This window comes from Pezoporus occidentalis, unplaced genomic scaffold, assembly GCF_034315485.1.
Source record: "Pezoporus occidentalis ecotype Australia unplaced genomic scaffold, CSIRO_AGI_Poc_V1 ctg53, whole genome shotgun sequence".
Taxonomy (NCBI): domain Eukaryota; kingdom Metazoa; phylum Chordata; class Aves; order Psittaciformes; family Psittacidae; genus Pezoporus; species Pezoporus occidentalis.
Window position 1 is genome coordinate 682,830 of NW_026915866.1, and position 144,179 is coordinate 827,008.

At 40.8% G+C, this 144,179-nt stretch overlaps 2 protein-coding genes across 14 annotated transcripts in view; both read right to left on the minus strand.

Annotated features, from left to right (window-relative positions):
- Nucleotides 1–289: 289 nt before the first annotated feature.
- On the minus strand, nucleotides 290–82,723 carry TMEM131L (transmembrane 131 like). 10 transcript variants are annotated; one of them, XM_062637494.1, is made up of 35 exons: nucleotides 82,551–82,722; nucleotides 82,202–82,272; nucleotides 74,907–74,950; nucleotides 47,323–47,394; nucleotides 45,967–46,090; nucleotides 44,796–44,912; nucleotides 42,648–42,758; nucleotides 35,988–36,065; nucleotides 33,962–34,115; nucleotides 32,093–32,151; nucleotides 31,620–31,728; nucleotides 30,580–30,682; nucleotides 29,804–29,957; nucleotides 28,979–29,149; nucleotides 28,612–28,681; nucleotides 26,498–26,615; nucleotides 25,620–25,758; nucleotides 24,506–24,615; nucleotides 23,007–23,079; nucleotides 20,361–20,503; nucleotides 19,590–19,732; nucleotides 19,072–19,258; nucleotides 17,987–18,172; nucleotides 16,304–16,453; nucleotides 15,079–15,695; nucleotides 12,615–12,769; nucleotides 11,518–11,642; nucleotides 9,875–10,032; nucleotides 8,776–8,961; nucleotides 7,680–7,758; nucleotides 6,567–6,649; nucleotides 4,830–4,950; nucleotides 3,130–3,218; nucleotides 2,155–2,297; nucleotides 290–702 (listed from the first exon to the last, which is right to left on the minus strand). In XM_062637494.1, exons 1-35 carry the CDS (start codon nucleotides 82,672–82,674, stop codon nucleotides 424–426), a joined length of 4,845 nt encoding a protein of 1,614 aa, XP_062493478.1. In that variant the 5' UTR covers nucleotides 82,675–82,722; the 3' UTR covers nucleotides 290–423. The 10 variants fall into 10 exon arrangements, 9 of the variants coding, with proteins under 9 accessions (XP_062493478.1, XP_062493471.1, XP_062493470.1 ...); XM_062637487.1 differs by having other exon boundaries at nucleotides 6,567–6,652; nucleotides 82,551–82,721; XM_062637486.1 differs by having other exon boundaries at nucleotides 25,620–25,761; nucleotides 82,551–82,721.
- Nucleotides 82,724–99,207: 16,484 nt separating this feature from the next.
- MND1 (meiotic nuclear divisions 1) overlaps nucleotides 99,208–144,179 on the minus strand; it is a 47,479-nt gene continuing 2,507 nt past the window's right edge. For 2 of the 4 annotated variants that reach the window (XM_062637509.1, XM_062637512.1), the window contains 5 exons: nucleotides 143,775–143,923; nucleotides 127,451–127,525; nucleotides 125,579–125,693; nucleotides 108,828–108,872; nucleotides 106,866–107,123 (listed from right to left, as the gene is read on the minus strand). In XM_062637509.1, coding sequence (XP_062493493.1) covers nucleotides 107,017–107,123; nucleotides 108,828–108,872; nucleotides 125,579–125,693; nucleotides 127,451–127,525; nucleotides 143,775–143,923 — 491 coding nt within the window. In that variant the 3' untranslated portion in view covers nucleotides 106,866–107,016. Of the gene's footprint in view, nucleotides 99,312–106,865; nucleotides 107,124–108,827; nucleotides 108,873–125,578; nucleotides 125,694–127,446; nucleotides 127,526–143,774; nucleotides 143,924–144,179 lie in introns of those variants that run through there. The other 2 variants (XM_062637511.1, XM_062637510.1) reach the window with 2 other exon arrangements.

Sequence of the window (144,179 nt, forward strand, 5' to 3'; positions counted from 1 at the left end):
GGGAAATCTCTGATCTGCACCAACAGGCAGGTCCCCAGTGCTACTGTTCAGTACAGATGCGACTGCTTACGGGTGTAAGTTTGTACCTGCAGATCCTAAAGCACTCCCAATTTATACCACAGAATGTAAACTTCAGAAGAAACGTGCAGTACAGGTTCGTGGATGCTTTAAAGAACCTAACAGCATCCTTATCCTTGAAAAAAATTGAGTTTTAAATTTATAGCCTTCACCTGACAATAACAGCATCCTGAATACGCTTTGCTTTGTAAAATGCACTGAATGCTCAGACTTCAGTAAAAAAAATTTATTTTCAATATAAAAGTGCCAAAATATCCACCAACATTGTAATCTATTCAACAACCAGCTTACTCTAGTAATCAAAATTGCAAGCATCTTTATTCACATTTTAAAATCAAATTCCTTTCACACATTTCCACAGTAACCCGAGTCCCTCGAAAGTGGGAAATTTGCATTTCGATTGGCTGCTGTAGTCCATATGTCCAAGTTCATGTAGGCACGGAAGGGGTTAAACCTTGGATAGTATTCCTGCTTACACATAACTGCCTGGTTCTCCACGTGGGTTGAGTGCTGGGTCGTGGCACTGACGGGGCAGCAGCTTTCATAAACATCACTCTGAGGTGCCCAGATGGAACCAAAAAGTCCAGACATTGGAGACAAGCTTCGGGTGCTTGAGAGGTAGGGCTGTAGGGCAAAATAAAATCATCATGGGAAACTGCAAAATGGACCAATTGGAAAAAAATGTGGACATGTAGTACTGAGTGGGAGGAAGCTGAATCTACACAGAGAACTTAGGAAATGCACAAGTAGAAAACTGGACAAGTTTACAAAGCAGTATGTTTGCAGAAAATATTACAACAGCATTAGTGTGTGTGTGTGTAAAGGCACTTTGCTAAATGAAGCCATATGAGCTCCTCCCTGCATGGCATTGATATTACTGTAACAGGAACATAATATTCAGTTCTGGTCAGGCTGTTAAGAAAAATAAGAGAGAAATGGAAGACGCAATGAGCACCACATATGTTTTGAGAGTTAAAAGTGAGGACACCTAAGAAATGACAAGAAAAAGGTTGAAGTATGTGTCAGTACTGAAAGACTGAATGCTAGGAGCAGAGTGGGGTATTCACTGTGGAAAAGAGACTATAACTGGGAGCTAGGGAATTTAGTTAGAAAATTTCGAAAGCTTATAAAGAACCTCCTGGAGGGCAAGATGTGTTAGGCTGTGAGGAAATCCTCTCGGAGAAGGTCACGGAAGTCTTGGGACTTTTAAAACTGAATGAAACACTGAAATGTATTGTAGGGAAAAGCTCACCAGGGAAATGAACTGAATTATCTAATGTATTTTCCAATCTTTACCTTCTGTGTTTCCTGGCATTCCTGAATAAAATATGAAATAAAGCCAACTCTTGTTACCAAAGAGTCTTCTACCAGTTTTGCCACTTTTTAATAGTCATAATTTTCACTTTTGCAGTTGGAAACACTTCTTGGTTAGTTTTAGTCAAAATAAACCTACTGTAAATAAAAAAAATAAAATTCTAAAATAGACTATTTTGAAATATGAGCAGAAAAGAAGGTGGTTACTGTTGCAGACCACCTTGAACCAAAGTCACTACATTGCACTATGGGATGACATACACATGGCTAGTCTGGAGCACAACAGATCAAAGTCAGCACTCAGAAATCTGCACGACTCCATCTTCAATCACCTGGATTTCCTAGCATAAAAAACCTGTCAAAGTCACTGAGAGCAGCTGTCCATTCAACTCTACAATTTTCTAATCTCTCTGGGTTTTGCTGTCAGCACTTTTTGTGTTTTACCCTCATCTGGAAAGGTTGATTTTGATAGGAAAAAGTCTTAATAGACTATGTAAGTGCAGAATGTTTTTTCCATATGCAAGATGATTTTAGTCAATTTTCAGGCAAGAGGATTTGTCTTAAAATTTCAAAGACATGGCCCAGTAGCAACCTTGACCAACAGCTGGGAAAAAGCCAGGCCACCAATGCCAGCATCACATACATATACCAGGGTAAAGGATTCATGAAGAATGTGCAAGCAACAGGTAGAAAAGACAGGAATGCACTGGGAAGGCTTTGAAGAGGTGCACAAAGGCAGAGCCTTGCAGTGACAGTACTCACCGCGGAGCTGACATAACTGGTGGGCTCCCAGGTGGGTGGCATGTTGGGAGGTGCATTCCAGGTGGAGGGACAGTTCTGGTCAATGAAGGCTGTATTCTGCACCGCTGCAGTACCTGGGAAGCCACTAGGGTAGTTCATGTTTTCTGCAGTTTATAAAAGCAGGAAGACAAAGTAAGACTTTTACAATATGAACTCTTAACATTTCAGTGGAGAAGCATTGAATCTTCTTGGAGTGAGCCAGGCTGGAACCAGCTTAAGCCTTCAGTGACTTCAGGCAGCTTCAGGGCAGCACAGCAGCAAAGCATAACAATTTCTGTTAACAGGAGTACCACTCTGTATTAGGGACTCACTAACAAACTGCTATTAGGAGGACAGGATAAAGGGTTGGCAATCTTTCTACTGGAGAGCAGAGTCTTTATTAGCAACAGAACTCGCATGGCAGAGCATACCCAGGCTTCACTGCCAACTTGCCTCAGCTCTAAGCACCTGAGGGATCACTGTGCTGCCTGTGATACTGTAGCCTGACCTTTAATTATTGCTTAGGTAATGCTAAAGAATTTTAGGTTGTTGCCAGTGTGCTTCCCAAGCCAAGAAATTCTAGCCTGGAAAGGTAATTGTTCACAAGAGGCCTTCTGTTTCACACACTTGAAGGCAGAAGCCTACCAGAGGGGAAACAAAATTACGCAAACAGATTTGTGTAATACTGTAGTCACGAGAATTTTTCTCTATTCCCTCTCAGAGTCCTGTATACTGGCTTTGCAGGCTTAATAACTCCATACAAAACCCAGTCTTCTCATCCACCACATGTAGACATTGTTTATTACTACAGAGCACCCAGTCAGCTGGAAACCATAAAGCCCACTTAAGCAATCAACACCCAGATGTTTATAGACAAAGCTCAGCCTTTGCTCTACAAAAGGTGAGAGTTAAAAACATCATGCCCAGCGATAATTCATAAGCTCTATTTCAACTTACCTTCTGGGAAAGCACCGTATTCATTCATCTCTAGTGGACAATACATGTTGGAAAACTGGCTGTCGCAAGCTGCATTCCAGTCGATGAAGCTGTCCCAAGAAAAAGAAAAATCTGCTGTCAGAAACAATTTGCAGAACTTCTGAAAACTGTTTAGAAATACTTATTTAACGTAAAGCTGTTGGATGCAAAATGCCTGCAACTGATGATGAGGATTTTCACATTCTGCTTGCCAATTCTGCCAGGATCCACTCTGACACACTACGCAACGATTCTCTCACTGAGCTCTTTTCCCTCTGGGAGGCTGAACAACTTGTAATGACAGCTACCAGAGTCCTGCAACATCTAACTGGCTTCAACTTCTTCCTCTGTAAAAAGAAAATAATTGTACTTCTTTCCCACAACCATGGAAATGGTAGATATAAAGTGAAATAATGTAATGTGAGGTAGAAGAAAATGTAACCCATTCTCAAACATTTGAATGCTTGAGAATAGCAATTAAAATGGAGATTTCTACTTTCCCTGCCACACACGTTAAAGTCCTGTTAAACAGTACGTTTTCTAAACTACACATTAATTTCTAGGGATTGTACTTGTTTTAATTAAAATAATTAAAATTTAATTAAAATAATAAAAGAAGACTTTTCAAAAGTAATTCTTGAAGATATGTCAGTAGCGAAACAAGCCCTGCTATGCAGAAAGCCTGAAGAAGTCCAAGACTGCATACAGTCTGGACAAGGTAGGCATATGAAGGTGGGATTTCAGTTCAAGTTGTACTAATTCAATTTTACTATTTGGGCAAGAAGCTATTGTAAGTTATTACTACTACATATGAATAAAGAATTATACATATTTTTTGCATATAAAGTCCAAATTGAGATGGGCATATGAAAGCAAATTAGCATAATACATAATCTGCCACAAATCACATGTATTTCACCTGATTCCAGAGTCGGACAGATTGCCAGCCACTGCTCCCAATCACTAGGGTTGCAGTTTGTTAACATGACAGTCAGAATTGAGGTCAGCAGGTTGGTTGGGATCACAAGACTGTCACTAGGGGATTTCCACGTTACCACTATGTCATTTCGGATGACAGGATCTGACTTGAAGAACTAGCTCTAATTCACTGCTATGTGGTGGCAGAGTATTTCTTCTCCGTAGTTTGTGGTGCATCTTTCATTAGTAAAATTTGCAGTGTGGAGAGTCTAAAGTACAAGAACTACTCAAGTTCATTACTACAGGAAGATCAACACAAATCTACACAGAGCCTGAAACAGTAAGATGAGCTTGCATCCTTACACCACACTGGATTATTTGTCTTTATTTAACAATGTCTGTTCATGCCATTTAACACAGTACACACTGCATAACAGACCCCATGATAAGCAGAAGCCATGTGTTTAGCAAGAGGGCAACAAATGTAAAAGCCAGGCCCTCTGCCTGGCCAGGCAACAGAAGTGGAAGAAACTAAAAACTTTCCAAAAAGTATTTAATTAAACTTGAAAGAAGTTCCTGGATATCTCTATATGAGCAGAAACACCTCTGTCAGCAAAAATTAATCCCAATTTACTAATGGAAGAGCATAAACAACTAGAACCGAGATTGAACTGGCAGCAAGAATTTAACTATTATCTGCTTTTCAGATATTGTAAGATAAGTTCAAGTGCAAGTGCAGTCCTCTGCATGTTTACATAACTTACCTGTTGTGGACAGAGGGGCTTTCTTGGATCACGCATGGTATATTATTCTCAAGGTTGTAGTTTAAACTGCTTGTCAGGCAGACTGGCTGGGCAGGCCACAAGTCTCCTGTTGGATAAAGACCTAAAAAGGGAAAAGGGAATGAAATGCAGAACAACAGGAAGGAGGCTCCACAAACTCCAAGTATCACAAGGACACTTTATTCTCAGATCCATAAGGACTGTATGTTAGACTAAAAATATCCAGTTAGTAACCAATCTATTCTTCTGTGACGAATGTCCATCTTTAAACAAATCTCAAAATTTCTACGTGTTAAAATATATATACATAAAAAGACTTGAACTGAGAAGCAGAAATTCAACAAAACAGGGCAAGAAATTCCTACAGACTGTCCTTAATTCATCAGCCATCCGCATTAGGTGGCACCCTTCCTCACAGCAGGACAGACGGCAGGGATACCAGCCTCTCTCTCACCCACCAGTCAGTAACCATCTCTGAAGTCTAACCAAGGATGAATGCAGTGGCAACAGGGTCCCATTCTTAATGGACTAAAGCTATTCACAACCAAACAATTTGTGAACTCATTATGGATGTATTTAGCCCCTAGGGCAGATTTTCATTGTGCTGCTGTCTATGGACTAAGTGCTCTGACTGCCCACAGATACTTGGTTTCTATCAACCCTGGGAGAACAGGCAGCTGGAGAAAAGAAAAATTCCAAATTAGCAGTTTCCACAAGAAAAGGGTTGCAAAGTTGGTTCTACTTCACTATTTCACATGATAGATATAACGGATACTGCTACCATGGAAAAAGTTTAATCAGCATTTGTGACCAACAAGATTCAGGTTAAACCTACAGCAGAATGGACAGCCACAGGCAGGCAGTTCTGTTGCCTGAAAGAACCATGTGTCCTAACCATCTTTCAAACTCCACCTCACCGCGCCTGATGCCTTTATGAATCCCACTCAACAAGCTAGTATTACTTCCCTTAGAGATACAAACAATGAAAACTCGGAGAGTTTCAACAGCCCAACCCAGCTTCATTCATTACTGCTTTCAAAAAGACCAAGTCCCAGATGTCTAAATTTAAAGACAAAAGTTCATATTTGATTTGATGCCAAGCTTCATTTTAACACAACCAGTGCTCTTCATCTTCCAGCCATGTTACTTCTGGACATAAATCTCACAAAGCAAGAGGATGACAAAACACCCAAAGAATACCTAAAACAAGTTGAAACCTAAATGTCAAATTCTCCTAAGTAACAAGCGATAGGACAAGAGGTAACAGCCTCAAGCTGCATCAGGGAAGGTTTAGACTGGATATTAGGAAAAATTTCTTCACAGAGAGGGTAATCAGGTATTAGAACAGGCTGCCCATGGCAGCGGTGGAATCACCACCCCTGGAAGTGTTAAAAAAACATGAGGCCCTCAGTGATATGGTTTAGTGGTGGACTTGGCAGTCCTGGGGTAATGGCTGGACTTGAACTTAAAGGTCTTTTCCAAACCAGTTGTTTCTATGATTAACATAGAGTAGATCCAGAAAAAAAAAAAAAAGAAAGAAATCAAAGTTATTAGCTTTCATTTAGCTAAGCTAACTTTGCTCTTAACTGGTTTAGAAGTCAAGTTCTAATAACAACATGTCTATCAAGTTGGTGTATAGAAGTATTATTAGCAACATCAATAAAACTGCTTGACAAAGTGTGCAAAAACCAGCTTCAGTTGTTAATAAAAGTAACTGACCTTTATTTTTGTCAGGATCTGCAGCTATGTCAGTGAAATTGGGACATAAGCTTTCAGGATATTGAGGGATGCTATTCATGTCTCTGCTGGATGAGAAGAAGATTTAATTTCTTAAGTCTAGACATTTATGTTTCATAATCCAATGTATTTTGAAGGAAATATACAGAGATGTAAAAAATGAACATCATGACTGCTAATGCTTTCCCACTTTCCTGATTTTTCATATTTTAAATTGCCACTGGGCAATTTTATAAAGGTATTTTTTTCCTCAATTAAAACACATGCAAAATGAATAAGATTAATACATCTTAATTACCCCACTTCTATCATCCAAGTATCAACCTATTGCAAATTAATTCAACAGCTCTTCTCTAAAATTGGAAGATGAGTAGGATCTCTCATAATGTTTCAATGCTCCCAACAACTTTCAGGGAAGTTTACTTTTATGTCCATGAAGATACATAGGTGCACATAAACATCAATTTCATATTTGTCAAAACCCATCAAAGAAACTAGTCAAAATGAATGGAAAGGGAACATTTGCAAGCACCAGAATCCCACAGGATTAAATTATTTCTGCTAGTAAAAAGAGAGTTATGAATGAGAAGTGAAATGAGGACTCACAGTAAAAATTGCAGATGCTATCACTACTACAGTAAAGAGGTAGAAAGGAATGTGGGGGAGGGGGGAATCAATTTTCATGCTGTATATCCTAGGAGAACATTATTCCCATTAAAAGAATAGCATCAACTTGAAAGTCTCATTCCCACCTTACTTTTTTTGAACTGTTATTACTTGAATATAACAAAGTGGTAATGGAAATGTAGTTAAGTTTTAAGACCTGGAAGAAATGAGAGGGGAAAAACACTTCCATTTTTTCCCAAATTTTATTTTACAGTTGGAAGCATTTATTGTACTTCCCCAGCATAATCCACTTTGCATACCTCTTTTCATGTACTGAAGAAGATTCTTCTTCTTCTAACCAGTAAGTACAATTAGATGATCACAGAAAATGACAATAAAACAGGTAGGTATAATTTCTCAAACTGAGACAGGATTTCAAGTTGGTGGTGTTTCTTTAATGTCTTACAGGTGGAGATTCAATTTTTTTACCTGGTATTGCAGATGTTATGAGACAGATTTAAAGTGATAGGAGTTTCAGATGGAAAATCATTTTGTGAAATATTCTCTCCTAAAGAAAAGAATGACTGTGAAAAACAAAGATCCTAAAAAAAGAAGTATGCACAGAATATACTGTACACAGAAACAGAACCATCAATGGTGTTTATCAAGTTTTCTCTCACACCAGAGTATCACTAACTGCATTAATTTCAAAGCGTGCTATCTACATCCACATGGTCTTAAATGTATTTTATAAGTGATTACCACACTTTTAATGGAGAGGTTCCTTGTGACTACCAAATCAATTCTGAATTTGAAATTACTTATTTTCTTAAGAGGCATCACAATTTGAACAAACAGAAAAGTCAGGTATGCACAATTCACTACCTATTAGATTGGAGGTATAGATGCACCACATACTATCTTTCGGTAATTTAAAGTTTCACACAAATACACATGTAAGTACATGAATATTTTTAAATTATTCAGAATGGCTTTTTTCAGGTAAGCTGGGCTTACTTTCTTTAAAATTTAATTCTAGTGCCACATCAGTCTGGATAGTGATGGCATGACAGGGTTTAGGCTTTCAACTACTTAAATGATATTCAGGTACTCAAAAATCTGCAGTAATGAACCACAGTTCCCATTTCACGTATCGGTCAAGTGGCTCAAGTTTTCCGGCTATTTATGCCTCAAATACAGCTATGTAATCCTAGCATCCTCAGATCTGGACTGCTTTCACACATTCCTCGTTTGTGGATTTCTTAAAACAGCTGTAGTATTTTTCAAAGAATAATGTGATATAACAGAAATACAAAGGCAGAAATTGTTTTGACTAGTTACTCTCAGTTCTTCCATCTTTCCATGAAAACAAACTGAGCAAGTGAGCAGCCTGACACTTTCTCTGTAACCTGACAGCTCATGTTTATCCTCACAAAACTTGTGGTACTTTTTTCCAAGTACCAAGTTCTTTATATCTCTCCCCATGTTTGAGTTACATGTCCCATGCCACAATACCCCTTTCCATTCAGAAGGAAGCCTAAAATTCTGCCCACTACTGTGCAGAGGTGATATTTGCAGAACTTACTGGATGGAAGAAAATGCCTGGCAGTAATCATAGGCTTTTTATCTCCATCTGAACTGCTGGTACTGCTCCAGCTACCCCAGCTCCCACGACTGGCACGAACACTTCCTGATGAACTTCCACAATCCGAGCTTGAATCAGAGCAAAACTTCTCCAAACACTTCTTTTTGGACCGCTGATAAAAACTTTCTAAAGAAGTTGTAAAAAAAAAACAATGATACAAAACATTTAAAAAAAAAAAAAAATCTTTCGGCTGAAGATTCAGTGAAAAGTCATCTGAAACACGAATTTACATGGTTTCTCTGAATTTACTGATAATAGGACAGAAAATAGTATTTACTGATGGCCTCAAAATAAACACATAAGCCCCCACCACAAGGAGCTTATAACCTACATGACATCCCCAATAAAATGAATGCAAGTGAGGACACAGTGCAATTAGAGGCATTGGTTTGAAATAAGAAGCCCACACTGTTCTTTGAAATATATAGTTTATATTTTAAATATGAGACATATCCTTGTGGTAGGAACATGCATACTGAAAGCAGTGACAAATATTGTGAGTAATGAATTCATAAGTAATAGGTTCTCCTTTCCTATTATCTCACCAGGGAGGCAAAGGACAATCCTATAAACATTGGTAGATTCTTCAGCCCTCCTCTTCCCCAAAGCCAAGGAAAATAGCTGCTTAACATCTTGACAGAAAGGCAGGAAGCAGGTATCCACGCTAGAGGTGGTTTTTAAAAATGACCTGCCTATTCTAAAGGCGGCTCTCACAATACACCCGCTTCAGTTAATACCAGCTTTAATTTGAGCACACAGGCAGAGCGTCAGCCCTTCAGCCGGGAACTGATGGATTATGACTTTAAACTGACTCCTCTTCTGATTTGCACCACAAACCAACTACATGGACAAAGCATGTGCAGCCCTTCAGAAGTGAGCAGGTATTATTTCAGGCACCGCTTCGTGCCAGTCCTGCCATCTTCATGTCGAGGTTAGAAAGGGAGAGAAGCCCAAGTCTCTCAAGGAAGGAATACAGCCCTACTGCCACAAAAACCATATTATGCTGGTTTCCCCATTTAAGACAATTAAGACTGCATACCTGTTTCTCCCTGTATGGACAAGCTCCCAGGCTTCTGATCCACTTTACAGTTTTCCCCGTTACCCTGAGGACACCAGGCTCTTATTCCAATATTTGCTCTCAGATCCGGCCTTTCAAATTCACTGCACATATGCTTCAATTCATTCTGCTCAGGGACCCTAATACAACCACACCCAAAGAAACATGTTTGCACTCCGCATTTCTGCTGCATTTTTCCTTTTCAGGCATTAAACACTTCAACTCACTTGACTATTGAGGCAGCATACAGGGCAAAGAACAGGTTCAGGAGTCTTAATTCCCACTTTTACAGAAAGCTAAAAAACCTTTCCCAAAGTGCTCTATCCCACCACACAGGCTACTACTTCTCAAGGGGGTAAGCAAAACAACGTGTGTACGTTTAACTCCATTCTCTAGTGCACTTGCAGAAGTAATTACAGTATTTACAGTGATAAGTACAGTCTAGCATTGTACAAAGACCTACATACATAGAAAAATGTGCCCTATGTCTATTTCACTGGTGTAATTATAACTAGAGTAAAACCACCATCCGAAGTAATCTCGAGTTTATGCTAGTAAGACTGAAATATCTGGACCCAATATCTTAATCAGAGAGTATTAAGGAGAAATGAATAAAATCCATCTGTCAAGTTTCTACAGGAAGGGAATGGTTACATCTTAACTCAGAAAACAGCAACTGCTGAATCAGTTCAAGGAGCAGAATTTTAGTATTTCTCCTCCCATTTTTTTTAATCCTTCCCAGCTACAAAGGTGTGCATCCTACAAAGATTTACACATGCTGACTTCCCACACAATGAACAGTAATTTGTTTATAATGAATTATAACAGCCCCTGCAGATTTACAATCTCCTTGTTAAGTCCACTGACCTCAATAGGACCACTTGCAATAAAAATTAAGTCTGTGAAGGCTTTGTAGGATCATGACCTAAGTCAAAGGGCTGGGGGAAGGGAAGGAGGAGGATTTTCTCCTCATAAGTGTTTCTATTCAAGAAGCAGCTTATAACTGGTATCTTTTAATAATAATCCAAATAATTTAAAATACATGAAAAAATATATTAAAAGTAGTTTACAACTGACATTAGAAATGCTTTTAAACAACCCTTAAGAGGAAACCAAAAGTAACCACCCAAGGTGCTCTCAACATTCTTCTGAGCCTAGTGATGCTGTAATATTTGTAATCATTATGGCAAAAATGCAAGCCACTCTTTCTACATATTTCTCTTCATCTTCCAGAATTACTAGAAGACAACATTGCCTCAGTTACTCAATACAGCAGATGATTCTCCTGAAGGTGGGACCATTTCAACAACTTTTTTTTCCTTTCTTCACTGAACAGAATACATGACTCAAATTTATTCGCACAATACACAATGAAATTCCAGACTGTAACACAGAGCAACCACTGCTATACAGAATGGGGTGTGTCTATATATATGCAGGTTTACAAACGGAATTTTTTTTGGTGATACTTAGTACTGCACATTCTTAAATATAAGGGCTCAGGCCTGGATTAAATTGTGTTTATTTAAACAGATAAAGCAATCCTGCCAAATGTACTATGGAAAACCTTCGGAAACGTTACAGCAACTATGTATTTCTTCATGACTTGGTGAGGCAATACATACCTTGTAGATATATTAACACTCTTCTTCTTATTTTTCCTAGATGTTCTATTTCTATTCCAATTCATATTTGGTAAGTTTCCTTCCTTCTTCTCCTGAGGTTTCTTCTTCCTATACACATCTTCTTGCTAAAGGTAAAAATATGAGCCGAGAAAATACATACATTATAAAATGAAGTCAACTCAGTAAATGAACTCCACTGGATTTTTCCAGCTAAATTTCTCTGGACAGAACAACCAGACCCAAATGCATAGTTACTTCATGATTTAGTGCCTTTCCACAGCACATCCTCTTTCCAGCACCATCAATTTGACCAGCCTTTCCAAGACTCTGTCCTTCAAGACACCAGCAGATGATGAGAGAGAAATATCTGAATTCCCAATGTTAGCATTTCCCCCCTCATTGCATCTAGCTCTGACTTCCAGGGAAATAAAAAAGTGGGGGGGAGAAAAAGGAAAGCAGTCAATAAAATTCCCAATGCACTAAAAACAAAACACATCTGCCAGATTTATGATCAGTCTGTGTGCAAGTTCAGCAGCAATAAATCCTCTCTTTCCTCAGCAGCTGGGGGGTGGGAGGGGGTTGGGGTATTCATTTGAATTACAACTGAGGAAATTATGGGGTAAGTTAACCAACAAATAATAGTAATTTTAAAAAATGCAAGAAACAAACTGAGCTACATCAGCCACACATGGAAACAAGTTTCTAACAACAGTTCCCAAAACAAGACCAGACTCTGCCTGATACATATTCATCAAAGCATAGTAAGCAATTGTTCCTTACACCTTTTTGCCATGAGATTCCTATGCAGTAGACAGGACACAAATATAAACCAAATTCTTGGGTTTATCAGCTACCTGATGAAGTTCTTTAAGTGTTTTACTCTGCCTGCAATAAATGTACGGTCTGCGGCATTAATATGCAGTGGATGTGGACAGCACATCTGCGTACTTTCTTATTCATCTGATTTACAGTGTTTCAGACCTGTGAACAGGTAATAATCCCTACGTGTACATACATACCTGTATGTCTCTCTCTATATAAATAAACAATAAAAAGACCATTTTAAATTTGGAAAGCACAAAGATCACAACACAAACCTCAGAAGAAGTAATCTCCTCTTTTCCGCAGCACGGAGTCTCTTCTTTAGGTCCCTTACTCATCTTTTTCTCTGTGGAAGGCTTTAGGTTGATCTGCTTTTTTAAAGTCTCACAGTTTTCTGTTTCATTCCTGAGAGGCACTTGCTGGCTATTCCCTACAATTACAACAGTAACATCAGTTTACTTGGGAAGAGAATGGGCTCCCAATCATAACCACAGCATCTTCTACCTTTCTTTAAAAACAGACATGTGTTGGTTTCCAAAACACTCAGAGACCAAAATCAAGGCTGATGATGCTGAAAATTTCGAAAGCAAAAGCTAATGTTGTATAAAAATTCTTACAGCAGTTGCAAAAAGTAGCTCTGATTCAAGCACATGGGCACACCACTCCTAGCACATGCCTAAGTTACCCAAGAACTGCTCATTTCATCCAAATTTGAACTATTTGGGTCCCAGCCATGGATCTGTAATATAAGTCAGGGAATACTGAGCTAATAAACGGAAAAAATCCTTCAAGCTGGGTAGGTAGGAGACCTTTCAGAAATGGGTAGATCAAAATAAGAACAGCCTGTATTTGGTCCATGATGTCTCTGAAGTGCCCTCTGCATTCACTATGAAGACAGAGAAACCATCCTTTCTTTCCACATTAGAAGTTCATTTTCTTGAGAGGCTTGTGAAGAAGAAGAAATATTCTTGTGTAACGAAGTCTAAGAGATGAAGAAAATTAGAGGAAACCTGCCTCAACAACCAGCTGAGTTGACCAGCTGAGTCGCAGCCAGTGCTGGATAGGGCAGAACTAACTTCAGCTCTGTTTCAGGTATCTTGGATATCTGGTATACATCCACAGTGATCTGCTCCGAGACTCGTCTGCTCCGCATGAGAGATGCCATCACTTACTGGTCTCCTCATACAGTCAAGGTCCACCCAAACTTTTTTTTGTGGTTTCCTATCTATCAACCACCTACAGCGTCCTAGCTCTGACTCAGCCACCTTCTCCTCTCTGGAGCAGGCAGTCACAATGACTGCAAAAGAAGCCCATATGAATGAGACACTGGAAACACCAAGAAAGGGAGGGTGCCAGAGCTTTAAAACCACTCTATTCTTCTCCAGCATACAAACACGGGAGTACCTGAGATCTTTAAGAGTCTGTTTGCACAAAACCAGGTCTGCAACTAAATCAAGATAGAAACACTGCAGCATAGTACTTTTTAGACTTCATTTATCCTATCAAACTTCTTGAATCACAGACATACATTCCTGACAGTGCACAAAACAACTGCTCAATAGACAATACATCAGATTACCTGTACTGCTTTACCACTGAATACAAGTACTCCTGAAACACTGCCTCAAGGTGGAAGCTTTGTCAATGAAAATGTCTACTTAATCTCAATTGTTTTATGTACAACCATGATTTCCACAGTACTTCTGAGTTACTTTTCGAGTAACTCAAAGTTACTTTCCTGTGCACATAAATACAGTTAAGACATAATTACTGATTATTCTCTCCTCTATCTGATTTCCTAATTCAAAGCAAAGAATGAATAACACTCTGCAGTTTAGAAGCACATGAAGAATGTAAAAATACTTTGTAAGTATGGGTGAAATTATTCTGCCTCTACCTGAAGACAGCACTCTTGTGCCTGCTGTATCTCACAGATAACAACACAACTGGAAACAACAGGCCCACTACACACTACAGCAGGGCCTGAAATCCTGCTGTGATGGCTCACTAAGTAACTCTGCCACAGTTACAGCAAATGCCAGACTTCAGTGTTCAACTACTCAGCTGAGTTCCCAAATAAAGCCAAGATTCCAGAGGACGCATTCTCCTACCCTGCTCTTTATTGCCTCCAGGTGCTCTCAAGCTGCTCTTAAAATTCTGAGTTGTGAAGGTAAGAGGTAAGACTTCCCAGGCAGCTTAGTTCCACAAGTGGAAAAACCAACCCATCCAAAAGTAAGGTAAAAAATACAGCTATGCAGCTACTAAGAGAAAGGTCAATCTGCAAATTCCTACAAAATATAAGTGCACAATACCCTCTTCGTTATCTTAGGTGGTTTTATCAAAGGATATCAAAGAATATCCAGTACTGGAGGTGCTGGCTTCGTGACTAAAAATCAGGCATCAGATTTTCAGTGGATCTGAAATGTTCTGGGATGTTTCTGAATATTTGACAAGGGCAATTTTTGACTTATAAGCAGATCTATGACATCAATTACTTTAACCATTAAAATGTTACTGCATAAGCTCAAAATCTGTAAGCTAAGGCAAATATATGATTTATGAAACTTTTTAATGCAAGCTGTTTCCTTAAGAATGTAAACAGATAAATCATCATGAAAACCTAAGAAACACATCTCCTTGTCCCACACAAGAGACAAAATCCTCACCACAGTGAACTCAACAGAAGATTTCACCCACCAATTCTGACTGTCAGAAATTAAAAAAAGAAAAGAAAATTACCATTATTTTTCCTAGAAATTTCTTGCAGTTCCGGCTGTTGCTGAGGTGAATTTCTGGACAAGTGACTTTCAGGTAGCTTCTTGGACATCTTCACAGGACAGAATTCCTGTTCTTTGAGCTCGACTAGATTTTCTGAAGTTTTAAGGTTAGTTTCCTTAGGAAACATACATGTTTGAAGATCTTCCTTCAGATCACACTCTGAAGAAGTATTTTTCACGAGAACTGTATTTTTCAGTGCACTTTCTTCTTTACCCAGAAAGTCTTCTGGAAGAGTTAAATTCTTGTTAACATTTATGCCATTTGCATATTTGAGAGTTACCCAGTTCTCACTGACAACATCAGTGCAAATGTCCTCTTTTGGTGCTGAGATTTGGTTCTCTGCAATCTGGTTTTGTTTCTCATCGGTAGCTGCAACGGCACTGCCAGCCACTGTGTTTGGTTTCTGCTTACTGTAGTAAACTGAACATTTGTGTTTCTTCTGAGAGTGACTGTAGGTCGCAGGACTTCTCTTTGCTGCATTCTGACTTCGGCTGGAAGAAGTGCCTACAGACAGGAAGCCCTTCCCTTTACCTTTATCTGAGGAACTATAGGAATCCATAAATGTCTTGCAGCTTCCCCTTGAGAAAAAAATAAATTGAGATTTGCTTTTATCTACGAAGCTATCATGAATTGTTTTATAGCCTATTTTTGTAAAAGGGGGGGGGGGGCACAGTCACAAGCTGTGACACTGCACTGGGTCTTCAATTTACCATATCAGCTAAGCACATTCTGATTTCAGGGGGAGCTGAGAAAGACTTGGACTTCAAACACATTTATATGCTTCAGTAAGCGCCTAACTGACTACCCAAGGGGGTCAGAACTGAGGACCACTAATGTATTTTCACCTCTTTCCGCAACTGCTGTGATGGAACCTTTACTTCTTTTTTGTGGTTTCCTATGTACTACTATCATAGTAAAGGATACATGCTGTATCTTTTACTTCCATCACACAATTTTTACCCTATGCACTACTAACAATAATCAACATTTATAAAGTTCTTCCATTTCTCTTCTGTGGAGACGAGACCCAACACTAAAGGCTCTCTGAAAAAGGCTGCTTGGAACATCATCTCCTCTAAACCAGTCCACATCAGTATCAAAATACAAACAGACAAAGCATTAGTCCAAAATACATAGGGTACAAAAAAAAAAAAAAAGGCAATTCAAAAGAAAAAGGTATTCTTACTTGTAGGAATCAGAGCTGATTATGTCAACAGAGTTGCTGTTCTGCTGTGGTGAAGAACTAGGATTTGGCCTCTGTCTTGACTTCATGAACTCTGCTAGGATATACTGGGCTTGCTGGAAGGCTATTAGAATCACGCCGAGCAGGGACAAACTGCCAAAGAAAACTACAGATACTGGTGTCTACAATTTTCAGGTGTATTCAGTGATAGAGTTAAAAAGCTTTAACAAAATGCATTTTCCAAACATTTTGTTAGTAAATTCTAAATAAGGAGACAAATAAGAAAGCTCAAAACACAGTTTAAAAATTAATAATTCTAATGGTCTTTTCTTTTCCTTTTTTCTTTATAGCCCTTGCCAGTTATTCTCAATAAAATAACTTGGCCAAGGAATTTACAAAGGAAAAAAAAAAAAAACACCTGTTTAATACTGTCTCTTTCTTTTCCTAGAGAAAATACGGGCATAAAATCGGCTACAAATACCACTACACTTTTGAATTAAACTTGAAGCTGCAAAATATCCTCTTTCTCTGTTGTCTTAATTGCACCAAATATAAACTGATCAGAATAAAGATCTTTGTAATTCATCAAACCACTTGCTCAATCATGCAGTATGAATTTTTTCAGCAGGAAAACAGAATGAGAAACTCCTGATCTTTCAGATCCCTGTAGTCTGCTTCTGTTGCATCTAGAACCAGTAATGTGGTCCTTAGTGTTGCTTCACTTACGCTCCGTTTTCAGTGTGAAAACAACAATGCAAGCAGAACCACAGTGTGCATCAGGATCTCAGTGAGGTATGCATAGGCACATGTATGTATCACCATGACATTCACATTTATTGCTTGTTAGTAATGATTGTAGGAATTCAGATTGGTGTGATGAAAGCACTGGGGATCATCTGTGACAAACACAACGTTCAGTTCACACTACACAGTGTGAAAGGTTAGTTAAAGAAAACAAGAAAAGAATATGTGTAGGAGCAGAACCCTTAATTGTTGTACAAAGGTACTATCCTCTTAAAAGCAGTTCACCATGTGCAAGCAAGGAGTCAGCTAACAAGAGCCAATTAATCTTTCTGGGCTAGCCTGTATAGCAGTGTGCCGACCAAAACCTAACAACAAACACAAGTATTTTTCAACAAGTGAGAGAAGGAAGAAGGCATAAGGAAAAGCAGGTCTTCACTTGGTTGTCTGAAACTTTATAAATAAAATTCATGTTAATTTTTCAGAAATGCATCAAGATAATCTACCAATCCACTCGATTCTATTTACAACATTCAAATACTGTTACATGTTGTGCTGGGTTCAGCAGTAGCAGAAGGGCAGGAGCGAGAGAGCAGCTGGGTGGTTCTGGGTTGCCAGCTGGGCTTAAAATATGACACATGTGCATCTCTGCTGTGGCAAGAGTAAGTCTTCTTAGCAAGGGTACTCCTGTGGGGGTATCCTAGTCTTTTTTTCTCTGCAGCCTTAACATGGAATTTATTATTAGGAGCAGAAAGAAACGCTTGACAACTCTGTTACCAGCTACTGAATCACACCTAAGCTGTCCAAGCCATCTGTCAGAAGTCTTGGGACACAGATGCAGTAGAGATTTAGGCCCTATCACCACTAAAGATCTAACACAAGCCAAAAGTGCTTGTGTTAGCATGGGTCCCTTTCGAACTGGTACACGGGCCCTGAAAGCATTACCTTACGAAGAGGACAGTTAGCCTCCAGAAAGACTCTTCCCAGCTGGGTCCTGGCACCACATCTGCACACAGTGGTAACAGATGGTGAGGAAGAGTCACATTGAGCGTGAAGCGGAACTCCAAATCAGCAGCAGTTACCAGTGTAAGCTCCCGGATTACCCATGAAGATGTAAAGTCAGGAGTAAACCTGTCACGAAAAGCAGACAGAGATGGTGTTACTTTTCCAGTGCTGGACTGAATTTAATTTTCTGAGTCACACCAATACCAAAAATACAAAATAACTTCTGATTTAACAATATATATATTTAAAAAAAAAAGACAATGAAATAAGTTACCACTGTCTGCTTAGACTACACAGATGCCATTAGCCCATAACAGAGGTAAGACTGTCAAATTGTCAAGTGTACAGGCAGCATTACTTCAGAAAGGGCCAAGTGCTACAGTAAGCCTAGAACGAGGCAGGGAAAGCAGAAGAAACCATCAGATTTGTCTCTTCTTCTTATTTATTTCCCTGGCCCATACCATTATTCCGTCTGACCGCCACAGGTACTGATAGAAGGTATGACTTGCTTTCCAGTCAGTAGAGGTGATACTTATATATGAAACAGCAGACACTGCAACACAGTAGTATTAGCTCTATTTGTGTTTAAGTCATGATTCTCACTCAACAGGATTTTAAAAAGAATCAGTTTTAGATTATGTGCAATTTTAGGAAAACATGACTAGATTGTGGTCAGGCTACTTGGAAAAAGCCAGGGAATAACAATCAAATAATAAGAAAAACCCAGTGGCAAAGCATTTCTTACTCTTTGTTGTGACAACTGTTTTGCTTTAGTTTATTACTTCATAATGCACCGATAAAAGACACATAATACTGCTTTTTAAAAATAATTTGAGTCTCACAAAGACACATTATTATCAATTTGTTAGAATAACCCTTACTGAAAAGGGGAAATGCTTATGAAATTTGTATTTGAAGCTCACCAAATTTTATGTGAGGGTGTGATATTGGAGTGTCTGTTACTGAGATTAATTACTTCAAATTTCCACTTAAGTTAATTTGTCAGCAAATTTGTCAGTGCTTACACAATGCTTATCTCTCGTGATGAGTTCTGAGCCAAGAAAAATTCCTGACAGTCTAACACTTCAAATCCATATCCTTGGCAACTGTAACCATTGATTTTCATTGATGAAATTGTTATAGGAAGAGGCCCAATATTCTCTACTTTGAAGTTCTTCGTAATGGATAGGATTTGCTTGCTGTCTTTCAGTTCTTAAAGGAGAAAAAAAGAAAAATTATTTTAAAGTGTTTAAAAAATTATTTTTCTTATGTTTATAAATAAATTGCTACTTTTACTTTCAATCTAATAAAAAAATCAGAAGTGATCAACACTGATACAGACTGATTTGCAGTAGTGTATTTCTAGAATCTGTAACTATTATCAGTCAGTGTTTTGAGAAAATAGAATCTACAGCTCTCATGACCAAGCTCTTCAGCTTTTTCTATTTCAACATTCTGTTTACTTTACAATAATGTGTATCTGTACCACTACAGAATAATACAAAATAATACAAAATCAAGAGACTTGTTTCTTCTTACTCACGTCGTCTGCAGTCCATTAGTGTAGCTTCTGGCACCTTGAATCGAAGAGATCCTCCTGTACCAGGTAGTCTTCCCCCTACCTTAAGCAATTCTTTGGCTCCAAAGCCTTCTACATTGACCACATCCAGAACAGTCAAGTTGTTTCTGCCATAATACAAAAAACAAGCAATCAGCTGCTAAAACACAAATAAAGTTTGTGAAATCACTGCTTTGCTATCTAGGTGCCAATCCAGGACAACAGTGTTTCAGTAACAGAGTTACTGGCCACACCAGGATAGGTTTCCCCTAAATGCAGAGCAGACCACCCTGGAACCAGTCACCAGTGAATTTCACAGAGTGAAGGAACAAGCTCTGTGACCACCGCCACTGGGTAACAACAGTTCCACCTAGTGAAAATGGTTGCTTTTTCCATAAACTATCTTTTCATTCAGAGACAACCAATGAGTGGCTGCACATCAGACACACTGGATACTCAAATCCTGTCACTATGAAGCTAAATGGAAAATAGCAAAGCCACCCAATGTGTTGCTCACTTAACTCAAAATTACCTCAGTACATTCATATGCATTTTAGAGTCCACTGGTCACATACCAAGGAAAAACAGGTGCTTTTTTAATGACTGAGGCATAAGACACAAAGACCCTTTAAGCAATTTTTATTAAACTGGAGATATTCTGACTTTCAAATTTTGACCATTTGTCTTTACTTCAAGATTTTGTAAATTCCTTTCCACACTGAGTTATTTGATTCTCACATCTGAAACTTGGCTTACCTGATTAAAATAAGGGAAGCTACTCTTCTGTAGTCAACTGGTGTAAAAATTACACCAACTTTTCTAGTTTCCAGTGGCTGCAAACTTAACCAAAGCAGCTCAGAACTGCATTTCTGGTTGATGAGATCCTCCCGGTATGTGTTCTGTTAAACAAAAACGTACTTCTTATTCACAGAAAACGTGTGTTTAAAGATCTCTATAAAGAAAGCACTACAACTTTACTTAGCACCACATAAGATATTTTTGGCAAGGAGCAGTAACTGCTAATTAACTTGTTATACAAAAGTCTTTCAACTTGACAACATAAAACATCAGATAAGGTTGTTTATTTGAGCAAAAGTTCATATTACTGCATTTATTATTATGAGGAATGTATTACTTCATTTTTTCAAACAGCTTTTATTTGCTCAGATGGAAAAGAAATTATATAGTGTCTTTCATATTCAAGGAATCCTGAAACACTTCACAACACAATGAGAACTGACACTATACTGATTGCACAGGGAAATGTGGCAACCATTATACCCTCAGTATAAAACTTGCAACTTGATTTAAGTGAGAAAGGGACTGTTGGCAAGTATGTTGACCATTTAAGTCACTGGAAACAAGCCAAAGTGAACTCCCTACCTTATTAATTGAAGACCGGAACTACTAGAAGTACACTGAGTCTGGAAATAATGTTTTTTTTTTTTTTGTTTTTTTTTTTTTTTTTTTTTTTACACAATTCTGCTGTTTATTCTTTTCCCCATTTAAAAAAAAAAATAAAAAAATAAAAACCACCAAAAACCAACTCCAAAACTCTCTATTCCAGAAGCTGGGGTCTCATCTTAGAAAGGGGTGATCAGACAGCTAGAGCAGTCAAAACAACCATAAACATTACTACACGTTACAAAACAGGCTCTGGCTCAGTGGTTTTTCAATTCATGGCTGTTGTACTAATGGTTCTTCTGATCTTTTCCAGTCCAAACTGTTTTTATTCTTAGTCCATTTTATGAAAAATGAAGATGCAAAAAAGTTTCAGAACCTGCATTTAACAGTCAATATTTAATAAAAGCAAACCATATGTGGCATTTGCAAACTTCACCCTGTCACTCCCTACAAATAAAGATACTCATGCACTCAAAATGAGAGCCTAACAATTCATTACACGTGTCTATAAAGTGACCAAGGAAATAATGACAAATTCAAAAATGTAAATATTAACAGCTAGTGATTTGTTAAATAAGATCCATCTCATACGTGCTGCATACCTACCTAACTATACATGTTCCCCCTAGCTCTTCAAGTCTCTAATGAAAAACAGGTATTACACACATTGATGTAAAGATCTACTGCTATTTTTCCATTTGGTCAAGCACATGGTGTATGGGACTGTGGAAACTCAGTCCTAAACAAGTACTAGTGGAACTAGCTTCTCTTTTTCAGTGTGTGGCTACAGGCTGCAATTTATGAACTGCTGTCTCCTCTCCTCTTACAACTGTTGCCAGAAAGCAAAGGTCAGCTTAGATTAGTATAGCAAACACAGCCTTTTCGTTTTATAAGGTACTAATGTTTCATTAAGGTTCTAAAGCACATGTGCAGAAATATGTATCTATCTAGGATATTAAAGAGGCGACTGCAGCATGCCCAAACTGCAAGGAAAATATATCAATTCCAGGCTTTTGTACAAACTAGAAGTCTAAGAAGAAACTCTCTGGGACCCTGGACAGTACTCTGGGTTGCCAGAAAGTTGGGGCTGGAGAAGAGAAGGCTGCGTGGAGACCTCATAGCAGCCTTCCAGTATCTGACGGGGGCTATACGGATGCTGGGGAGGGACTCTTCATTAGGGAGTGTAGTGACAGGACAAGGGGTAACGGGTTAAAACTTAGACAGGGGAAGTTTAGATTGGATATAAGAAATTCTTTCCTGTTAGGGTGCTGAGGCACTGGAATGGGTTGCCCAGGGAAGCTGAAAATGCCCCATCCCTGGCAGTGTTCAAGGCCAGGCTGGACAAAGCCTTGGGTAAATGGTTTAGTGTGAGGTGTCCCTGCCCATGGCATGGGGGTTAGAACTAGATGATCTTAAGGTCCTTTCCAACCCTAACTATTCTATGATTCTATGATTCTAATATGCCAATATCCCTGATATAGCATCTTCTCTATTCCTGTCATGCATGACACAACACCTCAGGGTTTAACCACAGTTCAGCACCAGTGTGACACAGTGAAGTGTCATCACACTCATGCTAAAAATGAGGCAATGGGAAACAGAGGCAGCTATAACATCCCAACCTGAGCCTGGTGGAGTTGCAATGAGACTGAGCTGAAGTAGAAATCCAGCTTTCTTCTCCCTTGAACTATTGGACAGTATTTCCCTCTAATGAAAAAAATTATCAGCCAGCTTCTGACATAACCAACTCAAAAGCCTGACACTTCATGGACAATCACAGAATGCAAACTGTGGCTCTTCAACACATGCACACATGCATGCACACACTCAGACTCAAACTCTGGAAAATAAAGGTAATTGCAAACATGCAAACCTGACAGAGAAGCAAGAAAACACTGTTAAATTGCTTTAAATAGCACTCGAGAACAACTCAGATGTAGTGTAGATAGAGCTTTTTCTAGTGTATCAGAACACTTCAATCAAAATGAGCCATCTTACCCTGTAAGAACATTCATCCATGAGCCTGAATTCAGTGGTTGTGAAATTAATAGCTTGCACATTTATGCTGAACCTAAATAAACCAAAACAAAAAATTTAGCACTTCAAACCTAGTCTGTCAGAACTACATTGGCTTATTTTTAGATACTGGCATTTATTCTAAAATAAAGAATACTTTTACAATTGCACTTTGGCAGATGTGAAATAAACGTGGGTCTACATTTTAACAGAATACACTACAAATCAGTTTTATGTGGATTCCACATATTTGGAAAACAGACAAACGGCTGGGCGTTTCAGATCTCTCAGCAAAAGATCACCACCAAGAAATACAATGTCTAAGCCACACAAACACAAGTGCCTCAAAGCTTTTTCTGCCCGCATAACTGTTAAGAAATAATCATTCTCAAATCTCATTAATTTACTCAAATATCCCTCTTTCTGCTCGTAATTTGTTTGGGACAAAAATCTTATTTTCTTCCACATACTTTGTAAATTTAATTCACTTACAGCAGTTATTTGCCTGACTGCAGATTGTAGGCATTTCACATTAAGGTATTAAAAACAGACATAGGAAAACCAATAGGTAATATTTTGATTACAGAGGACTAATGGACCTCCAGCCACTGAACTCATAATTCACTTGTCACAACTTTCTGTGACACTGGATTAAAACCAACTGGTTAATGGACATGATTTCTGGTAAACCTAGAACATCTGCAGAAACAAAAGTGTGCAAATACAGAGAAAATGTAATTTCAAATCACTAGAAAGAGTCTATGTGGAAATTCTATTTGGTATGCAAACAGATGTAGTTATTAATGTGCATATATACACACACACATATATATGCACATACTAGTACGCATGTAAAGAAATGAGGTTAAGAAGGCAATTATACAGGGATTTGGAACCCAAATCAGTAAGCGACGCTTAAGCACATGAGTAGTCCCATCGGCTCCAACTAAGGAAATAGTCTACCAACAGTTTTTCAGTTAAGTGTGACAGACAGGGCTCTTCTGCTCTTCTTCAACCAGGGTTTTTACTTAAGAAAAAGTGAAGAGGAAAACTTTTTCTGGTAGGAAGGCTCAGGTACATTCCTCCTCACTGATCAGCCTACAGCCTCTGTATACTTCCCAACTAGCCTTGCGGGGAGATGCACATCCCCAGCACTGCAAATTGCTCCCCTCACCTGGGCAGTTTGCACAGGCTTGCACTAAGCCCCAGATCTTAAAAGATGACAGATTATAGTCTACAACCGGCAGACATAAACTTGCTGAAAACATGCTCAGTTTGATCAGTGACTAGGTACATTACAAAGTCATTCTGCTTTGTAAGCTGCTCTGAATATTATTATATCTTCAAAAATGGGTCAGAACACTGTCCCCACCTAAGCTACACTGAAAAATTAAAACAAACCGTAAGCAACAATCAGAAGGCATGGGAAATAAGATATTTTAAAAAGGAAAACAGTATCCTGAGATAGTTATACTCATTACCATTTGTTCAGTAGACTCAGTGAAGCTTGGGGATCAGGGTAGTAAGAAAGAGGCAGAAGCTGCAACGTAACTGGGAAGGATGAAGGGTTTCTTAGTACAAAATATTTTACCTAAACAGTTTGGAGGGGAAAAGAAACAGTTAAAAACTACATACTTGAGAACTGGAAGGTAAAATCATTCAGCACTGGTAATATGATCTGCATTTTCAAAGGGCTTCAACCTGGCTTCTGTTTTAATGCAATATAATCAACTGTGCACAAAACTGCATGGAACAGCAGGACATGTCACTACAATGTCATCATTCGTCGAAACAGCTAAGAGTGCATGAAGAACCACATGTGCAAATATACAGACCTTCCCCAGCCCCTAAACAACCCTTTCATTCGGATTTTGATTTATGCAGGCAGATGTGAAGAAAGCTCTTCCACAGAATAAGGTGAAGTTAGTGAGGTGCTACCCTTTCTTACAGAAGTCTGAGTGCAAGCAGGTTATACACATTACTATAATGGCTGATAATTAAAAGGCACAAATAAGAGTATTAAGGTAATTCACAATATGTGCATATGAAAACTATCTCCATATGACTGGCTCTGGCCCAGGCTAGGTTAGTAGTGACCTAAATCTGACAAACAAGAAAGAGGCAACTATCAGTGTGACTGAAAGACACATTATGGATCTCTCAAGCATTGTATCTCTTGCAAATGTTTTACACACTTCTGTTGCATAAGACAGAGGCATGAGGAAGGCTATGCTGTAACCACATGCATCCTTAATGACAATACACCCTATCCCTAGTCCCTTGTTCAATTATGTTACCACACGCATGTAACTTACACAATGATGCAGGGAAAGCTTTGACAACCATCAACAATTGTTAGTTAAGACCTACACTGCTTTACTCCTCTCCTTGTATTAAATACTACAATTACGTAGCTAGAGATCTTCTCAAAGAGCCATAGGTATACAAGTCTGGTGTCTTAAATTAGACTTCAAACACTGATCTGCAAGCAGTATTAAAATGCTAAGTAACACCTAATATTAACTGTAGACAATGCTACTTAAACAAGCTAAACATGCATCAGCTCAGAAAAAGTGCAACAACAACCATCCTCACCATACTGCTTTTAACTGCTGTGGCACTGAAGTTGAGCGTAAGGCCAGGCTCTGTAGTCATCCGTGGCAAGAAAAAGGCAAAGGACTCCTCTTCAGGCTTCTTCTGGTTAATAAAGCGAGATGATCCTAAAATACTTCTCCTGCTTTATTGGAAAAAAATAGAAAGCTTTGTTAATTTTATTTTCTCTTTTCTTTCAAATGAAGAACAAATTATGATTTGCCAGAACCTATAATTACACCACCTAATCTTTCCTTGAAAATATTCTTCACAAAATAAAGTGCATAAAGCTGTAATCTAGTAGTAGAGAGTCAGTGTAACTTATGCGCATCCCTTCAGTCTCCACTTTTACACCTGCAACACAACTGTGGTTTTCACAGCTCTACCTCCTCATTCTAGAAAGGGGGTGGTGCACTGTATCTCCACAAGAGTTTCTCAGTCACAACGACTGCCTCCTTCTCAGCATCCCCAATTTGCAGTACCCATTAAGCCAGGGACTAAAAAACCTTAAAAAGCTATTCAAGGACCCTGATCCTGAAAAGACTCTTACGAGACCTGCTGATGAAAGACTCATGCAACTCCACAAACAATCTGGTAAAACATGCTTTGACTGCTTAAACACTGGGTAGCTATGGTTGTCATAGTAAGAACATTATTTACATTCTAAAGCCCGGCATCTGAAACATTTACTTATGGCTGGCAGTGCCTTGAAATGGCAGCTGGGGGTGTTTCGGGTACTCAAACTCCCAGTGCTTCAAATTAACAAGTGCAGGAAGGCCAAAAAAAGTTTGTTCTAATTAAGAATACTTCAGAACAGAAATACTCTTTCTTATAAAACTGTACTGGCTTGAATTAAGAACTGCAACAGATTCTGTACAGACCTGCAGGCTTCCCCACGTCTTATTTTTTGCCATCTTTCATAAAGTTCACTTGCAAGCTCAGAATCCACATCCCAGGCAGAACGGTCCAAAGAGAGACTCTTCTGCCAAAGCAGATTTGCTAAAACGATAACAGATTTTTTGTATTTTACAGAGGTAACATTTGCTCCTTCCATCAATCTACTTCTGAACACGAGTAATCGGCATCTGCAAAGGGTCCTGACACAAAAATAAAGCAAGCAACCCACTTTTTCCCTTCAAAACAAGCATATGTGCATGTGAGGGTATATACATGTGAGCGTATACATATTACTGTATAAATCTTCTTTGCTTAAGGTATCTGCAAAACACAGTAATTCTATATGCAAACAAAAGTACGGGTATAGCACTGGCTTTGTACGCTCCAGTGAGCCCTTTTTACTGTAGCTATTTCTAACGTATGCCATTGAAAAGTCATTATGTTATCAGTGGTCTTTAAACAGAACTCTGCTGATGCCAATAAAGCATCAAGATCATACACTATTTTCTACATAGTGGTACAAAATTATAACATCACAGCACAGCAGGGAGCAAAACAAATCCCACAGTTTGGCAGAAATGATGTTTATATGTCAGCTTCTCTTTTTGAGGTGCTGATAATTTTCTCAAATTCTTCTAAAGATAAAATTGCAAGGCTTCACATCACTCTTAAAGATTAATGCCTCTTAGAAAGTCAAGCATTTTCACATAGCAGAATACAGTTAGAAAAGCAAACTTCTTTGAAAAGAAAAGAAAAATGGCTTATTTTAAAAATGCATCTACTTTACTTTACAATCCTTAGGGTTTAAAGTAACCAACTGAGATTGATGATGACTGGAATAATCCAGCTACAACTTCTTTAGGTCAGTATTTTCAGGCTTTTGCATTAGACTTTTTTTATTTAACAAATACTATACTAGTATCCTGTGTTAGAAGGCAGAATACCTGTACATAAAGATCTGATTATGTTCAGATAATCAGATGTGAATGGAATATAAACAATAAGGACTCACTTTTATCAGAAAAATTTCTTTCTAAAGATTAAAAAACAAAACAAAACCAAACAAAAAGCAAACACTTGCTTCCAAGATCTGTACCTAAATGTGCATATGTATCAGTAATTCTTCAAGCCATATGTTACCATTCGTCACCTCAATTCTTTTTACATTTGACTAACTACTACTGCCTTCTTCATACAAAATACACTGCAGGAAAGCGCCATCTTGAGAACATGTTTGGGAGAGTATTCAATTTAGCATTTCTTTAAAGGGTACCATGGTACCATTTACTTTTAATGGGTACCTATGTTGCCACTACTGGAATTCTTTACTGAGCAGAGATTAAAAAAACACTATTGATAATCACTTTTCATCAGATTCAACATTCTCCACGAAGTTATGTCCATGTAATACCCAACACTATTTTGGTAAATGCCAGCCAGGTACTTAGAACAGCTCCCAGCATTACAGTATCTGGAGATGGATTCCTCAGTTCCAGAAAGAATGAGACCCTTTCTTTCTATTTCACATGATACAGCATTAAGGATGCTATTTAAATGAGCCTGATAAACGGTGTTTTGCAGAAATCTAGGACATTATTTCTGTAAGAAACAGGTGAAGAGAAGGCCTTCAAATTTAACTATGGCTAAAGGCAGGATATTGGTCAACATTTGTTTTCTGTTTCAAAGACTTCCCAGGATCTGGACCCAGATTATACACATTGCCTAACACTTTGAGCTAGTTGGCAGCTTTATCATTCTACCACAACATCTCCAGAGAACATGCATATGAAGAAAGAAAGGCGCAGTACACCACCAATTGCATCAGTCTTAAACATTAAGTCCAAAATAATGTTTCAAGACAGAACAATAGCTTAGCACGTCCTATGGAATTAGAGGTCTGAAATACTGCACAATGTACTCAGAGCGGGTTACTCAAAGCCATTTACATGCTCCCAGAAAAATGAATATTTTTAAAAGACATAAAACTAAGTACTCACATTAACAATCTCAATATTCTCAATACAAGTCCTGCTACATAAAATGGATTTTCTACAATGAAAATACTAGCAGATGCAAAAAATCCCCAAGACAAGCCTACCTGAATCAGACTTTCCCAAGTAACACTGAATATCACAGTGGGCAATCGCTTCAAAATGAAGATCTCCCTGCTGGGAAAACAAAATAAAAACTATAACTGACCACATGGTAAGACAACAAGACAAATTCCAGTTTCTCAGTGCATAATTTAGATGAGTCAAGAGAATTAAGGGTGTCTAGAGGACTGTAATTCCATCACTGTTCAACTCTGGGGGCTTAACTTCTCAAGCTACAGAATGGTTTCACAGAATGGTCTGGTTCCAAGTTTTTCTGTCAGGACTAAGGGCCAGATTTCTGGCCTAAGAAAGAGGCTGCTGCATTTTGGTTTGCAGGGCATAATAATCATACAACACAACTGAATATGGTACCTTGGACACAGTCGAATATATCTGCAGAGGTATTTCAAACATTATTCCCACATTTGTGGCCAAACAAATACTAGAGAGCACATTTGTTACAGTGTCTTTCACACTGAGCTTCAAAGAAAATACGTTCCAGCAGCCTGGAGGCAGAGTCAAAGGTTCGGCAAAGTTCAGAATCTAGAAAGAATTAAATGACAAGTGAATTAAAACTGGTACAGTATTTTTGGTGCAAGTGGTACCTTGAAGAATGTAAACTTTCTCTTCGTGTTTTTGCTGTTATTACATACACATATGTGCCCATAACTGATCCGTACAGTGCACATATGTAAATCTCCTATCTAAATATACAAAGAGCCAATTAGATGCCTACATCATGTGCTTATTCATAAACCAGATCTGCCTGGTTTGAATCAAGCAATTGCGCGAGTAAATTATTGGCTTTGCCTTCTAAACTTCAAAGCTCATCTATGTAGTAAAGACTTCCATTACAGACTATGAAGAAATGCTGAATCCTATGGAGCACAAACACACATGCAACAATTCTGAGAACAGAGCAATGTTATATAATTTGATGCATCTGTAGCTGCAACTCAAATGAAAGAACAGTTGTTAATGAAACAATGCAAAAACAAGCCGGACAGTGAATAATGCCTGTTGAGAGAGTAAGCTCTTCAGAACCTAACATTTATGGCCATACAAATACCTTTATTTTTAACTGATTTCAACCAGCTCTGAGAACACAGAGTTCTTCAAAGGATCTATTTTGTATGTTGAAGGACTGTATCCCTAAATCAAAGACAAAACAATATTTGAAGCAGAAAAAAAGCTTACCTTTAAAACGTTTTTTGTTTCTCTGGCTATGAAGACTTCTGTCAGTTCAATGCTGAAGTCAAAATTGTTTGTAAACCATATGGACCAAAATCCTGAAGTATTATGATGTGGTTCTATATGAAACAATGCTGCAGAAGGATCTACATCAAAATACCTGTAAGTAAATGAAGAAGAAAAATAAATACATCTGCAACTGTCCTTGAGCACACATAAGAGGTCCACACAAGCATATAACTAGTATTCTTGCATAACGATGCTCCTTTAAGGTTTTAAGGAGAAAGAACAGAATTATTTCCTTTGGAATACTTATATACAATATCAAAGTAAAAATTGACAGGAGCAATGCAAAAGACGTAGGCAGGTTTACACTCTTCCTGTGCTATATAGTATATCACTACCTACTGCTTTGGAATATGGTAGCTTGGATGAAATTTGTGAAAGAAGAAAAGACTCCATATTTTTTCTATAACTATCCTGGTTCTGAATAACAAACTTCATCACAGACTCTAAGCAACATTTATATGATATGAGCTGCTAAGGCATACCTCTTTATTGGCTCCTGAAATTCTTCTTGGATAAAATACAGAACTACTACTTGAAATGTCACAGCTCTGTTTCGGCTAACGACACAGTAACAATAGCAAGAAGCCTCGTCACTTTTCCTGGAATTGTTCAGTGACAAAACAAGCTAACCTCATCTCTTAAAGTAGGGTACAATATTCTTCTGACAATATCGTGAATGTTAACAAACAAACAAAAATCCATTGTCAACCTACCCTTCCATCACAGGACAAGAAAGACAGGCTTTTAGTGTTGCAGTGCCTTCCAACTGATTACTCTTCTTGTCACCATAACGACTTTCACTGTCACAGGATGCAGCTGGGCAAAGAACAGACAACAGGAGAATACAACATCAGCCAGAACAATTTTCACATGAGGGTTTGGAAAAACACTACAAAGGGGAACACTTGTTAGTCCAATTCTAACACAGGTGAACTAAGCATCTAATCACTTATGTCCTGATTTTCAGAGGTTCCACGCTTTGCTTTAAGAAGAATTTACGAATGCTACACACCTTCCAAAAACACACACACAAAAAGGCTGTGAAGAGCAACCCAACCAATTTTAGCCATGTGTCACTGGCTCAGCATTTTTACTTATCAGTGCACATTGCCTCCTTTTAATAAATGAAATACTGTTCTGAAAAAAGCAATCACTTAAAATATAGTCCTTTCTTCTTATTTTCACTCTTTTCTAGGAAAAAGAAGTCCCAGCATTATTATGAAAGCAGCCTGGTTCATAAACATTTAAAGTCAATGCACTGCAGTCTAGTGGTCAGAATAGGAAACAGGCCGGAGTCAGGAGTGCCTAAATGTTAATCTTCGCTCTTCCACAAACACGCCTGGTCCCAGGCAAGCCTCATCAATGATCCTGCCAAGAAATGTCATAGAAAATGACCACCCAAGCACAACAGCCTTTAAGAAGATATATTGGAAACAGAAAAATAACCACAAATTATAAAAGGATGTTGAAAAAGCATATTCAGTAATTATGCTTACTGAAAATCAGCTAACATTTTAGCAAATGCTTTCTTCCCTTTTTTGTAATATGTATAGCTTAGAACCTTCAATCAGCAAAAGAGAAAGCATATATACACCAAAATGGTGGAAATGGTTTGAAGAAAGAGTTCAGGCTCCCTCTCAAAAAAATCCAAGCAAGTTGATTTTGAGATCTTTCAGGGTCTCTTATCTGATGAAATAAAAAGCTACCCTTTTACAATAAAATCCTGTTTAATCATATTATAAGTACACTGTACCTTTACAAGAAATAGAGGCAACTTTTGTAAAGTTAGTAGATGATGAAGATAGCAGTACTGGCTCAAACTGCACAGGTGACATTTCTTTTTGTGACAACTGCCGTATTTCCTGCATGAAGACAAGACACAATAATCCTTCTAGAAGTACTAGCATTATTAGCGCTGCTCCGGTATTAGTGTATCTTCTTGTCAAATTTGCAGGCTAATATCTGCCATTTTCTCACATCTTTTAAATGAACCCATGGATTTTTATTCAAGTTAACAACTCTTATGTCTCTTAACAAAACCCATCACTGAACTACACATCATCATCGAAAAGACCTATTAGATATCTGGGCACCTTTAAAAATATAGAGGCATGACATTTGCTACCAGGAAAATCAATCTGCTATTACAGAGTAAACCAGTGGCCTAATTAATTCCCCAATCAAATTTAAAACCCTAAAATACGACTTCCTTATTCTCACAATTACCTGTATATGTACAAGGCTGCTCCCAGAATGCATGACGTATACATCTACTGAGGAATCACCTGTCCAAAAGAATGAACACTGATGTAAGTTGACCAAGGACAGAAGCACTCTTGCTTTGTCAGATACTCATATGAGAAGCAATCCCAATTTAAGTATAAGAATCTTTGTGCAACAGCTACCCTTGTAAAAAGGAGGAACTATTCACATCTCGAGCTGGCAATCATTTCATAAAGGAGTAAAAATCCACCCAAGCATTTTGGCCATAAATATGAAGGCAAACATCAAAAACATGCAAAGGACCAAAAGAAGAGCAGAGGGACAGAACAAGAGGTGACTATTATACCAGGATGGTCATCATACTTCCATGATGGAAGACACCTGAGCTTTTACCCTTGCTTATGCTTTAATTACATTAGTAGATGCAGGCTGACATAAAAAGACATTCTCCCAATTCATTAGGCACAATTTCTAATAATCAGTGTGATTTGCTCAGCTGCTTGAAAGGAACACTACAGGTGCCAGCTTCCAAAAGGGAAGCTGATTCAAGATACTGACTTTGAATGAGCAGATGGTCCACATACCCACAGCTGCTTAAAGCACATACTCTTCAATCTTTCCAGGTGGCTAGTTCCCCTGTGCAGACCTTGCCTATCTGCTGTCCCGCTCTAAGTGCTAACACACATGCTGTACATGGAGACTAACACAGCACCGTATTCCCTTTTGCCAGATCTTTCTCTCAAGACCACATCTCATTTAACTATAAAAATCAAAGGCAAGCAAGCACTGCTGTCTGATATGGTAAAGCACCATATCAAATGGAGCAAGACCTGGAACTTCCCACTGACAGCAAGTCCAAGGGCTAGACCAAACTCTAACGTAGTGAGGACTTACAATTGCATTCTATTTAATAAAAAACAGTCTTAAGAGCATACTTCTATTATTTAACCATCAAAAGTGTTAACAGTAAGCACCCTTGACACAACAGATGTGAATAATTCTCTGCCAGCATCAGAACAAATGTATGCCCACAACTCAGCAAAACAAAGCACTGGCATCTCACTGGCAGGGAAACTAGGTTTACAGAGGGTTTTTCAGTTTCCACTCTATGTAAATATCACATCTCAGAACAGGCACAGGAAAAAAAGCATATATTGTTTTGTGACTAGATCTTAAACAGAACTTCTCAAAAGAAAACAGATCATGTTCTCTTTTCACTAGTATGTTAAAAAAATATTATTTTAATATGGATTCCTAAGCAATTCCTTCTTCTTTAATCAGAAAGTAAAACTGGCAGAAATGTCTAAAAGAAACTATTCAGACAGACTGCAAAGCTCCGTATGTAATGTAAAATCCCCTGGATTTAAAGGATTTGCTCACCCAAATGATGTAGCATAAAAAATCTGCAAGGAGTTGATTGTTTTGCCTGTGGAATTCTAGCTTACAGGAACAAATAATGCGCACATCTGTATTACCTCACTACCCTACTTTCCACAACAGCTACTATTCCCAGTGCTGTACAAACCATTCTGCCTTCACAGTTATATTATGGTTTATTTAATTAATGTGAAACCAGAAATGCAGCTGTAGAAATCAAAGGACCATGACATTTTCCCATACTATGAGGGACTAAAGAATGAAACAGAAGTAGTTTACAACTTTACAATCATTACCTTCGTAAAGAGCACTGTGCTCACAGTAACTGCCTTAAACAAACTAGCTGACAAGCTGTGTTTAACTGTTAACACTTAGCTTTTTCCCTTACTTGCACAATTTGGCTGCCACTGAATTTGACTAAATTTAGCACATCAAATTACAACTTATGTATAAAACCAAGTTTTATTACAATTAACAGTCATATTTAGGACTTACCCAAGGTCTTCGTATTTTCCATTGCTACATAAACTACAAAAAGATTCTCCAGTAAGTATTGTCTGTGGTCCACAAAATCTTGTTGGGCATTTTCCATTCTTACCGTTAAGCTCATTTCTAGCAGCACTGGGTCATCAGACATAAAACAGCAACTCTGGAGCGAGACAAGGGGATATGGTGTGTATGTGGTGTGAGAGGAAAAAATTAGTACAGTAAGGTATTTTTAGAAGTTAATCAAAGGTATTAGCTAAAAGAGAAGGCTACCAGCACTTTGGCGCTGGCAAAACAGGAGTAATTAGGACCTCAGCTAAAATCTCAGCAGAAACCAAAGACAGTGTGGGTACAAGCAGCACAGCAGAAACAAAGACGAAAAACAACTGAAAAGGACACTGAACCTTTAAAGAATACAAATTTATTAACTGTCTTAGTCAGTCTCACCTCAGGGACTGCAAAACAGTTTCCTTTGTTAAATCCTCTGCCTTCAATAAAATGTGCCATAAACAGACTGATGCATGTGTCTTAATGGTAGGAAGACAGCTCATGTTCACTGGTCTGTTTATAGTTAATTTTTCCAAATCCTGTGTTTTTTGTCTCCATTTCTCACTGAAGTAATTTTAAAAAAACAAACATACATGTACAATTCTTAATAGAAAACACTGTCGTCTGGCTAGAATACTTCAGATAAACACAAATAGGATCTTAACTGCCTTCCCTAACTAGTGGCTGCTGTTAAGACAGCTGAGTCTCAGCAACTACAAAGACACAGACACCATTTCACAAAAAATTCACGCCAACAATGAGAAACAAAACTAGATAATCAACAGTGAATAACATAAATTGGTCCTGCATCACACCATGAAGGTCGTTAGGCTTCAATGCCCCACCAAGAGGACTAGTTTGCTCGGGAGGAAGAGGAGAAAACCACTCCTGGCATGCAAAGTGCTCTCATGAAGTGGTAGCAACACACCTTCAGCTAATCTGAAGTGTCACAAGGAGGTACAGTGGGAGTAGGGAAGAGTCTTTGGGAATGGAATGCCAGTCCACTGCTCAAACAGCATCAAAGAAACCATTGCACATGAAATGGCTGTCAGGAGCAGGAGAGGAGGCCACTGTGGAAACTGAAGCACAGGGATACTGTGCCCCTGGAAAGCTCACACCAAAGAGCAAGCAGCTGCACTACATGCAATCTCAAAAGTTCAGGTGCATCTCAAGCTTAGCGTTATTCACCAATGTAATGCAAGAATCAAACATGCGAGTAAAACAGCACAGGGTCACTGTGACATGTAACATACAGGAATACAGCTATAGAGTCCAGGCCTTGTCACACTTGATGGAAGATGCTTCAGACCACAGCACAAGCCTATCTATCTGATCCAACTACCCCATTAAATACCATTAGCACTGTGAACCAATACCCATTTACTGTGCAAGGACATTTAAGGAGAGAAGGGAAGAGGAGAATCAGATAGCACTGCCCAGGAGGATAGAGAGACCTACTGTCCTGAATGCTCAGAGGTTTTGGAGGGGGCTTTTCTGCTAGCAAGCTCACCCCTCCTCAGCTCTGCCCAATGCCAAAGCCACCTTCAAAGCCTCTTGAGCACAGAGCCCAGACTTTAGCTTCCCAGCTCACTGATTTCTTGTCAGTGTGAATCAGAAACTTGTGAAATGCTTCTGGAGAAAGGGAATTACAGGCATCTAATCACTTACGTACCTCATAGAAGTAATATAATATCTACACATTAAAACACTTAGCCTGCTGGTTTGGACTTGAGGGAGGGGGGGCATGGAGATATTTGATGTCTTTTTCCAACTCCCTTCTTCTAAAGGTTATAGCGTAATGTATGTGACATTTCATGTATACCACAGGGTACAGTTTTATAAAGGCATAGGTAAAAGCACAGTTTCCCTTTAAACTAAGACACTGGATATTGCATTGTTGCTAAAACTTTTAGAGCTGTGGAAAGTACCCCTCTAAACTTCAACTGAAGTAAGACTTAAATAGGTATAAAATTATAATAAAACACACCTTAACTTGCTGATATGCATCATTAGGTAAACTGCATTCAAGGTGAACACGTAAGAGACTGGCATTCGTAGTTTCTGCCTGTAAGAAAGGAAAGTGAAGAAAACATCAAACATCTGATTCAAACGTGCTTCAGATCCGATTCACACACCACAATTTATAAGGATAACAGGACTGTTTCCACATATGCATGACACAGAAATGTAAGAAAATTTAAAAAAATAAATACAGTTGCTGTATACAGTAGGTGAAAAATCAATCTCCAATTCTCAGGAACTCTGTCAATACCTGCTTACTCATCAAACTATTATTCTACATGAATATTAAATATTTATACAGAACGAACATGAGCAATGCTTATAAACTTTCATGTTTCAATAAACTGTATTCAAGAGAGCCTTTTCTGTGTAGTATAAAAGCTTCTTTCCTTGTTTTCTGTGTATTTTTGTTGCCGATTAGATACTACAAAGAACATAGTGCTTCTTGGCCACGGTCTGATACACAGGCTTCATGCCAAAATGGACAGACAGAAAATACTTGTTTTGCCTTTTTGTTCATTTGGAAAGGGAAAAGAGAAGACAACACTGATTGTGCCAGCTTGTAAAGCACTCATAAATCTAATGGGGCAACAGCACCAACAAAGCCCAGTATAGTTCATGAAAGCTCTTTGGAAATCTTTGGGCTGCCAAATTAGTTGCACAAACTTCTCAGTCAGAATATCTTGATACTAAATTAAAAACAAAAATAAATTAGAATGCCCGACCTGTCACTCTATCAGAGCCTTAATTACAGCAAAACTAACTAGTGATTTTGAGACTTACATGGAACTCCCCCCAGTTTCTCTTGCAATACTTAACTAAATATCTGAGTGGGGTATCTGCAGGTTCAACTTTCTGCACATGTCAATGCAATTGACTTTAAAGAATGTCTATAATGCTAATTATTGACAATGTCAATATTATATTATTTATAATAATTATCATTATGTATTATTATCTATTTATAGCAATTATCATTACTATATATTATGTCAATATTACATTATGTCTACATAATGTCAATAATGCTGAAAAGCTAAACTGTGAATGAAAGTTTTTTTCAGTATCCAGCGCCCTATTCTGCATCTCCCTGGGACAGGCAGAAGGGGGCAGGGTGCACCTGAGCAGAAAGTAGATTTACCACATGCTGGCGTTTCATGGGGTCCAGTTTTACACAAGCACAGTCAAAAGAAAGCCAATATACAGACATTCTGCATTCTCAATTCAAACAAATTTCATACCAAAATGACTGGGACTTCACACAAGAGGGCGATGTAACCTCTGCAAAGGTGGAGATCCACCTCCCAAACCCTGTCCCCATCGCAGCTCTTAGGGGAACACGAACGTCTGCCACCCTTCTTTTTGACAAATGCTTTTGTCCTCATCAAGAGCAGAAATAAAACCCCATTCCATTCCAAAACATGCACCACTTCCTAATCTCTCACAGCCATGACTGCTAGTGTAGTTTTAATGAGGCAGTAAGACTACACAGAGAGCAATTTTGGGGCTGCTTTTCTGGTCAGATAAACCTTGATGCTTAGGCTTCCTTTCTCAGTTCTTGAGAGAACAATACCACCTTCCCGGTCCTACATAAGGAGTTGTTAGTCTTTAATTCAATACTATTGTAGTTTAAAGAAGTTTGAGACTGCATACCCCTATTAAAAAAGCTAACTCATTTTTCCAAACTTTTTTTTTTTTTTCAGTTTTGCCATGGCATACATCTAACATGAAAAACTGCTGTCACCTTAAAATTGAAGCTGCTAATGTACCACACAGAGATGAAAAAAATGCAGTTGGGGTGTATTTGATGTTGATCTGTTTTCTGCACAATTGACACACACACAAACACACACACTCCCCCCCCCCCCCAACCCGAGAAGCTATCTTCAGAAAAGGAAAAGGGTTTTCATTTATCTAAGGCAGACAACAGATGCATAACTGTCATGCCCACTATCTTACAGCACTGGTAGGACAGCTGTGTTAGCCATAAAGCGAAGATAAAGCATCTGTGAAGAAAACACTGTCAGAGGCTGAGTTTCCAAGACAAACCCAGGACCATGTCCACATCTCCCAGCAGCACAAGCACTCCGTTTACACTGTAAATATCACTGCCTATGAATCAGAGCAGGGACCTGAGTTATGCAGCATATGTTTGCACCAGAGAACTGCAATAGAGAGGCACGGCACAAGGGAAAAGTCAGAGAGAGTGCTGCAAAGCACTACAACCACTGCCACATCATTACCTGGTGCCTCTATTTTGTATATGCAGGCATATATACTTGCGCATACACACACTCTCAGGACACACAAATCCTATGTGCACTGAATAGAGAAGTCTGATAGAAGCCACACAAACTAAATTCTTGCCAGTTTTGGCAAGTTCTTACACTTTAAATTTAAAGAAACAGAGGCCTCTGTCAAAAAAAAAAAACCACCCTGAAAACCTGAACCATGTGATCTGCAAGGAGCTCCACTCTCCTGGCAAAGGTCTAGGATTCCCACTGGGGGACACTACAGTAGGCAATTACTTAGGAAATAATTCATACTCCAAAAGAGAGACAAAGCACCCACAGGACAGCTGGCACGGGCCAGCTCAAAAGCCACCAAACAACCACAGACCCAGAGTCACTTCTAGGGAAAGAATTCTGTCTTACGTGCCTGTCAATGGCTCTAAACAAGATTTTCACAAAGATGCTCCTGCACCACAATTGGGACTGTAGAGTCCAAACCACTTCCTGGAGTTTGGCTACAGGATAATCAAAAACGAGCAAGCACTGAACAAGCCCCCCCTTCTTCCTGCAGGCTGATACTTCAGAGTTTCTGTCCTGGACTAGCCCTGGCCCTAAAGAGCTTTTTCCGCTCTGAACGGTGTTAATTAACTGTCCCTGTAATAATGATTCAGCAGGGTTTCATCAGTTTTTTGCAGGCAGTTATCAGGTTGGCACACCAAGAAAACTCTACTGTCCAACTACCTTCCTTCTCCACACCCAAGCACCACACTTGCACGTATTTGCTTCTCTGATCTTCTGTCTACTGGCACAAAACACAGCTTAAAGTCTTGGATTCCTGCCAGTATTTGCAACATTACATTGGTTCATAAAGTCTGAACTCCTCTGGGAAGTCAGCAAAGTGATGCCTGTGTCTCCTACGATAAGATGCTCCACCTTGCAGGTCACTCCTCCATTGATATTTCCAGTGTGTTTGTACAGCATTTTGAACATAAAGAGGCACTGATGTAGCTGCCCTGTCAGTGCCATCCAAATATTAAACAATGCCAAAACCCAGACAAGTGGAGCAAAGACTACATCCAGAAGTTGGATAAAAAAAAGATGACCTATATGTGCTCCACCATCTGTTACTGCTTAGTGGTAACTAGCCGCTGCTGACTGGCCACGTGGACATACTTTGAATTCACAGTGTTGGGAGACAGGTCTTCTTTCCTCCCGACTGAGTGAGCCAGGAGCCCAGAAGTCCTGGGATCCAGGACCACAGCCAGAGCATGCTCATCCTGAACCGTTCGGAAGCTGAAACTTTGAAAATAATAACAGAAAGAGAGTGAAATTCAACAGCAGAGAAGGCAACTTTGTCTTTCTTTTTCTTTCCTTATTAATCTCAGAGTTTCTGCTAAAAAACCCTGGGGGAATGATGAAGAAAAAAGAAAAGCCTGTGCACCTTTGTCTACTAAAGGATAAAAACAAGCCACAAAATCAATAGGCATTTATTTTCCACAAAAAATTACAAACATAAACTGTATTTCCAATGGAAATACTACTACAGAGGTAAACTTTCCTCTATAATTCCCACAGATACATCATATTTCAATATAAATGCTCTGTAGAGACAAAATTTCATCCCTATCCCTATGTACAGTTCTGGCCAATCACCTTGAAAAGAAGTTTTACAAATTGGAGAAGCTGCAGAAACAGTTTGTCAATTTGGTTAAGAAATGGACAGCCCATCACTGAAGAAGATACTACAGAGCATAGAATGTTCAGCTTGGTAAGGTAAATATGCAATGACTCCTACAAATGCTCCTGGGCTTATACCATGACAGCAGCAGGAGTTATATAAACTAAATGCATATCCTAACAAATATAAACCATCCACAAAGCCGTTTACATTGGAAGTCAGGTGTAGGACTCCAACCATCAAAGGAATAAGAACAAGTATTTGGAGTTATGGTAACAATGCCTCCAGCATTTCTGAGAAGCCACTTTACCAAGCACATGATGGGATTAACTGATGTTACTTTCTTACCAAGGCCTTTATGATCAAGGAAGTCAGCTTAAACAAACCACCTTTAGAACAGTAGACACAGAGGCAAAAAACAGACACACACCATGCAGCACTCAGTAAGTCAGCTTTCTCACAGGTTTCCAAGCAGTAGACTCTGAAGGGAAGGATACCTATGGTGTATCAAACTAGACACTGCTGCCCAAGGTGACAACTCATGCACCCCAAGATGACAAGAGATGTGTAAATGAGGCTTATGCTATCCTGAACTTACAGTGGTATTTTACCTCAGTAAAAATAAACAGGGGAAAGCAAACACACACAGTTAAGTGAGTATGGTTTGTTTCAAATGCTTTTTCACTACAGATCTCCACTGTGTTTAATAGCTTTGTATCTTTAAGTTTTCCCATGTGTAGTCATTCACTCAAACCTCATATACCTCTCTTCTTCACAGCTTCTGAGCCTATAATATAAACTGGACAAATCAGAATCATATCAATTTTTATGGTATCTGGACCAGAATATTAGGAAGGTGAACTGAAGGAGGTACTTCTGGACAGCTGTCTGAAGATAGGCTGAGAGTTGGGGTTGTTCAGCCTGGAGAAAAGAAAGCTCCAGCAAGACCTTACAGCAGCTTTCCAATACTTGAAGGGAGCCTACAAGAAATCTGGAGGACTTTTTACAAGGGCATGTAGTGACAGGACAAGGGGGAATGGCTTTAAACTGACAGAGGGGAAAGTCAGATTAGATATTAGGAAAAATTCTTCCCTGTGAGGCTGGTGAGGCCCTGGCACAGGTTGCCCAGAGAAGCTGTGGCTGCCCCATCCCTGTCAGTGTTCAAGGCCAGGTTGAAGGGGGCTTTGAGTCCAGGTCTATTGGAAGGTGTCCCTTGCCCACGGCAGAGGGGTTGGAACTGGATGAGCTTTAAGGTCCCTTCCAACTCTAACCACTCTATGATTTTTCTAAATGGAACCCAAAGTTGAGCCATTAGGTCCCCTTCAGTATTATGTAGATCTTGTCTACCACCTTGAGCAGAGGAGCTGCTCCCCCTGCTGCAGCACTTCTGTCCAAATGGGTACCTGTGAACTGAAGACGAATTCCTCAATTACAGGAAAATTACACCCAAATAAATGTTCCTCATGATACATTAAGGACAATGTCAAGTGCTTCACAAAACTTCTCTACTCAGGAATTCAGTTAGTACTGTGAAGCAGCAGTCTGCATTCAAACTTCAGACAGTAGCTGACAATACCTCATTGAGCTAGACATGAAGATGCAGAGACACATCATTAACAGCATCCAAGAAAAGCCTTCTTAGTTCTACCTTTTGCACCCCAAATCACAAAACCTGAAGCCTTTTGGCTCCTTTGCAAGAGTTATGTGTACACTCATAAGCAACCTCGCCTGTGTGATTACAACAGAAACTGGTACAAAGGAAAAGAAAGGAAGAGAAGGAAATCATGCATTATCCTCAGGTAGAGGTAAGAGTGACCTAACATATATGCAGCAGACTGAAAAACATTACCTAAGCTGAGAATTTTTCTCAGATACAGAAAACTACATCATGAAAGCAATCAACACAGCTCACATATAGATAGCAGATTAAATTCTGTTACATGCTAAGACATTCTAAATATGTTTTTGAAAAAACTAAATCTGTGCATAATATAAAAGGAAATTTGAAAGATCATTTTTTCCTTATTCACCTGAAAGGCTCTGTATGGCCTTTAAGACTATGAAAATACCTGCAACTGCAGCCAAATGACAGAAATTGTTAAAACTTCTTTCAACTGAAATAGGTACACCTCTTAAATCCACCTTGCTGTATTCTCCAGAGCTCTCTGCTTTAGTCAAGCCGAGGTAAGCAAGCCTGGTTATCTTCAGCACCAATATGAGCAGGAGGGGATACTGCAGCCTGACTCCCACCTCTCATTCTCACCCACACAGTACGTCACACTTTTTAACTGTGGCAAACTGTTGGCACAGCCCTGCTGTGAGCTGGCATGGGGAACAGGCCTGAAGTAAAAAACAAAACAAACCAAAACAGCCCACCTCCCTGCCTTTATAATACAAAGTTTATTTTTTTAAGGACAGATCAATCCTCCAGTCTAGTTCAGAGCAGGGCCTCACAAATAGTTCTGGTGGCACAACTGAGACAACACCACACCACAGGAGCATGAACAAGTAGGAATAGTTTAAATGCCAAAGACTTCCAGAAAACCAGAACACCAGCTGATCACAGTAGCCCTGTATCTCACAACCTCTTTCTTGAAGTCATCACTGATACTTGGACTCTTTGTTACTGTTCCTTGCATCCCAGCAACCTGAGGACAAAACCCTTTCATGCCTAAGAAGGTTTATGTTTCATCTCCATTTGAAATGTATACTGTACCAGTGTGTGTGACGCCCGGATGTTTTGAATGTGTGGAAGCAGTAAGTAGGTGCTTGGTAGCTGCATTCTAGGTTCTTCTGGAGAGGGCATCAGAGTTCCTGTTCCAAAAACCTGGAATTAAAACCAAAATGTTTTAACATTAACATTTAACATAACATATAACATTTTAACATTAACACCTAGTATTTCAGTTATCACGGTAACTTACAAAACTACTTTGCTAATAATAACAATCTTCCCAAGAAACAGATTTGGTTTTCATGTTAGTTCTTTTGAAAGAGAACTTAGATAAGTTCCAATGTGGAAAATAACTGTACACATAAACAGCACTTTAGCATCTTCACCCATTCAGGCACTATTACAAACACAAAACAGAGCGCTTACCAGCATAGCATCAGGTTATCTCAAAAAGAAAGTATCTAAACTCTCTTACTATTCTTTCGGCAATTACAATACATGTGTCACCATTTGGCAGTGCAGCTATTTCTGGGAAAACTTTGTTACCAGTCCCATTTCATATTTAATTCAATGGTCTTGTCTTAAAAAATGGGTAAAATATTTTATTGTTTTAGTTATTAAATTCTACAGTTTTCAGAGCACTATTAAAATTTGCAAGTTGAGTGATTTTGCTGCACTCATATTCTGCTCCACCAAGCTTAGTTTACAACAAGGTGCAAGATAATGGGGAGGGGATAAAATCATTAGAAGTTAAGAACATTACCTTGGAGTTTTTCACTTGTATACAAAGATTTTTATTTTTTTTTTGCTTCTTATAACAGAAAAAACACGTTTTTAAGTGGATAATACAATACATCCTATGTTCGCTGAAGATCTCTGACTACTACATAGAAAATATCAGAACAAAGGGAATAGGTTTCCTTTTTTTTATGGAGGCATTTACAAAGTACATTTTACTATAATGGTACTTCTACTTCACTTGGGTGAATCTTCTGTACATACCCTTGCATAAGTGCATTAGGAACATCACACATATTTCAAGACTTTGGAGCTGTCAAGAGCACCATAACCACTCAAGTTATGCCGTATTTTGAAACTCTTAAACCTAACGCAAGCTGAAATAATAAGCAGCTACTTCTTCTGTTTCAAGTGGCTGGTGAAGCTGCTCATGAAAATCAGTTCATTACTGATTATATCAGTAGTCCAACAAGAGACAAACTGATTTTCTGGTAGCACTGACAACTGCTTCCCCATGACTTACTTGATAAAAGGCTCTCCCTGAGCTGATCAGGCAGGTCAATAATCAAAGGGTTAGGAGTGAGTGCAAGGAGAAGAGAGACATCAGAAAGAAAAGGTCAATCACTCTATAATGCACTCTTCCCCCAACCTTGATGAAAAGTTCCTGCCAAATGTGGCATTTCCTCTAATAAACAGTAGATAAATACAACATATGTATTAAAAAACAAGTATTTCAATTGAGATTGCCTATGTTTCAATTTAAGGAGCTTTGTTTTCCAGCACAGTATCTAAGTATGGGAATGGAATAGCTGGGTGGTTGATTAAAGCTGGCACTGTAAATCACTGAATTCAGAGACAGATTTTTTTAATTTAAAAAATTATTAAAAGCAAAGAATTTGGAGTATAAAATGTCCCTCATAAAAATAAAAAAGCTTAAGACTTGCTTGTATTCAGTGATTAATCAGACAATAGATGGCTTTAATGCACGACCACTACTTTGACTTTCCTGTTTTAAGGGCCTAAACCTCTCACCTTGTGCTACATCCCCAATGTGTTTACATAAAATCCCACAGAGTAGCTGAAAACCACCTAAAGTATTTCCTAAATAGGTTTTTCATGACAAATGCATTCCAGCACAGTGCAGTCTAGACTGTAGTGTTATATGAAGCCAACTAGTAGGACCATGATCTTTTAACTACATATATACAAATACACTTTGTTTTACTACTGCAAATAGCCGCACTAACAGTAGTAATTTTAATCATAGATAGATGTATGAGCGGTCACGAGACTAGCAAGATCTGGTACACAGCACGAATTATAAACACTACCCCACCTGATATGTATCAAGAATTCAATGAACTTTGAAAGTCTGTAAGTTCTAAATGTATGAAAATCACTTTTTAAAACACAAGTAAATCCAAAACTCAAGCTAAAAAGAAGAGTAGTTACCTGATATGAAAGTACTCCATGAGATGAGGTATTTATAAATAATGAGCTTTCTATACTGCCTTCTTCTGTTGGCAGGAAGAGTACTCTGAAAGAGATTTTTCCCATCGTAGGAATCACCTGCAGAGACCACAAAGAAGTTTTCTTGCTCCGTGCCAGTGATCACAACACTCACCATTCAGTCACATGGCCCAACAGACACCTCCACATGTACACTCATGTCTGTAGATCCTATTATGCAAATCTCAGCTCTGAGAAGTTTCTGCTGTCCACATCTCTCAACTCTTACTTCAGAGAAGAACTGAGACCACACACCAACTCGCCATATTATGGCTGGACTTTGTCAGCTCATCAGTCAAGACTCGTTTGTGTTCGAGAAGTTAACCATGCCTTTTTGTGCCTCTGCGTGCATAAAAATTCTTCCCGCATATAGATACCTATTACAAACTGAATCAATTTCCCCCGTGATACACAGTTGAGTGAGTCAAGGCTGAACTGAGGCAACACAATTAGTAACCAAATCGGTCTAACTGAAAGAACAATGACGTTCATGTCTGCACAGTAATACCCATTCAGTCATCGTAAAAGCACAAATCAGTTGAAAGCATAATAAAAACCCTTTGCACATCAGCAGAGGATAAATGTGGGCTACATCAAACTGAGATCACAGCAATTAATTCTTAACATGCATTATATTATTATACACTGTTAAAAAAAAAGTGAAAATAATAGTCTTAGATCATAAGGTAATTATGCTCATAATTGCAATACAAAATGCATAAAACATTTCACTGCAGGTTGTTTTGAGGAACAGGCAAGATCATTCAAAACACTGAGAATTCAAGGCTGTAAAACACCCACATGCCTGTAGATTAATGCATAATGCTGCTTAGAGAAGAATGAGAGTTAAACAGCCTCCTCCTTAACACTGAAAAATTCTTCTTCTCTGTTACTGTAAAACACATTTCCTACTGTAGGTTTTGGATGTCTTTTACCAGTCTAAGGAGAAGTGAGGGGGAAAAAAAAAAAAGCTAACAAAACAGAAAAAAAAACACTTGGAGGTCCTACAAAAAAGCACGAAGAGAAAACACAGCATGAAAAGCTTAGGCCAAAGGAAGCATGAAGGCTTGGCTCTTGGCCATTACATAGTTTCCAAAAGTACATCAACACTCACCCGGCGATGAGCAGGAGACACATGAAACTGTCTAGTAGCTGTAAACACTGAATTCACTACAACTTCTCTATCTCTACTAGGGTTGTAGGCATGCAGCATTTTAGCTCTGGGTAACCCCAGTAATCTACAGAAGGGGGGGGAAAAGAGAAAGAAATTATTCACTTTATAAGCACAGACTATGCACAAAACAGCAACAAACACAAATCATTCTAAAACATACTAATATGCAACAATTTTCTAGTCGTATCTATTCTTTGGAAACATGCCAAACAAATTTTGTCTTTTGTTATCTACAAATAAGCAACACTGGGATGTAAGAGGTGCACTTAGCCAAAACTCATTTCAGTCACCTGGAGTTTAAGAAAACTTACAATGCACAAAGTTTTGAATAAAGAAGTTTGAATAACCAAAGCCTTGTTTTATCAGCTAAAACCACCATTATCTCTAGGCTTCTGCTTTCGTTAATACATCCTATACATTCATTCTGTGCATCCCCTGAAACACTCTTTTAACTCAAAAGGGGACCATGCTTCCTTTGGTTACTGACAGACCAAAGGCTGATTATCATTTAAGAATAATTCTTAAAGTTTTCTTAGAGGAGAACATAAGACCAAACCAAACCAAAAAAATACGCCTTCCAGTATCTGAAGGAGAGCTATAGGGATGCTGGGGAGGGACTCTTCAGTAGGGACTGTAGTGACAGGACAAGGGGTAACGGGTTAAAACTTAAACAGGGGAAGTTTAGATTGGATATAAGGAAGAAGTTCTTTACTGTGAGGCACTGGAATGGGTTGCCCAGGGAAGTTGTGAATGCTCCATCCCTGGCGGTGTTCAAGACAAGGTTGGACAGAGCCTTGGGTGACATGGTTTAGCGTGAGATGTCCCTGCCCATGGCAGGGGGGTTGGAACTTGATGATCTTAAGGTCCTTTCCAACCCTAACTATTCTATGATTCTACCACTATGTTTTGCCTGGGACTTTCTGGATTTTATCTTCAGAAGTTAAAGGAAGCAACAAGCACCCCCCAGGTACTTCCCTAGGAAGGGAGTTTTCCAAGAAATGAACAACCAGCATGCAGAACTGATTGGACATCCACACAGAATCACCTGAAATGTACCCAGAATGTCTGATGGTTCCCTATTCCCTTTTCCTACTTTCAAGAATTACGCTGATTTTCATTTACAAAGTATTGCAAGGCAAGAAACAGAGTTTCAATTCTGTGGCAATTACTTATTATTTTTCTTTCTTTTCAAGAAGACAAGATGTCAGCTAATGCTCTTTACCCAAATGTAGCCCAGTGTAGTTGTCCCTCCCTGCTTTGTTATTAATCAAAATAACAATAATGTAAGATACTTACTGCATTCCAAAATGCAGAACTGACGGGTGAAAATGTAAGGCCTTCCCATTTGGAGGCATCTTTGCTGAGAAGCTGAAAAAAAGGGAAAAGAGGCCACAACTATTATTTAGTGGGTATGATGCTACAACACTGCAGGGAAAGGATAGACTCTGACTCTTTATATTCTAACCATACTCTATTTCCAAATCTTCTCATACATTCCTCTCGCTGCCATAAGACTGACCTTTTAAGGTTTCCATACAACAGCACGTGCTGGAAACATCATGCCAATAAAAGTTCAGTTTAAGAAGTATCCCATTTTAAAGACAATGCTGCCTTGGATAACCTCAGTCATGCTGATACACCTGTTTATGGGGATGCACAGTGAACCACAGAGGGAAAACAACTTCAGAGTCCTGGGGAATGAAAACTACATTGGCAAGGAGCAGACCCCCAGTCTTGTCAATTCAACATTCACACAAGCACTGGTATGAGCACACCCAAGAGATGCAGAGGTAGAGAAGTAAATAGCAGCTTAGGCAAAAGCTGACATCAAGAGAACTGCTTGCTGAACTGTAGCTTTAATGCAAAAGCCAACTCATATGCAAAAGAGAGTTAGAAATAATGTGTAGCACACACACCATCATCTTTCCTTTGCCCTAGGAAAATTCACAATGCAGTTCCCATCAGTTCTAGCACATTTTTACCTTATTTGAACATGAGTCGATGTCTTACAACATAGAAATCTCAGGATATCTTCACCACTCTCTCAATTAAAACCTGTCCTCTGCAAGTCCTAACAACCACAGCGGTAAAAAGCAAGTCCAGCACTTGTTCACTACATGTGTGTACCTAGTGCTAAGCTGCTGAAAAGTTTCCCAGAAGCAGTCTGAATGCTGCATGGCCAGAAACAGTTTCATCTTTACTGGATGATGACAGTAAGTATCCTAGCAAGGATGAGCCTGAGACAGAGGGATGGACTGTGGTCTCATTAGTTATCCAGCTGCTCTGCATAATGTGTGGTAGTATAGTTAATTGGTCCCCAATTTAAAAAATGTAGTTTTGTAACATTACACCTTTAATATATTAAAGTACCTACATAATTCTGTTGTTATATTCCAAACCAACAGACATCATAATTTATTACCTCTCAGGAAAAAATAGGTTTATTATTATAAAACCCCACAACTTGTATGAAAACATTGTTCATGCAAGGGAGCAAACTCCCTTGCTGCTGCAGCAGGAGGAATGCAGAATATCCAGGTAGCATTTCTGGGGAGCTGCTAGAAAGTAATGAAAGAACAGATGACGCAGAACTACAAAGTCTGGATGAATGACAGCCTCCTTCTAACCATCTTGTCTCTGCGGCACACAACTCTTTCTCCATTCCTAGAAACAACGCAGCAATCAGCATCTCCTTCCTTTTCCAAGTCAGCCTCAGAGACATACTCAGGAGGAAAGTCTGAATATTGCTGTTGTAAACATACACAAATTAGAATTATTACTGCAGTAAAATCCCCAGATATCTGGGGCAAGTAACACTTCCTAAGGGTCCTCTGATCCTTTTTTTATATGCACACACATATATGGCAAAATAAGCCTGTGGTTTATGCACTGCGGTATCACCCTGAACCCCATCATAGCTTAAGTTTCTAGCATCTTGCAGGTACTGCTGAAATAACCTTTTCCCACCAGAAAAACCTTTGCTGAGAAAGGCAAGAAGCCAAGTGCTCCTCTGTGCCAGCAAGTGTAATTGGTAGTGGCTCTCCAAGACTTACTAATCTTCCTTCTGCAGAGCTCTAGCAGCATCAGCACTTTTCCTCTCAACCCTCACTCTCTGCAATAGGCCCCCAATCCACAGGGTGCAGATGCAGCTCTGAATGTAGGAAGACTGCATTTCATTCGGTTTGGGTGAACAAGGCCATGCTGCAGCACTGATTCTTAGAACAGCAGTGTGTTACTGTCTAGAAAACAATCACAGTCAACCCTTTCCTAGCCAGAAAAAGGGGAAAGCCCTCTGAAGCTGCAGCAGATGTAGCAGGATCCCAGGGCTGCTCTCCTATTCCTTCTGGAGAAGGCAGCCTGGACCTGGGATGGAGGAAGCTAAGCCTCAGCTAACAAACTCTCCAGGCTCTGAACTGACTCTTGAGCATGGAGTTAATTCCAGAGCATCCCTGCACACCACTCCCCAGCAACCCCAGGAACAAGTCTGTGGTTACAAGTCATCCAGATTCTGCTCTGCACCCCACAAAGGCTGCCAAATTGCCCCAAGACCCAGCCTGGCCCCAAAAGTAGAACTGCCACATTCCTAGGGCACTGTGCTCACAACCCTGGCCAGCTCCAGGGCATCTGCACCACTTATCAGCAGCCCCGAAGCAGTGCCAAAACCCAACTTGAAAGCTGATGAGTTTATTCAATGGCAGGGCTAGTGGAAAGAGAAATTCACCACTGTTTTGGGGTTCCCCGCTTCTCCCAAGGGAGATGACAGGTTGGAATAGCAGGAATGGGCAGAGGATCCTTCTGCCCATCAAAAAGGGAAAAGCCTATCTACATTACAAATGGGTTACCGCAAGTCTCTTAAAGCCAGCTGGAAACTGGCAGAACACCCCTCTGCATCCCTGAACTCCAAACACCATTCAACACATCCAGATCTCTGCAGGGGATCTGACATGGAAATAAATGTCAAAGGCAATTTATTAAGACATTTAGAAGCTGAAGTAACTTAAGTAACTTTTTATAACAAAACATTTACTTTTGGGTGGTTTTTTTGGTCGGTGGTGGTTTGTTGGAGCATTTTTTCCCTTCCTTTAAGAACCTCATCTCACTAATAGATTCACCTCAAATTACGCCAAAAATTTCTCTTTCGGCTGTAGACAACACGGCCAAAAAAGTACATGGATCGTTTCACAAGAACTTTACAAGCCTGGGAAAGACACACAAATATCAGCCTGAGAATGGAAGTCTTGAAACAACAAATGTGGAGAAACAGTCCTCTTCATAGTTGGAAGCCAGGCTTCTTCTGTTATTTCATTGCTTTTTAAATCAGCTAACATCACATTATGCATGCCATCTAACAAAGCCAGACTCCCCACTCATGGCATCTGTTTTTTCAGGCAGACCAGTTGAACATCAATTTCTGAATGATAAATTTTGATATAGCAGGTCAATTCCAACATTTCAGGGGGCATTTTCAAGCACAAGTGGAGCACAGAACTGGAGAGGCAATAAGAAATATAAGACGGGAAGGAAATTCCTGGCACCTACTCTGAACTCAGCAGTAATTGCCTTGGTATCAAAAAGCCAGTTTAACTGGCCTCATTATCACTGCCAACCCAACAATTTAAAGACCCTCCTCCTGTCCATCCTCACAATATATCTAAAATGCTGACACCCTGATCATCCATCTGTAGCAAAAAAGGACAGCTGAAACACTGGGGAGGCAATGGAGGGCTCCACAGGGTCACCCAGAACACCCAGAGCAGGGGGAAGATGGGGGCAGGCTCTGGCGGGAAAGAGAGGGTGAACCTAAGAGACCCGCAGCTCCAGTCCGCTCCAGCTCATCACCTGATTCATAAAATCACAGAATCATAGAACTGTTTGGGTTGGAAAGGACCTTAAGATCACACAGACCCAACACCCCTGCCATGGGCAGGGACACCTCACACCAGACCATGTTGCCCAAGGCTCTGCCCATCAGATGGGTGATTCACAGAAAACACCCAGCTGAGAGGGAAAAACCCTGGGCATGCACACAGCTCCCAGCACCAGGGATGCTTGCCAGGGAGAAAGGTGCACATGGAGCAGACAAAAAGGGGTGGAGGGGAAGGTAGGGTGAGGAGAAGGGGTGACACCAGGGGAGAAGAGCCGGATGGAGGAATGCAAGAACCCCCAGACTGCCTGTGCAAACAGAAATGTGTCACTACAGGGCAACAACTTTGGGTTGTTTTGTTGTTGTAAGGAGCATGAGCTGTAAAATCTTAATCCATAATATTCCCTCTACTGAGAAGCTTCAGATGTGCTTTTCTGTAGGAAAAAGGGCATCAGAGAACATGGATAAGTTGTTCCACCCTTTTACAACATTTCCTGCATCAGAAAAGAGCATTTTGGTGTCCTGCTGATGTGAGACTAAAAGGGGATGCTAATATGGTATGCTGAGAGTGCTGTTAATACACAGTTGAAATTGTTTTGCCCTTGCTTCTTTCAGTTCTGATACTCTTCGATGTAACTAGTAAAAATAGGTAAACAACCATGATTTTGTATATATATATTCATAGCCCAAACCCTAATATTTATATGCAGTGTACAGGACACACAAACATTTGCTCCAAATAAGCAAAGGCCCTTTTATTTCCCTGAAGACCAACAGAAAAATACCTTTCTTCCTAACATTTAGTCACACTTCACCAGCCAAAACCAAAAGAGAAGTATTTCTCCTAAAAATCCCCACAAAAGGCCAAATCTACTCTGAATTTCACCATTTTTGTGCTGCGGTTTGGGGTTGTTTTGTTTTGCCCTTCAAACTGGAGTGAATTCATCTAATTCCACATAGAAAACACTCAGCAATCTGCAGAATAAGCTGCATCTGACTGGAAGTAAAGGAACATTTCCTGGAAGGAAGTTTATCCCAGTGTCACTTTTTCTTCTATTTGCTCCTTCAAGTCTGCCTTGTGTCTTTATTTCTTTACTTTAATTGATTACTCTAGATTAGCTTAGAATGCATGTTATCTGATGATTCAGAGAGCAAGCCTACTGTAGTTGAGAATAATTGCAATTGCCACTTGGTGGCTTTTCTTCATCCTTCCTTTTTGTGCCCTTTGTTCAGAGCAGATGAAAAAAAGCAACTTGGGGGACGGCATTTTATTGTTGGGTCTTTTTCTTTATGGCTGTGGGGTTTTCTTGGAAACAGCAGGCAAAAAGGTCTGGGCTCTTTAACACACAAAAGGTCCTTTTTGAGTGAAACTGCTTAGGCAGTACTGTTTTATTTTTCAGTATGCTGATAAAGTAAAATTTGACTTCTGTTTGGTTATTTTGGCACTTCGTATCTTCAGTGCAGGAATATTAATGAACCCTCAGGGTGAGGTTTTGAGATAAGAAAGCATGTATGTATTGTTTTGGAAAATATAGTTTTTAAAAAGTAAACTGAAACAAGAGAAATGAAATTAAAATCCCCTCATTTACTGATGAATTTTAGATTCATTCCTCTAGATTACAGTTCATAAAGAAAAAGCAGACTAAGAGGATGAGATTCACACTATGGGAACAACCAAACCCAAGTAAATATTTCTGATTACAAAAAGTATCTTGACACACAAAACCAGTTCATTAAGAGGAAACTGACATAGAAACAGCAGCTGAACCAAAGTCTTTTGCAGAGCTACTTCAAAGCTTTGGTTTGTCACATCCCCTTGTCCCTCTCTTCTCTCAACCTCCCATTTACCAAAGGCAATAAAAGCACCAAGCAGGAGTTATGAAGGTTAAACTGCAGCTCCTGAAAAGACACACAGCATCTTTGAAAGAGACAATAAAATTGTTTGGAAATGCAAAATTAAAACTTGAGTTCATCAAAACAAAACAACAAAATTAAAACTTGAGTTCATCATGGCAACTCTGCCAAAACCATAAACAGATGTATTTTTAAATTCTGATTTTTTGTAACCAAATTCATCCTTTTTCCTAGAGGCAGAAAGTGTTCTCAGAAATCAGAAAATAACATCCCTATACAGCTCTCAGGCAAGCTATATGTGCTGGTGGCCCTGTAGGGCTGTGGCTCCTGTGCAGTACCAGAGCTCAGCACAGCCTGAGCTCTGACATGCTAACCACCTCATCTCCAGAGACTTACGGAACTTCTCCTGAAGCCCTGTACCAACCTAAGACTCAGGCGATAACACATGAACCTCTCAGTCTTTGTAGCTGTTTTTATTTTTTAAAATGTCCAGCAGATAAAAGAACAAAAATATGAATTTTAAACCCTGGAAATCCAGAAGTCAAAAAACTCCACTACTTTTAGCATTGCATTGTTTAGGAAGAGCGGGAGGACTGACTCACTGCTTCTGAATGCTTGGGGATTGGCAAACCATCCTTAGGGATTCACTTACAACTTTACCAGAGAACAGTGCTGCTGCTTCTAGAAAAAGGATGGTCATCTTTTTCTCTGAGCTATGCTATGTACATCAGGGACTGAATCCTAGACTGTGGAAAGCAGGAAAGGCCAAAATGGTGTCAACCATCAAATAACATGTGCATGCATGCCTGATATTTTGCATGTTTCGGCTACAGGAAAATAGGAAAAGGGAGCTAAACCAAAATAAACTGGTGAAATGGATGGGATAATCACTTTAAAAACAAATCCCATGGTTTCTGGCCAAGGTAATGATTTAAGGGGCAGAGAGGTCTAGCAGTCTTCGTTTTCTTTTTCTAAACTTCTGAAATTGGCAAAGCAGCATATAGCCAAGACCTGCTCACTAAAGTTTCAATGGGCTGCTACTTAGTTTACTTTTAAAAGTACTGAGATAAAGAGGTAGGTAAGCCTAGCTCAATGTGTAAAGCACAAACCATTTCCCATTACTTTCATTTGGCCCCTTGTCATCTCAACTTAAGCATCCCCTTCTGCTCCTCTCCTCTAGCCCTGGCGTTTTCACTGCCATTATTTGTCTTTCTGGGTACCCTTCTCTTCTCTTCTCTTGCTGCTGGTACTCTCTTTTCCTATAAAACTCTGCAATAATGTTTATACAAACCCTTTCCAGAAGAGTCATTTAAGCCAGCAGTACTTCAGTTTCATTTATTACAAAACTACAACAAAACTGCAACGATCAAACTCACAGGATCTCACACGATAGCACTTACAAAGTCAAAATTCTCAATGGGATATAAATGGAAGGACACAGATAAAAAAACCTGACTTTTTCCCCTTCCTTCACACACAAACAGTCTCCTTGAAAATATCCAAAGAAGTCAAATGCAGACCACAATGAGAACCAGAATAAGACTCATGAAGAAATCTAGAGGAGATGATGAGCAGTGCGGCACAAAGCACTCTAGTGAGCATCCTGGTTAAAAGGCTTTCTTCTCCAGATGTGCCTGTGGTTTGTATTTCAGCAGCAGCAGCAGCAGCACAATAAAGCATGCTTAATGGCAGAATAGAATTACTCCCTCCCATAAACTAACCCCCAACTTCTGAAATAACTGAAATCTGTACTAAATTAAGAAATTAATTCACAATGACTTGAGTTCATTTGAAGCTGCTTTCTGAAACCTTTCAAAATAGCAGCCTTCCAGTAGCTGAAGGGGGCCTATAAGGATGCTGAGGAGGGACTCTTCATTAGGGACTGTAGTGACAGGACAAGGGGTAGCAGGTTAAAACTTAAACAGGTGAAGGTTAGCTTGGATATAAGAAGGAAATTCTTTCCTGTTAGGGTGGCGAGGCACTGGAACGGGTTGCTCAAGGAAGTTGTGAATGCTCCATCCCTGGCAGTGTTCAAGGCCAGGTTGGACAGAGCCTTGGGTGACATGACCTAGTGTGAGGTGTTCCTGCCCACCTTTCCAACCCGACCCATCCTATGATTATCCTTTAGCTGCCCAGATTTCAAGCAACATCCAACGCTCTCTAGAGATGGTCCAGGGGGACCCTGTATTTTTTAGGCACCTCAGACAGACAGTTACGCTTAAGCAAAAGAAAAGGTACCCTAGAAACTCCCAGGCACAGACCTGGGGGAACAAGAAGTGAGTTATCAGTGAACTGGGAATGTAAATCAGGCACTCATGTGGCCTAAGCTGAACCTTCAACTAACTACTTGTACACACAAAAGAAAAGGAGTCTTGTTCCAGTAAGGCTGAGAAATATCTAAATTATTTGTTTTGGATGAGTATATAGGGCCCACCAGTTCAAAATGCACATATTTTCCTCTAAGCATCTCTACCACTGCCAGCAAATTCCAAATATCCTGGCAAGCAGAACATTCACCTTCATTTTCCTTTTTGCTTTGCATAATTTAACAGGTGCACGTTCGTTCTGCAATATTTAATAAGCCAATATCCAAGTACTTAAGACAGCGATAACTGCTCTGAAATAAAACCTTTAGTTTACTTTTTTTTTTAAGCTTCTTTAGATTTCAACTTGAAGAAGTCAGCAACCTTCTCCTAAAATTTTAAAGTCACAGAAACAATAAAGTCTGTTCTTTTTTTTTAGTTCTTCCCAAAACAAATTAAGAGTCTCTTGCCTAACACAAAACACACACTTTTGGCTCCATCAGAAGCCTTGGCTTTCTCCATGATTTATCTTGAATTACCAGGTTCTGGACTTCCAGGGGTATGAGAAAATACTGTATTTCATGACTTTTTAACGAGAGCTTCTAGTCCACCAGTTCGCATAATAAAAACACAAATCCCAAAGGCACACAAAGCAGCTCCTGCTATTTTTTACTTTTTAAACCTCAAAGTTTTTAAGCCAAATTCCCTTTTTTTTGAGTAATTTGCTTACCCTGTAGTTGCCAAGCCCTCAAATCAACCCAAAAAACCCCAACTAAAACCAAACCAAAAAACCCAAACAAAACCCAAAACCATTTAAACTGCTTGCATAACCCAGGTTTGTTCTTCAAAAACTGACACTAAGATCACAAGTAATTTCTGAGATGATAATTTCTGCCTATCTTACTTAATCAACAAGCATTAAGAAAGGCAGTCAAACCTGAAAGCACCCTGGCCTCATTTATACATGCAAATAAATGGCTGCTTTTTGAAGAATGCTGCTCAGTGCTCACAAATCAAGATCACTTCAAGAGCAGTTAGGAGACTCCATGCCTCTGAAAGATCACACTGTTCCTCCAAGCTCATGCCCAGAGTCTCTAAACTGAAAATGAAACGTTTTCAAGTGGAGATGTGCTGCTCATAGTCCTTTTCAAACACTCTGAAAACATGAACCCCAGAGAAAAACCACATAGAGAAGCACCTAGAGAAAAGGCTTCTACCATGTCAGTATGGTGCTTTCTCTAGTTAACAGCAAAGAGGAGACTAACTGCAAACCTCATGCTGAAATACCATGAAATTTAAATAACCATTCCTATCCACAGTTTTCAAAACATTTTACTGAACGCAATCAAATTTCACGGCATGGCCCTGTAAAAGAGCTAGGATAAAACAACTTTAAGAAAGGCAGAGAATAGAACACATACCCACCCCCCGCACCCAGGGAGAGCACGCTTATTTTTACTTAGTAAAGCAATGGTGAAACCATGACAGGAGACTTTCATGGCAATGGCTGTTTTTAAGCACAGTCCTGTACTAACATTATTACAAATCTAACATAGGAAGAGAGAGATATTGCAGAAGAAACAAATAATTCTATCACACCTGCCTTTACTAAATTAATTTCCTTCAAAATAACAATAAACTAGTTTTCTGTTCTTGCACTGTCTACAGGACAATTAGCAGTATAGACGGAAGAGATTCAAGTGAAAACAGACCTCACCTTTTAACAGATCAATTGACCAGTTAAAAGTTCATTTCATCACACACACACAATTTTGCTAATAAAACTCCCCAAGCTGAAGAGCAGAGGGCCAATTTCTGTCAATTCAGCAGCAACCTTCCTCCAAGTGTTTCACTTTCACATGCTGGGGCAATGCCGTATTTCTCCAACTTGGGGAATCTGGCTCCTGCCTTGAAAGAAGGGGGGAAGGCATTGACAGGAAGCACAGTGAAGCTGCAAAGTTCACGGCAATAGGAAGTTACATTATTGTCAAATATCATTGCACCCAACCATTTCCTTTTTCTACTTACAGCCACAGCCAAAAATTTCCATCTTGACAGAAACCATTTTAAGTTAGAACAGTTCAGCATAATGCATGAAAGAGCTCTGTGGTCACTGATAAGCTTGACCTGCTTAATAATTAAGAGTGATAATCTTCCTACAGCAATTAAGAGTTACAATCTTCCTACCAGAGCTGCCTTTTACTGTTTCTATGTTAATCCAAGCCTTTTAGTTTATTTTTATAATGAAAGAATAGGCCTGTAGAACAGCTAAGGCACAGATCTTAACAGACCATAAGAAGCCTTTACACCGAACGCATTAAAAAAATGTACTAAAAAAACCTTCCTTTTGCCAAAATCAGAAAAGAACATTAACTGAAAAGGAAGCTAAGCAAATACAAGAAAACTCATACTTAGGACTTAAAAAAATAGTAATTTTTTTGTTGTTGTTGTTGCCTTTAATTTCTTCCCCTTAGCCTGGACAATGCACCTGATACCACCTGCCCTGAAAAGAAGCCAAGGAAAAGTCAGTAAGTTCACATCTCAAAGCTGCAAGATCAAAGTTTAAAACAATAGTGGAGAACATCAGCTTAGACTTTGCATGTCTACTCTCTTGTGGATTTCAGCCCAGATCTTTAAAAACAAAGTATAACCTTTAAGCATCAATCTTTAAGCATAGTAATTTACCTATGGGCATCCAATACTAGTCCTTGTTTAAGTCAGCCTATGAAGACAGACAACCAAATGGGTTCGATATGGAAAACTGTACAAGTTACCTCAACAGTACTTTGCCACACAGCTTCATATGCTACAAATGTGGAAAAGCAAACACTACAATATACAGCTTAGATGCATTAGGCTGGTAAGACACTGGGGAAGTCCCTCTTAGAAACTTATATACACACATCTCTTTTAAAATCCTCTTAGCAAGCATTTGCTTGAGTCACACCAACACCAGCTTTCTCAGGGCTACATTTCAGCTTTATAAGGAGAAAAACTATTGCGGCTATTGACGGCCAAACTTATTAGAAACTTAATTCTTTCCTCTAACAGACAAAATTTCATACAAGACTTCCCTCAGCGTGTGCAAACTACCCACAATTTAAAACTACATCTACTAGCTTTCTAAGAACACCCATTTTTTCATGTCATTAAACAGCATTTTCTAAAGCTGTATTATATGACTGCAAAAGTAGGATGCAAAGAAATATAACAAGGAGTAAGGCTGCACTTTGCCTAAAGGTATTTCAAGCATAGTGCTGCAGGGTGAAGCAAAATCATCCTGCATACAGCAGGGGAACAAAGCTGCTCTCCCACACCCCAGGGGTCACTACCAAATCTTAAGGAAAAGTTAAAAGATAAGTCACTAACCAACGAGCAAAACCAAAAAGTAGCTTTGGCCCAAAATTGGGGGTATCACTCTCTTATTCTTGTTTTCCAGCCCTCCCAGTTGGGATGCATGAATTATTTCTTCCTTAGTCCCCATTCAAACATTTTGGTGGCACTTGCAAAAGCTTTTTGTTCTGGTGCACTTAGTAATCTATTGGACCTATGCCATTTACATATGTGATGCGTAGTGTTATTTATCAGATGGGATATGTATTTGCTCCAGAAAAATACAGAACTTTATTCTTATGAAGAACCTTCTTAAATTACTATAGCAATAAAAGAAAAAAAAATGCATACTACTTTTATTGTTCATTCTCTTTTTATTAACTGATTGCACTGTCATCTATATGCTTCAACTGCACAGTCATATAAACCTACTCTCAAACTAAAAGCTTTTCTTTTCCAGCTCCCCATACAACTACAGCTGTACCTCCAAGTACATCACTTACTGCAGGCAGAAAAAGAAAGGAGGAATCCTCCACAGCTTCAGATCATTCCCACACATGGTGGCAGGACACTATGCGGACAGCTCACTGAATTCCCCTGCCTGCACGTTCTGAAAAGAGCAGCTTGCTGCACTTGTCTGTCTTGTGTCACTCGGCACTCTGGGTCACGGTATGCAAAATGGGAAGACAGCTCCACGATTTAGCACTATTAATAAAAGGAAGCACTCTCACAATGTATTTGTGACCTACTCCTATGTACTACCGTGTATTTATACCTTGTCAGATAACGTTGTTGGAGAAAGCAGAGATATGAAAAAAATTTATACCAGAAAATTCCAGCTGGCAACATTTCAAAAACTTTGCCATTACTAGGATTAATAGCTACAACGCTTATTGCAGAAATTGCCAGGTCCTTACAAAACATCTGGGATCTGTTGAAGCCAATGCACAGCATATGCTCTGAGCCAATTTCTTCTGACGTACAAAACGCTGCAACCTTCTGCTATTAAACAAAGCAAAACCATGTGAAACACACCCTGTTTCACAGTTTATTAACAAAATGTCTACCACCAAAAACAACCTCAGGTATGTTACGGCTGCCACGTTAACCTCTAGAGCTCTGATTTCCAGCAAGGGGCACCTTGAGCCAACAAGTTAACATTTGTTTCCTTCAGCAGGATTGCTGGTGGAGAAAAGGAGAAAAACTAGCCTAAAAAGCAGGAAGTCAGCTTTTGATTATTTTGTATCAGTTAAGAAAAAGCCCTTGCAATCAAGCACTATATTAAGGCTGCCTCCCCTAGACTCTTGCATTTCTGCCTTTATTTCAAAGCTAAGAAGCTAATCGGAATTCACTAACTTCAAATTTTCACCTGAGAAACTAAGTGCAAAGAACCAGTAATGCTATTTTGAGTTTCTTAACAAGTCTCAAACCAGAGGGCTTCTTCTACTGCAAGAAAGGACACACTTTGCTTCTGCACACTCTAGATATTAACCTGTCTGACATGGAATTTCTCAAGCTGCCTGCGAGAGGAAAAGATCCTTCAGACAGGCCAAAGATCTCTCTGCAGCCCAAAGGTGCATTTAACTGGGCTTAGCATCTCTCTCCACATCTTCACCACTGCAAGATAAGCAAATCAATGTCATGATCCCATGTGGGAACCTCCTGGAACCTGCACAAAGTCCTCCTGAAGCCAGTGGAGCTTCATGGGCAGAGAGGGGGGCCTGGGAGCGGGACTGGAGTGGACCACTTGGCCCCTTAAGGATGTGTTCTGAAGTACGATATACATGGGACTTAAGAGCATGAAAACAAGCTTGGAAAATGCATTTAACCTCTGAACAGGCTTCTTCATTTCACTCCACAGAAATATTTCACACTAAAACAGGAGCAACAAGGCTTTGTAAAGCAGACTGCTCTTTCAAAAGGGAAAACATTGCAAAAAGAGGGAATAAGCAAGCATGAAGTGCTGCCCCAAATCACGTCATGGCTTTGCAGCTACAACGAGGTCACGTTTTCATCATCTTTCCACAGCTTGTAAAATGTCATCAGAGAGGGAAAACAAAATAACATGGTGTGAGTGTTCAAACGAAGTCTCATTGTCCCTAATCCAGTACTTGCTCCCAGCACAACCTAACCTCCAAGCCGCATTAAGACATGGATAGGTCAACTTGCAGTTCTCCAAGTCCCAAACGAGCTTCCTCAGTTTGGGAGCAAAAGCACAGATCCACATCTTACAGTCTGGCAGTGTACACTCTTCATGGTAGGGCACTGCTCTCCCCTCCCTACACAGCAAACATTCAGTAACTATTCCAAGCACAAACCATCCACCAAAATGCATCCCACTGCTTCAGTGACCAGAAAGCGTTAATAATTGGTTTTATTTACAAGGAGGAGGAAAAGAAAAACTCCAAGCAAGACTGAAAGCTTGGGGACGTGGGCCGGGTGGGTGTTTGTTTTAGAGCAGCTACCCGCATCTGCCGGATCAGCCACCTTATCCCAGCACACTGGGAACGCTCACAAAGGCCAGAAATGCCCCCTTTTCAAAAGGGCAGTTTAAACGCGGCAGAAACTGGGTCAGCAGCAGGCCACAGAAAATACCTAAGCAGGCAGCAGGCACCTCGTGGGTTGTAGGCGGCAGGCTTGCAGCAAAGGACTCGAATAAAAGACACAACACACCAAGACAGAAATCAGACAATAGCTATTGAAGAAAGGCAGTTAATAGCAACAAAGCACGTAAAGCACGGGTCAAGGAGCCGGTCAAGTACAGGCCCTTCAACTCCCTACCCTCCTCCTGTTGCCAGGAATCAAGATTTAGACACAAACCAGGGATGCACATGGCACACAGGACTAGCAGCCAGGCACAGAAACCAAGCCGGTACGTTAAATCCACAAAACAATAAGGAACTACAAAACTCATCCTACAATATTTCAGGGCTGCTCACTTCCCGAGGGCAGCACAGTGCTCCTTGTTGTTTGTTTTGTTTTTTTTTTAATGAGACTGAAACAGCACAAACTGCATGATTTATGCACTTATATATAGTTAGCATATTCTTCATCTCTGTGTTCAGGTCTCTACTGTTTGCATGCTTATTGATGGGCAGAGACCTTAATTTTAAAATGCCAACCCACAACTTCAGTTGATAGGACAATGTAATTCAGCACAAAAAAAATATGTATGCAGGCAAAATATGAGAGGTGACCTCCAACATCACTAGTGAGGCCTGACTTGCTGACTGCTTTGTACCCTGTGCAATAGCTGACATTAAACGAGTGTGCAGCAGGTCTGTTGAACACTTCAGACAGAGTCCAGAGACTTGATTCCATTTTGCACAGACCTTTTAAAATCATTTTACACTGAATTAGTTTTACATATAAGAGGTGGTGGTGGTTACACAAGGTTCAAGCAGTTATGAATCAGTCACTCCCTCCTTTCCCTCATTTCCCTTCTGCTATTGTGTGTCTTTCCTTTCATGGTTAGATTGCAATCTGCTGTTGTCCCTTATCAGTTTTGCCTATCACTTATAAAAAGCAAGCTTTCATTTTTCCCTTCCTACCAGTATCTTTGCTCACTTTGCATTTTTATCAGTGGCACCTTTTTTTCTTTTCCCTCCTTCTTTCCTCTTCACAATCTTTAGTCATTTTCTCTTGTTACCACACTTCCCCCCTTTCCCCGGGCTCTCTGGCAATGATGCCCTGTCCTTCCTCCCCTGCCATATTCTAGCCCAGACAGGTTCACATCACATCTGAGCCGTTTCCGGCACTGTGTTAGGTGAGATGTCTCACCAGCACCACGTCTCACCAGGTGCCCAGCCTCTTCCCACCAACCATGCATGGATGGTGGGCATCCTGTTCTGGTAGGCTTTTGCCTTCACCAACATGCTATTCTGAGCTTCTGTAAGAGGCTACACAGCTGAAGAGGAGAACCCTATGCACCAAAGCAGATGGGAGCCGTAAGCAGCAGCTCCCCAAGAAAGGTCTGGGGGTTGCTGGGGTGCCCTTTGGTTCTGCAGCAGAAAGTCCTGCAGTACCCAAGGTGCAGGCTGCCAGTCATAGGCACTGCCCCTGAACACCACAGACTGAGGCTGGGCGTCTCAAGCCTCTGAATCTGTACAAAAACCTGAGCAGAGAGGGCAGCCAGGTTCATTGTGCAAGTCAGAAATGCTGCAGGGTTTAAAAAGCTACTGCAGCTTTACCTGCCACCGTGCCCTCAGTGAGAAGGGGAAGCTGTGGAGGCAGGAAAGCTTGGGGGGATGCAAGCACTCCCTCACCTTGGGCTCCAAATTTAGGAAACCTGTCATTCCCCCTCCCTCTTTAAGTGCTGGGAAAAACAACCTGCTCCTGAGAGCAATTCAAAGCAGCCAAATTAAAGTCCCTTTGACCATCCTCTGGTGAAACCTCTTTCTCACTGCAGGGAGACCAGCCTTCCAACATCTAAAGCTCTGTCCCAGAATTAGTCCTCCACTACTGCTCAAGTGGTTCCCCCACACATGAGAACACATACTGATGGTGGGGATGGAACCTGCCTGACACCAAGGGCCAGCCCCAGGTCACAGGGCAGGTAACTTTGACTGGCTACTGTCCTTACAGCTCTTCCATTGCTTTGGAAAACGTTTTTATCATGATGCAATCTGACCATTGCCATACTCTCTATCCTTAATGTGCATTCAAGCAAGAGATGGGCAGTGCACAGATGCCATGATAGCAATGTAGCATACTGCACTGTTGTAATTACAGGGAAACAACACTGCAAAATAGTCTCATGGCCTCAACAACATCACTGATTTTCCCCATTTAGCCACCACTTTGCTGCCATCTTCTTCTCCTCAGATGCTCAGCCTCTCAGACTCCGGCTCCCCGTCAGGTAATGGTTCTGGGCTGCTGCATCCATGGGATTTGTACCAGTCTCTCCAGAGAGAGCTGTGCTGGGACAAGGGTCTGATAAGCCCAGAGGGTACTAAATGGGAAAAACAGCGCTTAGTGCAATTTTGCAGTGTAGTTTGTTGCAAGGCAAACACTGCTGTGTATCCTGCCAGACAGCAGGGATTTAATGAGAGAGGAAAGAAAAATCACCCCTCATCCTCCCACATCACACAGCAAAACCCCAGTGCCTCTTCACCCAGAGGTGGAGACACAGGTGTAACCCTGGTACTGGTAGTACTCAGTAATACTGACAGCATCACTACTCCAAAATGCTTGGGATCTGTGATTAGCGTACGGTGAGGGAGTTGACCTGCTACAGCATTACTTCAGCCAGGAGCCCAGTGCCCAGACTGCACCTGAACCATGACTGTCCCAGCCCTGTGGGTGATGACAGTCACTTACTTAATAACTTTGGTCCTAAAATGAAAATCTTTCATGTTTCAATTTCATAGAGCAAACAACTACACTCTGTAATTTCTGCATTAACTCCTGCAAATGCAACCAAATCTTTCAGGACATCTAGTATCTACAACTGTGAAATTCCATGCAATGCACATCTCCATATTCTAAGCAGTGTCTCAGTAGCAGCAGTCACAAAAGTAATTAAACTTTAAACTTACAGCTTTTATTGTCTACCGATTTTTTTTTAATGAATCACTACAATTTACCCTTAAAGAAAATAAATCTACTGTACTGTCAGACATTTCAGTATAATTCAACCAACCAGTTCTGCTTTTTATCCTAAACTCTCTAAGGATTCAGCTCTGCTGTGCAATGACAACTGCTACACTACAATGTGAAAATGGGTTTCAGACAGAGCAAAATGTACCCATAGAACACACTTGTTTATAAAACACCCAGCCTGTAACAGATGAGCAATTAACAGCTTTTAGATATTCCCATCAAGAAAAGCTTTGAGGACATGGTGCACTTTGCTCTGGTGTTATGACACAGAGCGGCAAGGAGGTCCAAGCACCTCGTGGCATTTTCTATGGCTTGTGGAAGCTGCACCTCTCCTCCAAGCACACTACAGCCATGGAGTTAATAGGCAACACAATGTACAGGAACCTCAAGACCTTGGAAAGCAGATAAAGGATCCTCCTCGTAAGTAACACACAAACAAGCACACATCTGTTTTTTCTCTCTCCAGTGCTAAACACATCACACTGAGACTGCTGGCTCAGAGCCCAAGAAGTCTCCAAAGTCCCTCTTTGTTCCAAGTGTATTCCCAAACGCTGCTCCAATAAACACGGACTGGTCTTCTAATTGCCAGGAGCTGGCACTCAAGCACATGCACATGTATCCACATAGCCCAATTTCGGTTTGATACATGACTGCTGAGCCTGTTTCTGTTCCCACTGATAAGAAACAAATACCTACAGCTAAAGGACTGCAAAGAGTTGCCTGGTCCCACCAAACTCATGTGCTACCCATAAAGGAACTAACTGTTCAGAAGAGCTCACAGGGGAAAGAGCATCAGCAGGAAGCTGGATGCCAGGTGGCCTCTTTTTTTTTTGGCTTAATTTTGATAACCAGAAATCACAGAAATAGTTGAAGCACCTTCCCAGGAAAGGTCAAGATTTCAGTGCGCCAACACATTTAAAAAGTCATTAAGCACTAACATTTGGATCCACTGCTTGCCAAACACTGTCAGCTCTTTAATAACTGTGCAGGAGTTGATGGCAGCACTTGCAGTGACTCAAAGCCAGTCTCTAGAGCTTTCAGAAATATGAGAGTCTGTATAACAATCCCACTCCGGACTCTCTCTTCAGAGTCACAAAAGCTTTTCAAGCATATACCCGCCACACAGGTGACCAGGAGAAGCCCTCCAGTAAATCAGGAGGGGAAACAGGGCTATAAGAACATGGCAGAATTCAGGGGGCACAGAGAAGAACAAAGAACAGTAGAACAAGAGAGATTATTAGCTTCCACTAGATCAGGTATAAGCATTCACACATAATTAAAAAAGGTTGGGAAATTCCCATGCAGGAGATCAACATGTATATGTTGACAGTAGCAGAAACTAAAATAAGCAGATTACAAACTGGCCATTTATCTCTTTTTCTACTTTGCAAAGCTGATACTGCCTACTTAATTTGGAGTTAACTTTTTTGAGACAGAGGTACAGAGATATGTGACAATGGAATTATGCTTCAGAAAATAACCAGGTTCTGGAGAGAAGCACTAAAACAATGAACAGCAATTTAAAAAAAAAATGGAAATGATGGAATAGATAATTTATATTCAAAAGAAATAGAATGTATGTCAGAACACTTTTGACTTAAGGTCACTTTTTCTTCTTCACATACATGATTCAAGGTTTCTGAAAGTTTTCCTAGCATTTTGAAGTGTGCTAAATTATCATTCTATTGATATACAAGTGTCTCCAAAGGCCAGACCAGTTTCAAATCTTAGGACTGCAAGGGAACTGAGGTCTTTTATAATGCAAACTCAGCTACATTACTGCAAGCATAACCATCCCATCACTCAGAAGAACAATTTCAAGGCTTAAAAAAAAAATAAGTGAGTTGTTTTTTGCATTTCTCACATTTCCTTAAGGACCTTCCTGTTGTGAGCAAACATTTTAACATTTTTTTTCCCTAGCTCAGAAAGACAAACTCCTAACTGCAGGACAAAACCACGACCCAGAGTCAACACAGCCCATGCTTTCAACAGAACTGAACATGATTCACTATCTTTATTTTTTACTTTCAAGTCCTTAGAGCTTCTTCATTTGTCCTCATGAAGTTCTGAAGTAGAAGTTGGCTTTTATCAGGCAAAAAGTATTATTTTGCACTTCAAATTTCTTAATTTTGACATCTGCGGAGTTCTGGTATGCAGGTGGATGAGATGGTAAACCACTGATTACAGCCTACTAGCTACTGCAACAGTATCCTGAAGCAGACAAGTGGCTGTCAGAAGATGAAAATTTCACCAAAAACAAAACCACAGGGCTACTTCTCAACCTCCTCTTGAAAAGTATTTTCCCTTCTCTCTCCTCCACCTCACAATTCTGAGCAAAAGAAAACTTACTCACAGTGACTGGTTTTGACTGAGGAATTCCCATGTTTCAAATTTATACAAAGTCCACTTTTGTTCTACAGAAAGTAAGGTCTCTCTGTACACACACATAAAAAAAATACCCTCTGTTGCCCTTGGTCAATTATATTTTCATTGCACATCCTGAAAGTTACCAGGACACACACACATGAAAAGAGTCGCTTTATTCGCATGACACTTTGGGGGCAGGAGATGGAGAAGATGATAAACTGACACAGCCAGTTTTGCCCTCTATGTTGCTTATCTCAGGTGGCAGCCTGGACATAACATAGAATGGTGGACCCCTGATACAACAAAGCAGATACCTAAATAATTCATAGTGACCACGTGTTTCTCCTAAGCAATCAGCTTATTTGATTAAAGCAAACTCTTCTGTAAATATAAAGCAAATATTTGCAGTGAGTACTCAGAACTCTGCAGAAGGTTAATACACACTGTTGTCAGACCCAAGTGTAATATTTGATGAACTTTTCCTCTCCCTGAAGTAGACAAGGCTATTCTGTCCTAATGAAGAGGTTGGTCATTCTGCAGTAACCACCACAACGCAAAAATCTTTTCCCAAAGCAGCTACTCAAGAAAGCAGATAAAAAGTGTTTAAGCCAATGTAACCAAGATGGGCTTTTTAAACTTAGGCTTGAATTTAAAACAAGACTGAACTGAAAGTGGCACATATGAGCTATTTGCTTTGATTTCCTGCCAATGTTTTTACTTACACTACTATGGCAAACACCACAGTTACTGAAAGGGCTTCTTCACCTACATGCCTACAAGTCATCCACCCAGAGCCACTGCCAGGGTGGGAGTGCAGCTTTCCCTGTCAAACAAAAATACATGAAACAGCATAAGCCAGGTTTGCTTTACCTTTGAGTCTCCAGGAAGATAAAAGGTAGGTAACAGCATTGCCTAAAACACTCTATCACACTGCATCAGATAGACTTCAGAGAACTTTACACCCAGCTTATAAAACACAAGGTTGGGTTGATTCAGGAGTGGACTGTACAAATTCCTGAAAGGGAACAAGCTGTTTTGGGTTTGGTTTGGGGTTGAGGGTAGGTGTTTTTGGTTGGTTGGTTTTGGCTTTTTATTTTTTATTTTGTCACGAACTATTTCTGTTGCCAATATGCAACAACAGAAAAACCAGGGTGTCAATTTTCAGATTGCTGACATCACTCTATTATTCCAGATATCTATCATTTGACTGCATAATATTAAAATTATGGCAAATTAAGTTCTTTTAAGGGTAACTAAGAAGCAGCTATTAAGGAAATAAAAATATTAATAATAAATTACAGATATAAAGCAAAATCTTTTGTGGCCCACTGCCCACAAATCAAAGGGATTAGCCTGAGATTAACACGCATTTGAAATTCATTATTAGTATATTAAAATGTAAAAGTAGAAGCATAAGAAGAGAGTTCCTATTCTGAACTACCTATAGAAGCAGTATGCATGGGTTATGGGGACACTAAGTTTACAAGGATTAGAACAAGGACAAACATGCCACAGCACCTGCTTTTGCCTTCTTTTGCTCTCCTCTAAGCATACAAGCATATCCTAACATCCCCTTTAACATCCCCTTTTTCCAAACAAGGAAGGTTAAGTTGAACAAGAAAAATGCCATCTACACAGAGGACCTGCAGGGCACTCACAGCATGTGGCTGCTTGGCAGCAAGAGCTGACTGTCCCCATGTGTTTGCTGAATGACGATACTCACAGCCTGCGTCACCATGAAACCTGTCTCTGCTCCTGTGTAGCTTTGCAGACAGTACTGAAACTAACACAGAACGGTAAATAAGACACCATGTGCCCTTTTGTCCCACCTGCTCAGATCTGGACTGCCCTCATCGTAAAGGCCATGAATTCTGGGTGGACTTTGCCCCAAAGCATAAGCTACATACAGGAGGAGCCTCCAAGGCTATCCATCACACAGATGCAAATGCCTTTCCCTTCTCCTACCCAACAGCTATTGATTCAATAAGGCATTACTTCCAACAGGATGTTCTCCCTCTCAGCCCCACACTTTTGGAGACTAATCTGCTCGTCTATCTCACCAACAGTGAGCAGAGCAGCAGATCTGGCTGGGCTCCTCTGCAGCTTCTCCTGCATTGCAGCAGATAAGGGAGCAGAGGCAGCCTTGGCACGAGTACCACCATGCAACCGGAAAGTGGGAAAAGAAAGTGAAGAAATTGACAGAATAAGAGAAAGATACAGGACACCAAAATGTAAAGCAGTTTATTTGTCCATTTAAACCAGGTTATGTGAGATAGTTTACTTCAGTAACACATATTCACACATACAGCTTCTTCGCATACACTAACCCTTGCACAATCAACAACCTCATAGCCCCAGCTGCGAGGAGACTGTCACTGCTACTATTTGTACCAGTACAGAAACTGGTGTAAAGACAGCCAGTGTGGCTTTTTGAGGCAGTGTGAGCCATATGAAAGCACAAGTGCCAATTCTCAATGACCACACCAAGATTGCTTTCATTTCTCAAAGCCAGGGTGTCACCCATAGATGACAAAGTCCTTTTTAGGTCAGCATACAAGCCAATGTACAGATCAAACAGTCAACAGGCTGACCATGGGCTTCTTCCAACCCAAGAGGGCATACAACAGCAAGAGAGATGCATACATACCATCAGGGCTTCTTCAGTGAAAGCAGGCAAGATTTTGACAAGTGGGATTGCAACAGGGTATCAATAACAATCTGGCCATGCATCACCTTTAAAGTATTTCAGTTAATGTCAAGTAGGACTTATGCCCAGGACAGAAGCAGGTCAGCTCTTTGCAAGACACAGCAGGGCTGTCCCATTTAGGTACTGTAGTGACAGGACAAGGGGTAATGGGTTTAAACATGGGAAGTTCAGGTTAGATATACAGGAGGAGGCCTTTACTGTGAGGGTGGTGAGGCACTGGAATGGGCTGCCCAAAGAAGTTGTGAATGCTCCACCCCTGGCAGTGTTCAAGGCCAGGCTGGATGGGGCTTGGAGCAACCTCTGCTACTGTGAGGCTTCACTGCCCATGGCAGGGGCGGTGGAAGCAGATGATCCTAAGGTCCTTTCCAACCATTCTATGATTTGCTATTAACTCCAGATCTTAGAAGGCCATAGCATTAGCTCCTCTGTCTGCTGTGAAACAAAGTAGAGCTGGCCTAGGCCCCTCCTCTCATTTCAGAAGTGACTGAAAGCAACTTAAGGACAAATAAATAACTGGATAGCTTGACTCATTTGCTAGCTGTCATACCTTGTCCCAGCAAAAAAAAAAGACCACCACAAACAACAGAACTAAACAGTTTTTTTTACAACCCGTATCAACACAACACAATGCTGCAAAAGGAATGCTATTTTGGAAGAAGCAACACACACAAGCAGACAGCTGTCCCTAACAGCATTTAATACAAAGTTCAGCAAGGCAAAGTTCATCAGGGAATGAATTACAACATATAAAACAGAGATAAAAGATTAAAGCAGCAATAGCTCAACCTGCCACCCTGCCTGTTCCTGGTGGAAGCATACCTAAGGGGAGGAAGAGTAACACTGACAGTTCCTTACAGAACAATTTGTTTCTTCATCTATAAGAGACCCCCCCAACTTCATTGGCCTTCTAGCAATTTTCATCTGTAAGCTGTTTTTTTGTTCTGGCTTCACATTACCCTCTGTGTTCCCAAATGTGTTTCTGTAGGGATTTTCACCCAAGCATAACAGGTATGTGTGTGGACATCTCATTTCCGCTCCTTTACTTCTCTAGTACATTATATACAGTAAATTTCATTTCTTTAGGCACCAGCAAAACTTAAAACTAGTAGTCCTTTGGTGATTTGGTGTAAGTAGGATACAACAGCAGTGACTTATCAAGTAAAAACAAAAGTTAACCAATAGCGAAGCAGGTTTGGGTGCAACCCAGTAAAAACACCCATTCCATGCATACTGTAGAAATGTGTTGCTATACACAAGTGCATTAATGTTAACTAAAAAGCTTCTTCCACATGAAATGCAGCTTTTTTTTTCTTTAATACACACAATGATTTCTGCTTCTTTTGTAAAGAAAAAAAATAATTAAAACTACTAACAACTTAATAAAAGCAAATTTCACTATCACAAGTCAGGATCAAGCACATATTCCAGGAAGTCTTCATGTAATGAGGAGGTAAATTTAATGACAATCTAAATGATTGTGGTACTCAACACAAGCTTAGGTTGAAAATGTTAGTTTAGGATGGTACCTTCAAACAGTTCAAGCACTCACTGATACTATCAAAACTATCTTTCAGCTCTTCATTTCAAAACACTTCCTCAATGGATACTCAGTTTGACTTTAATAAAAATGTTTAAAAAGTAATCAACATAAAACATTGGTTTTATTATAATTTGGATTTTTTTTTCCTGGTACAAAATTTGTATTTCTTTATTGTCAGCTTTCAGTAAAAAAAAAAAAAAAAAAAAAAAAAAAAAAGGAAAAAAATCCAGTTGATTCTAACCTATTTTTTTTCAATCTTCATTTCCTGGCTTAGCCACCAGCCAAGCTAGTTATCTGGTACATAGGCCAGTACCACCAGTCCCTTGCCATTACTTCTAAAGAACTGGACTGTCAGAGTTATGGCACTAAGATCAGAGACTTCATTGAAGGATGAGGCCCCCTCTGAAGTGTCTTAACAGTCCATCCACAGCACCAGACTCATCCGTGTCTCAACTGGAGACGAGATGAAGCTCTGGCCAGTGAGAAATTGCCAGGTGTGACCTCACTTGAAGAAGGCTCACCCTCCCCAGCCACTCTGGATTCTTCCTGAGGCAAATGTTACAAACACATCTCTTACACATCCACTAAACCCCCAAGTAATTCTGCAGTCAAGGCACCTTAACTGCTTTATTGTCTCTCAGGCAACCAGTAAGCTACTCCCTTGCTACCTTCCAATTTCTCTTCTGTGTCTGGAGCGCTGCTTCAGGGACACAGCAAAAATCACAGGATTAGGAGTAATCAATCCCACTTGGTAATCAGGAGAGGTCAAAGTGCCAGGCACCAGCTGCCACTCCGGGGCTGCACTACCACCCTAGCAAGAACCCACTGGGAGCTGATACCATCTACTTCCCCAAGCAGTTCCAATCCACAGGGTCAAACGCTCTCCCAGTGATCAAAGGCAAAAGTTCAACAGAAATGCGTGACTGAGCTAACTGCATCACATTTATCATTTTCCTAGCAGCTGATACCTATCTACTCAAAGCAAAATATGCCCTAACTGTCACAGGTAAGGGCTGGAAATTGTCCTTTTACCAATTACACACCATACTCTTAGCATTGTATGGCTTTTCTTTCTCCTGGACTATTAATGCCCATCACATATTAAGAATGCATGCTCCTCATCTTGAGTAAAGCAGCCGAGTACAGTGCAAATGTTATTTAACAAGTCAGCTGGGAAACTGGATTCTCAAAAGACCTTTCTCCAGAAGTCCTCAAAACCAAGGATTAATAGTGTCATACATATTAAAACATTTTTTTTTCTTTGGGTAGTCCAGTGTCTACTTCCTTGAAGTGGAGAGCTGAATATTTTGATAGCACTGTTTGTGCACATCACCTGACAGTACTGTCCCTTTATCTGTGCCCGACTTCTGCATTTGACTCGTTCTGCTGCTTTAGCAAATGCCTAATAAAAAGCAGGCACCTAACTCCTCAAAATTTGCTACTGCCAGCTATGGCAAGTGAACAGTCACCAGTGTGAAGGGGGGTGGGAGACAACAACCACATAAAAAGACAACACCCACAAAAAAAAACAAACCAAAACAACCTTTCTGTCAACACCTGACGTTGACTTTCTTCTAATAAAACTTCCCGAGCCACAGTTGTTCTTGGAGACACCTTTTTACTGCTTTTAAACACAAACACTTTTTTTAAGGAAACTAAACTTTTTTTCAATAGGTTAATCCAAATACATATGGCTCTAATTCTGTCACAGACTGTGGCCCGAAGCAGTACATCCAACAACTCAAATATCTACTGTTCAGTATTTCTTATTTCAGAGTTTGATCCAGAGATAAAATAGCAGAAAGCAATCTGTGGTAGCACCCAAGCAACCAGGGAATAGGCTGGAAATCGGGAGTTGCTAATTACCTTTTTCTGACCACAGCCCTCCAAATCAACCACTTCTCATTCACCTCTGAAATAGCTCTTTACAAAAACTGCTATTTTGACAATGTCTTTTTACCTCCATGCAAACTTCTGTATTTGTTAAAGCTAAACCTAAGGCAGAAATAGTGAGACTACATCCTCCCCCCTTGTGCACTTGCCACAAAAACAATAGCAAACCAAGAAGCCCACCACAAATGGAAGCTCCTGTGATGCACATGCACAGGAAGTCAGTTTACAGACTGGTAATACATTACCTTTTTTTTTGTTTGTTTGTTTAAAGTAGGTTAGCAAGCTCCCAAGGGAGCCCATTAGCCTAGAATTAAAAACAGAATAAAACAATGTTTTGGGAGAAGACTTTCTCCTCTATGCCCTAAGATGCCAAACTACACTTTCTTCAGCTCTGGGAAAAAAAAAAAAATCTGTTTTCTCTATCTCCATTAACTTCTTTTCACAGTGCTACTTTAAGGTGCTTTGCTTCTATAGGCTTCAAATCAAATTTCAGTAGCTTTAGCTGATTTCCCTAGGGCACGCTGGCAGACAATGAGATGGAGATGCTGCAAGCTTTCAGGTTTTGCTGCTACAGGAAAAGGAAATCCCCATGATTTCACCATATAGTAACATAAGGGAATGAAAGTTAATCTGGAAACAAACTAATAAATTCTAGTCTTTTTAATGTACCTTTGCTAGGTCTTCTTTATAAAGTCTACACTGTAACGTTCCTTCAGTATACAGAGCACACATAGATTGGTGTTTATATATGGCAGCAAACCAGAACAGTTTAAGAGATGCGCAAAACCTAGTGTCTGTTTAGGCAAGTTTCCTGAAGCATTTCAGTATGACAATAGAAGGATGTTTCCATTCATACAAGTGAACCTCATAAGCTTCACTTATACAAAACAAGTTCATTTTTGGAAATAATTACTAGAAAAACCTTTAAGCACCTGAATGACAAGAAAAAAGTCAAACCACTTTTTCCTATTTCCTGAGTCTCATAAATAGTTTATCTTTCAACAATATTTTTATTATTGCCATAGTAGTTCGTTACTCCATTCACTTCCAGAGAAAAACAGGCAGGTAGGTATTTTTTTCCCTAAGCTACATCTCTGCCTGCTAATGAAAAATCTCAGAAACCACTTTAAGCACAGCATTTGAGACCGCTGTCTTCTCACTACCTCTCAATAAAGAGCATGCAGTGAAAATGTAACATTAAAACCCATTCTAGTCCCCAGATGAAAATCAGGGGAAATGCCTGCTCTCGATGGTTTATCCTTCTTTTTGCAATAGGAGGAGGAAAAGAACAAGCCATCAGCTCCAGCTGCCAGAGGCATCAGTAAGCATCCCATCCTGTTTTGATACCACTTTTGTCATTCCCATGGTGATGAGGCACAGGAGCCCTAATGTGATGCTGGGTTCAGACAAGAAGGCTCACAATGGGGCAGAAAGAGGGAGAGGAAAGTGTTACAGTGCTTCAGGACAGACCAAACTCACCATAACCATCCACTTCCCACCCCCAGGTTTACCCCTTCTGCCAGCTCCCAAGAAGGCTTGTGTTTTATCAGATCTATTGGCTCTCAAAGCCAAGCTAAGGGCATGGAGATAAATGAGAAAAGCATTTCTGGCTAAATGCAGCTGTCGGAGCACAGTGGTGTTACACGTGTTTATTTTAAGTCTTGTGATCTTTCTGTCTGGCATGGCACTGAAAGCTGTACCCACATTAACACATACCAAAGGAAGGAAGTGTTTCACTGGTAGATGTCCAAGCATTTTAATCTGGTCGCTCAGAGGAAACAAAATGTGTATTTAAAAAAATAATCTGTGATGCTATTTACCCAACCCTTCAAAACAGTGGAGGCCTGATATTATCAGAAACAGCAGAGTTGAGGCTGTGGTTCTTAAGAGCTTTATTTTTTATCTGATTTCAAGAAATAAGGCAGAATATTTATTGTTCCACAGCAAGACACTAGTAAGCATTTGGCTTTAAACCTTCCTTGCACCTCTCCCTGCCTTGGTACAAATTACGACTCCAAGACTACTTATGTTCGCAAATTTTGGAAAGAAAAATTGTCCTCTTGTTTAAATAAATTCATTACAAAATATACAACAGAGCAGAATTAATAAACACAGGGGTTTTCTTATGTGTAAAAGCAAATGCACCTTAGAATAAGAAGAGATGCAAGAGAACATACCAGTCTTTCATATGCTGCGCACTATTTGCTAGTATTGCTAAGAGATTAGTATCAACATTAGTTGAGAAAATAGCGAGCTACAAGTAATGAAAATCCATTTAATATGCAGCAGAAAAAATATAATAAATATAAATAAAAAAATAATTTTATTAGTTTGTCCAATTACACTTCAGTATTTCCTAAAGCAAAAAAAAACAAAACCAGTTTCACAACTCTTTGTTTTCATTTGAGTTTTGCTTACCTTTGCTCTTGTGGATGCTCTTCCACATCCTCCTCCAAATCAGCCTGACAAACAGAGAAAATACTATGTAAGAATCTCAGAACTGCAACAAAGTACACTGTATGTATATACCATTTTTAACTCCACTGAAGATGGACTCTCATGTGACTTGCTTGCAAAACAAACTCCGAAATCTAGAATTCCTACAGAGATTCCTTCATGATTCGAGTAAGGTAGGTGCTGGCCATCCCATTTGAGGTTTCAGCTCATTTCACCAAGACAAATGGTGACCTAACATAGCTGATCCATTATTTTTTCCCCAAGTGTTCATTGAATACTTATTTTTCCACTTATACAAATACATCTATACAAAACTCTGCTCACCCATACAATTTCAATCTAAACCAAACAGTTGTCCTCAAACTACAGGAAGACTATTTCCTCCACCTTCAAATTACTTACCCCCATCAGTAAATTTCATTAGCGAGCACCTGAGAAAATAGGATGCAGAATGAAACTCAGATCATGTGGTAATGCCAAAAGCAATGGCAAGGTACCATGTTCAAACAGGAACCACAAGATCCCAAACCCAGACCTCATCAGTGATCAGCAGCACATAAAGAAACGAGAGAGTGCAGAAGCTCTAAACACAACAGCTTAGCTCAGTAGCTGGACCAGAGCAATTTTTGAGACATGCAGTTAACACACTGCGCCAGCTTGCAGTTCACAACTAACCTCTTTGAGCTGTCTACAGAAATGAACTCAAGCGTTGGTTCAATGAGCTCCCTGCAGGAAAACCATTTAAAACAAGCAGGTAGCTGCTCTGAACCAGCCAAGATCTCCAGGAAAGCTTTAGGTACAACTCAAAATGGAGCACGTTACAGCCACCCAACCGGCACTGATGAAACCAGGGACAACTTTAGGGAGATTAACATTTTTCAGGAAGAGGTCACAGTTACCCTGCCAGGAACAGCTGGTAAGTTTTCCCAGCTACTGCTTCTGGTATCACAAGACATAAGCTACAGATCATAGCAATGAAAAACTGTGGAGAGCAGTGGGGAAAAAGACTTTTAAAATTAAATGAATGCACCTTCCACCAGCCCTCCTACACGTTTCCCACGTAAGTGCATCACGGAACAGGCCCCAAGTCACCAGCTTTGACTCTAGCTCCTATTTGCACTACATACTGGAAACAGAAAAGAGAAATCACCTGCACAAACACTGAACTGAACATCTTTCTGCAGGCTTCAGATGCTTAAGCAGACCAGGCAGCCCTACTCGTGTACTCAACAGGGCAGACAGGATTTCTGAACACTTGAGCCTTGTGCGGGGGGGACGGGGACTGCAACCATACTAAGGCAGCAAATATGGTTACTAACAATAATATTAATAATTCACACTATAGCTAGAATAATGACAGTATGGCTAGTATTATTACAGCTCTTGCCGAAAGCTACCAGATGCATCTAAACATCGATCCTTTTGCCACAAGCAGCTCATCCAACAGCAGCAGCAAAGCCTTCACCATAGCATAACCTAATCTGAACTAGACTGACAAATTAATCTGAGGATTTGACAATCTTTCTGTATGCATGCCCTTAAAGAGTGTTTGGAGACACCATAGTAATTGCCCAGGATCTGCAACATCACATGGACCTTTAGCACAGATCTGCTTCCCTAGAGGTCCTAGCTCCTGCCCCTCACGATCACCCAGCCATCTCCTCCAACAATCCAGCCAAGCCTTACTGTTAGACCCTACAAGTAGGGCACAATATAAACCTAACTTCTCAAGGCTCCTTTTGAACTTCAGAACCTCAGTACATACCAAGCAGAATTAGAAAACTCCTCATCCACACCCTCCAGAAACAGCTTCTCTGCCACAACAAGCTGGCGAGCTATCTTCATTTTAAATGGCTTAACTCCTCCTTTAAAAGGCTTAACATCTGCCAGGCATCAGAAACCTGTGTCTCTGTCATTATACGGTGCTCACCCTTAACACTAGCTATCTAGCCACTTCTCCCTTTTGCTTTATCTCAAGCAACAATGACAAAATCCTCCCCAGTCTATAATGCAGTCACAGCATAGAAGATCAACTGTGCAAGAAAAAAAGTAATTACAGAAAGAAAAATGACCCTTTACTCTTAAGCATGCACAGAGTTCCATGTCTTCTCTCCTCTATATGCCACAGGCTACACGTATACTTACACTAGGATTTAACAAGGCAAGCTTTCTTAAACTACCATAGGACCAGACAAGTAGTACAAGGGGATGGGAGAAAGGGAGCAGCTCTGAAGCTAAAATGCAGGTCCCAGCAGCCTATCCATGACAGGAAAAAAAAAAAAATCTAGTTCCTCCAAACTTCATCCTGAATATGGGCAGGTGCTTATCTTTGTGCTAGAATGCCCCTGAAAGTGTCCCTCTCATGTCACACAAGTGTTGAGAGCCTGGGCTGACAGCTTCTGCATAATCTGCATGGCCAACCACCCCCACATCCTATCAGCACCATCCAGAAGCTCAGCTGGGAGGCTGAAGGAGCCCTTTAACAGCCCAAAGAGGAACCCAATTCTCACCCAAGTCTGTCTCAGGCTTTCACACAAATTGTGTACCTTCCGACAAACCCTGCTTTGAAGTCAGTGACTCCGTACATTTAATTTGTGCATAGCTGATGGAATGCGCCTCTGTTAATGACATACTGCAGCGCTGCATATCTCAGATACATAAGCAAGATCAAGGTCTTCATCAGCTTTCGAAATCAGCAGAACAATTAACCTTATTAGCCCCTGAGCTGCACTGAAGAACAGGAACTGAAGACGAGTTGCTACTACATGGGAAAAGAAAAAACAATACAATAATCTTTCAGAACTGAGCAGAACCTTTAAAGTGAAAACCCAGGCAGCATCTCTGTATTTGCCCAGCATCTGTAACAATACAGCAAATATTGTGACATCTTTCTCTTCTCCAAAATTCAAGCACCCTAAACAGTAAAATGAAATGTCTGTCACTGTAATCTCCTATCTGCAAGCAAACTAAAACATACACAAGGCGTTCCTCTAATGAAACATCTCACTCATCTCCTTCATGCAATGTGCACGAATGGTAGAAAACCCATCACAGCAGACAGGCATGGCACTGACACCAAAGAGTTTGGTCTATGTTGCCTTTGATGACTTACTATCATTTTCAATCATGACATCAAGACCTACAATTTAACCTTCATTTTATTTTAAATTAGTTCCTCCCTCAAAAGCAAAGAAGCTGAAAGGAAAGTGCTGCATGCCCTGCTCTGCAGGTACCCAACCCACCTGCCCATGCCTTCAGATGCTCGTAGCAATCACCCACACAGTGCTTCTCCTTTCATACCCTCGTGGCAGTGGAGGCAGCAGGCCCTGTACCCTTACTGTGCTTTTCATTGAGCTCTTGCCTCTCCTTTCCAACAAAAAAAAAAAAAAAAATATATAACTGCCTTTAAGTTTTGCACTGAAGTGCTCCACCATGGCTGTTCCTCTTTGGAGCTTTTTTAGCCTTTAATGGTGAAGGGCTTAGGTGTCAAGTCCTACACAAAGGAGCTTTTTTCCCAAGCATTTTACTTAAGTAAGTATTAACAAGTTACAAACAAACAAGCAAAACCACAAAATTATAAGGAGTCTGAATAAAAACCACAACTGCTCTAATCAAGTCTCTCACACTGGAGATTTTCTGTGGTGAAATCCCACTGGTTTTCCAAGCATCTCCCAACCATCAGGGCAGGCAAGGCTCTACATTTCTCCACAGCGAGGACAAATGATGGGAAGAAAAACAAAATCAAAAACCCAGTCACCCACCACAGGGACATTTGCTATAAAATGGAGTTCAAGGCGAAGGAGAGCAAGGTGGCTACCTCACACTTCACACCACCTTCAAAAAGAAAGAGGATCTGGGCACAAAGGAATATGGATACCACATCTGACTGGGAAACCCAGCCTGTCTCAAAGCAAAAAGGGAACCCAGGAAGAAACATTAAAATACTGGAGGAAGCTGCAGACCAATGGAAGACTGTCAGCATGCTAGATACAGGCAGCTGCTCCTCAGCTCCAGCACGCAAGCCCACGCACATCCTTCGGGCTCGGCTGTGGAGCAAGAGTAGTAGGTGAGCCATCCCCAAACAGCTCTGCAGGCTTCAGAGGAAGCCAAACTCAAAGGATCACAAGCATAAGGGGGTAAGAAAAAAGAAAAGCACAAACACGTGCGAGAGGGAAGCTGGGAGGGGGCATGCAAGAAGCACAGACAATGAAAGGGAAGCAAGAGGAAACAGAAGGTAGAACGACCAACCGGGGTGGAGGCACAGGGGCCCTGGGCGGCTTCGCTGCAGCATGCAAATTCATGCAGTTCACATAGACAAAGCAATGCTGTGAGAGGCCTAGAAAGCAAGTACAAATATTAAAATGCTTTGCTTCCCCCTCCCTCGCCTCCTAACACGATGTCTTTATTCGGTACGTGCTCCTTGAACAAAAGCACGCGCCAGCAACCTGAAGGCTTACTGGGCTACCAACCCGTCCAACTTTCACCCTCAAATTCTGCAGGCAGCAAGGAATGCTCAAAACTGCTCTGTCACAGGCAGCTGATGATGCATGGAAAATAAGATAATAGCGCAAAGTCAAGACTGAAAGGGAAAACATCCATCAGACAGCATTGGTAACCCACCAGAAATGGGCAAAACAGCTGGGCAGACAGGGCACATCCCTGCCTGGAACCTGCAACACACAGGCGAGAGGGAGACACCCTGGGAGAGAAGCATGCACAATTCCTTCTCTAGATTTTTCACTTCTATATGCAAAGTCCTCGCCCTCCTGTGCCACACTCCCTCCTGCCCTCCTCCAAAAGGGAACAGGAAGAACCAGACCGAGAAACCATGGCACTTCCCATTCCCGAAGTCTTCCCCGAGACCCGTCTTTAAATACATGAATAAAGCAACCTTCAGATATTCCCTATCAAACAATATTTATTATCCATTCAAAAGCAAGGAAGCTCTTCCTCTTACTAGATCCTCACCATCGCATCACCACTGCTATGGTACACAAACAACAGGCAACAACCCTCTGTGAGGGTTTAAGTGAGAAAGTCTGGTTTTGCAAGGAAGAGAATATGGACAACCTCCTTGTAGAAGTAAGGCAGACCATTTTTCTTTAGTGGAGACAGATAAGCAATAAACCTCTTGCAGTTTAAGTACCCCTCTAAAAAGGAAAGGGCAGTCAAATGTTAATGGATTAAGTGATTTTTCAAGTCTCCAGCGTCTCTGCTGATGCCCCTCACCAACTCAGAACAGTCACCTGGGAGGGTGACGATGCTGAACTGCCTTCAGGACCTTGCAGACACCTGAGCGGATCGTGGCAGAGTGGGTAACCCTCGACTCCTTGGGCACTCAGGAAAGAGCCACAACCAGCAATGCCACGGAAACACTCCATGGAAGGGATGTTAAAGGGTCCCTTGCCGTATCTGCACAGGCTGAGAGAGGTCTCCTTTCATTCTCCCTGACAACTATAAAAGGCAGCTTTAAATTCAGCCACAGACACCAAGCCCACAAGGGAACAGAAATGTGGGCATCAGCCTTCGGCCTGGAATCAAGCTTTGGTCTTAAAACTGTGTTTGAGGAACCCAGGTCCTTCTGCTTCAGCTTGAGCAGTCACAGATGCATCAGATGCTGCTGTGGTCCCCACACTAGGAGGGGAAAAGCATGCAAAACAGCTGATGCACCACCAGTGCTCAGGAAATGGTTCATCTGGCTTTTAACATTCACTTTGTATTTCAATGAGCCTATAGCGATTTTCACTCCTCACTCTGAAAGTGAAACAGCTGAAACCAGAAGACCTGCTCTCTTTCCTCCATACCAACCACAGCATCTACAGTAACGACAGAGAAGAGCAGCAGCCTCAGCTTTGCCTTTCATGGCTGCAAGGACTCGGCAGGACCATATGCTCAATCATGCCAAGTTCATGGGCCATTCGTGCCTGGCTTTCCTTCAGCCACACCACAGTTCATTTTTATGAGGATGCTCAAGAACAAAGTGTTTTCCAAGTGGACCTAATCTCCTCAGGAAGTAAACATCACATCATCATCAGTCAGTTGCAGCTTTGCTATGAGAAGTGACTATAAAGGACTGCATTACATGCTTCTAAATCTAATGCACCTTAATGTCTTCAAGGTAATGAATGCACAAGCAAAAGGTCGAGTTCTTTCAGCATCCCTGGGCACAGAGTCTGCACCTTCCCTTAGCTACTGCTGTATCAGCACCAGGCAAATTCTGAACAGTGTAACTACATATATATATATACACATGAATATATATAATCATTTGCATATATAGTAGGTGACACTTTCATAACACCACAATACAAAATGCTGGGCCCCAATAAGCAGCATCAGTTGTTAGCTAGCTGAGGAAAGAAATAACACTTCTGCTCTTTTTCCCCTGTGTTAATAGGTATCAGCGGCTGAGCACTAAACAGAGAATGATATAATGGCTTAAGAGAAATAAATTACCCTCTTTTCCCTCCCTCACATAAGATGATGTCCCCAAGGACCGCTTCTTCCCATTTATGAGCCTGGTGCCTTCAAGTCTAGGAAGGCACAGCTCAACATATGGCAGAGTCCATGAGTGCAAGTTAAATGACTGCCTCAAATGCCAACAACTCCAGACCACCACCTCCATTCCACACAGCACCCCTCCTCACTCACCAGCCCACCCCTGCCTTTTACCATCTCAGCTCCTCTTACCAGCACAGAATTTAATAAATCTCATTAGCGCTCGAGAGCAGCAGCTAAATAAAACAGAACTGAGCGAGGACAGGAGAGGGCCAGCACCAGAAATGATGTGTCATTTGGGGAAGGGGGGGGGGAGGGAGGGGAAAAATGGCTTCACCTGAGCAGGTCTGAGACAGAAATACAAAATACCCGGTATTCCTTGTCCGAACATCTAGTATTTACCGTGCACTACTGCATTCATTAAAGAAAGGAGGCAGAGAAAACGGGGGCAGGAAAGGGAAGCACACTGAGGAAAAGGGAGGAATAATGCCTCAGAACCCCACCGTCATTCTCAGCCCGGTAACGGCAAGGCGCGGGGAGGGGGAAGCCGCGGCGGCGACGGGGCTGTGGCGTGTGACAGCGGGCGAGGCCGCCCCCGATCGCCCCCCGCCGGGGCCCCACACCCGCCCCCCGGCCCCACACACTGTCCCTCTCGCCCCGGGGCCCCGTAATAGCTCCTGACCCCCCGGGTCTCGCCCCCACTTCACACCCTCCACCCCGGCCCCAATCACCGCCGGCCCCCCCAAGCGCCCCCTCACCTGTGCGGGCAGCAGGAGCTCACCCTCCTCGGCCTGCCACAGCTCCACCACGCCGGGAATGGGCTCGATGGCTGCAGGGGCAGAGAGAGAAACCGAGGGTGGGCCGGCCGCGCTCGCAGGGGACCGGGAGGCCGAAGCCCGCAGGCAGCGACGCGGGGCCCGGCTGACACCGGGGAGGGAGGAAGGGTGTGGGGGGAGGCTGCGAGCCTTGTCCCATCTCCCTTTGTGCCCCCGGGCTGCCACCGCGGCAGCCGCCCGAGGGACGGCGGTGGGGGCGGCGGCCGCTCTCGCACACCCGAGGCGGGCAGCTGCGGCGGCGCCCCCCGCTCCCTCCCTCCGGTGCGCTCACCTTGCCCCTGCGCCTCACCGGGTCGGAAGCAGGGCAGGAGGACGTGGAAGACGCCGAGCAGGAGGTTCATGGCGGCGGCCGCGCGGCAATAGCCGCTCTGCTGCGGGTAGCGAAGCCCCGCCATGCCGTGCCGCGCCGTGCTGCGGCTGGGCGGGGGCGGGGGCGCGGGGCGGGGCCGCGGGCACCACGCCGACACGCCCACCGGCACGCGCGCGGCTGCGCGACCGCGAGACACGCCCCGGACACGCCCCCTCCGCCCCTCCCTGGCCACGCCTCCCGGCGGCGGCAGCGCCGCGCACATGGCGGGGTCCCGGGCCCGAGGAGGCAGGGGGGAGCCTCGGGAAAGGACGGTGCCGAGTTGAGGATGCGGCCGCATTTGTGTGTGTGCGGAGGGGGCGTGGTTTGAGGTGGGAGCGGGAGCTGCCCGCCACCCCTTATACCGTGTCCTGACATCGATGCCATCCATCCCTTACCCCGTGTGGGATGTGGGGACACCGGTGCTCCCCTACTGTTTCAGAGGGAAAAAGAGCGAAGGATGGAAAGCAGGGTTCAGCGTGAAGGGGGGGGGGAGGCACGGAGAGGAAAGCTGAATGGCGGAGGAGAGGGGAAAAGAAAACCCAGATATCTCCAGTGACCTGCGCGTGCAGATGTTCCTGGGAAAAGTGCTGCCAAGCATGCGGCCGGTATACGGTTGGGAAGAGAAACGGTCAGAGAGGTTTATCTGCCTCAGTATTCCTTGCTGCTTACCAGCGCTGCGCATCAGTGGATTTCATCTGCCGTCCTTGCCTATTTGGGTTCCCAGTAACTGCCCCGGTGCTTGGTGGGTCTCTGATGGTTGTGGCGTTTATAAAACACAAGTGTAGAACAGAGCCCAGCAGAAGCAGCATGTGCTGTTTGCACAGTCTTAACGCATGTTGTCTCACATGCCGTTCTTAAACACTTGCCCCTTTTCATCAAAAAATAAACCTTTAGATGCTTAAATTACAGGGGAAAACAGTTGTTACACAAGTTTTGCAAACCTTGAGGAAAACAGAAAGCAAATACCTAGCTAACAAGGTTTGCACAAGCCCAGAATTGCATTTGGTTCTCTCCTTACTGATCGCACATAGTAAGTCACATAAACAATGGAAACACGGTGCTTACTCACTGAAGGCCTATAAATAAAGCCAAGCAAGTATCAAAACCCATTTTCATTTCCAGACGGAGACAGCATATGAGGCCATGGGAGACCTTGGTCTCCATCAGCAGCGGGATAGCTACCCCATGCCTGCTCTGCTTAGCAGCAATGAAAGCTTTTCCCACCCGGAAGCCACCCAGGTTTGGCCAGAGGTGAGGCTGGCCAGCATGCGGGCAGTGCATCTCTCCTGCTGACCTGCTCCCAAAAGGAGAAGACTTTGGTGTCTGCCAGCATTGCACAACAGCTGACATACGGTGATGCAGTCTTGTGTCCTGCCCACATCCTCCTTTCGCTTTCCTCTCTTCCTCCCTTTTTCCTGCTCTCTGCCTATTAGATGGGTCTTCTGTTTTCCAGCCTGTCTCTCTGCGCTGTTGCATGTGCTTCCCCATGCGCAGGCAGAGGAGCGAGTGCTCTGGCACACCCCATGGCACCCCTCTGCCTGCACCCCAGGTTGCCCGGGGCTTGCAGAGAAACAGCACTGTTTAAAATGGGAATGGATGGGTGTTTGTCTGCCGGCAGGCATGCAGCCATGCTTGGATAGGTGCTTGAATAGCTGCTTTAGAGAGAAAGAGGGTTGTAACGGCATAAACTTCACATAGCAATACCACCGAGGGGCTGTATGGCACCAAGAGCATTCTGTGCATTCAGCAGGGAGTTGTTCCCACCATTTTTTCGACTGGTCCCAGTAGGAACACCAATTAGAGCCATAGACTGGTATTACTGTAAATTATTAGCTTTTTCTCACAGAGTTTTTAAAAACCAATGTCAGCATGAGCTGAGGGGTTTGCTTGTCTGAGTCTAGAATTCAACTGTGTTTTCTATGTCTACAGAATGGGGTCTGGCTGGCAGTGGGTAGGTGCATAGAGGAAAACTCTTCTAGGCAGTCTTGAGGCTGGTTTAGCTGAACACAGTTTAAAGTGTTAGGTGAGAGGGGGTCTGAGCTGCAGTCCAGCCCAGGACCAGGCCTACCTGGGAAAAACACTTCCCCTGTGAAAAGCAAGGGACATGCTCGCAGCTTTGGGAAGGATGGAGGGAGGCTGTAAGGCTTTCTGAAGTCATAGTAGAGGCACCCTAATTCCATGGCATGGCTGAACACACTGCTTTCTGGAGGCTTTTTTTGGATGCAAAGGGCAGGACCGGGAGGAAATCAGGGCCACGACGCAGAACATTGCAATCAGATGGGGAGATACATGTTGTGTAACAGACATCAGATGGGAGCGGGCAACCTAATTACATTCCCGCTCTTGTGTCTCTGTGCATCCCTTTACCAGCAAAATACGCCTGGTACTGTTCTTCAAGTGCAAGATGAAATGAAATGAAATGTACCTGCTGCTAATTGCTCCAAGATGCTCCCGAGCCAGCCCCAGGAAAGCCTGGAGAGCTGCCACTCACCGTTCGGGGGCTCAGGGGAAGACAGGGCAGGGATGATGCTGGGTGAGCAGAGCAGAAGGGAAGCTGAGAGGGAAGCTTTTCCTCCCAAGTGAGGCTCAGAATTATTTCAGAGGGTTCGAGCACTTCTATAAATTCAGGCTGAGAGAGTTGGGCTTGTTCAACCTGGAGAAGAGAAGGCTCCAGGGAGACCTTAGGGCAGCCTTCTAGTACCTAAAGGGGGCTCACAAGAAATGTGGAGAAGGGCTTTTTACAAGGGCATGTAGTGACAGGACAAGGGGGTTTAAACAGAGAGATGATAGATGTAGATAGATATAAGGAACAAGTTCTGTACTATGAGGGTGGTGAGGCACTAGCACAGGTTGCCCAGAGAAGCTGTGGATGCCTCATCTCTGAAGTGTTCAAAGCCAGGTTGGATGGGGCTTTGAGCAACCTGGTGTAATGGAAGGTGTCCCTGCCATGGCAGGGGGGGTTGGAAATAGATGAGTTTTAAGGTCCCTTCCAACCCAAACCATTCTATGATTCTGCAATTGCAAGAGGTGGGATATTTTAGTTTCTCCATGCCAAAACACCTGCCTTTATTTGCCTTGGTTGCACAGGAGGGGCTCCAAGACCTGTGTCCCACTGCAACCATTGCCCATTGGTTTCTGCCACCCCATTTTCTCTCAGCCATGGTTGGTGGGTGCTGGCCTCACACTCCCCCAGGAAGGTTTTATATCCCCCCACAGTGCAGGGGGCTGTGCTGCTCCTCCTTGCCCACAGCACTGCCTGCAGGAGCTGGCATGTGACATGCAGCCCCTCTCCCTGCTCACATCTCCCTTAGGCAGCCTGGGCACCTCTAACACCACATCCATCACCATCTGGTTGTGCACACATCGGTGCTGCTGCCAACGGCTTTCCAACTGCATCCGACCTACATTCACTGCCACCTTACTGATGCAGCTTGGTTTTACTTAGAGCAGCCTCACTCCCCTAGAATCACTGTGGACCAGGAGGTGAGAAGGAGCTTGGTGTGCAGCGGGGGGAAACAAAGGCTGCTGGCATGTCCCGGCTGGCCCTCTTTGACAGGCCACCACAGTACTCTTGCGTTCCGCAGGAATTAGTGACTAATACCAAACAGATTCATCCCACTCAACCTGGAAAAACAAACAACAACTAAGACATTTGGATGAGGAATGATGGGAGATGCACCAGGAGGGGATGGTCCTGCCGCATCACCCCCGCATGGACCAGTCCGTGCAGCTCCCTCAGCTACATGCAGATGCATGGGTGCATTTCCAGAGCTTGCAGACCTATTGACGATGCTGTTTCCAGCTAGGGGAGAGTTTTTTGATGCTGTACACATACCTACTATTCATGCAGAACAAATCCCTGTGCTGGCATATTTTAAGATCTTTAACTTTGTTTTCAGTAGTAGGATGTGCTGCTGAAATATTTACTTTTTACTGTTTCCCTTGCCCTTGAGTTACAAGGGAAAGGAGCTGGGTTTTACCTACAGCAGACTGGAGATACTGCTACAAACTTCTGCAAACCGTAAAGCGCACAGCAATTAATCCAGCCCTAAATGCCATTACAAATCCCCATTACTTTCAGCATGGGAATCACTACTTGCCTGTCAGAAAATACATGAAGCTTTACAGAAACACTAGGCAAAATTAATTCCTGGAGGAGGTGACCCCAGCAGAAGCCTTTCTAGTGAAAGCATGCAATCATTTCTTTTGCAGCCACCATATGCTCAGCATAAGCATACCAGTCACCTATAGAGGGGTTCCCATTAGGAACAGTTTGAGAGGTGGTATGAACTGAAGGTGATACTTCTTGGTGTTTTAAAGCTCCAGGGAAGTACTTAGCCTGCTCTAGAACATTATCTTCACCTTGCCATCCCCAGCCAGGAAACCGGCAGTGATAAGCCCATTGATGTGGGCTGAAATACACCTATGCTGGGGTCTGTAGCAGGCTCCGGTGGAGCCCAGGGCCTCTCCTTGCCCTCCCCAGCAGCTTCCCTACACTGCTGGGCTCCACTTAATCAGCCCTTTGGCTGTACATCCCCACACCCATCCCACACACCCAGGGTCAGCCCTATCAGCAAGTGCAGTGGTGGCCAGTGCCCGCTGATAAAGCTACAAATCCCAAAGAGAGATTGAGGGGGATTAACGCCTTCACTTGGGTCACCTCCTCACCCAGCTAGCTCATTCTTCACCAAAGAATGGGGCAGCCTTTCTCCAAACACCCTCTGCTAGGTGACGAGATGAATCCCTAGGGTCTCAGTCCCACCCAAGCAGAGCTGAGTCCCACCAACCTCTGCCATGGGGCTGTGTGCTCCCCAGAGATCATCTCATGGGTGAGTGCACAGGGCAGGGGAAAATGAAATAGAGAAAGAGGACCTGGCAGGGCACAGCCATAAATTCCAGTGCTCCCTGTGTGACAACTGAAGATAAGCAGCCCTCCCTTTTCTCCTGATGCTTGCCACGCTAGCTTGCTCAGCCAGCCAGCTTTCAGGGAGCAGAGCCTCTCCTACCACCTTGGTGTTTGTGTAACTCCTGGTGGAGCAGGGCCACGATCTCCATCAGGGTGCTTCTGCATCATTAGAATAATAAAACAACGCGGGAACAAGAGTTTCTCTCTTCCTCCTGGTGACAATTACCATCATGTGCTGCCCCCACCGCATCCCTAGCAAAGGTTTATAGCGAAGTTGGTGAGTGCAGCTCGAGCTGGGCTGAGCCTACTTCTTCTAAAGCCTAATTCAGCCTGATAAGAGTCCCGGGGAGAAAGCCTGCCCTGGCTGTGTAATTAAAGAAGTACAAATTGTGTCTAAAACCTCACGCTGGAAGAATTTTGACCATTAATGACCAGTTGTCACTGCTGTGGCTTGTCAGGGAGGAACCGCTCTTGTCTTACATGCCTGATCTGGGTCAGCAGCCCGTCCATCGCCTGTCTGGGGACGGGAAAGCGAACAGGCAGTGCAGCACTGCCCCAGTAAGCTGTTAATGACACCGTACTCATTACTGTGGATGACGAACATCGTGCTCCTGTTTCTAAGCAGAATTTTTGCCAGCTCGCTTTGACTTTCTAGGCTGTGATTAAACGCAGCCAGAAGCAGGGTGCCTACCTGGCCTACTTTCTGTCATTTTCCTCTCTTCATGCATTTTTCATTGAAGAAATCTGCACAGCAAAGCAAGCGTCTGTATGATCACACAGAAGACTTGATGAATGTTGGACAATACTAAGTTATTCCAATAACACAGCTTATAAAAGATTGAGAAAAAATGATATGGTTAGGTGAGCTATTTAGAAATACCTGCTTGCTTTAGGATCTCAGATAAGAAAACGATATATATAGCATATATACATGTATACATAGAAAACTTCTCCATGTACTAAAGAAAAAAGGATAATAAACACTTTTATTTTCAAAAGCAATGTTACCATTCCACTATCAAATCAAATGCTAGGTAATTCAAAAATATGCTGACATGCTCTGTCCTTTCCTTGCCCTGCTCTGCCTACATTTTTTAGCACATACACTGCATGCACTTGAAAGGGTGGTGGATCCTTGCACACAGCAGGATTTTGCAGTCTCCTGCGGGACCCACCATGTTACAATAGCGTTCAAAGCTTTATAAGCTTCATTTAGTTTCAGCAAGCCTGATGGAGCATTGTCTGTGCTTAAAGAGGCATTTAAAACTGAAGCGAAGCTCTGAAAGCTTCAGAGACAATGACGCTGAGCTCCCTAAACCCATGAGTTCACTGCACGGTTTGAAATGATGGCATCATGTAGAAAACATGACACACTGCTCTGAGTGCCCTGCGGTACATAGGCACAAAAGAGAAGGGGAGAAGAAAATCTGGGGCGCGTGTGGAGCTTCTATTGCTGAAAATCACTCCTGCACCGGGGGGAAAAAAAGCATCCTTAATTTTTCCCTGCCCTTGAGATTTGTACCCATGCATATTTATTCCCTTGCTCTGGAATGGTTTCTAAGCCATCGCTATGTGCATTTCTAAGCTGCTGTGAATAAAAGAAAGCAACGCCTGGAGCGCACGCAATAAAAGCAAGCGGCGACAAGGCAGCAGTGCCATGAGCAGTGCCATGAGGAGATGTCCAGCTTCTGCTGCAGCTCCAACCTGCAGCACAGCACGGGTGCAAGCTGTTTGCACATCTCTGAGCTGAGCAAAAGGCTGCATTTAATGCAGAGCTATGCTATCTACAAGCTGAGAGAAATGCCTGCAAAACAGGCATCGGTAAAGCTGAGCATTCCCAAAAGCACTGATTTTTCAATGTGCGACCCTGTCTGTCACCGTTTCTAGGCAAGAGTATGTCATTTGTATAAATACAGTGATAAACTGCACCGCTAACATCTTAAGGTGAGAGGAAAGCATACCACTGAGTCCCAAAAATGAGCATCCACCGTACACATGCCACCTTCCTTGGGCTGTGAAGGTCACCTGAATTCTTGGGCTGCAATGGCTCACCTTGTAGGACTTTCCTGGCAAAACCCTGGTGCTCAGCCACAGACCCCAGCCTGTCGGCCACCTCAGCCACCAGAAAGAATGACAAGCAGAGGGAGACCTATGTAAAAATAGGAATGACCTATGGAAAATAGCACCTTATGGATCAAGTAAGCTATGTGTTAGGATTATAGAATCAACTAGGTTGGAAAAGACCTTTAAGGTCATCAAGTCCAACCATTACCCCAGGACTGTGAAGTCCACAACTAAACCGTATCACTGAGGGCTTCATCTACATGGATTTTTAACACTTTCAGGGAAAGTGATGGCCATAAGCAGATGAAAAGGACAGTCTGTAGCAAACAGGTATAATAAACACCAGCTTTGTGAAAAGCCATTGGGCCTGAGTGGGTTTAGAAATAAAACAGTAAAATAGGATTTCACAGCATGACAAATGCTGTCAGTGAAAGCCGGATGCACCCCGGTGCCAAGGCAGCGCTTGGAGAGCCGCATCATGTCTGTGGGCTGCATCTTGTTCACAAGCCCACAGTATTTCAGTGGGGCACAGATGCAGGCAAACCTCGATGGAACAAAAGCAGAGATGGTGTGAGCCATGGCGAAGTTACTGTAGGGTGTAATTTTCAACTTCAGTAGCTCTGGAAGGTTTTAATGGGGTAAAATGTAGTTTTACTTAACCTCAGTCCAGCAGAGCTGTTTTTCACTGCAACCAAAAATGAGAAAAATAAACTAATTTGAGGTACATAATGAGCATGGGAAATTTTAGCCCAAAGGGTTAAAAACCTGGTAAACCAGAATCAGTTCAGTGTCTCAGTATGCCAGAAAAAATCTTAGCTGTCAGAGATGCAGCAGTTCCACATGCGTACAGATGCAGTTGGGGGAGGAAGAGGCACTGATGACATTGAAAAAACACAGCACAGAAATAAGAAGGACTTCAAAATACACCCAAATTGGAACCGCTACTGTTTAAAGATTACTTAAACACAGTAAAATGTTGCTGTAGCTCTTTGCTAAAGTCCTGGAGTGCTACTATAACAAAAATAAACATGCTGATAAAATATTAGAGAGCAGCAATGCCAAACTCACAGAGAAGTGAACGACTGCTTTGCCCAAGCCGTGCTTCAGGCCTGGCTCCAAAGCTGGCTTTGCAGCCCAGGATCAGATGTTAATGGGTCACAGATGTTCTGCTGCAAGAAAAAGAGGTTGCATGTGTTTATTTCTTTATGGTACAGGCCAGAGGGCAGTTAGGGGAGCAATTGGAAACCTGCGAGTTGCAGTTACTTGATCGAATAACCAGATTGAGGAGAAGATGCTGCTGTGCAAAGTTATTCCCCCCACCTTCCAGTTTTGACCGCGAGTAAGAGTTTCACTTCCATCTGAAACCGAGGGGGGTTTAGGTAACCTAGAAAAACCACATCACATGCACTTTGTGAAGTACCAGGGATTTTTCCTGCCACAGCCTTAAGGTCCCTTCTTTCTTTTATGTTCCCAAAGAACGAGGTGGGGCTGGCCCTGCCGTGCTCGGTGCCAGTGCATCCTGATGCATGTGCAGGCCAGGCTCTCCCGCCGGGGCAGGGGTCACTGTCTGCCTCATGAGAGCTGTGATGAGGGGGCATCACCCCTGGGCATGACTCTCTTCTCACCTCACCTGTTTCCAGATGAGTACCACAGCGGCTGCCATCAGTTTTCTTATTGAGCTCCCTTCCTGAGCACCTTGCTGTGAGTAAATTTAGTGAGGGGCTAATCCTGTACGGAAAAGGACAGCCAGAGTACTACAAGGGAAAAAATAAATGTGTCCCTGAGGACTAGGAATGCTACTACAAAGTTTTCCTGACTATCCCAAAACATTGGCATTTGGCTTTACTCCTGTCAGGGCTGGTTTTAACAGGGGACAAGGAAAGGCATTGGCTTGCACCTGGGCCGCGTGGGGAGCAGTGAGGTGGGCAGCAGGCTAAGACGGATCACTACAATTTGTCTGACATGGAAATGGGAAGGATGATGAAACTCAAGCTCAACCCATAGCATCAACAACAGTCCTTTCTGGATGCCCATATTACTTAGAGCAGGGAAATCCTAGGCGAGAGTTGACTACCTCATGACAGATACAGGGTACTGAAGTCCCCTTCAGGGCCCCAATTGACCAGTGAGGTCAAATGTCACATGTGAATATGAATGCTTCTTCCAAGGATGGCAGGCATGGATGCCCAGAGCCACATCGCTCCCCTCACCTGACATGGTTTGATTTCTGGAGCAGTCTCTGCAGAAACCCTTGCCATGTGTTGCATCCCAGAGCAGAGCGGGGAGCAGGGATGCCCAGGCTGCCCTGGGAAAAGCAGAAAGAACAATGTTTTCCTCTTATTCCTGTAGCTGGGGATCAGCCTGGATACTGAAGATTTCTAATCCATTTGCAGATGCTACCTAGAAAAGCATTGCAGAAAAACAGATGATTTGGACATTCTGAAGATTTTTTTTATTTCTCAGAAAGCAATTTTAGTCTTGTTTATTTCCTTTTGCAGAACATCTGCAATTTCCTGCAACTGTAATCGCTCTCAGTGTCTTCTGCAAACAACACTGGCACTTGTACAGCCTCCTTCCAAATAATTGCAGGTACTTTGAATTCCTATGGGGAGTACATTCCTGACGCACAGGGCTTCACCTCACAGCACTTCTGCCCTTTCCCGAGGGATGTGCATGCATTCATCTGCTGTGCTGACATGCCAGGGGCTGTGGCCCTTCTCTCACCGGCTATTCCCAGCAGCACAGCACTTGCAGCTGAGCGGGAAGCGGTACGGCTCCGGGACAGCCTGGATGAGGAGCCATGTGGATCCCACCAGCCACAGGAGCCGGGTGCCTAATTCTCTGCATGCCATGCCAAAAATATACCGTGCTGGGTGCCTGAAGGCCATGCAGGGTTGCTTTCCCAAACCTATTGTGTATGCTGGGTGACACTCAACTGCAATGTTGCTCCAATGTGCTTCATAAAACATTGAACAGGCAGACCCTGAACCAGCCTACCCATCCTAGGAAATACTTTTTGGTTATTTTAATGAATTACATGTTTACATCCAAAATCTGTTCAGTTTCCATCAAGAAATCATAAGATGGCTAACATGCAGTATTTCCTCAGATTCTGCCAAAACAGCCACCTGGGGGCTGGGTAAATGCAGAAGGACTGGGACTTTCTTTAGGATGTTGAAGGCTATCATACAGATGGGTTACAAATAATAGTTTGTGTTTCTGTGTGAAACTGTTAGCCTTCTAACACACAACACTCTGGCTTTGCTCCCGGCTTTCTGAAGCATTATTCCTTATGCTGCTGACTGCACACTTGCACTTACATGTTTGCTTATTTTTTGGCTCAGTGGAGAAAGCAGTCAGCTTTTCCCTCATTCCTGAGGGATATCAGGTTACAACGAATGTTGTTCTGCTCTTATAAATTTACCCAGTGGCATATTAAAAACGCATATTTTCCATTTGGTTTTTCTCCTCGCCAGAGTTGGGTTTAAAGCCACTTTTCTTCTCCCACTTGCTAGGTACTGTTAACAAGCTACTAGCTTATTCCTACATGTCAAAAGGCAGGCAACACAACACACACCCTGTTTAACCCCAGCTGGGGATATAGCCCCTGCAGGTTACAAAAGTGCCATTTTTAAACTAAGGAAATTTATATGGCATCCCTACAGCTAAATGACTTCTGAGTGCATTATTACTGCGAGGAGGATGACTAACAGAGGGGCATAGGGAGGCTGCCTGGTGATGCGGCAGCCTCCTGCAGCTGTGAGCATTCCTGCCTGGTGATGGACAGCACATGTTCCCATTGCAGGCCCCAGAGGGGCTCCAGTCCCTGCCTGCATGGTGGGTACAGTGCCTGCGCCTCTGCCCTGCCCTCAAGCTGCATGTGTGGGGCCCAGGACCAAGGGTGAGCACCCGCTGCTGAAGCTCTGTGGGACATTCAGGGCCCCTCGCTCTCACTTCTGTTCCATTTTTGAGATCCATTCAGTTGTTAAAACTGAGCAGCAAGTTCAAAGAAATAGCGCCAGAATTATAGTGTGGGTTCATTACTGCTGCGTGCTGAGGTCTGCGAGGTGGTGGGTATCCACCTACCTGTTCCTTGCTCACCACTGCCGTGGCTCAGCTTAGCAGTCTTATCCATGTCCTGGAAGAAAAAAATCAGCATGAAGTCCCATGGGTAGGTTTGACTTCCCACAGGCATTATCCAGTACTGCTCCAGCAGCCTAGAGCACCATTCAGCTGCCCAAAGCCCATTATCCAACCTGAGGAGAAGCTCAAATACCACAAGGCCAACATCTGCCCATGGCAGAGGGGTTGGAACTTGATGATCATAAGGTCCTTTCCAAACCTAACCATTCTGTGATTCTACAATCTGCCAATGTTTTCTTCCCCATGTCTGCTCTCCGTGCTATAGAAGGGCGGTTCATCAACCCCATGCTCTCACATCAAGGCACTGCAAACCCATCTTCATGTACATGGAGTAACACCAGGAACTTGTTCTCAGTCATCAGATTCTTCAGGTCCAGGAGCAGGCCAACTCGCTTTCACATCTGTGTGCATTCATCAGTGCAATAGAACAAAACCCCACAACTTACCAAGTAACTTTTTTCTTGTCTACAATTAAGTTAAACATTTTGAATCCTTAAGTAGAACTCATGCTAATAATATTATTTCACAGAGGCTAGAAACTGTTAACATAAGAATCTCAAGAGGCAATTTAATCACTGTTGTGAGTCCCCAAAACACCAAGAGGAGGGATATATATAACCGCTTTTCCTACAGCAAAAAAGGGTGAAAGTTTCAGCCTGAAAATACATTTGTGATTTGGTGATTGCCATGTGTGAAGAACATGAGCTACAGGACTAGAGAGAGAGGGACAGTAAATTATATGGATATAAAAGCGTATACCACTCAAGCTAAAAATACTGTTTAAAGGAATTATGATGTTGTCTGTTGACATAATATTTTATTTTCTCTTAATTGAGCATATAAAGATGTAGATCACACCTCAATGCAAATTTCTGAATGGGTGCCTTACTACTTGGGTTTATCTGTGGCCATGCAATTGCGATTATGGATGAACAAAAACAATTAAATGCATTCATTGAGTAATCATCTTACCAACAGAAACTACATTAAACTGAAAGGTCAAAAAAGTCATAAGAGAAAATGTTCTAGAATTATTTATATATTTACATTCTAATGTGATGTGCAAGAGCAAGGAGGACAGGCTGGTATTTCTAAAAGGTCCTTTTTTTGTGCAAGTAACCAGCAAGGAAAATACCAGAATCATATATTCCACATGATTCATGGTCCTAGCAACCTGAGGTAAGAGTTTGCATGGACATACTGTAACACTTAACCTACAAAGAGACACATCTAGGTTTTATGCCATCTCATGATTCTTTAGCAAGAGAGCAGGGCTATCTTTCTTTGCTTTATACAAATCTAAGCATTCAATTTACACCCATTTCATTGGGGAAAAAATCAAGGTATTTTTTATCCTATTTGGCATGACCAGTGTGTGAAAAGAAAACAGAGGATGCAGCTTTCTCAAAGAAAAAGAGTGCAAACTCACCTCTCACTCTCCTGGGAGACCCTCCCATTCCAAACCAGAAACAGCATAACGGACTAAAATTGGTAGTTGGTTTGTTTGGATTTCTGCATCCATCCTTCAAAAACATTGAATTGATGAGACTGATCCTCAAAGTGAAAAAGGACACAAGGCTTCTGTCAATTCCAAATACAGTTATTCAGGAAAAAAATAAAAATCTGCTTTACAGCCAGTCCCTGTTGAGATCCGAGATCGCATCCAAGGTATTTGGGGCTCTGAAAACAGCAGTAAGCAAAATGACTTTCATCTAGTTTGCATATTCCTGCTGTATTCAGAACCAGGCTCAATTGCCTCTGCATTAAAGGATGATTTACTTAGCAGAGCTGTACTCCGAGCCCCTGGGGGTGTCAAGGCAGATGCTGAAAAACACTCAATAACCTGCTGAGGGGCCAGGAGAAAAAGAGATCATGTTGTGCTTGAAGCATGTCAGGAAAGCTTCAGTTAGAGAAATTGCACTGTGGAGTATGATTTTTTCCTTAGTTCACAGGTAAAATGGGGAATAAGCAAAAAATAAAAGAATTAGCAGTACTGTTTATGATCCTAATGCAGATACACTAAGGCTAGTCCCTTCCAGAGGCCAGGCTGCAATAGAACTGCACTTTAAGTTGCTTTTGGTGGAGGCACGTTTATCAACAAACCATCTTCAGTCTGGAAGCCCTCTGATGCTGCAGAGAGAGCTGCTTTTCTCCACAGCGGGCTGAAGCTGCATCTCACGTTTCATTTCAACACACGACAGCTGTTTCTGCAGCAAGACATTACAAAGCACGTGGTGTTTGAGGCTTGTTCACAGAGGCTTTGCATGACTAATCTCTGAGCCATCACAAGCTTTGCTCCAGAGAAGCTCCTCAGCGTACAGCAGATTCAAGGCTCTGCCTTGGCATCGAGCGCTGCTCTGGCTGAAACATGTCCTGGGACGGAGATACAAGAAGGCATCAGCAAGGAGGAAAAGGCCAGTGTCCTGCATCATCCTGGATTGCGCTCCCTCCCAGACCTGCTTTGGTAAAAAGGGTGTGCAATTGAAGAAGCTTTAGCTGAAAGGTAAGATGGAAGCCACACACCAAAAATTCTGTAGCACAAACCTCCCTGAGGCAAAAAGGTTTGTACCCCTGAGGCAAAAAGGTACCAAGGCAAAAAGGAGTGGGAGATGGAAATTGTGGAGGTGAAACCCAGGGTACATTTGGTGGAGGTGAATGAAGGCAAGAATGCCGATTCCCTAGAGGTGAATAGGGTTCAAGTAAAAAGGGAATTTTACTAGGCTGAGCAGAGGATTCCTAAAAAGGAAATTATTTTCCTCCTTTCCATCGACAAAAAGATTGTTCCAGTGACAGTTACCATGGAAACTGATTTGGAGAATAACAAGAAAGCATTTATGGTACAGAGCTTATTTTTAAAGGATGGTGAACCGGCAGCATCTCATTCCCCTAACTGGGATGATAACCCGATCATATGGTCTGAAGAGCTAAAGTAACACATTTTAAACTGGCATGGAATAGCATGCTAAATGGAGCTGTCACAGCTTCATATCACTGTGCCTTTATGACTTCAAAGCCGTGGGCAGGGGCCTTGAAAGAAAGTTTCTCCTAGAATACAGCTTCAGCCAGGCTGGCTGGCCCCGCATCTCTCAATGAGCAAAAGCCAGAGGCTGGTGAGCACCTCTCCATGAGTTAATTTGATTAACCTGCCATTTTCTTCTGTGTCATTCAGTTTTACTGGGAAGGAGCTTGGGTTTCATTCCCCAGCTGAGAAATGCCTGCTGCCCCAAGGGTTACCATGATGCTGATTGCGCACCTTGGTGGCAAATATTTCCTTCACCAGCAGTGAGGAGATTGCTGATAAAAGCAACTAACCTCACCTGTAAAATCTGGCATACACTGAAACAAACACATAACCCCAAACTGCCCGTCTGTGATTTACTCCAGCCAAAGCAGAAACAGGTCACCCTTTTACATTAAGCTTGGAGGGGTTTTTGCATTATCCCAGCCCTTTGACCTCAAAAAGCCAGGAAAAGCTGTCACCTTTAAGAAGGGCCCATCACCTTGCAAGTCTGCTCTTTAAAGTGAAAGGGTTAATTTCCACCGAGGTATCTCAAGTCCTAAAGGAGGAGGAGGTACTGTCTTGCACAGCCAGAGAGTATCCCTCTGCAGCAGGGAATAAAAAGCCATTATAATAATGGTTATTGCAAGCATGAAGTCACTGGCAACTAAAATTTTCATTCTTGTTAAATGGAAATGCAAGCAAATAAAAGCTCCTTGTGCATATTGCCCCAAGGTTTCCCATCTTGGAGGTAGCTGTGTGAGGCTGCAAGTGATAATACTCATCCTCTGTGAAGAAAAAAAAAGCCAGTTTTTATTGATCTGGGATTGAGCATGAGGTACAGAAGATGTTTTTAAGGTCTCTCTTAACACACAGTGTTAAAACATTGACTTCAGAGTAGAAGACATGAGGTGGTTTTTTTCCTTCCCCTCATCCTCAGCCTTTGCTCTGTTTTGTATTTAGTTTCCATTTCTGTTGCTTCTAGAACTTCGAATGCTGAGGGACAGGAGGCCGGACACATGCATTATCTGAATTTCAGACTTCAAAGGGAAAGAATAAGTGGATATGAGCTCTAAAATAAAGGGAATAATGTCGTACTAGCACTGCCACAAACATTATCATGCAAGGCTATCAAGAGCTTTTCAGCTTTCCAGACAGATACGAGGCTCTTCTCCATACACCAGTAACCAAGGAGCAGTATCTCTGCTCACAGCCACCCGCAGTGCTGGAAGGAGAACCTTGCAGCACAAGCTTCCAGGGCCAGCCTCTAACGGCCACAACCCAAGATAAGATGACACCTGTCAGGTGGAGCAAAGCTGAGAGGCAAACTCTGGGCTTGTGCAGGATGTGAGTACACAAGTGGATGAGAAAGTAAATTACCTCAACCAGATGTGGATGCTCTTCAAAGTACTCAGAAGTCAAGCAGACTGTAAAGACTTAATCACAGACTGGTTTGGGTTGGAAGGGACCTTAAAGCTCATCCAGTTCCAGCTCCCCTGCCATGGGCAGGGACACCTTCCACTAGACAAGGTTACTCCAAGCCCCGTCCAGCCTGGCCTTGAACACTGGCAGGGATGGGGCAGTCACAGCTTCTCTGGGCAACCTGTGCCAGTGTCTCACCACCCTCACAGTAAAGGACTTCTTTCTAATATCTGATCTAAATCTCCCCTCTGTCAGCTTAAAGACATTCTGCCTTGTCCTGCCACTACATGCCCTTGTAAGAAGTCCCTCTCCAGATTTCTTGTAGGCCCCCTTTAGGTACTGGGAGCTGCTCTAAGGTCTCTACTGGAGAATGTTTCTTTTTCAAGTACGCTGATTCTGCTCGCGAGGTTCTTACTCTGCTGGCTTCCTAGCAAAACTTCTTTCATTTCAGTAAAAGCTGAGGCTGTGTATCCCACCATCATTGCCATTGTCAATACAAGAAACAACCATTGGCACTGGCTTGCTGAAGGAAACTAAAGCTCCTGAAATATATTACCTTAAAAAAAACCAAACACATTGTCAAGTAGATGGATTGACAACAAATGGTTTCTTTTAGTGACCCCATAGAGCACCTGCAAGCTTGGTCCTCTGAATTGTTGTATTTAACTGAAAATGATTGCATACACTGTTATGACTAGTTTACAATGCAAAAACACTTGCATTAGAGCACAATTATTCACCACTCACTCGACAAGATAAGCGTTTGTTAGGGTTACTATGTCAAAAATAAATTTGTCTACGAAGACTGAGAGAGCATCTGCTATCAAATGTAGGTCTAAGTGTAGCTCTTGATAGTGCTTTTAAGCAGTGAACCCTCCTCCCTCTGGCCCTAATTCAGGACAGAGACAAACTCACCAGCAATAGTAACCATAAAAAGGCAGAAACGTCTGCAAAGACCTGTCACTGTTGTTTTGTATCTGCTCCTTACCAACAGCTGCATGATGCCGCTGGGAGGTTGGTATAGGAGATAGTTGCACAGTAAGTCAGGAATCAGTGCTTTTCATTTATGTTTTTCTAATTCAGGGATTGGGTCCAAAACAGAGGTCAGACAATGCCCACTCCATTGGCTCAAGACTGACAAGGAGAAAGCCTACAAAGAACAAAAAAATCCAAATTAAATTCCCCTTTTGCATTTCCCAAGTTCCTCTCAAGTTAACAGCCACATTTGCATATCAGTAAAGGGCGCTTAACAGGAAACTCTGAATTTCAGTAACTAGCATAAGCATCAAAGAAGAATAAGAAGAATGAAAATATGCATGCAACCCCAAAATGCAGATTTTATATCATGCCTACTCACAAGAGTGAACGCACATGCCCTACTCAGACATGCATGGCTTTCCTAGGTTTGTACAATCTTCTAATGATTTAGACAGTTATTGATAAAGAAAGGGCTCCTAGCTTGGTTTGGGGGTTTTGGTCTGTTTTTTGGTTTCTTTTCAGAAAGAAAGAGACAGCTTCAAACATGCGCCAGCCAGTTTTGAACAAAACATCTTCAGTTGTTTTGATTTTGAATTATTTTAACTATTTTCATTATTACTATTCTGCCTGAGCTAAGGACAGAACAGTAAACCAGTACTTCTGTTACACCTTTACTTGAAAGGACCAGAAAAAGTTGATGGACTCTGAAGATGGATTTGAAGCTGGTTTGTTCAAAATATCTGTTAAAAGAAAACAAAGTACTTGCTGAAACTTTGCCAGTAGTTATACCAAAACCAGAACCTATCATCCAGGCTTTTCTTCCCTTTATTTTCTTTAATAGCTGAGGATGCTAACAATAAACACCTCGTTGAAATCAGTGCAGAGTAGAAAAGTAAACGTAAAGCTGCTTGCCTTTCACCAGATGATACTGAGACACGCTTTGGAGCTCATGGTATAATTTTCTTCAGTGTTATTTCTTACATACCCTTCTCAAATAGATACAATATTAATGACCATGGACTAGCAAATGAGTCTGCTACAGAGCCTTGACTTTGGTTTCTTTAATCAGTGATCTCAGGAACTGACTGACATTTAAAAACATAATCAAAAGCTTATTCCCTAGAGTATATTTTAGGGGGAAAGAAAGCCCACAGAGGACTAGAATTTATTATAATGATTAATTGATGTCCGTGCAAAAAATTAATCAAAAAGCACTCCTGCCACTGGATTATGTCTTTGACCAAGTACTGAGTAATAGAGAGGGGAGAATTATCCAACTCAGTAGCCAATTAATTTCTCTAAAAAACTGAAAACAAGATATGAAAATCTGACTTTTATCTCACTTCAAAAATCCTCCAGAATGCTTGGATCAGCCAGAAGTGTTATTTTGCATAGCTAGTAATGGTAACGCAGGAAAACATGGTATGATTGACTTTTTTCCTCTCCTCCCTTTTTTTCTTAACAGAAAGGGGAAGAAATAATAATTTTTTTTTTCCCACTGCAGACTGCATAAATGAAAAAAAAACCAAACAATTTTGCACCTCAGCATAACAATCTGATCTCTGGACTGCTACTGAGGCAGAGCTTGAACACAGGTGACAGGAACAAAGGTGGACAAGGAAAGAGGTGGATGCCTGTAAGACGTGGGTTTGGTGTGCGGGTGGTAACTCAGGCCCTTTTCATTTCAGACACAACGTGTTCTTCCCCTGGCTTTCTCTAGGAGCCATATTTTTTAATGGATTTTCCTTTTGAGCTTCAGCAGCGGCACAGTTGAATTTCATCACCCCGCCTGAAGGAAAGGTGCCCCTTGGACTGGTTACAGGATTTACCTTGGAGCTGGTTGCCAACAGACCAGGGTTTCTGAAACAAGAGGACAGGCTATTTCAGTTAGAATTAAGCCTTTCATGTGGAAAGGCGCTTCGTTTCTCAGAATAACTTGGGTTTTCATCAAACGACTTGAAACAGAAAATTGCCCAGCAGGTATTGCTTGAAAGCGTTCTTTATAAATACTTAACCAGGATTTTTTTTTTTCCAAGAGGAAAATGTTCCTGACTAGGTTAGGGTGAAATAATGACCAGATGACCACATTGTCCATAGCATAAGAACTCCTTGTTCACTTGTACGACATTATAAAGCTTCTGAAGTGACCCTGAAAAGTTCAGTGGTGCTTGTGGTGGTGGTCACAGCCGGTTTTGCCCTTTAGTCTTCTTGACACACAACCTTCTGCATGCAGTTTAAAGAGGCAAGTCTAAAGCATAGATGCTTGCCTTCCTATATGCCTGTGCACTGGAAGGTGTGCGTGCTGAAAGGCATGTCAGCAAGCGGAGGAGTAAGACAGACAGCCATCTGTACAGACTGCAGTGCTTTGCTCGCTCAGCCTACATGGTTTCTGTAAGCAGATCTGAAAGGGAAATGACAGTGGAGGGGTGGAGGAGAAACCTCAGAAAGGACAAGGAAAAAAGGAAGCTGAAGAGAAAGGATATCACTGCCGTGAAGCAGATCCCTTAAGCAGAAGAATACTTACACGAGCATGGTTTCTAGATGGCAGCTAGAAGAGTCCACTCAGCTGTTGACACTGAGGATTAGCCAAGGACTGCAGCTGCTGAAGCTAGCAGGCATGTGCACTTCTGGGGCATGCTGATTCTATAGACTAGGCAAGATACCTAATTGCTGTCTCAGCAAAGCCTTGTGTGAATTTATAGCAGCACAAACCCCTAGACTAATAATCATGAGCAGCAGAAGTAATGAAGTCTGTCTGCCAAGAGACCAGTTTCCTAGATCCCTGTTCCTTCTCACACCATCCCAACTCAGCCCCAGCAAGGCTGCCTTCACACAAACTCCGCCACCAGCAAACACCAAATGCTCCCGGTCTTTTACAGCCATCTCTGACATTTTTCCTTCCTTCTTCCATCCCCTGTGTGCTCTACCCCTTCTCAGGTCCCTAAACTGGCAGGTGAGAAAGGGAAAGCCTGTATTTATCAGGCAGCTAGCCAAGGAGAACAGATAAATCGTGAGCTCTCACTGCAGGGCCTCAGACTGTATTTGGCTGAAATCCACTGTGAAATTTAAGAACACAGGGAGGGAAAATGAGGAGAGAAATGACAAAAAACATAATCATGCAAACCTCACCTCTACAAGAAACAAGTGAAGATAAGCACCAGCCAGATCATCTGGCTCATGGAAATAAGCCCGGGTGATGGGAGGACTCTCTAAGGAGCTTTTGCATCAAACTTCTTAGTCTACATCACAGGCTGGGTTTCTTTTTGCACTGTTCTCTCAGTAAGTTTCAGTTCCAGCTTTGCCGCTTGGTCACAGCGTCACTGGGCTGTTTGCTTCAGAGCCTGGATTTTCCCTTTTAAAACGTGTAGGTAACTACAACCCCAAAAAGTAATGACATTTCAGAGGACACATTAATGAAAGGTTTAGCAGCTGAACTACGTCGAAACCTAAACCTCGGTGACTGCTAACATCTTAATGCTCTGTGAGTACCACAAATGGAGCCCCAGAGCTCATGCTTGGCATTGTACAGAGCAGGAAGATGGCTAGTTAAAAGAAAAGCTGACGAAAAATAGGTTATTTCAGGGCAGATACGGTGTCTAGGTTTCTCCTGTGTCTAGGTTTGCTTCACAGTGGCTAATCGGAATAGCACCCAAAGAATAGGCTTACCCAGCAGCTCAGCCTGGTGCTGTAGTGATAAACTCCCCACAAGATTAGTTGGAAAAGCTGGACCTGATACTGCTCCTGTGAGAGCTGCAGACTCTGCTAAGAACAACTGTGTTTGATTTTCACACTTTGCACTAGTAGCTGCTGCAATTATAAACCTGAATTGTAGTAGGGGCCTGACCTCCTGACTTAACTGTAACAGTTGAAAATATTTACCTTACTTGGGCAAAAATCCTACAGAGCAGCAGAATAAAAAAGAAAAAAGAAAAAAGAGGAAGACATACACATAATATAGCTGTGACATAACCACAAGAATGACAGCAGAAGCGAGTGTTTAAACCCCATCATTTCCATGCTAGATTCTTTAGAAATATTCCAGATTCTATCCCAGTAAGACTCTAAAGAAACAAACTGGGACAGAAGATCCAATTGAGTGTTTTCATTTTTGTTATAACAGTCAAAAACATCTCAGGAGAAGGAAAATCATGTTAACTGCTGGTGATTTTTAACTCAGCAGAAAACAAAAGCCTTAGCTTCTTTTAAAAATTAAAGAGAACGCACAGCTCAAACCAGAACGTTGTACATGGCTTCACACTGTGGGATTCAGCAGACTGCTGCATATCTTCTTTAGAAGAAAAGCATCCAAAAGTGAGCAGATGCAGCAGTCCGAAAATGTCTTGGAATATTCAAGACGTACAAATTGTCTTTTTCTCTCAGAAAAGATCTCGATTTGCTTTTCCTGTTGAAAGTCACCTACAGTAAAAGTGAATCATGAGAAAGGTAATACAAGAATCTGTTTCACTAGAGGAACAGGCACCATTTTGTGACAGTGAGCTGTCTGTTCCCTGCCTCTCTTTAGCTGAGAAATCTCTGTTGTGGTTCTTTCAAAACTGCGTCCTTACAGGAGGACATACATTCTCCCACCAGGCTGGCCAGCCAACACCAGGAGTAGGAGAGAGGAGCAGAAAACAGGGTATGACAGCGTGTCTGTGTTCTATCCTGTACCTGTAAAGCAAACCCAAACTCTACTGAAGACTTCGTTACTATTAATTCATTGCACTTGAACTACTTAAGTTTTGTGTTCAAAGCATCAGGGCTGTGTTTGACATTTTAAAGGTACTGCTCATGTTGGTCGACTGTAGCAACTCTAAGCAAGCCTCAAAACAACCTCAAATACAGTTGTTTAGTTGCTATTTATTATACTTCATGGTTTTATTACAGTCCACAGTGCTCTCACCCTACAGACAGGAAGCCACAATATTGCAGCTAAACTTATATAGCTGGTCATCTTCATTTCCTTCTTGAATTTGGAAAGTAGCCAAAGCAGTAAAAGTCAGCAAGAAACCCTCATCCACACAGGCTGATGTCGCAGTGTGCTAACTGCTACAGGCCATAAACTACCTGAAGCTCCTTGAGGAGGAGTTTAGTCATGTAAAACTGATTCTAAGAGGTGAGAACCACCAGCAAGTTCACGTGCGTAACGTTCCTTCATACGAATAAGCCTTCTGAGTCATCCTCTCATGTGTGGCAGATACACGCTCTCAAATGCAGATTCCTACACGTGTCAGATGATACAGAATAGATTCACAGAAAAAAAAAAAAGACATTTAGGGGACAAAAAAATCACTTAGGTTCTACAGACAAAGCTCTTTCTCTAGTGTTTCACAGCACACAGTGAAGAGTAAGAACAACCACCCAGGCTACATGTGCATCAATACTTTAGCTTGGCACCATCACTTAGCTGCACTCTGCTCCATACTATCTGCTTGCATTTAACTTTTACCACTTAGCAGCTGGTAAGCTCTTGATCAGTTTGTAGGATGTTATACATTAAATATTAGATATATTAGGACTAAAATCTTTCCAAACACAAAGAAGGAAATGTTGCAATTACAGTTGTAAGGACAGTGACATTTTACTGTCATTACATTTATGTGCCAGGCATCACATCTTCCTTAGCCAACAGATAGCCCACTATGCTACCTCTATGAGACGAAAATCTTCCACTTGGTATCTTCCCAAGAACCTTGCTGTCTTCATAGATGAGATGACAATAGCAGGGGCACATCTGAAATCCTTGGGTTTTAATGTGCACTGAACTGCTAGGAAACTGTTTAACTGGAAAGGTCACAGGAGACAGCCTATCTTCTAGCGTATCTCTAGTTAAATGTCACCTTTTCAGTGATGCTCTTCTCAGAGGTTACATAAAAGGCAGACAGTCACATTTCAGTGATACAAACATCTACCACCTGCCTCCAAAAGGTAAAGCTTATATCCTCCAGCTGTACAGCAGAAACGCCATCTTCCAGTTCGTAGCTGTGGGAGGTACAAGACCAGGCTGCACACTCTGCCCCTCTCTTCTGTAGCCACACACCAATCAGAGCTAGAAGTAAACTTGTGAAATGTCACCTAGCAAAAATGAGGCATTCTGAAATTTGTTGTTATTTTGGTTGGCTGCTTTTTTACCCTGAAACTGAAAAGCGTGCATAAACCCAAAGATGCTCAATTTTGAACAGCAAATCTGTGTCAGTGACATGGACAGTGGCACTGAGTGCGCCCTCAGCAAGTTTGCTGATGACACCAAGCTGTGTGGTTTGGTTGATACGCTGGAGGGAAGGAATGCCATCCAGAGGGACCTTGACACGCTTGTGAGGTGGGCTGATGCCAACCTCATGAAGTTTAACCATGACAAGTGCAAGGTCCTACACCTGGGTGGGAGCAATCCCAGGCACAGCTACAGGTTGGGCAAAGAAGAGATTCAGAGCAGCCCTGTGGAGAAGGACTTGGGGATGTTGGTTGATGAGAAAATGAACATGAGCCGGCTTCAGTGTGTGCTGGCAGCCCAGAAAGGCAACTGTACCCTGGGCTGCATCAAAAGGAGCGTGACCAGCAGGTCAAAGGAGGTGATCCTGCCCCTCTACTCTGCTCTTGTGAGACCTCACCTGGAGTATTGTGTGCAGTTCTGGTGTCCTCAACATAAAAAGGACATGGAACTGTTGGAACAAGTCCAGAGGAGGGCCACGAGGATGATCAGGGAACTGGAGCACCTCCCATATGAAGACAGGCTGAGAAAGTTGGGGGCTGTTCAGCCTAGAGAAGAGAAGGCTGCATGGAGACCTCATAGCAGCCTTCCAGTATCTGAAGGGGACCTTATAGGGATGCTGGGGAGGGACTCTTCTTTAGGGACTGTAGTGACAGGATAAGGGGTAATGGGTTAAAACTTAAACAGGGGAAGTTTAGATTGGATATAAGGAGGAAATTCTTTCCTGCCAGGGTGGTGAGGCACTGGAATGGGTTGTCCAGGGAAGCTGTGAATGCTCCATCCCTGGCAGTGCTCAAGGTCAGGTTGGATGAAGCCTTGGGCGAGATGGTTTAGTGTGAGGTGTCCCTGCCCATGGCAGGGGGGTTGGAACTTGATGATCTTAAGGTCCTTTCCAACCCTAACTGTTCTATGATTCTCTGAAATTGAATTCAGTCTCCCACACCCCAAATTAACATCCTAAACCTTGGTGCACTGTAGTGCAAATGCATGTATGGGTGATCTTTGTTGCTGCAGAGGAGAAGGAGCAATCTTGACTAGTTACACTTTCTCGGTGTCAAATGCAGTATATGCACTGGAACAGATTTTGCTCTGATAAACCAGTATTTTCCAAAACTAAACAAAATTCCATCCCTAAACTTACTGTATTGCTAGGACTGCTTGTAAAGAACAACTTGAAATCAGAGCTCAGCTTTTCTATTCATATTATTACTGTTTCACTATTTTCCATGAATGGATTATGGCTCTTGTTTATTTCTTTGGCGGAGGGAGGGGGAGGAAAGGGGGAAAAGGGAAATCTTTGTATTCCTTATTGTCCCTTGCTGTACCCATTTCAAAGACTTCGTCATATTCTAAGGTAAATCCCTTGAGCTTCTCGCTGTTAGTACTACTCCTAGTTAAGCAAAAGAAGAGTAAATACCAGTCTCAGGACTTTGTGATAATCATTTCCTATAACCCCTGCCCATTTCTGTCTCAGGGATGAAACCAAGAGGTTTACTATCCACAGAGTACAAGGGAAAAAACGAAATGCAACGAGTTTTTATCATTTTATTTACTTTAACAAAACCTGCAAATTATAAAGCTGCTCGGAAAAGATTCAGATACACATTGAAATGCCAACTGAGAATATTTAAACGAACTATGTACAACTGTGTCAGTCATCAACTGCTGAACACTAATCAATGTAATCCAGATCTTCTGGGATTCCAAAACCTTTGTCAATTCTGCTCTCTTCAAATCCAAATTTACGTTTGGCCCAGGACTTTATTGAGAAGATATTGTCTGTAAACAGAATGAAAAAGATCCAGTTTTGAGTATTTAAGGGAAGCATGAATTAGTTTTGGCTACAACAAAATCCTTCCATTTGCATTATGTCTGTGTAGATGAAAAAGGTACATAATGGGGAATATCATTATTAAGTAGATTTAGAACAGAAAACAGGAGGCTTTTGTTAATGACATCCTTTTACTCGATACTAAGTAAAATAAGTCTTCCTTTTTTTTGGAGGTTCCCTTAATCTTTCCTTGCTTCTTTCTTACGGGAAGACTGAAAGGCACAATTACAGTGTAAGCCTGCTGTAGAGTGATGAGCTAAGTGTGAATATGCATAATAAGTATTTCTTATGTCCCTTTTCAACTAGACACCTGCTGTGTGGCTGTCTACAACTGTGAAAAGATTCAAATTAACTACAAGGTCCATTCTAGTCCTGCTTGTGTTTGTTCAGATAACACACATTTTGCTTGAAAGCTAAAAAGAAAAAAAGTAGCTTTATTTTAGTCAGCACTTCTTTTTAGCATCGCATGACTATTATTTTAGCATATACAGTCTTTTCAATTTAACATTATTTTTCACTGCAGTATTGATTGAAACTCACTACGTCATTCCTAACGCCCATAAATTACAGCATTCATTAAAGACAGGAAGTGTTCTCTGTGCCTATACACCTTAGAAATATTTTCTTGTCTTTAACCAGACATTTGGTTTTAAAACTGTCTCGTGAGAAGAGAAATATGCTGCAGCACATAACCTAATTGTCTAATTAAACAGCAAAAGCACTTTCTACAGGCTGAGGCATAGTTCCTTTACCTCTCTCAAGACCTTGAGAACAGCCTGTCATCAACAGCAGAAAGCCCTGACAACAGTACTCCCAAAAGTCATTTTCAAATACATAACTTCATTTCCTCATATGCAGTAAAAAACCCAGTGCAAATGAAGTTATAAAATAGTAATAGTCAGAAGACTATGACAATGATATCCTACTGCACTTGGCATAACCAATGAGGGTGAGCAGTCTATCAGTAGTAGATGAATTCTAACCGAAAAATTACAAATTATATTCTAAATAATTAAAAAAGACATACATATTGCTTGCTCTGCAAAATGGAAACATATAGCAATATAGCAAAGCTAAGCAAACAACAGAAGATTGAGTTAAACTTCCATGAAAATGTTACCACAGTAACCTTCCTAAAAACCATGCAGCATTTTTCCAACTTGTCAAAGCCGACAAATTAGTATGAGAAATACCTATGTTATATTAGCATCCATCATATGATAGCAGCACTAAGGTTCCACAAAACATTCTACTTCTTAGAAACAGACAAAAACTCAAAACAGGAGAATTAAACTTCTGAATACCTGGACACAGCTATTTCCAGTCTCTTTCTATTAATGTTTTCCTGATGTTAAGAGATTACAACTCAATCAAGAAAACAAATTGTAGGTCTTAATGCAGTGTGCAAGACTGCACCAGAAGAACAAATCCATTATGTGATGTGAAGTACATTCAGTAACTAAACTGAGAAAATGTACTCTTTGTCTGAACCGTGATCATTTATAAGTAAAATATATTCCTGCATGCTTTTGTAAGCAAGGTCTATCCTGCATCAGGTCCAAATCTAGTTTAGAATTCTTATCAATGAGTAGGTCTTTTACTGAAATTGCTCTAGTCTGAAGCTGTGTTAAGCAATATAAATGCATACCCACCAGTCCATCTATTGGCTGCCTCCTTGGCTACTTTGTTTGTTTGGCCTGAAATAGAGAAGAAAACCACAACAAAATATCATACATCACAGTAAAATCATACCATAGTGGCAAGGCACGAAGATTAGATGTATTGATGTAATTTTTAGGGAACCACACAATATAAGGGAGTTTTTCCACTGCTTCCAAACCCTTCTTCTATTCTGTAATTTTAACATTCCAGCAAGGACAGACTGAAGTTAAAGAAAAACAGGAGCAAAGGAACATAAAAGATACCATATGAACAAGTGTGAGTTTTTGAAGTGTATTTTAAAATGAAATAATCCTGGTTTGGTTTGCCTGAGGCCTTAATCGTCTGTACCAAGATTGGAACTAGATACATGGCCTGAAGATATTAAAGGCAACAGAGATGGAAAATATTTTATAATCCTCTCTATACATAAGTAACCCATCACATAGGTATGCATGACTTTATAGATAAGGAAAAGGGTAACCGCCGATCACATTAATCCAAAAGTTTATCATATCACTCTGGAAGGTTTCCCGGGCTTTTAAGAACTGCCTCAATGAAAGGAAGAGAAAGTAGTGTTCCTGGTTATTAAACTTGGCTTCCTTCCCTTACCATTGCTCTAGAGAAAAATGCGTATTAGTAAAATGCCATCACTACAAATAGCTTTTCTATAGTTTCCATGAGGCAAAGCAGCATCAAGAAAAATTCCTCTTAGATCACCTTGCTCCCATTAAAGTAAGTACTGAAGCAAATCAAACAGGTTGGTTTGTAACGTGGGAATTTATCAGAATCATTATGGTTCTCACGCCTACACATAGCTTAGTTATTCCCACTTGGTCTTGTTACTACTTGCATGATAATACTCATTTGAATGGTCAGCATGAAATCTGTCTCCAGGGTACTGAGAAGTGAATATATGATCAGCTATCTATTGTTATAAAGATTATACTTCAGGCAAAATGAAATTATGTTGAAAAATCATTTGCCAGCACACAGGAAGGCAAACAGTCATTATTCTGCCCTTAATACATCAGTAACTGATGTGAAAAATATTTAAAACAGTAAAATACCATTTCAAAACCAGTGGAGCTTCTAGAAAAGGCCTATAATTATAGGCACAGTGTGAAGTGAAAAAGATGGGAAGGAAAAAAAAAGGGAGTGGATAAGACTGCATTTTTGCTTGCTTGCATACATCAGAAATTCAAGTTATTCCTGCCTTGAGAGATACTCCTTATTTTCCTTTGCTGACTGCTTGTTGCCACCCCCACTTGTTCAGTCCCATGACTGGCAGCATTGACAGCATACTGACAGCCAATGGCATTTTGAACAGAACTTTACCTAACGCTACTGAAAGCAAGTCTGCAGAGTAACAGCTTTCAGCAGTCAAGATTTTACATGTGTTAGCAATAATACTTCCCTCAGCATTTTCCTGAACTCTAAAGTAAAACTGTAAAGCTTTATCTGACTCCAAGTACTGAAGTTTGAAACAAAGCTATGGGGGAGATATAGGACAGTATTAAACTCCGTAGATCCAGAGCTGCAAGGTGACAGCAGCTTGATGATGGGTGAGCCAGCCTAGTCCACAGCATCCACCAGGTCTCAGTGGAAAACTCTGTTTTGCTGGAAGCAGCTAACCAGCTAAGCTTCTGCATCACACAGCAGCTCTCGGCTTCTGCAGCTTTCAGCACATAGCCCTATGCTTAAAGCCCAGTGACCAGACAGTATGGTGCTTTAAAAAGAAAAACAATAGTGGGAACATGGTAAATTGTCACCCTTTAAATACTGCTTATGCATGTTAAATTGTGTGTTTTGATGATGATCACGTTTCCTGTGATCATGTGCTTTTAAAAATGTGACTTTTTATGTCTGTCAAAGAAAAGGTTGGGGTGATCAACAGATACGAGCTGGGCAACAGGGTGATTAGAATGGCAGGGGCTTCTTATAACTGAGTTGTGGCTAGAAGTGAAATAATGGTAGCAAGAGCAGGAAGCTATAATGGGAAAATCCTGCAGCGGGCAGTGCCTTCAATGACTTAAATAGCAGAGACAAAAAACCCCCGAACAGAATGAACTGCTGAGATAGAAGTTATAAAAACTAAAAGAAGAACTATTTTAACCTTGTCATTCTCTCCATGCACCACCTGGGACTGATCACAGACTGGCAGCAAAGTGTCATGGTAGAAGTGTGGAAGGATCACAAGCGGAGGCAGAACTTCAGAATGGGGAAGGTGATGTTCAAACAATCTGGTTGAATATCAAAGAAGAGGCTGCCTCAGAGACTGGTAACACACATCCCCCACGTTACTCTGCTACCAGGGGCCTCAGAGCTGGGGAAACGAGGACTTACAAAGCCTCGGGCACACAGCATCTCCAGGAAATGCATTCACAAGAGGCTGAGGCGTTTGCTGCTTGCTATTTCCCATTTACCCCACACACCCCATGTATGTGATAGCACCATAGGGATGCACGTATGGATGTACTCTGCCATGCTGACAGTTGCTTAGACTACCAGGCATGTATTAACAGCAACACCAGCTAGCCTGGCAAGCTGCAAGACACCTTCTTGCACCTTCTCTTGTCATCAGGTGGGACAGTCACTGCCACTGCTGCAGGATGGCACTGCACTCTGCTTAACCACCGCTTCCTTCACTTAAATTTTCCTTTCATATTCCTCTTTCAACCTGGGGTGGGGAAAACACATCATCCATCTCCAGAAACTACTGTGTCATCACCCCAGCTGTTGCCTCATAGCTATGGGCCAAGCATTTAGCTATCTGAAGACAAGATTTAAGTTCCCTGGGGTCAGGCTCAACCCTTACCTATGGTCCCACTGCAGGATCTTTTCTGCCTGCTGTATCCAACACCATGCCTGAAAGATGAAGGAGAGACAGGTATTGGTAGTTATGGACCTTCATCACCTGAAGGCACCAGCTAAATTTGCATCATTGGCAACATCTTCCAGAAATGCCTGACTCTACCACAAGAACTGACAGACATGAAGGCATCTGCCCACTGCCTACTTTCTAGAAGCCTTTTATAGTTGCTTGTTTGGACTTCCATTGGTTTCATCATCTATAAGTGCCTGTGCATGGAGGGTGAGGAAAAGATGAAGGAGTAAAACAGCCATCCCCAGATGCTCCTTTTTTATTAACTGCTATAGCTCAAAGACATGCTACTTCCAATTGCTTATTCTCTAGCTCCACAGCACCACACAGCCATTGGCCTCCTGGTTTTTAGACTGCATTAAATAAGACAGTTTAAGATCTAAAGATGATAATAGCATAGGAACTTAAATATACATATACCAAAGAAAAATCAGGACACAAGCTGTGTGAACTGTAAAAAGTAGAGACATATTAACACAACCTTTGGGTCCTGAGCTTGGCTGGAACCCTGCTGGTCTTCCTGGTGACCAGAGCTGCTCTATCAGAGCTTGATTTTTGACAGCTACTCAATAATGTTCCAGTACCAAAGCTGTGCAAGGCAATGAAAGGGGCAAATATGCAGAAAAGGTGAGCAATACAGGAGGCAACATATGATCTAGATGCTTCCAGATGTTCTCATTACCACTATTAGGCCCTAGTTAATTCTGTAGCTATACATCTGCACAAAAGCTGACGATATATACAACTGGTATCTGTAAGCAACAGAATAATCCATTGTTCTGAATGTTATGTAGTTATTTCACCAATTTGTGTGATAATGCATCAATAGGCTTTCCTGATCCCATGTGTGCAGAGTACAAGTTATTCACATGGCTGAGGCACACACCTGTATCCTCTACTGACTAATTTCAGGCACAGTTAGCATTTTCAGAGCAGGAAAATAGACGCTTGCATTTTCTCTCCTGAACTGAAAAAAAGCAACCACTGTGAGTACAGCAATGCAAAGCCCAGGAGCAGCACTGCTTGCAACACCGGCATGTTATGTTAGCAAAACCAGGAAATGTGCCTTAAATGGTGAAAGGCTAAGAGTCAAAGAGTTAGAACTGACCAGTCTTTATGGAAGTTTCTTCTGCCCTGAACCCCAGGCTACCTTGGGGGAACTGTGGGGAACTCAAGAAGCCCAGATTCTGGGCTTTTTCCTAAGAACAGAGCCATTTTCCTAGGCATCTGTGATTGTCCTTACCACAGAGACAATCCTCCGTACCCCCTTAGAGGAAAGCAAAGGTATGGAAAGGAAGGTCCAGCAGCAATGAATGTCTAAAAATAAAGTGAGGGAGGGTTAAAAACATGCTTTCTAATGCAGGCAAGTGACATTCTACCAGTGACCTGCAGGGATTTGGGAGCAGATCAGGAGACAGAGCTGACAAAAGGGCATGTGGACAGCTATAGGAGGTGCAGTAGGAACCCTTTTAAAGCAAATGGACATACCTAGTCAGGGGCAAAGGCCAGCAGCACAAAACATTAACACTGCAGTATTTCTGAACAAATCTGAACTGGCAATACATACTGGCTCAAATCTTAACACAGGAAGGCCACATTTTTCCTGATCTGACTCAGGGAGACCTACAATCATTCTCTGCATACTGCAGAACTACAGCCTCCTCTTTCCTCTTTTCCTTCTTCCTTTCCCCCAGATTTGCTCACTTTGTTCCTGGAAGGGGGTGGTGATGGTGGTGGTGGAATTAAAGGTCTTATTTGCATTCCAAAATGGAATGGCAAAAGCCTGTTGAAGCCTCAAATACTTCCACAGGGATAAGACCGCTACATGCTTTATCAAGACAATATACATGTAGTTAAGGAGACTAAGACTAGATAGACTAAGTTAGTCTTTCTATTAGACTTTGGCCACTTCCATGGGTAAACAACAATTATGGTAGCCACAACCACCACCATTTCCTCAAAAACATTTTTAAACCTACTTTTAGGTTCTTTCTAAAAGCTTAAGTCCTGCACGTATCATTAAAGGAATACTAAAGAAACAGTTACTGAATAGGATTCAAAATAAAACAATCAAAGGTAACACATTACAGCTCCAATAGCTGTATAATAAATAAATGAATAAATAAATCTCAACAGCCAGAACGTGCTCCCATCAACCTACAGACTTGGAAATTAACAAAGAGCTGTAGCTTTCTTTCCTCTCCTTGTTTCTACTCTGGCATTTTGAGGATGATTTTAAGGATTACTGTAAGTAAAAGTTTTCAGGTCCAGGAATGAACCTCTGTTTCTACAGAATAACAAAACCTAGTTATTTTTATAAAGCTAGCACAGTCTGGTGCCAGTTTTGACCTACCGCAACTAATGCCACAAGAATATTGTATGCATTTCCTCACTCGAAAGGCACATGACTGCAGAGGCAATTAGCATCTTTCCTGGAAAACAGTCACCCATCAACCTGTGGGACTGTTAGTAGATACATGCGAAATACAACTGCAGTCTTCAGCGTGTGGGCAAGGGAGTACTTTACAGTGTGACTTGCAAATCTTCTACATGGAATGCAGAGAACAGCTGCAACTGTTCTCAGGGGCCAGTGAGAAATATTAGCCCAAAGAGACCCAATCTCTCTCATGAAACTGGTCAGGGTAAATTAATTGCATTAACTGGATTTGAATTCCAGTAGTAATTCTTCATCCACTTACACTGAATTTAAATATGAAAAATGGCAACTACTGTAAGAACAATATGTGAACTTGAATCTCCAGTGACTCTGATTACCCACTGCCTTCTGCAGAGTTACGCATTCCCCTGCTCACAGGCTGCCCTCACTTTCCAGAAACAGTGTTATACCTTGCTGTCATCACACTATGACAGATGTGTGTTTCCCCACCTCTCTTGAAGAGGTATCATTATAATACCCTATGATGCACAGCTTCTGAAATCTTTCCCATTAGTGAAAACATCCTATGCAATTAAAAAGCCCATCTCTAAAGGCCAGGCTAGAAGGTGAACATACAAATTATACACTTGTCATCCACAGAGAGTACAAAGGGTAATTGCCTAGTAACTCTTACTGATGTATTCATCCACAGACTGACACAAGAGACTGATCAAGAGACTGTAGCTTGCCACTGGCAACTATTCATGGCAGCGACGTCATGAAGTGGCTTCTTTAAAGTCCATATTTGAGTATGCGTGAGACTAAGCAGTCTACAACACTGTCATGGGGTAGCTCACAACATAGCAAGAACAGCTTTAGAAAAATGTTTTGTGACCAAGTATTAGGTGAAGATACCTCCACACTATATGCAGTCTTTACCTTCCCACGTGCTTCCCAAAATGGTGTTTCCTCTTATAAGCAGAATAAAGAGCTCTTGTGCAGAAGAGTGATAGCACATCAGATTCTGTCAAGTCCTTTGAATCCAAAATAACACATCATTCTTCCCCCATACTCCAGTATCCCACATAACGCTTATCCCCATGATATTAATCAACAGGTCACAATGCTTCAGAATTCATTACTAAATTCAAATTAATGCATAAATATGATTTCTCATTTAAAAAAATCACAAATTCAATAGAACTATTTATACTGACATTCATTTATACTGACTAATTCATAAAAGAGTAAGTTTCAGAACTACAAGTGCTGACAATTATGAATCCTACCTACTCATCTACAACTATTTTGAAAAGCATAGAACACAATATAAGCCATTTGTGATAGAAAAATACTAAAAAAATTGATATATGAATGAATTAGTATTTCAGCTGCACAGCTGTATGTGTACGTGTGCATATATATATATATATATATATATTTGCTTGAAAATAAACCTGAGCAAATACATAACATAGGGCCAGTCTTGCTACATGATGAGACATGGCAGTGCACAGGAAAGCTAGTAATAAGCTGATCCATGTATCAGGAAATATGCTTTTAAAGGGTCTGAATCTTTGTTAGTGTGTTTGAAAAAAGTGTCAAGTCACATCAGCAAAAGCACCCTCTGTCCCACATGAAAAGGTCACACTGTCAAATTCCATCAGGATGTACACAGTGTCTCTTTGAAAGAGCATCCAACGGAATTTGTCAGAACTGCTACCAAAAGATGCCTCTACGCAAAAGACATGCTCTTGCACTTAAGTTGATTATAATCACATAGCCACAGAAAAAAAAAAGACCATTTACCCTTCAAGTACTCTACCTGAAAAAGTATTCTGCTGAAATCCTAGTTGCTTAGCTAAAATTCATCTATTCTTATGCAAAGAACAGAGGGAAGCAATGTTTTTACAAAAGGGAAACAAGCACACCACCTCTTCATTCAGGGCTCCCTAACAACACTTTTTCTTTCAGGGAAGAGGTCCTCCCTCCTCACTTCGTTTACTAATAAACACCATACCCACTGCACTGCTAAAGGAACTTGCAAACTCCTGTGCTGCTGAAATGCATTTCACCAGGAGGCCCATCCCAGAGCCCCGTGGGTTTTGTGTAGTTCAGCATGTCACTCTGCTGCATGCCTCGTGTCATGGAAGCTGCAGATAAGAGTCTGGAAGGCATCACAGGAGGTCCTTCACCTTCTGTAGCCATGATTCAATACATGTTCAAACTTACCTATGCCATTTCTAAGGTATTTGTAGCTTGGTTTTAAGGTTCCAGTGTAAAGGCTTTTACAACCTTCCCAGGCAATCTAGTTCTGTGTTTGGTTATTGCAATCATTAGAATAGTTTTTCATCCAACTTACTTTTCCTGTGCAATTTAAGGCTATTACTTATCGCCAAGTTGTCTGTGAACCTGAGCAACAGGCTATACCTTTCCTTTTTTAAAGGAGATACAGAAACCCACCAGAAACAACTGTCTTTTGAGCTCTATTTTTGTAAGTTTTTTTCTCCTAGAATGCAGCTGCTCTATGTCTGGTCTTTTTACTCTACTCCTGAATTCTCCCTAGATAGTTATATATCTCTCAAATATGATATCCAACACTGCTGCAGTGATATAGCTGAACCTTCACTAAAGCCAACCTGAGTAGAAAGATTTTTTTCACACATTTCATCGCTGATTTCCATATCTTAGTATGGCGATTTTGCTTTTCACAAGAAGAATGTCTTAAAAATCAACCTGTAAACTACTAGAACATCTTTTCAAACCCTTCCCCCTTCAGCAGCTGCTCCAGATAATTTGCATTACACAATACCCTTGAACGTGCATATGTCCTTGCGCTTCCCACCACTGACTTTTATTTGGTATTTTTTAGATCATCTTTACAATTTGTCATGCTCATTTTGAAACCTCACCTTGTCCTTGGTCCATGCAGCCTCTCCTAGTTTTGCCATGTGCAAATGTAACAAAAGTATGTCTTCTATTATCCGCCTCATCAATATAAATACTGAGCAGAAGCACAGACCCTATTATAGAGCTTCACTGATTCTACCCCATTTCTGATACTGAATTATGGATGAATACACCTTGATACAATTATAGTTTTAGATTGACACTACTGCAGTTTCATTAGGACTGTATTTCCTTACTTTCCTTAACATAGTATCATCCAAAACCGAGGCAAAACACCAAAGACAAACTTCTCCCAATCAACAAAGGTCTCTTACAGTGGCAAAGACAAAATCTGTGTTCTTCTAGGTGTTTCCAAATTGGTTTTTCTGATACCCTGCTCTTTTCAGTGAAACTAGCTCATAAGATGTTAAAGTGAGGAGGGAAAAAAACACTGGAAGTACTCTGAAATATACCACCAGTACCAAGATTAGTCTTGCAAACATACAACCTGTCCTGCAGAATGTCTGCAGGCAAATAGCAAAGTACAACATATCACTGTATATTCCTAATTTAGATTCCTAACCTAGATAAAACACATAATGAAAACACAATTTATCCCATAACATATGGGAGACTTCCTAACATACGAGATTGACAACACATTTCTCATCTAACTTAAAATAAGAGGTATCTTGCTAGAGTAGCCATTTTATTTAAGCAGGGTGTTATATATATAATAACTAAACAGCTGATCTTCCAGCTGCCTCTGTGTGTTGAAGTAAAACCCCACTGACAAAAAACAACCTATTTTAAAATTTCCTTTTTTTCACTTAACCAGCTAAAATGCAGCTTCGTTTTAAAGCAAGTTGGCCCAAGTTGACACTCTCACAGAGGATTAGCCTTGTTAGAATGTGCCTGAAGTATAAAAACACATGTATGCATGTGTCTAAATATTTAGGTCAGTTTTTCATTGTAGAGTAACCTCTTTGCTGGAGTCCAAACTTTAGGCCAAACAGAGACAGAAAAATTCTCTGAAATACAGAGAATTATGGCCTTTTGCCAAAAGCCAAATGACCATGCTGAATTTCAGCCAAAAGCCCCTTATTTCACTTTAAGCTCTGTGCCTTCGGAATATATGTGCAGATATATCTTAAGCTGCATCATTCTATCCTGGTGCTCCTTTGCTCATTATTCTTCATGGCTGTTACAGTCTCCTTTTTTCCAAGTGCCAGAAGCTACTTACCCCTGCTTCTCTCTCAGTTCTTTCAAAATCCATTTTCTACACAGTTCAACTAATTTCAGAGTTCAGGAAGATGCCCTTTGAAGATGTGTCAGCTGATGTGCTCCTAGGTGGTCAGAAGATCCCTGGTTGATCTTTAGGGAACTACCACAAGACAAAAAATTCCAGGAGATGCATGACAAATTACCATATAGAATGGTTTTAGTTGGAAGGGGCTTTAAGGACCATCCAGTTCCAAGCCCCCTGTAATGGGCAGGTGTGGAGACAGTGTTCTCATGGGAGAATGCATAATTGGTACATAAACTCTGAATAATCCTGAAAGATACAGCAAGGCCATGAGAGGCCCGAAGAAGCTTAAGCAAGCAAGATAAGAGACTGGAATTCACCAAGTTAATGAGAACTGTGAACTGTTGGCAAGCTTTCGAGGTTGAGTTCTCACACCTGTGTTTTACCAATTATATGTTAGTCACTAAGGGTCTTCAGGACATGTATCTAATCATAATATGCCAAATCACTGCAAGTGCATGTAAGAAATAGTATATAAGGGGTTAAGGATTTGTATAAAATGAACAAGAAGCATAACTCATATTGAGTTGTTCTCTTGATTCCGGTCGCTCTCTCCAACAGGCAAGGATACCTTCTACTAGACCAGGTTGCTCAAAGCCCCATCCAACCTGGCCTTGAATGCTTCCAGCGATAGGGCAACCACAACATCTCAATCAGTGTCTCACCACCCTCATAGTGAAGAATATTTTCCTTAATATCTAATCCAAAACTCTCCTTTTTCAATTTAAAACCATTCCACCTTGTCCTATCACTATATGTCCTTGTAAAAAGTCCTTCTCCAGATTTCCTGTAGTCTCCCTTTACGTACTGGAAACTGCTCTAGAATTCTCCTGGAGACTTCTCCAGGCTGAAGAAACCCAACTCTCTGAACCTGTCTCCGTAGGAAAGGTGCTCCAGCCCTCAGATCATCTCTGTGGCACTCCTCCAGACTTGCTTGAGCAGGTCCACGTCTCTCTTGTGTTGGGGGCCCCACATGCATGAAAGCCTTCTGAAGAAGCCAGCAAAAACCATAAGACACACTCTTTGGTGCAAAGAGATTTTAAAGACATTGTTGGAGTCTACCACAAGCCAACAATATATACACCAAAAGTTGCTAACTCCAACTGATAACTTGTTCTTATCACTGGTGAACCACAACACAGGAATTAAGGGCAAAGGTGAGAACTCTTTAAACCTACTTCTGTCAGGGAAGGTCCTTAAACCATCATATTATGGCCTCATGTAATCACAGCCAGATTCTGCTCTGCAGATGCTTGGCCTGTCAAAGGACCAGCATTTTCAGTAACCGAACTGCAAACAAGCTTCCCTTGATTTTAAAGAGAGAGAGAAAATTGGAGAGGATTAAAATAAATGAGCAGAAATACTGCTTAAACTTGCAATTCCTTCTCACTTGCTATGATTACCAAAGGAGCTTAGAGCATTAGTGATCAAGTTTACGTTTTTAATTCCAGTCATTAGTACCCTGTTCCTTTTCAACTTAACAGTTAAAATTTACATGCACTGTTACTGTGTTTAACTATGATTATATACAAGTACATTTATAGATTTATTCCTAATTTTTTCTAAAAATTAGGTTTAGCTTTGGTAAAGCATTTTGCTTTGTCTTTTAATGTAGCCTTTGAACAGGTGATTTAATTTGCCAATCTTCCAACTGAATGATAAGCCAGTCAAAGAACAGTTTAGAGTGGAGAAATCACAGAAAATACCTTAGCTTGATGCAGTTAGTCAAGGAAATGTGTTCTTTCATTACTGGTGCACTTCTATATACATTCTCATACTCCATGAGGAAGGAGGAAAAAGGGGGAAAAATAGGGGGTGGGCTTTCTGGTTTTGTTTTTGTTAGCAGCAGGTAGCCCAAAAGTTATGGACATGAACATACATTATCTATTTCCTGTCATATCCTCATCTAGATCTTCAGGAGATGAATATCTTAAATATACAATTCCCTATAAAGATGAGACTAAGTAAAAAAAAAAAAAGGACTGCTTACTTTTATATCTAGTATTTTTCTGTGTACTTTAAAGCAAGTGTCTGGTTCGCTCCAAAGAAAGCTTAGTTTAACCCTCTAAGGCTAACACAACTGTGGGTGGAGATACAAGTCTAACTTCAAAAGAATGACTAATTTCTAATTGCAGATCTCTGTTAATGGTATTGATGCATAAACCATAAAAAGCACAGCTTGTGTCTCAGATGCCAGGTGCATATTTCATGGTCAGTAGCTGGAAAATATCCTCTTAATTGCAAACTGAACATATTGAATCTAGAAGTGATTAAAACCCCACTCTCTATATAGACTTGATCTGTAGCCTATTAATCTTGTGGCACCTAGACTGGGCTTAAAAGTGTTTGTAGACATTTGCTTTTCCAAATGAATCATTACATTTATAAAAATAGTTACTTAATAGTTCATTAACTGAGAGCACTGACAAGGCTCTTTAGTGCAAATAACTTTCTGATATGTTTTCTAAACAATAGTCTTTGCCACAAAACATAAAAGAAACCCCGTTAAACCATTTTATATATTATCAGCATTTTGATGAATTTTGAGTAAAACTGAAGAAACTAATTTTAAAGCCAGGTTAGTCTAATCTTCATTTAATTTCTTCACTACTGTTTCCTCTCTGGGAACAGGGACTATTCCCAGAATTAATAAGAAATGCCCAAAAGAATCTACTGTGAAGTTTTTGTGGCATTAAATACATCTGTACCTATAACATATATTCAACCCAATTTGAACATAACAGAACTTAATAGCTGGGTGTCTCAATAAAAAACCCCACAACAAACCAAAACCTAAAAAAAAACCCAAACCCCAAACTATGCACCCCACAAAATCCAGCAGCTACATCAACATTACCTTTTCAGCATTCAGCTTTAAGATATTAAGATGAATGAAGAAACTGTTTCTCATACTGTCTATATACCCCAATATAATTCTTCACATCAGTATGTCAAGCTGAAATTTTCAGTGTTTATACATATCAGAATTAGAAATTTTTGAGGCATCCACAATGAAAAAAAAGACACTTTCAGGTACATACTACATAAAGCATGGCATTTTCATGGTATTCAGTAAAGTCTGGATGTTTTCCCAAAGTTCATTTTCCACAGCCAAGTAAGTATTAATCTTATGAAATAATCTAACCCTGAACTGGACTGGTAGCAGTGCCTCTGAGATCACACTTTCAGATTCAAAAGGAATCTGGGTATTTGTGCTTTGAAATCCTGTCCATTTGAGCCACTTACACCTTCTACTACAGGATGAAAATAAACAAAGAGAGCAGAAGTAAAAAAGTTGACACCAAAATTGCTATGTTACACGTGTTGTATCTGACAGTTTGCTGATTTTTGAGAACATAGTTTGTCTTGAAATGTTCAGATCACCGTTTTAAAGGTAAAAGCCTAAGACAAAAATTAACACCAATTTGGCATTCTAGAAACATGCTAAATAAAACAGGAATCCTGACAGGCAACATCTAAGACTAGCCCTATAAATATCAGCGATCATACCTCATGGAAGTCGCTTGCATCAGTCAGTATGTAACTACTTGTGAGATTACTGTCCTGTGCAAAGGCAAAAAGTAACTAAAGCATGCCTACTGTGAAAAAAAAAAAACAGCTAAGACCCAGCAATATCTTAATATACTGTAGATCAACATTCCTCTAATTAGTGAAAGAATGAGAAGTCTGAAATTCTAAAAACGTTTATTTTACAGTGAACACTGAAAATGTTTAGGTGTTGGTAGTTACAAGCTGGACAACAACTCAGAGCAAAATCCACATCATTTATATATCTGGACTGCCAGACAAACCTTTCTATAAAATTAATTGTCAGGGAAATTGTATTAAGTTCCCTAACACCTCTCTCTGACACACAGAAAGAATTAAACTTATGCAGCAGGTTAATCCTGATGTTTTGTGGAGATTTCTTTGTTTGCCTTACAAAAATATGGATAAATTATGAACTATAGAAGGCTTGCATTCTCTACGCCTTTGTCCTTGACCATAATCTTTAGGGAATCTAGCAGCACTGCATGTATCCAACTTTGCATACACACATGGTATGTCTTACAAGCCTTTCTCCCAGAGGAATAGAGAATCTCTTCTCTATGACTGCTTCCCCAGGACAATATCCTCCAGCCTACAAAAATATGCCTCAAAGTTGAGAAAGAGTGGATTAAAAAACAAGGATTAAAAATGTAACAAAGTAGTATGAAATCACAGAGGGGTTTTTTGCACCCCCAACCCGTTTTTTTCTTCTGATGACTGTTGGCAGTTTTACTGCCTTTAATGTTGAGGAAGAATTTATTACTCAATCCCAACTCACAAAAGATGGCTTAAACAACATTTCCAAGTGGCAAAAATAAGCTTTAACCACTGAACTGCTGTGGTTGTTAGACAAAATCTACATATTTTGAGATTCTAGTCATATTTTCACAATACCATACAGGTAAAATGGAATTACCCAAATATATCCACAAGACCAGACTATTATGTAGCTTCCTCTAGTGGTCAGTCCCTAAATCTTGTTTCTTCTGCTATTTACTGTAGATAATTTTATATGCAAATACTGAAATTCTGTGTTCTAATGCTGTACATTTGGGAAGGCATTAGAGTTTATACTTCAGCTCCCTAATACAAAAGCCAAGGAAATCAAGCCAAAACATACAACAGAACATTTGTTACTGATATTAAAAGGACAAACAGTGAAGTCAGCAAAAACTAGAGTTGGTATTTTAGTACTGATTTCCCCCCCCCGTGAATATGCATTATAGTATATTTAGTTACTAGGCCAAACATGACTTTCCCACCACAAGACTCAGGAAGCAAGACAGATGTTCAGCTTTTAGTTGAGTCTTCAGATATTTGCTATGAATCATCCAAACTTTGTTTTGACCCTGGAATTAGTGTGTGTTTTAACAAGGCTTATCACTGTACAATAGGTTTGTTTCTGCAATGCTCCTTTTAAGGCAAGAGCAATTAAAAAGGCTTAGCAAAGCATTCACCAAATTTGAAATCTGAAATCAGATGACAATTTGATATACCACTAAAATACCACAATAAAAATCAAGGCATCTCTAAGATATGGGATTGGAAATTAATAGACTGAAGTTTTATACTGAGCATCAGAAATACTTCTTTACAGGCTTAAGTCAGTAAGAAAGAAGAGGGAAAGCCCAAATGTAGAAAGTGACAACTGTCCATTACAAAATGTATTACACTAAACAATCCAACTCAGTGTCCTTATAACATAATGGCCATCTCTGACTTCTAACTCAAAATTAAAATAAGGTAGACTCAGTAATCTGCTCAGACAATCTAACTGAAAATAACCACAAGGATTATTTAACTTGTACAGCTAGTAGAAAATGATATCACTCGTGCAGTTTGAAAATGCTTTAAAATCTGAGAACCAATAACTAGTTATAAGGCTATTGTCTGAAACAGAGACAGTAACTTTCATGTCTAGCTGAACACCTTCCACTGCCTCAGATTCTTTATCACCTTCTTACACTAATAACTGTAACTTCCTGCATCTTGTTTTGTCTTTGCACTTCCCCGCACTATGGAACAAAAGAAATGCCCCCTAAACTCCCACCCCCACCCCCCCCCTTAAAGTGTGTAAAAGTCCATTCAGCTTTGACAAAGACCTCAAAATTGACATCAACATTTATTCATTTATACATTGCCAGCAAAAGTGCACACTGCCAGTGCAACAATGACTGATGAAACATAAAAGGAAGCAGAAACATTTACATCAAAGGTTAGGGACTAATTATTTTCAAAACACTACTGCATATTCCCCTGGGAATCCTACAGTCAGCCCAAGAAGACTAGCCTCACCAATACCCTGGACTGCTCATCCCGTCATTGCAGAGGCTCACATGGAGCTTCCACACACTTGTAACAAAGAAAAAGACAGATGCATGACCAAATAACTAACTTTATGTTTCTTTCCCTCTCTTCAGGATATTAGTCTCTGTGTCACCAGCTAATGCAGTCTGCCCTAGCATTCAAGCTGTGATTTGCCCCTTTGTGCCTAGTATTTAGGAACGTGCTCACTGCTTCAAAAGAGAGGCCCCTCAAATCATTCAGTGCAATGCTTACTATAAGGGTATCTCAGCAGTTAAAATACCTGGCACTACGAATCCATCTGTGCTGTCAGTATCTGCCTGCCCTCATTCATTTCTACAGCTGGAATCAGCTGGAAAGCATCTAACTTGTCCCCAGGAGAGCACACAGTGAGGGATTTACAGCATAGTAACTAACCTCAGGTCTCAAGTTTGCTTATTCCCCGGCATACCATTAAATCCTTAGGGAAAGATAACACAGCTGACAAAAAAGTGTCACAGCCCCTCAAAATAAATACTATCTGTCCAATCTGGGGGTGTGCTGCCAACTTTGTTTATGTTCCTGGCTTTCTTTCAGCACATTTTTAAAGCTGTGGACTTTGTTAGAAGAATAAGGAAGGAAAAAGATTCAGTCAGATATCTTCTCAGAAAAAGGTCTGTGCCTGTTCCTCATCACTCTAATAGCATTTTGCCATTACACAAATGAATATGCAGTGATGTTTGGGTAGCAACATAAGAGCCTAATAAATAAAACATGAAAGTTGAAGTAGAGAAAATTCAATAAAATTTCATGCATGCTTTTCATTTTTCATGCTAAGAATCAGAATATTAAGTATGTTTCAGTGCCCGATTCTGCATTAAGTATTAAAGTCACTCACCATTACTTGTACTCCATTAGAATTAGAAACTCCAACCAAAACCCAGCATCAGAGACAGTACAAACAGTAAGTCAACATTGCAATAACATATTTACGTATAAGTGATAATTAAGCGTCTCTAATGAAATGGTTACATTAGAAACAGACAAGACAAATTAAGTAGAAAGATACCTGTTTTGACAGCATGGAATTGAAGGTACCTGGGAGCCAGAGACTACTCTTCCTACACTCATTCTAGGGCTCAGAACACTTAGAAGTTATAGAATTAATATGGTTCTAGAAAGAATGATTTTGATATTAATTCTAACACATCAGAATATTTCAATTTTAGGATTGTCTGTTAACTGCTTAGTTACTGCCAGGGCAAATACTGATAAAACCCCCCTTACAGCATATACACAGATGAAAAGAAATGGTCAGTGTACCTGTATTGCATACAGCTTTAAAAAGAAAAGCAGCTATTGCTATTCTTTGACTTACCTCTCCATACCAAATTTTAAGCTAAAGAATTGCAGAACTTAAAGTGAACTTTTGCACAAAAACCAATATACAACTTACGCATTTCTTCAATGACGTCTGGGTCACATTCTCTGTATTTGTCTATTTCTGCCTTTAGCTGCTCTTTTTTCTGTCGAAGGGCAGCAAGTTCCTCTAGTAGAGCTGCACGTTCTGCCTGAGGATTCAAAGTACAGTGGGAGATACAAAAATAAAAATCAGTAATTACTGCCCAGAACCTTAAAAAAAAAAAAAAAAGTAAATCTAAAAACTCTTTCATTACTGCCTTCTGTCAATGAACCAAACTGAAGAAAAAAAAAACATAAGGACAAAATGGATAAACAAAATTTTCTACAACCTCTGAACTCTTGACAAACTCCAAACAGATCTTTTAATTGTTTGGCTTAAAGGTTACATGGTATTTAGGAGTGTTAGTCTTGTAATTAAAGACAGCATTACAGAAAACCCTATCATTCACATTTTCCCAAATCAGGATGCTGCATATGAATACCTTCTGAATTTATTATTCACTTCTTTTCCACACCATTTAAGAGTGTGGAAGAGAGTCTTAAAAATAGCTTGAGATATTTATGATATGGTAGTCTTTGCTGGGAGAGTATACAATATCAAATACTCTATTGATCAATGAGAATTTTCAGACACTGACTCAACATGAGCCCTCCCATAGCCAACTCAGCACATACTTCTAATTCAGTCTGTAGTAACAGCCAAACATTGTAACTGGCTGATACTCAAAAGAACTCATGCTAGGGCACTGGGTAGCATAGAAAAGCCAGGTTGCCATTACAAAGTCACGCTATCTCCATGGCATCCCAGGAGCCTCGCGTGCTTTATTGTTTGTTTTTAGTGTGTCCTCCCCCCACCCTAAACTTCCGTATTCACAGTGCTTTTGCCAACAGTCTGGACTCAGCACATCCTGAAAATGCAGATTGGAAATCTGCTCCCAGATGCTGGGGCATGGAGGCCAGCTCCTCAGAAACCTAAATCTTGATCTAGATTTTTCAGGACTTCTTCCTGGTGTATAATTCAGAACTAAAATGCTGGAAGCATCAACCAGAACAGGATTTCCAGTACCACTTGCTTCTTGTGACTAGGCAGGTCATGTGGTGAAGAAGCCCCAGTGTCTCAAACAGTCCAATTTGAAACCTGACAAGTACAACTGCAGGAGAAACTTGCCTATGATTTCCCAATTACAGTCAAACCCAGAATGTTTCTGTATAATATTTTGAATTCTAAGGTTTCGCACTTTCCTGCAATATCTAATTCCTCCTGAAAGCTTCTAGCTAGCTCTACTTATACATTTATTTACTGGAGGTTTAAACCCCTTTAGACTCAACATCTCAAAACAAATGAACACCTTAGAACACTATATGAAGTACCGCTAACTAATATGCTACTTCATATATATGGTAAATATGAAGACTAAATATCATTTTGCAGTGTTAACAGCTTCAGCATGCAAACAGCACAAGGTTACATGGCTGCTCAGAATGGTAATTCAGAAATCTATAAGACTAAAACCAAACCAAACTAAAAAAAGAAAAAAAAAGACCCCCAACACATAAGTTTACAGTTACTGGATTTGGCAGCTCAGCAACCATTGGCAACTTTGGTACATGCCTCTGGGTAGTTCAAGTTTTCAGATTTAAAGATATCTTTAAAAGCCTGAAAGATTGCCAGACTTCAGGCAGTCACACATTTTCTCTGCCTTGGAGCAGCCAGTTGTCAGTATTTTACACATTAGCTCATGACCAACTAAGGAAAAATCTAATACCTGATTTATTCTGGCCCTATCTCATCTCCAGTATTTAGAACTCTTAATGGATTTCCAACAAGTACACTAGTATTTATAAACTATGGATACTTGTAGCCCTACCTCCTGGTAGGAATGCCTCCCCCACCAAAGCAACTTACAGTATCTTCACGTCCAATTTTTGACTTCTCAATGCTTTTTTGTAAAGTCTCTTTTTTCTGATTGCTTTCAGCAAACTGGTAAATGAAACAAAGACCAAAATCAATCTATTTCAGTAACAAAGATTAAACATACCTATAAAACATGCATACACAGCAACATATTTCAATAAATAGATGAATATACATTTTTAGCTATATAAATTTATATATCTTTAACTTGTGTAATAAACACAAAATAACTACAAAATCAACCTAATTTAAGTCTGAGGCTCTGAACCACAGAAAAGAATCACAGGAAGCAACTTAAAGTCTAAGAAATTTTCACTCCCACAACACATCATCTTGTTACACATTGCATGTTCAGCATGGGTCCAAAATCCTATTTCATAACCTGGCATCTCTGTGCAAAGGACTCCATGACATGGAGGATCTGGATTATATGATTTCTTCTGGTCCTTCTCCAGCTCTCCTTATTCAATGCAAGCAGTAAGGTGCAGCAGATCCACCTGGTCAGCTGCTAATACCAGTCTTTAAAGACTGATGTACTATAGGCATGGCCTCAATCCTTTTTGCATACTGGTGAATAGAAGCCTTTATAGCTCAAAGGCATGTAAAGCCATGTCCCCTATTTTCAGTGCTGCATTCACACTGCTAGACTTCAGAGTTCCCTTCCTTCAGGCCTGAAGCAGAGGAATCTCACAGACGTTGCATCTCACAGGGCTGGTGTGAATACTCTCTCCATTTTCCTGTTATTCCAGGAGGAATCATTCATAAAGAGATGTCTTCATTAACCTGCCACCCATCTTGAGCCAGGCCCTTCCAGTTTAGTTGGAAATTTTCTAGACACACTTTGGAAACTCTTAAAATAAGCAGGATTTATGAGTTGCCCCTTAGGGACACAAAGCATTAGCCTTCTGAAATATTAAATGAGATTAATAAAACTGAAAAAAAAAAGTCTAATAAAATAGTTTGGAAATAACTTACTGCATTGGAAACCAGAACAAAATAAAAATTAAAAAAAAAAACAAAACACAAAAGAAGAAACAATAGGATGCTTTGTAAGTACTCAAACTTTAGTTTAGCTTTAAGATGTTCTGAGCAACAGTCAGCTAGAAAACTAGCATATCAGACTAGTCATGAAGCTTATGAAGGTGACTCTCAGAGCCCAGGTTTCATTCTGCTTTCCATCAAAAACCCTCACACAAAACCTCTACTCCCATACTCCCTTTCTCACTGAGGATCCCTGAGTACAAATGCATTCCTTTACATTTCTTGCAATCCCTAGCCTTGATAATATAACCATATCATTTATACTCTTGTGCAACTGAAACACCACAACCACATTCATACAACGCAAACAGAACTGTTTAGGAGCCATTATCACTTCTCAATTTCTATTTAAACTCCTTTTTAGTCTGTATCTTTCAGAAATACATACTAAAATGTAAATGCACGACAAATATTAGGCAGAGCTTACTGCCAAGTCTTAAGAGATCAGCCATAACAGTAAAAAGAAGCTGTGTACTGGTGGTCCATATAGATTAGGACACCACCCAACTGCAGCTCACTGGGTTTAGGGGTTCCTTTTATATAGCTCAATTTTTAAACATTAATTACTCTTTCTGGACCAGTATATGTTCATGCATGTGTGAGCATACATGCAGACAAGGGGGTCTCCTTTCAAAAAGGATGTTTTGGTTTTTCTTCAATTTACATAGAAATTATACTAATGGTAGACATATATAATCTGGGGAAAAGTACATCCAGCTGTTTACTCATTGCTCTCTATGCAAGTAACCACAGAGGCAGTGTGGGTTCCAGTATGTGGCCTGAAGTACACCAGCACCTTAATTTTGTGGTTAGTTAAACAGTACTTTTTCAGGGTTTTCCACAAAATTCTTAAAGATGTGTGTTAGTCCCCACATGATGCTGTACAACAGAGAAGCATATATGCAGTTCAGAAGAGAACAACTATTTAGGTGCAGTTAGCATTTCATGAAGCCCAAGGAAGACAAACACCAGAGCACACATAGTTCAGTGTCTCTGAATAAATAATTTTTCTTGCAGAGGAAGTAGAGAAGCCGAGGAGCTTATCTATGCCCATATACTGCAAGTACAAAGAATAAGCCAATGCCTTGTGCAAGGGAAGCCATAAAGGTGTTGCTTTCTATGTTTTTTCCATATTCATGAAGTTATTTATGAATGTATCTGCATTTTTTAAAATAGAAGCAGAGAATGAGCTCTCAGGGAATTGCACTAAAATCATAATAGCTGGTTTCCAGCTTGGAAGCATGTTTCTCAGTATGACATCGTACTATCTTATGGATCCTCTATATTCCACAGCATTTAATCATGAACGAGCATGACAAACACTAAGAATTACAGAAATTACTTAGATTCTAATCTACATAACATGTAAGGTTGCCATGCCATGAAGTTAGAAAATTAGAATATCTCTCTCTGAGAGCAATGATGATTTTTATACAGTTTTATTTAAGATCTTGTTTTCTAATCTCACAGATTGTAATTTCTGGTGGAGCTTTTTGTTTGTTTTATTCTGTCTTCACAATCAAGACTTTACCAAATAGAATGAAACCACAGCTCTCTGTGTATTATTTAGAGGTCACAGTGGGTATTCCCATGACAACAAATAAAAAAGTAAAGGAACAGCAGAAGGAGGCAAGATATTATAAAAACCAAACATAGGACAAGGATGCAAAGGCAAAGGAACAGATGGCCAGGGTCTGTGCAAGAAATCTGTAACAATGGGAGAAGCAGGAAGCCTTGAATATAGAGGTGGGAACACCGTTGAAAATAACTGTACATGAAAGAAGGGAAGACCATCAGCAAGGATAAAGGAGTCTGAGGAAGGATGAACACAGATGATACAATACTTAATTGAGAGGTAAGGACAAATGGCAGATGACACGCAGATTTACAGGGCATTAAAAAAGAAAGGCAGAATTTGCAAGTGTTGTATGTATGTATAACAGCAGAGGATCACATCTGGCCAAACAGTGACTTGCTTTCCCACTCACCAGCTGCAGAAAATCCTGACTGCAAAGGTACACAGTAGCAGATGGAAGATTTCAATCCCTGAAGCAATCCTTGGACATTTTTCAAGGTAATCAGCAAATTATTTCTCAAGAAACATCAACCATCCTGAGAGAAATCTGACTCCTGCCAATAGCAGTGGGATTGATCTGGAGAAAAAGATACTTACTGTCTCCCTTCTATGTTTCTTAAAAGTGATGTCTGGCCTGACACATGAACAACTTTCTGTCACAGATGTAATCGACCAGGTGGGGAAAACAAGTACAAAGATACGCTCTACTGTACTAGAAACTTTCATATCTCCGGTCTGACTGCTCCAAATCAGCACATGATAAAAGCAAGATGCTGGAAAAGCAAGAAAGCTGGAAAAATACCATCTGTGGGAAAGCTGTCCGGAGGAGGAGGAGAGACTAGATAATTAGAAGTCAAAAAGTAAAGAAAAAAAATCTCAACAAGAGCATTTTCAGTGTTGGCAAAACATGCTGGGACCCTGCAAGAAGACAGTTTAATGAACTAACATCTCTAAAACAGGAAAGCTGGGAAACAGTTACTTTAGTTTTACAGACCACTGTGGTCAGTTAACTGACCACTGGCCTAGCTTCAAAACAAATTCAATCCAAAGTCCCCCAAAGAGATGTTCTTTCTTACATTGGAACAGTCTCACAATGTTTAGCCATACCTTTGTGCAGTAGTTTGCATGTGCTAAGTGCTACGTGCTGATGATAATAATCTGTTCCATCACTGGCCTCAGGGTCTGGTTTCTATCAAAGGATAGATTAGATGTACACAGATAATTTATAATATACTATGCATGCATCATTACTAGGATTTCACTTTGGCAAGTTGGTGATGTACACCTGGATGAGGAACATTTAACCCTGACACACAACGGCAGCAGGTTTCAGTTATCTTCCTTCTCAAAACCTGTCTGATACTGTCCTAGCTCTAAATGACTGGATTTTTATTCTCTAGCAAGAGTTTTTGCTGGTCATATTCCTTCTGGTTCCTCATTCTTAACCACTCTAACCACCAACATCCCACCAAATATGTAGCTTGCCTCCCTAGCATAATATCTACAAACCTTGAGTAAGCCACGCAAACACAGACCATAAAGTATGTACAATGGACAAGAACCAAACCAAGGTCTCATATGCTAACCACCAAGAGCATTCACAGCTGTTAGCCCACTGTCATTATGGTCTTAAAGAGAATTATCATACACTCAAGTGTTCTTTCAGCAACACTCAACTAAAAATTGTATCAAAAACTACTGCTATTGTGAATGCTACTCACCATGGCACTACAGAATAGTAATTCAAGACATCAATTTTTTAATTGTTTATAATTTTGCAGTTATTTACTTTGGGTTTGAAGCTCACAATACTTTGCAAGGCAAGGGCTTCCTTACTTTTAGCTTAAACAAAAGCATCTCAAGATTTTTAGGGTGACATTTGTTGTAGATGGGTGTATTTCTTTCCTATATTAAACCTAACCCACCAGAGAAAAATAGAATTGACAGAAGGCATGGAGAGAAAGTACTTCAAAGCATTCCTCTAGATTTTAAAGAAAGAGAAAAAAATTTAAAGCCAGAAAGCAGACTAATACGGAGAGTAAAAACGCAAAGATTAACAGCCATAGGACAATCTGAATATATTGAGAACAGACCTGGAGTGTTAAAAGAAAAGCATAGAACATTACTAAAAGAAACTGCTCAGCAATCAATATCGTTGACTAAAACAATAAAACTTAAAAGAAGGAAAAAAAAAGGTGTAGCACATCCATGTGCAGAATTGCTTTATAAAGTACTACACAATAAGCATACAACTACTGCTTTTACATGTAGAGTCACAAATACATACTTGCCAGGGCCTCCAAATATACAGAAGTGAACTTCTAAACTAGCTAATTGTGTTCACAGTGCAGTAGAAAGTACTACCATGAACCGCAGTATGGTCACTTCCACTCTGCTCTTAGGATGCCTGCGTACCACTCATATAACCTACCTAGTGAACTCAGTTACAGTAGAAGCAGGTCCCAGGCTCACTGAGACTTCAGTCAGGGACATGACACTTAGTGAAGCACAGACAGCAAACATGTGCTTGTTATGTAAATACGATTAAAAGATCTCTTTTATGTTTGTGAAAGGGAAAGAAGCATGCAATGTCTTACCCCAAGTCACTGTAAGTCACTTCAGCAATACGAAGCAGGAAATCATGTATGCTGGGACTGAGGAGGAACATGAGAGAAGCAACTGGGAGACTGCAATGGTTCAAGAAATACAGGCAAGAGCAAGAATAGAGATTAAAGCCATTTTCAGAAATTGAAGAACTGACAATGAGATTACTTTTTTTTTTCAGCAAGAGAACACCATAAAATGGATGGGAAACAGTGTAGAAAAAGAGAAGAGACTCAAATAGGCCCACCATATTTGTGTACTCTTTCTTAAATACTACATTATAGGTATACTAGAAAGCATTCAATTCAAGAACTCTCATTATGTATGCTACAAACTTTACCTTAAGATTACCTTAGTTTCAAAGCAATCTTTGAAAGAGTCAGTTCAAAAACGTGGGAGAATGTAGGGAATAATTTTCTGATAAAAAGGAGACCCAAAACACATTATATTTGCTATTAAAAAAAGAAGAGTCAGACACCTAAGCTAAGTAAGAGAAAGCTTTTTTCAGGGAACTGACTGAACAAATATCTGACTCTCCATACAATTGTCCAACAAAGCACTACAAAGATTCTCAGAAAATAAGAATTCTGAAGTTAGATCTCTGCATTCACAAGCAGTACGTACATGTTTTGCTAGGATATTCATGTGGGTAAAACCAATTTACTTGCCCCTCCCACAGAAACACAATCCATTGTGTTTCAAGATTAAATTTAGGTTTATAATCCTGATTTATTAGGCATGCTAACACATGAGAGTGAGACTGAAATATTCCATAGTAAATCAGGCATGGCTCTGTCCTGAGGTCACACTGAGGATGAGTCCTTCTTCCTGCAATTGCTTTTGGGTAAAGAAAACAGAACATGTTGGGTAATCGGAACAAACAAATGAGGAACTCCCCACTCCACTGAAACCTTCACCTATCCGTATACAAACCTTATACTGCTAGCTACAATTATTTTAAAGACTATTACAATACAGTTAACCATTCTACATTAAAAGTAGCTTTTAATTCCATCTTTTTAGATTTGCTATAATAGTTAAAAGTTTACTTAGGGAAGATATCTTGCCATGAGCTTTTGGTTTTGCGTCCTTCATTTGCAGCACCATTTGGTGAGCACTAGCTATACAACAGAAAATAACCACTCCAGGCCAACCTCCTTAATAGACAAAAGGTGAAACAGTCTTTCAGGCTGAATGAAAGAACTGAACTTCTCTGGCTGCTGTCAGAGTTGGCATAACTGGCACAACCCGAGGGACAGATGGCTGCCTACTCAGATACAAATACCAAGTATGCCAAATCAGCCTAAAAAAACAACCCCAAAAGAAAAAAAAAACAAACAAAAACCCCAACAACCCTGTTTCACAAATGCAGCCTAAAGCCTAACACGGAAAGCTGAAAGAGCCAAAAGGCATTGACATGACTGGCAGGGCTATAGAAAATTTTAATACCTGGACAAGAAGAATGATTGCTACTGCATGCTACTGTACTTAGTAAGCCTACAAAGTCCAAAGTGACAGTTAACTAGTCTGTTCAAGGTAGAAAGAACATGGAAAAGTATTTTCTCATGGAAAGAAAGAAAGAAAAGTTCTTTCTTTTCCCTAAAGGGCTTTTTAAGATTGCTGTCCTGACCATCTGGGCCATACACTGACAATGCCTTCAGGGACTAAGCACAGACAGTCCCAAGTTAAAACACAATAATCATCTGATATTCCCTGAGCTAAAGTCCTGCCTAAAGACTAGAAAAAAAACAAAACAAAACTTTATTCCACAGCTTTTTAAAGAAGCCCAAATCCAACACTGAGATATTATCAGTAAAATACAAAGCTCCAGTAAAATATGTCTATCAAATTTCAGAGTTTTGACAGCACTTATATATTTACTCTTTATGCCAATTTCACCATTTTTAAGTAATGCTCAGACAGATAACCAACTCATCTCAAATTCCTGATACAAAGAACAGTCTTTGGTGGAATTACCATGTGTTCAGCAATAATGAGCTGTTTGACTGTGCTGAGAAAGACCTTTCCTCTAAAGTCTCCCTGCTGCAAATTAACTTCACGCATTTTGATTTTATACTCTGCTTTTTCATTTTTTTTCTTCCATTCCTTTCAGAAGAGGAGAATGCAATGAAATGAGACACAATTACATGCTTGTATTTTATTTCTGCATTCATGCTAAGTTTCTCAAATAAAATATGCTGTATTAATTGAATGATAAGATTTTAAGATGAAAATCAAAGCTCAAATTAAATAAAATCAAAACCTCACTGTCTCCAAATCCGGCTTTGAAAGCACAATTGCCTCTGCCCTGCCTCCAGGCTGAAAGCTGCTGGCCTTACAGCACAGACAAGCTTACAGGTTTGCCAGAGAGCACAGAACACGTAAGCCTTGAAACTTTCTCAGGATGTTGGGTTTCTGTTGATATGCTGAGCCATCACTCATACCTGCCATGCCTACTGTGGGACATGGGAAGACTTGCAGGGCATAGAGCTGCATCTGTGACAGATGTGACTGGTTCCTGGAGCAAAAGGCCCGTATTTATTCTCAATTTCTTTGCATTGTAGATTAACATTGTCGTAACAATGTCAGGAATGGAGCCAGCATGCAAGCCTCTTTGAAAAGGAAATGCAAGCCATGCAATCATAGTACCTAAAAAATTTACAGTTGCACAGAAAACACTGTTAGAAAAAGCTAGGATTTTTTATCCTGCATTGTATCATAAAGAATATATAATATACACTATCAGGACACAGTAACAATATATCCTTTTTAATAGAGTAGGATTCTTCCTTCAAACCTACTTTATAATCTTCACAGTTACTACAGAGCCAGCTTAATGCTCTTAAATCGTGCCAATTTTAACTTATGCTCACCAAGAAGGCAGGAAAGGAAAACCTACACTTCTCAGTTACCATCAATCTAGTTACATATTAACAGCTAGTAAAAGGAAAAGCATGAAATTCAGCTAATGAACACCAAATTATGAGGGTGCTTAATTCTACCAGAAGCCTCCAAAGCACTGTATTTTTAGAAGTCTGCCATGACAGCAGTAACTAAGCATACCCTCCAGGGCTTTGTAGCATGCCATTAAACATAACTCCAGAAGGCTCTAATAAGTAACAGCACTAGAAGAGCATTCTCTGCTGAACATTTTAGGACTTCAGGACCATTTTAAGACATCAACATTTCTCAAGTACAAGATGCAAAGAGGTAACAAACCCCCTGGACTGCTTCAAATAAAACTTTATTAGCATCTTCCAGGAGGTTGATCCAGGGAATAAGCTTATCAGGATCAACAAGCAAACAACCATAGATGTAATCAACATATTCTCAGTGTTTAAGTGAGGCAAATTCTCAGCCTTTTGCTTTTAGGATACTTCTTACTGCTGCAGCTCCCACTGGATGGTATGACGTTGGCCATTTCTTCAGACGTCTAGTCCTTTATTTCAAAGAAAACGTACAGGTCAGTGAAAGCCTGCAGGCTGAATACAGGGAGGGGTGACTAACTGCCTGGTGGGAGAGTCATTACTCTGCAAGAGAGGAGAAAGAAAACGCTGAGCCAGAAGGGAATGGAATCACTCAGCAGACTATCAAAATGGCCAGGCCAACCCAAAGAAGAATAAATAAATAAAGTAGAAAGCTAAATGAGATGCCCTCAAATATGAGGGGAAGAGGGTGGCCCATCATGGATATGGGAAGACTGCTGTAACTGCTTAGTCAACATATTGGGATCCTGCCTATGTATTACAATGGGCATTAAAAGAGAGAACTCTTCAGCAATTAGACTTTTATTTTTCCTGGAAAAGGACAATTTATTATGTTTTCTGCAACCTAATAAAATTAAATTGTAAACATACATAATAGAGAAAAATGTCCAACAAGATAATTTCTAACACAAGTCACATGCATTATTTGTAAAAGTACTGATGTACTCTGGTTTTAGAGAACAATTCTTTAACTACACTATTCATAGAGTCATAGAATGGTTTGGGTTGGAATGGACCTTAAAGCTCATCCAGTTCCAACCCCTTGCCATAGGCATGGCCACCTTCCACTAGATCAGGGTGCTCAAAGCCCCATCCAACCTGGCCTTGAACACTGCCAGGGATGGGGCAGCCACAACTTCTCTCAGGAACCTGTTCCAGTGTCTCACCACCCTCAAAGTAAAGAATTTATTCCTAATATCTAATCTAAATCTCCCCTCTGTCATCTTAAAGCCATTCCCCCTTGTCCTGTCACTACATGCCCTTATAAAAAGTCCCTCTCCAGATTTCTTGAAGGTCCCCTTTAGGTATTGGAAGACTACTGGAAAGTCTCCCCACAGCCTTGTCTTCTCAGGGTGAGATAGGATAGGATACTTCCCCCAACATTTATAAATTTCATACTAAAAAGATAGTGCTAAGCTTTTCTAAAACATATTCAGCAAATATTAAGATCACAATAAACCTTAAGACACTTTATCCAATGTCCTTAATGTTGAACAACACAAGGAAAGAAAAAAAAAACCAAAAAAACTCTCCATTCAAACCCATTGACAGGATGAAAACTGAAACAGAGATCTGAGTGTGTAAGGAGCTCAGTTAAAGGCTGGTAACACCATCTATGGAGGACACTCCTACAAAACAATGCAAAAGGCTTGCTTCAGAGCAGTAGGTCCCACAGACACTCCCTCGCTATTCAAAGCACCAGCCATGTACACATCTTGTCTGGCATCTTCAGCAATGTCACTCAACTCCAAGCACCACCAGATACGTTATCCCTTACTGAACATCTATCATCTCCATAGATTCGTACCTCCTTTCACGGCTGATTACTTTAAGCTAGCCACCTCTGAGCACTTGTACCTACTTGCAGTCCAGAATCAATCTCCAGACTGTGTGGAAATACACTGACAATGAGTGAGCCAATTAGATCAAGGAGGAAGCTGTTCAGAGTGAAACAATGTGGATGGCAGAAGTTCCTTGTGCTTCATTCAGTAGACTCAAGCAGTCCCTATTCAGTAATTTTCCATGCAGTAATCCAGTCATAGTATTTGAGGACAAAAAATGTATCTGACTAAAAGGACAGAAATAAACTAAACCATATCTTGAAAGGACTTTCTGATAATTAAAATTCAAAATTTTCTGTGTGCATTCTGAACAAATAAGGTTCTCTCCTTTTAGGTATGCTGTCAAACATCTCCAGGAGGCTTCAAGCCAGATTACTCACCAATATGATTATTTTTTTCCATTAACTATTTCCAAACAATGTGCATTCCTAACAAAGCATTTCCTAATACAGCATTCCCCAAGTCTTTTTTATTACTATTATTTAATAAAATTAATCCTTTCTCTTTTCATATTTCAATGCTCATAAGTACAAACAATTTGGTATATATGAAGTCACTCTATTTCAACAATTCCTGGGATTTGGGGATTTTTATTTGGGGATTTAATTCTATTTTTTTTTAAACTATCTGCCAAATGATAATGAGGATGTACTGACTTCCAAATTCTTCCCTTGGCTCAATACATGAGTCATGGGAAGTGAAAATCCCTCCTCTTACCAACCCTAGGGCAGGGATTTAAGGAATGAAACATCAACTAATCCCTTCCATCTTAACTAACAGTGGCCCAGTGCAATGCTTAGTGAAGGAAAAAAATTGCCAGAAACTGTCCTCAAGTCGCTGTTGTTCACATGTATCTTGAAATGAACACAGGGAACATCACAGAAAGTCCATCCTGTATCCTTCTTTAAGAAGACTCAGCTTAATCTTTCTTTCCAGTACAAGGTGTCACCATCCTGCTCCCAGTTTCAGAAGGAACAGCAGCTTTGATACTGTATTCTGTTAAACTTTCCCTTGCAAATCCTAAGAATACAAAAGAATAACCCACGAGAAAGCAATGTCATGAGAAATGAGGTAAGTGGAACAATTAATAATGAAACAGTGAAATGAACAGCTTTGAACTGAACAATGGAATGAAATGTCACAAAACCAAACTGGGGAAAGGAAGTAAACTAGTTGTTTCCCCAAGCTACTGAATTACAGTGCTCAGAGGACTGTCAACAGTTCCACTAACAACTGCAAGATCTTTGAAAAAATTGGTATTTCCGGTCCCTATCTGTTAAAATATTAGACTATGCTGTGGCAATGCTCAGTGACATTATGGTTCAATCACAAAGCCCACCCAGACACTCTTCGATATCAGCAAGGACCATTGAAATTGCTTCTGTGCCCCTTAAGCTCTGTAGCATCAGTACTAAACCTGCCAAGACTCTCCCTAAGTCACGCCGAGTATGGTAGAGAAAGTTCTGGAGAGATGGGACTTTCCTTATGGCTTTTGAGGGTTGTGGTCTGCAGACTCAACAGGCCTTGTGTGAAAAAAGCCTCATTTTTACTAGTTAATTACTACTTAATTCAAGCCACTATAAAACAAAACGCAAACAAGTATTTGCAATAGCCTCTTATTTAAAAGAGACAGCACAGTTGTGTTTTACCAAAGACACATATGAAAAAGTGAAAGAAAATCTAAACTGAACCTGCTTATACTAAGGTTATATCATAAAGGCTTCTCTTTCCTCACTCACTGTTAATGCCACTTCCTCCCCGACACAACTGTTGTCAATGTTTTGGTTGCATTTGTGGCTTCTCTTCTTCAGCAGGTAACATAAACATACATCAGAACAATACAAAAAACAAGCAGGCACGTAACTGTATGAAACATATTAGCAGCCCTTGCCCAGGATTGAACAGGACTGTTATTAACATGCTGGAGTTGCTTATCTCCAGTCTCCACATTTTATGCACGAAATCAACAGGCAGCAGAATCATCAATAAATGATCTTTCTTCTTTCATTGTGTAGGTCAAATTCTTCATTAGTTTAATAAAACTTCTAAGCTTCTGGTATTATTATGCCAAGAGTAAACATCTCATTTTGTCAAAATACGATTGATCATAGGTAATTCAAAACTTCAGAACCTGGCTGCCAGGAAAATATTGATAAGGAATAAAACCACATCGTTTCACCCTTTCTTATTGAAGGAAAAAAAAACACCAACCTCTCAGTAAAGCTTCCACAGTTCTCTCAACAAGGTAAAGTTCCATTAAAAATTTCTCCACTTATAAACCTTGTTAAAACAATACTTTTCAATCTACACCCTTGCTCTGCTATCACCATCTCATAGCTGTACTGATGCAACTATAAACCAAAATGCAGCTTCCCACGTCTTTTTACTTTTCAGTGGTCCAATTCACAGTTGCATAAGCATAACCAAGAGGTGAAGAATAAGCATCCAGTAGAAGCCATAAACCTTTAAGTCATCCACTGCAAAACAAATCAATACAAAACCCATAGGGACCTGCTTAGCAAACCTTACTCTGTGAGCCATCAATAAAAAAAATGGCAGCAGATGCTACACAAACTGAAGATGCTCATCGTCCTGGCTTTTCAGAAGAACAGGAAGAAGTCTAAATAGTAATTCCGGGTTAGAGAGCAGCACCACCATCCTTTATTTCAAGCATTGTTTTTAATTGCCATTCCTCTGCACAAAAGGATCACACTGATGACTTAAATCCCTTCTGACATAAATCTATGATATACACAACTACTGTGAGGTGCAACTTTAAAACATCCAGCCAAAACTGGCTCGCTCTTCATTATGAACACCAAGCTAGACTTCTTTGCTCCCAAGTTTCTAAATTGAGATGTGGCTTAATAATCACAAAAATATCTGAAACAAAGTATTTGTTTCAAGAACAGTTCCTAAACCAGCCTCCCCATGATCACAAGCTCTGCAAGATGCAGAGAGGCAAAAGCAACTTCACTAAAATGACATGAAGTACCAACGTATGCAAGCAAAAGGTTCTGTAGCAGGCCCAATTTGTCCAGCCTCAGCACTATGAATTAATAGGAGAATGTGCATCTTATAGAAGCTTCTTCTGTTCTTCCACTTATTTTCAAATGTCTCTCTTCAGCATTTGGGATCGCTCCTTTCTCTTCACCTCTTGCCCATTCGCTCAGCAAACAAAGATACTGCTTCCTAGTAAAAAGCTTTAATTGCAGTATGAACTGAACTACTAGATTTTTAAACTTGTACTTTAAGTAAGGTGGCTTGATTCCAGCTTTTAATAACTGAAGAAAGAGACCAACTCATGTAGCAAGTGATCTGGACAAGACACAGAAAGAAAACATGTCGTTCAGCTTGCCACAAGCTGCGTACAGGAATGATGAAAGACAGGCAACGTGCAACAGAAATCGTACAATAGCTTACTTTTTTTCCTTTGCTTTGCATGGTCTGACAAGAAGTTTTGTGATATGCGGTGACTGGATTCAGAAACCCTTAAGAAAAATCTGTATGTGTTCACATCAAGAAGCATACACACATTAAAAAGAGCAAATTTCAGCTCACAGACAGAATCTGTTATCTTGCAAAAACGTTCAGAGAGCTATTCATTGAAAATGCCGCCTTTCTACCATGTCAACAGAGAAGTCATTTTCAGCTACCGAAAATGTTTTCCCTTGAAATGCTGTAACATTCCCATTCTCATCAGAAAAGCAAGGTAACGAATATGAATACTTTAAGGGCTCATAACATGGTCTAAAGAGACCTCTTGCATCAATAACCCTGTATGTTAGGAGCGGACTTGGCTTGCAAATAAATGTCTGGCAACAAAACTATTTCAGCTGGAACAGGTTTATATCACAAAACTGTTTATATCAGCATAGTTTCTTTCATACACATAAGTAGCCATAAAATAACATTACAATACAATAATTACATGCCTATATTTCCATAATGATAGATAGCTTTATTTTTAATAATGTAATAGTACATTTAAAGGAGTTAGTAGATAACTCCTGTATACTTATGATAGAGCATATTAGGCAGATTCTGCAAGACATTCCAAGGAAGATACTCATCAGGGTATGACAAAGACCTGCTTGATCAATTATCTTTACAATTCATGATGGGACTGGGCCCAAGGGCAAAGACAACAAATACCAACTCCTTCATTCAGCTACTTGGATTAATGTGGAGCATAAGCAAAAAATATAAAGTGTCCAGGAGCAAATCATTTGCATTCAACATGACAGTTTCACCAGGGTGTTTGGTGAACAAAGCAGGAATTTGGGCATGTATTTGTACAACTGTTCAGTTGGCATTGTGTTCTGGCAGAGTAAGAAGCCTGGTCTAAAACTTGTGTGAACATACTAATAACCTGAGTAACGTTACTAGGACACTCAGCTCCAAATTGGGGTAGAGTTAAACTGATCTCCTGTTTCAGACAAACAGAACTCAGAGTAGGAATCAGTGTATTTTTACTAGCAATCAATGAATGAATTTAAACCCTGTCATGCCAGACTAAGTCCATGCCTGAAAATGGTACAAGCATATTCAGCTAAACTGAGTAAGTTCTTAATGCCTGGACTCATCTGAGTTCTGAAAGCAAAGGCAATAAAGCGGCAGACAAAATTGTCAGTGTGACAACTTAATATTAACCAAGTCTCAGTACCACAATGTACTGTTTATATCCATGATACATCTGATGCTGAGAAAGTTACTCAAAACGTGGAGCAAGTCAGTGGTAGAACCTGAAATTAAAGACTCAACAATTTTGGTGACCCATACACAAAAATACAGCCCACAGCAGCTATATCAAGTAGCATTTCCCAACTCATCTGAAGCACCTGCCTAAAAGGTTATCAACTTACAGTTAATGACAGAAAGGACTGCAATACTTCCTCCTTACTGCCACAGACCCCTGAATGTATCACTGGCTCATAAAAATGACATGAGGTAGTGAACAAGGAGAAATGAAGTGAAAGCTCCAGGAATTCTTATTCTTGATCCTGAAAACTGTAGCAAACGCATTGGGCATGTGACAAGAGTACCCCTCTGCCAGATCTACACAAGCAGACACACTAAATGCTTTCAGCCAGCCATCAAGATTATCCAAGCCATTAATGAAAATATTCAGAGCAAAAGGAAATTACTTTTTTTGACCTATGTTGGTTAAAACAGATGAGTGGATTGGACTCTTTCAGTTTTTTAATAAGATTTACAAGCCATGACAGCATAGCAAGGGATAACTGACAAGGTTACCTCTCAGCTGGTCACACTACATTTTATGCGTAAACAAGTGTTTATGCATATAAAAACCTGCTTTTATAATACAAGCTTGGGAAGAAAGCATGAGCTCCAACGCTCAGTTTGGAGCCTTAAAGTAGCAGCTGAAGTGGCCAACACTGTACATAAGATGGCAATGATAACACCAGAGCTATGTCTGAAGAAAATAATGGCTGTAGACATGTTCAGATACTAGCAATAATTTTGCATTAATTCAGATGATTCTTTGAGGAACAGACATAATGCTAAATAAGCATGGGAAAGGTTGGCAGTGCCATGGCACCATCAGACCAAAGCCAGTTTATTGATCTTGTTATGATGTACTCCACTTGTAAACAAAACTGATGAATAGATGTCTTCCCACTCCAGTTAAGAGAAGCAAGAACGACAGTTGTTAAAAAGTAGGAAAGAACCGGATCAATAGAATAGGAATGTTGCAAACAAAAGATGCCTGGCTCTTCTGCAGAAGATCATGACTAATTTGCTCTTCTCTCTTCATGAAAGTACAATGTGGGATTAGACAAATGCTCGTAAATTAAGCTACCAATAAAAACAGAGAGGAAAGCACATTGGCCATAAGAACAAACCACTGTCACATTTACTTAGGTTACGCATTTCAGTCCTCTCATGGTTTTTAGATCATTACCACATGATGGCCTACATATATAAAAGACGCATAAAAGCATATGCTACTTAAATATTTAGAGAAACTCATTAAATGATGTTTTGCATCACAAATAACATGCTTTCAGAAAGCAGCAAGTAGACAAAGTCTTCTCAAGCTCCAACTAAATTTCTGACGTGATAGCAAGATGTCATAACATGTGTGCCAGATGATTCCTATAGTAAAATCTGTGTACAGTACAGTAGTACACACACACATGCACACACACGAGAGAGCATAATATGAACAAGAATGACAAGAAGGTATAAGAAAAAAGCAAATCCATTCAGGTAAACAAGCACTTTCCTTAAAATAGATTTACCTGAGACTCCAATTCTCCTAATTTACGCTTCCTGGCATGAAGAGCTTTACTTGGAAAAGCCCAGAAATAATTGGAAGTTCCAATTCTATCAGTGTCCACCATGCCATCATCAACTAAGCTCTGCAGAATCTCTTTCACTGACATCGAGGCTAATAAAAGCAAAAATATTAAATTAGAAATGCATAGCATCTAAACTACAGAAAATTATGCAAACCCTAAGTTTACAATAATCTGCATGAATATTTTACTATAGCATCGGTTAGCTGGAAGATTTCAAGAGGACACCATGCCTGATGCTTCACTTGAAGTGATAAATCTCAGATCAGCAGTTTATACATCAAGGCTGCTACTCGGTAGTCTGCTACCAGATGTTTGTAAAACGCCACTCATGAGTATCATAAGACA

Bases quoted from the DNA above. Each gene is read 5' to 3' on its own strand.
- TMEM131L (XM_062637485.1), bottom strand. From the start codon at position 82,674: ATGGCGGGGCTTCGCTACCCGCAGCAGAGCGGCTATTGCCGCGCGGCC. The intron at 46,091-47,322 runs GTAAGTATCTTA...CCCCTTCTGTAG, and splicing joins GTTCTGCATTTTGGAATGCA to ATTACTGGGGTTACCCAGAG. The intron at 29,150-29,803 runs GTAAGCTTTTTT...AATTCTTTCTAG, and splicing joins AAACAAAAAACGTTTTAAAG to ATTCTGAACTTTGCCGAACC.